Source organism: Python bivittatus, unplaced genomic scaffold (assembly GCF_059951505.1).
Source record: "Python bivittatus isolate LINGU-HERP-01145 unplaced genomic scaffold, Pbiv_v1 ctg000810_np1212, whole genome shotgun sequence".
NCBI classification, from domain to species: domain Eukaryota; kingdom Metazoa; phylum Chordata; class Lepidosauria; order Squamata; family Pythonidae; genus Python; species Python bivittatus.
In genome coordinates this window covers 2,213,694-2,324,859 of record NW_028277111.1, presented here as the reverse complement: position 1 = coordinate 2,324,859, position 111,166 = coordinate 2,213,694, and the positions used below count along the sequence as shown (strand labels likewise).

The following is a 111,166-nucleotide window of genomic DNA, read 5'->3' as shown; positions in this document are numbered from 1 at the left end:
AGGGGAATGGATGTCGCTGTCACTTCCCGGTGAGGAATGGCCAACTGACGTTCCACAAATCGCAGGAGGCATTAGAGCCAAAAAGGCAGCTGAATACTGGATCAGGACTGCCAAAATTCTCTCAGGATCAAGAAGAGATCTTGAGATTACCCATATGTAGTTTGGACAGCTTTTTCTTTTCTTTTTTTTTTTTTTTTGTGAGTAGAAGGCAGAAACTAATGTTCTTGTGGTCTCCTGCAATCAGCTGGGAGTTGCGGGATTTCATCCTGCTCTGAGCTGTTAATGAGGCTTTTTAGGGATGAAAGAGGAGGTTGAAAAAATATCTGGAGAGGTAAAATGAATTAATGATAGAGTGGAAATTTTAGAGTGTAAGTCAGAAGTCCAAGGCAGAGAATTGGAAACAGAATTGGATAATTTGCCTATACTGCAATTGAGAAAGAATTCTGCTTGAGGTTTAGAGCTATTCAAGAAGTTCCAGATGAAAATATTAGAGAGAGTCTTATTAATGTTTTGGCAAATTTTTTGGATATGGATGAGGAAGTTATGGAGGCAGAAACTGATAAAAGTTATAGAATAAATTCCAGATTTGCCAGATTGAGAAATGTTCCTAGGGATGTCTTGGTGCATTTTGTCAGAAAGAAGACAATGGATCCAGTCTTGCCACAGCATCTCAATACAAAATTAAAATGGATAATACTGATATAATTGTTCTGAAAGAGATTCCCATCAGAATTTTGGGTAAGAGAAAATAATATTCCTTTTTGGTTGAAAAATTAAAACAGGAAAAGATTCTGTTTCAATGGGACAAATTGGAAGGTGTGATGTTTTCCTTTTAAACAGCAGTGATTCAGATTAAACTCTGTTCAGAAGGCAAGAGATTTTTTAGAAGAATATAAAGGAGAATTGGAGGAGACGGAAATGGAGGTCACAGAGGGAACTTCATAACAGCCACAATAGATGCAATGGCAATTTGAAAAAGATGATAATGAACTAGGTGATGCAGGTCTGGACTTTTCTAAATTTTTGAACTGATTATGGATTATAAATGTTTAACATGGAATATAAATGGAGCAAATGCTCCTCAAAAGAGAAAAAATACTTCATTATTTGAAAAAAATAACACAAGACTTTATTTACCTCCAAGAGACTCATATCAGAAAAAAAAGATATAAAATATCTGATTTATAAATCCTTGAGTGAAGAATTTATTTCAGCAGATATCAAAAAGAGAAATGAAGTTGTTTTGCATATTAACTCTCAATTAAATCCAGAACCTGTATTAACTGATGAACATGATTTGTTGTGGCAGAAGTCAATTTACAAACGGTTAAAACTATTGTGTTGGGAGTTTATTCCCCAAATGAGGATAAGGTGATTTTTTACAAACAACTTATGGAGAGATTAACAGACTTTTCTTATGAAAGCTGTTGTTTGTTGGAGGATTGGAATGGAGTGGTTTCTCCCCAGCTGGATAGGACTTCTGAGAAAAATATTAAAATTACCCAAGGTAAACTACCAAAAGTCTTCTTTGATTTGATGGACAATTTAGGGTTGGTTCATATATGGAGACAGAAGAATGATAGTTTAAGAGAGTATACCTATTTTTCAGAAAGACACAAATCCTTTTCAATAAATGATTTGGACTTAAAGAGACTTGGCAACTAAAATTTCCAAAGTAGAGATTTTACCAAAGACCTTCTCAGATCATAATCCCGTGAGTCTGGTTTATAAAAGAAAATCTAGTTCTTTCAGATAGAGACTAAATGAAATATTGTTATGGAAAGAAGAAATTGTTGATGTTAGGTCTCCCCAATGGGTTACTGAGTCTTCCCTGCCTCTGATTAAGGAAAACTCAGGAGAAGGTTTGAAGTAAAAAGAAAAAAAAACAGCTCTTTATTTGACCAAACAAAGTAACCGGGTGGATCACTCCTCGGAGACAACAGGTCTCGAGAATGCCACACCCAAAAAGGCGGCAACAGCAGTATTTATACTAGCAGCAAACCATAGCGACAACCGTTATGCAAATTGGATGTCAATCATTTTTGCCCGCGAATCCCAGACATCCTATTATAGTGTATGTGTCTGTCATGCCTTAAGCTAATGGCGTTTCCAGCACAAGCGTGGTTCACAAAAGCAAAATGGCAATGGTTAGGCTACCGGATCTGCGTCCCTTGAGAATTGAAAAAGAAATTAAAAGAATTTTTTGAAAACAATTTAAATTAAAAAAAAGTAAAACTTACTTAAGTAAAAAAAAAAAATTAAATAAAGGTACTGATTTGAAAATGGTCTGGGATGCAAATAAAGCTTTTATTAGAGGCTATCTGATTCAACATAATTCTGAAATTAATATTTTGGGGGACATTGTAAGGCACTCAATGTTACCCAAGTTTCAGAGAGCCAAACAAAAAAACTTGAGACGAGACTTCTGTAAAAGTTAACAGATGTATTTTGGCCAAGACACATCTGGGTGAGCCCAATCAACACCATGGCAATGAATGCGGATTGAAACCACACCTTGCAAAGCAAACATCAGAGGCTTTATAGAAAGCGACAGTGTTGCATTATAACACCCCATCACATGCTAGGCATTTCTGTTAGTGCAGACTAGTAAAATCAGTTGTACGCTAACAAGGAAGCTAGCATGGAAAAGTACCAGCAACAACATGGGGTAAAGCCTCAAATTTCAGGAGGCAAGCCCCCGCAGCTTGTCACGTGCTCAATCAAAGCACATGATCCCTTGCGCTTCATGTATTACCATATATAGTCATGAGCTTGTATTAGGTAGCATGACGTATATATGCTTAACCCAGCCCTCTGATGTACTCAATAAAAGAGGTTTCCAGACTCCGGTCTGGGCGCTCTCATCCCCCTCAAAGGAGAATCAGTTTGGTGTCTTCTTTCCCCTCACTCATGAGAGGCCCACTGTAACTGCGTGAATGTTACAACTGGTGACCCCGACGTGATCCCCAATAACTGGGTAATCGTCCGTCGCCCTCCGCCTGAGACCTCCGATACTCACGCCCGGGAAAAGGGCTCGATGCGTCCCAGCCGCCTGCCGGCTCTCTCGTAGGTATCGGAGGCGGGTTGTCCAAGCCCCAGGTTGCGTACCTCCACGAACTTGGAAACCTTCTCAAGGCCCCTTCTCCCTCTGCCTGAGACCTCCGGTGCTTATGCCCGAGAACGGGCTCAACGCATCCCGGCCGCCTGCCGGCCCCCTCGTAAGTATGGGAGGTGGGTTGTCCAAGTCTCAGATTGTGCACCTCCACGAACTTGGAAACCTTCTCAAGGCCTCTAACATTATTCTTTCTAATCAAGGCACCCCATTGCCTCCAATTAAGAAAAAAGGCTAGCTGGACTGCTAAAATATGTCTGGCTCAAATGTCCGGTCTATCCTGAGACCGGGTCAACAAAAGCCACATTGTGGAGAAAGATTTTGAAGTATTTAAATGAGCCACCAAAAGCTCCACAGCAAATTATTGTCTCCTGCCGTATTCTTTTAGAAGCTCTGGAAGTTTACGATGAGGAGCCGAGGATGGCTGCTGCTGAAATCACGGCGCCGCCTCTTTACGAGGGCCATTTGCCATCGGCCCCCCCTCTCCCTCTAACAACAAAGGGAAGGGATGAGGGACTTTTCCCTCCTCCGGTAACTTCAACTGCCGGACCCCTAGTACGCGCCATGATAGAGGCTCGTGCTAGAGGGGAATTAGATTTGGAGGATATGCAATCTTGTGCTGCCTTCCCTGTCTCATATATTCCCGATCCCAACAACCCCAATAACCCTCCTACCCAAGTGTTTGCTCCTTTGTCTTATAAAGTTGTAAAGGATATTAAAACTGCTGTAACTACTTATGGCTTACAATCTCGCTATTCTATGGGCTTGTTTCTAACACTTGCAAATTCTTCTGACATGATGATTTCTGATTGGCAAATGCTGTGTAATATGATTTTAACTCCTGCTCAGTATGTTGTGTGGTGGTCAGAATATCAAAAACAAATTGCCCTTATTGTGCAGGGTGGTCTCCCTGCAAATGTAACCATTGATCACTTGCTGGGACAAGGAATTTTTACAACTGCTGCCGCTCAAATCAACTCTCCAAGGGCTTCATTTCCCTTGGTTTCACAAGCAGCTATATCTGCATTGCGGAAAGTTGATGATTCCTCAGCCACCCCCACACAATCCTTTTCAAAAATCATGCAGGGATCTACTGAAAATTATTCCGAATTCCTTAGCCGTCTCCAATTAGCCATTGAGCGTCAGATTGACAATGAGGACGCTCGTAATGAATTGTTATTAAAACTAGCCTATGAAAATGCAAATGCTGATTGTCAGAAGGTTTTGCAGCCCATTTTTGCTCGCCCTGGAGCTACTCTTGCTGACTTTTTGCGTGCTTGCCGTATCGTTGGCACAACGAGCCACAAAATGGAGGCTCTTGCTGCTGCGATGCACCAAAATCAGCCACTTCCTGCTTCTTCTTCACGTCCCACCGGAAATTGCTTCAATTGTGGAAAGCCCGGCCATTTTAGAAATCAGTGCCGTGCCCCGGGAGGGGGAGGAGCCCCAAGGGGGCGTAAACCCTCTGGGTCCTCCCGCCCCAACACCGTTTGCCCACGCTGCAAAAAGGGTTTTCATTGGGCGAGCCAGTGTCGCACTAACCCATCCTCTGCTAATCAGCCGGAAAACTAATTGCGGGGCGACCAGCCAGCCCCGCCCCAAAGGCTGAACCTAGCAACGCTGTATCTTCTCAATCTTTTGAAATGGTAGCAAATGACACAGTCACATACACATTGCCTGGTCATGTCTATCTTCTTTTTATTTCTCCAAAGCTCACGCTTACCTTGCCTCCTACTTTGCCTGTTTTAATTTTCCCAAACTTAGATCTTACCTCTCGAGGCGTTCTTGCTGCTCCCTTCATGCGAAGCTCTGATAGTTTTTCAGACCTTGCCCTTGCCATGACAATTAACTCCCCACTTACAATTAACGCTGGGGAAATAGTTGCCACTATGATTTTGTTCCCAGAAAACACACCGGATGATTTATTGGCTTTAGAACATCCGCTACGCAACTCACGCCCCACGGCCGATTTTTATATCAGTGGTCGCCTTTTTTCTGGTATTCTAGATACCGGCGCTGACGTGTCCGTCATACGATCAGCAGAATGGCCTCCCAATTGGAGAACTGACGAGGCCCCATCCGTGAGAGGTGTGGGTGGCGTACAAGCAGCAAGGGTCAGTTCTGATTGGCTTCCAGTAACCTCTGCCGCAACAATGCACGTTGCCCACATAAAACCTGTGGTGTTGCCTTTACATATTAATCTCTGGGGACGTGATCTCATGTCCCAATTTCAAGCTAAACTTACTCTGCAGTGATGTCCTCTCCTTTTGTTCTTCGCTTAACTTTAAAATCTCAAACCCCTGTGTGGGTTGATCAATGGCCATTAACTTTGGAAAAATTAAATGCATTAAAACAATTGGTATTAGAACAATTAGAAAAAGGGCATATTGAAGATTCTCTAAGCCCTTATAATACACCAGTATTTGTAATAAAAAAGAAATCTGGCAACTGGCGTTTTCTTCACGATCTGCGCGTAATTAATGCCATTTTGCAACCAATGGGGGCGCTACAATGCGGACTCCCCAATCCCAATTTGATTCCTCAAAATTATGACATGATGATCATTGATCTTAAAGACTGTTTTTTCTCTATCCCCTTGCACCCAAAGGATAGGCATTTGTTTGCTTTTACTGTTCCTGAACTCAACAACTCTCAACCCACTTGCAGCTATCAATGGAAAGTTTTACCGCAAGGAATGCTCAATAGCCCCACCATGTGTCAATTTTTTGTAGCACATGTTTTACACCCATATCGTGTGAAATACCCATCTTTTCTGGTATACCACTATATGGATGATATTTTAGTTGCAGCCCCTGGCCCAAGGGGCACAGTTTTGAAAACTTTACCTCACCTCCAAAAAATTTTACAACAAGGAGGTCTTTATATTGCTTCTGACAAAGTCCAGACCTCTCCTCCTTTTCAATACCTAGGGCACAAATTGCTTTCCTCTCACGCTGCTCCACTGTGCCCGCAGGTACAATTACCCCAAAAGCCAACCTTGCTTCAATTACAACAATATTTGGGATCAATTAATTGGATACGCCCTTATTTAGGCCTCACTACTGTCCAACTTTCACCTCTTTTTTCTGCCTTGACCAAAGGAAAACAACCGGCAGACATAATCCCATTGCAAAAGGAACAATTGGAAACAATTCAATTAGTGAACCAAGCCTTAAAAACAAAATGGGTGGATCGGTTGTTGGATGATTTTCCTCTTGCACTTTTGTTAATCAATACTTTGAACCTACCCACAGGTGCGATTGTACAAGTCACACCCTCGCTGTTAGTCCTTGAATGGGTCCACCTTTCGCATACACCTCGTTCTACCTTAACCACAAAACCAGCTCAAATGGCACTCCTCATTATCAAGGGTTGCCATCGTGCAAAAGCACTTGCTGGACAAGAACCAACGACACTTTATGTTCCCTGCTCTCTTGCAACTTGGGAAACCCTTCTGGCCTCCAGTGAGCACCTGCAATTTGCCCTTGCTGACTGGCCTGGTTCTGTCTCCTGTCATCACCCTCCTGACCCCAGACTACAACTTTTGAAAACCACACCCTTTGCATGGAACTCTCCTTTTGCTTCATTCCCTATCCCAGACGCCATCACAGTTTTTGCAGATGGAAGCAAAAAATATGGTGCCTGTGCCTGGCAATCTAAAGGCCAATGGCACACAAAAATCACTCCACCACAATCCTCTGCCCAACGGGCAGAACTGTATGCTTCAATTCTGGCTTTTCAACAGTTTCCTGACCAACCCTTTAACTTGATATTGGACAGTCTGTATGTCTCACAGATTATTTCTTCTATCTATCAGGCCTATCTTTCGCCTTCTATTGAACCTTCGCTCTTGTCTCTCTTCCTCACTCTTCAACACCTCATCTCTCAAAGAACAAACCCTTTTCACGTTTCTCACATAAGAAGCCACCAACCATTTCCAGGCATCATCCAAGAAGGAAATGATGTTGCCAATGCTGCAGCCACTGCTGCACTCTCACCTGATGCTTTCTCTCTTTCTTCACTTACCCCGTGGGAGAGTCACTCCTATTTTCATCAAAACAAGAAGGCACTGATTAAACAATTTGGCATAACAACAGCAGAAGCAACAGCTATTTTACAACAGTGCCCTACTTGCAGTAAACAAGCACACTCCATCCCTATGGGGGTAAATCCCCGGGGGACTGAAAGTTGTCAAATTTGGCAAATGGATGTTACCCAGTATCCTTCTTTCGCTCCATGGAAGTACATCCATGTGTCCATTGACACATATTCGGGTTTCATCATGGCTACCCCACAAAGAGGAGAAGCCACAAAACATGTAATTAATCATTGCATTCGCACATTTGCATCGTTGGGACGCCCAAAGGAACTCAAAACTGACAATGGGCCTTCTTACACAAGCACAGCATTTGCTGCCTTTTGTCAAAAATGGAGCATAACTCATAAATTTGGTATTCCATATAATAGTCAAGGACAAGCCATGGTTGAAAGAGCTCATCAAACCTTAAAACATGCTCTTGACCGCTACATCGGCTCAAGGGGGAAAAATGCCCCTGGTCTCCCAGCAGTGCAAGACACTCTTAACCTGTGCCTTTACACCCTTAACTTCCTTAACCTGACTGGCCAACCTGCAATGTCAGCTGCTTGTCGTCATTTTTCTTCTTCTCCCTCTGCTGAACATCACCGACCGCTCGTCTATTATTGTTGCCTACCAGACCTGACGTGGCGAGGACCTGCAGAGCTCATCACCTGGGGTCGGGGATACGCGGCAGTCGCCCTCCCTGAAAAAACCTTGTGGATTCCTGGTCGGCACATCCGCCCCTGTCATCTTCCACAAAAGCTAAATACCCCTTCTTCTGATCCTGTCATTCCTCCAGCTCCACCTATTCTTTGTGACGACTGCCGCGATCAGTAAAGGATCTCAGACCGCACTGTCTTCTGAAAGGTCAAAAATGAGGCCTTTTTGGCTTATGCTGCTTCTGCTTGTGCTGATATGCAAGGCCTCCGATAACCCCCACGCTCCCCTCAACCAGACGTGGGTAATCCTTGACTCACATTCTGAGGTGGTGAACTCCTCCTCAGCCAACCGATCTGGACCTTGGTTTCCTGACCTCTACTTTGACATTGCAAAAATGTTCCGACTCACTGAAGGCGATGACTTCATTAAAAAGCACCATTTTTATGTATGTCCAGGATATAGAAAGGAGTCTTCATACAAGAAACTTTGTGGAGGGGCTGATACGTACTTTTGTGCAAATTGGGACTGTGTTTCCACCGGACATATTTGGTGGGATGCCCCGATAAAAACTGATTATGTTTCTATTAAAAGAACCACCCAAAGCTTAAAATGTCAACAAAAAGAAGAAGATGGGACTATACAAGGCTATTGTAACCCGGTTCGCATTACCTTCACTGAGCAGGGGAAGAAATATGAGGGTTGGCAAGCGGGACTCACTTGGGGGGTTCGCCTCTATGATAAGGTTCGGACAGGCCATCGTGATAAGGGAAACATCTTTACCATCAGATTGATATCTACCCCTATTACTCCCCCTGTGCCGGTTGGCCCTAACCAGGCAATCATCCCTTTCCTTCCAACTACTCACTCCCCGGGTAACTCTACCATCATAGAAGGAGTTATTTCCTCTCCACACATTAGTAACCCATTGTGGGACATTGCCACTTATCAGCTTTTGAATGCTAGCCACCCCAATCTTACTTTTTCTTGTTGGCTTTGTTATAATGTTTTGCCTCCGTATTATGAGGCTGTAGCTTTTGAGGCAGCCTTTAACACGTCTACTTCTGACAAGGGCTGCCGATGGAGACATGGCTCTCAGACCATCCAGGCCATAACGGGTAAGGGCACCTGTATAGGCAAGATACCTTCCCCATACAAATCATACTGCAATGTTACTGTCAGCAACATTGACACCACCCTTTTCTACATTCCTCCGGAAAATGGGTGGTGGGCGTGCTCCACGGGACTTACAGCCTGTGCACATGGCAATGTGTTAAACACCACGGGCTTTTGTATCCTTGTACATATCATCCCACGCTGAGGATGAAATCCTTAATGCCTATTCTACCACAGAGTTGTCTCGAAGCAAACGAGAACTGGTTTCCACCCTCACCATTTCCTTGCTGGTAGGTTTAGGTCTCACAGGTGCTGGCACTGGGATTGCGTCCTTTGCCCACCAATATACACAATATCAAAATTTGAGAGCTGCAATTGATCTTGACTTAGAACGCATTGAAACATCTATTTCCCACTTGCAGACATCACTAACCTCCCTTTCGGAGGTAGTATTACAAAATAGACGAGGCTTAGACCTCCTCTTTCTACAAGAAGGTGGCCTGTGTGTGGCCTTGAAGGAAGAGTGCTGCTTCTATGCTGACCATTCTGGAATTGTTCGAGAATCCATGACCAAACTGAGAGAGGGCCTGAATGCCCGCAGGCGAGAGCGTGAAGACCGACAAGGATGGTTTGAGGGATGGTTTAATCTCTCCCCGTGGCTCACAACCTTGGTTAGCACTCTCGCTGGACCGTTATTATTGTTGATTATAGCATGTACAGTTGGTCCTTGTGTCCTTAATAGGCTTATAAGGTTTTTTCAGGATAGACTGGGTACCATAGAAGCACAGGTCAACATGGTCTGCACTCATAAATACCTGCCTCTCCCAACCACGGAACCAGTGGCACCTGAACAGCTTTTTTGCAAACCTCAACTCACCTTTATCAGTGATGAGGAGGAAGCTGCCCTTTAAAACAATAAAAACAGAGGAGATGTTGCATTATAACACCCCATCACATGCTAGGCATTTCTGTTAGTGCAGACTAATAAAATCAGTTGTACGCTAACAAGGAAGCTAGCATGGAAAAGTACCAGCAACAACATGGGGTAAAGCCTCAAATTTCAGGAGGCAAGCCCCCGCAGCTTGTCACGTGCTCAATCAAAGCACATGATCCCTTGCGCTTCATGTATTACCATATATAGTCATGAGCTTGTATTAGGTAGCATGACGTATATATGCTTAACCCAGCCCTCTGATGTACTCAATAAAAAAGGTTTCCAGACTCCGGTCTGGGCGCTCTCATCCCCCTCAAAGGAGAATCAGTTTGGTGTCTTCTTTCCCCTCACTCGTGAGAGGCCCACTGTAACTGCGTGAATGTTACACGACAGGTGTAAAAAAATTCAAATCAGATAGTGCATCCTCTCATGCCCATACAAAGGATTTTTGGGATGGTCTAGGGGAGGGGTAAAGGTGGGTCCTAAAGAGGTGAATCTAAGTTTAACTTTCTTTTTCTGGTTACCAAGGAAACACCCCATGTCAGTCTTTATCTCTTCTTTGTTCCTCTTTGGAATTCAGGGTCTCTCTCTTGGCAACTTCTCTACCTGGTGCCAAGCTAATTTACAGCTTGTTTATTCAAAGACAGTCAGGCATCTAACAGCTGGTTTTGTTGTTTTTTTTTGTCTGCCCTCAGTCATTGCTGACCCTGCAGTGACTGCTTGGACGAGTCCTTGCAGTTTTCAAGGCAATTGTTTTTCGGAAGTGGTTTGCCAGAGCCTCCTTCCTAGAGCAGAGCCCAGCTGGCGAGCGCAGGAGGCTTCCGTTTTTTCGCACTTACCGGCAACTGCTCCCAACAGCTGGTTGCCTCAAGGCAAAGGAAAATGGGTTGGGGGAAATTCTGTGCTCTTTAAAAAGCAAAAAGCAAGTTGCAAGTTTTAAACATAATGCAAAGTAGAATGCACTATTAAATGGATGTTATACATTATGTGAAACACACACACATAGTACAAAACCATGTACTAAAACAATGCCCTTCAACATAAAAAGAAAAAGAAGAAGAATTAAGGAACTCCCCAGAGAATGCAAATATCACAACAGCTTTGTTGGATCTCACCATGGGAGTATCATATAGTAATCTCCCTTTCAGATACATCCATAGTATTTTTTTTTCTTATCCAGACAAACAAAAGGACCAGATTTGATGATTTCATGGATCTCTATGAAGGGTATTATTTTAATACACAATTTTATACTCTATATATATATTTCACATAATGTATAAAATAGTGCATTCTATCTTATGAAAGGTTAACTTGCTTTTGCCTTCTAAAGAGCACAGTGTTTCTTTCCCCCACCTTATCTCTGTGTTGAATGCCTGATTGTCTTTGAATGAATAAACAATTAGCTTGGTAAAAGTTGCAAAGAGAGAGGCCCTGAATTCTACAAGAGATACGGGCGTGCTAACGTGTGCTATTCCGTTGGTAACAGGAGAAGAGAGTTGAGCTCACTTTCTTCTTCTGGGATCCACCCTTTTTTCCCCCCCTTAGACCATCCCTGCATTTCCTTGTACGGGTATGAGGGGATGTACTTTCTGATTAAAAGTTTGATACATTTGTGAATGCCTATAAATTTCTGATGCTTGTTTTGAAAGGGTGTGGCTTCAGTCAACATTCAATTATTGAGGTGTTGATTGGGTTCACCCAGCTGTGTCTTGATCAAAATACATCTGTTTATTTTAAAAGAAGTCTTGTCTCAAGTTTTTTATTTTATTTGGCTCTTTAAAAACTTGGGTAATAAAAGGTGCCTTACATCTACTTTATTATCAAAGAATTTATGGTTAAAACATTTCCCTGTTCACATGCAAAGGCTGTCTTGCTTGCGAAAGATAAGGTGTGGAGCCAAAGGGAACTTGAACACTCTACCTCAACAGGAGATGGAGAGGAACTTCTCTCTAGCCAGTTCCTTAACTTACAACGCCCTCCAGACCGTGGCACGTGCCTTAAATGCGGCCTATTCGTCCCAATCCCAGAGGACAATATTGGGGAGAAGTTCAAAAGCTTCCCATTCCATACATAAAGCTATGGGTGAAATACGTGTTGAAAATGACCAAAAATAAATAAATAAATCCTCTGAGAAAATGTCATATACACAGAGAAAATTACAGGTTATGAATCATTTTCTTCAATAAAATCCCTCGTTTTCATCCGCACTGTAAGGGTCTGTGAGAATGACCTTGGGAGACGGGAGGGGGAGCCACAGACAGGCCACCGGTGTGTAAAAGACGTCTCAGCCCACAGACGGAGAGAAGGGTTGGGAAGCGTCTCAGAAGGGACCCTCCCTAGTTTTCCAGAGTTTGAATCCAGAGAGAAGGAAACAAAAAGGGAGTACGTATCGCAGCTTAAACTAAGTAAGTTCAAAACCCTCAGACTGGAGGAAAAGGAAATAAATTCCTATTTTCTTTTTAAAGCAAGTAAGCATGATAAATTCTCATTATGAATTGAATAAATATCTGCAGATATAAGTAGCTGAATCAAGCTTGGCTCTGTGGACTTCCCAGACACAGCCATGCTGTTTTCTTGAGGACAATACAGATTTGCTTCATCATCACTTTTCCGGGATTTTTTTTTTCAATTCCCCAGTCTGATCTACCGTTCTGAGATCTCTTGGTGGTGCCCCATCCAATTATCAAGCAGGGCTGACCTTCGCTTTTTTTCAAGATTAGCCACTCAACGGTGCCACCTGCTGGCCATAAACTTGAGAGAGAAATTGAAAAATGAGAAAAGACATGCTGGATTATCGAAAACCTGCAGTGTTCACTCCTAAAGCGTTAAGTGCAGCTGCCAATATATGGTTCTAATTCTTAAGAATATGGGGAATAATCATTTTAACGCTAGTTAATTAACTGAACTTGCATTAAGCCAAATGAGGTTTTGTCTCAGCCTTGCTCATCTGGCACATGGCAGCTGGCTTGCCACGCCAAGGCCAAAACTACTTTGTATTTATATTTATAAATGTATCAATTTATCCATTGAAAAGGCTTTACCATAGATAAATAAAGGCGCCTAAGTTTAATCGTATTTTGTTTGTTCTAAAACAAGGAAACTAGACGAAAGACAGGCGAGAAACACAGAATTCTGGGAGTTGAAGTCCACACATCTGAAAGTTGCCAAGGTTGACAGGCGCTGTTCTAAAGTGACCCCCAAGAGAGGAGGGAAGGGCTGGGCGGGCCATTAAGCCATTTGCCCCCCCCCCAAATCAATGCCAGGGTTTCCCCTGTTCTTGAACCCACTCCTGCTTTTAGCCCACCAGAAACACAGCCGGAGAAAGGCGCTTCACACGAACTGAAGGGAGCCACCCACGCCACACACCTCGCCTACTCTGCCAGAAGGAAACCTCTCCCTGGAGAAAGGCGCTCTGCACTTGCTCAGGGGACCCCCGGCTCGCCCGGGTCTCCTTCCTTTCCTCCGAGCGCCGGCGGCCGGCAGAGGGCTCTGGAGCGCGGCGCGGTGGGCTGCGCCGGGCCAGCCTCGCCTGGCGCGGCGGGCGGAGCGGGGAGGAAGGGGCTGAGCTTCCAGGCGGGCGCAGGGGGGTATCCGGCGGCAGGTGAGCGGGGCAGGCGGGGGCCGCCGGGGACCCCTCCCGCCCCGCCCCTTCGCCCCCTCCGCGGGGCTGAGTCAGCCCCCCCGGAGCTGCAGCCCCTGCCGCGCATTTGTCTGAGCCCTGCAAAGATCAAAGGAGGGCGACGCCGCCGAAGCAGCTCGGGGCGTGACGTCAGGATTCCGAGGCTCGTGCGGGGCTCCCTCAGAAGTCCGGCCCGCGCCGCCGGAGGGGGCGGGGCGGAGCGGGGCGCTGCAGCCTTTTCCCCAGGAGCTGGACTGCAGCCCCCCTCGTTCGCAGCCCGCGTGTTGGGAGCCCCTTTCAGAGCAGGAGGGGAGCCTAAATCCACCAAGGTAGCACAGGAGCTTTGGGTCCTGGAGAGCAAAAAGCGCTCGGCGTATGCTCAGGAGAACTGCGCCTGGCAGCCAAATCTCGGGCAGTGTTGGATCACATCGCTCTAGCTGGGGATCATGGAAGATGAAGGTGTTCACTGGTGCCAGGGAAACCCGCATTCAGGGCCAGCACCCACTGGGTAACTTTGGCCCAGCCTGTCTCCCTCCCTCACTTTCTCTTTTCCATTCCAGCCTACCTTGTAGGGCTGTTGTTGTGGGGAAAAACAGGAGGAGGGAGGGCTACGTAGGCTGCGCTAAGCACCTTCACAAAAGGCAGGATATAAATCTAACCAATAAATGTTGATGTGTGCTGTTGCATTTTCTCTGAATCTCTCTCCTTCTCTTTTTTCCACCTTCAGAGGCATTTTCATCCCCAGCTGGATCCCAAACTCCGAGGAAGGATCCAGGAGCAGGAACGGAGGAAGGACAGACGTGTCCGGTAAGCTCTGGATCATCAAAGATGCAGCAGGGCTTCCAAGGAGCGAATTGTATTAAACTCAGAGGAAGGATACACAAGACTGTGTGGCAACAGAAGCCAATGTGTGGACCAGCTCCCAGAATTCCCTTGCCACCATGGCCATTGCTGAGAATTCTGAGAGTTGAAGTCCACCCATCTCAAAGCTGCACAGATTGGGGAGCACTGAATTAAATGCTTTTCCATTTCTATAGATCTGTAATTAAGAATAGCTACGCCATCACGCTCTGACCTAGCCTTACAAGGTACTTGTGTTCTCTCATGAATTCTCACGAACATTTGGCCATTTGCATTTTTTTTTAGTTTATTTTTTTAAAAAGGCTTCCTCCCCCACTCAGGATTAAAAATTTCGTCCAGAGTGTCAGAAGCCAAGGAAAGAAGTGAGCTGGGCCTCTCTTTAGTTGGATTTTTTCCCCATTTATTTGAGAAATGACTATTTTGTGGCAGGCTGTATGTGAGAGATTGTGGGGCGGTTGGGAAAGGCACGGAAGGGACTTTAGTTCTAAACCACGGTTCCTCAACCTCGGCAACTGGGAAATTCTGGGAGTTGAAGTCCACCCTTCTTAAAGTTGAGGAACTCTGCTGTAAGGGACAGGAGGTGATCCTGTGGCGTTCTGGTCCTCTTGGACTCCAACAGCTATTGCCAATGATGGGAATTGTAGTCCAGTCTGGCAAGGCTGGCTGGGAGAGTTGAAGTCCACCCGTCTTAAAGTTGCCAAGGTTGAGGAACCCTGATCTATACGATCAAAAGACAAGAAGAGAGTCTGTTGGCTGTTTTATCTTCTAAACCAAGAAGGAAGAGCAAAGTTCAGAATGGATGGCTTAACAGGCAGCATTTTTTAAACTGCTGTTAATTTCCTTTTTCTAGCCATGAAGGCATTGCGTTTCCCCAAGGTTTGATGGCGTTCTTTCCCAGGTCTCCGATGGAGCAAAGTCCTGCCCTCCAGAACATAGGTCAGGAGTGCCAAGGTAAATTGGATTTTCTTCAACATGTTGCAATCCAAGTCTTCAATTCACTAGCCAAGTTCTGGATTTTAACCCTTGGGGATTCATAAACAATGTCTGTTTCAAATTGGGTGAGAATTACAGTCCCTCCAGTGTTCTTCAGCTTGTTCCATATGGTACTCTAGGTCAGGCTAGTTCTTCAGAAAGAAAATAAAAAACAATAATCCACTGCAATTAAGATTTTATTATTTATTTTTTTATTTTATTTTATATATTAAATTTGTCACTGCCCATCTCGTTGAAATAACTCTGGGCGGTTTACAGAACAATTAAACTCAATTAAAATTACAATATTGTTCTATGATACCAACACTGTAATATTCATGCACATTGTTAGAACTCAATTTTTAAGCAGTCAATTAAACATCGTTCCACAACGTCTTCCTGCTACAGTGCTTCCTTCCCCCTCTGCAAAACTAAGGGCCATCTCCACCCGAAGCAGCTTTTTACATTGAATACCGAACATCGGTATTAAGCCCTATTAAACTGTCTCCCTTTTTCAGACACGCTTCTGCATAAGAAACATGCACATCAGATAAAATGGTTTTATCACAGTCCTTCGTGATGCACTAGTTCTCTATGTTCATAACTGACTAGATTTAATATCTGTGAAAATATAAAATAGGTATGGGGTTTATCCAGGCCCTGCCCTTTTTATCCCGGCTCCACCTACTTTTGGGAGGGTGTGCTTTTCCAAGGCCTAGCATGGCTCTCAATCCAATGAAAATGTTGCACCCCAGCTTTAAAAAATAGCCACGATCAGACACTTTTTCCCTGCCGCAATTAAATGAAGATATAATTAGACGGATGGCAGCACTCAGTTTGAACTGACTCTGGGAGTGACAGATCAGATCCGGCCTCTCTTCCTTATCCATCTGTCCATTTGGTTACTCTCCTGGTTGGGAAATAGCCGCCATTTTGTTATCCATCCGTTTGGTTACTCTCCTGGTTGGGAAATAGCCGCCATTTTGTTATCCATCCGTTTGGTAACTCTACTGGTTGGGAAATAGCCGCCATTTTGTTATCCATCCGTTTGGTTACTCTACTGGTTGGGAAATAGCTGCCATTTTGTTAGTCCACTTCCCTCCAAACAGACAATACAGTTGTTGTTTAGTCGTTAAGTCATGTCCGACTCTTCGTGACCCCATGAACCATATTGCGCCAGGCCTTCCTGTCCTTCACTGCCTCCCTGAGTTTGCTCAGTTTCATGTTCATTGCTTCAGTGATGCTATCTAACCATCTCATCCTCTGCCGTCCTCTTCTCCTTTTGCCTTCAATCTTTCCCAGCATCAGGGTCTTCTCCAAAGAGATCTCTCTTCGCATTAGGTGGCCAAAATATCTGAGCTTGAGCTTCTTTATCGATCCTTCCAATGAGCAATCAGGGTTGATTTCCTTTAAGATTGACTGGTTTGACCTCCTAGCAGTCCAGGGGACTCTCAAGAGTCTTCTCCAGCACCACAGTTCAAAGGCATCAATTCTTCGGCGCTCGGCCTTTTTTATGGTTCAGCTCTCACAGCCATACATTACTACTGGAAGACAATACAGACCATTAATTAAAACAAATAGCAAGTGAGTAAATGTTATAGACTACTGTAGTTTCCAAGATTCACGTGACACACTTGGGCAAAGTGATGGTGGCATATCCGGGCCATCTCAAGGAGGCCCCAAAATTACATAAATAATTAACTGAAGAAATGAATACATGAAATCAGTAACATTTCCTTCAAACTGGGCTTGTCGACTTAATTTTCTTTGGTAACAATACGGAAATGGCTTCCAATGTCCTTTTTCCGTGTTGTTTCACTTCCCTCATCCCGTTACTAATAAGACCTGACTTTGCTTCGTTTCTGAGTCTAGACAGGTTCACCCAGATACTGTCATGTGATTTAGAGTATTTTTCCTTTTATTTTCAGTTATTTTAGAAACAAATGTTTTTCTAAATGTCCCAAATGCCATGATATAGCCCAAAGTTTGCAGGAGCTCTATATTCTCCCATGAGATTTCATGAAATTTGGACCATTGAAAAATTCGCCTGTTTACATTTTAAAAATTTATTTATTTATAGGGTATCTACAAGGGGGGTCAAAAAAGTCAAGATGGTGGTTGCAATCACACCATTGCAACTGCCTTTTTTTTTTTTTACCATCCCCTGCAGATCCCACTATTTGTTTGCATTTTTAAAAGATATTAGGCCGCAACAATATTGTATGCAATTGTGAAATAGGGCCCATCTTTTGAAAAGGTATCTTGCTATTGTATCCAAGTGGCTTCAATTTTGTTATAAGAGTGAAAAAAGTCCTTCTCCTCATATATACGGGGTAATCACTTGACTTTTTAAATTGTTGTTTCTGTAGTTCAAAGACAGAAGGCTCAAGAGGAAGAGGAGAAGGCAATTCCCAGCTCAGATAGTTCTCGACAACTAGGCATATGCAAGAAATTTTTAAGCAAATCAGTTTTCCATACTCTGAAGGAGGAAGAGAATTTGAAAAACGGACTACAATTCGAAAGACAGGTGAGAGAAAATGTGATTCAGCCCCTTCTTTACGGAGCAGGCAATAAAAACAAGGCAGATGATTGCAAAAGGCGACTTGTGTGCAGCCGATGTGGGAAAAGCTTCAGTAACAGCTCCAACCTTATTGCTCATGAGAGAATCCACACTGGAGAAAAACCGTATAAGTGCCATTGTTGCGGGAAAAGCTTTGGTAAGAAATCGACTCTTGTTACGCATCAGAGAATTCACACAGAGGAGAAACCGTACGAATGCTGTGTGTGCGGGAGAAGTTTCAGCCAGACCTCAAGCCGCATTGCCCATGAGCGGATCCACACAGAAGAAAAACCCTACGCCTGCCCGGAGTGCGGGAGGACCTTCAGTTTGAAATCTAGCTTGGTTGCCCACAAGAGAATCCATACAGGAGAAAAGCCCTACAGGTGTGCTGAGTGTGGGAAAAGTTTCAGCCAGAAATCAGCCCTGATTGCACATGGGCGAACCCACAAAGGAGAGAAACCCTACACTTGCTCAGTGTGCGGGAAAAGTTTCAGCCAGAGCTCCAACCTCATTGCCCACGAACGAATCCACACTGGGGAGAAACCCTATCACTGTGCCCACTGCGGGAGAAATTTCACCTGCAGCTCCAGCCTCATTCGGCATCAAAGGATCCACACGGAAGACAAACCATACAGTTGTGCTGCCTGCGGGAAATCCTTCAGCTGCAGTTCGAGCCTCAGCAGACACCAGCGGACACACACGGGGGAGAAACCCTATGAATGCCCTGATTGTGGCAAAACCTTCAGTGTGAGCTCACAACTCAGTGTGCATCAGAGGACCCATACGGGAGAGAAACCATACGAATGCTCAGACTGTGGGAAGAACTTCAGTGTGAGATCAAGCCTTCATGCCCATAAGAGAATGCACACAGGTACGAAGCCTTATAAATGTTCTGCCTGTCCCAAAAGGGTTTATCTGAGGTCTAGTCTCATGGCCCACCAGAAATTGCATGGAGAAAAGCCGTTTGACTGTGTGGATTGTGGCAAGACCTTCGCTTGTAGCTCTGGCCTCATCCGCCACCAGAGAATTCACACGGGGGAAAAACCATACAACTGTGCGGACTGTGGGAAAACTTTCATCCTGAGCTCCAATCTTATTGCACACCAGAGAACTCATACAGGAGAGAAGCCGTACCAGTGCTCCGAGTGTGGCAAATTCTTCAGCGTGAGTTCGCAGCTCAACGTACACCAGAGAACCCACACAGGGGAAAAACCGTATGAGTGTTCCCATTGCGGCAAGAGCTTCACGTGTAGCTCTGGCCTTATTAGGCATCAGAGGACCCACACCGGAGAGAAACCGTATCAGTGCTCTGAGTGTGGGAAAAGGTTCAATCTAAGTTCGAATCTTATCACCCATCAGAAAACTCACGCTGGAGGGAAGCCCTATAAATGTGTGTACTGCGGAGAAAGTTTCTACACGAGGCCAAATTTTGTGGAGCATCATAAAGCCAGACACTTGGATGATCTAAACATGAAAACGGATGAAAGCAAAGTTAATTGCAACTCTAAATCCATTAATTACCAAATAAACTATGTAGGATGGGATTGATAAATTGGTGGGGATGAGTCTGAATCCACTGGAAAACTTTACATGAACCGCTTTGCAACAGATATTCTGTTGTTCCACCACATTGGATCCTAAGCCTTATACAGTGGAACCTCGGGTTACGAACGCTTCTGTTAACGAACGTTTCGGGTTACGACCAGCTCCGGCCGCAAAATTTTGCTTCGGTTTGCGAACTCCGCCTCGGGGTACAAACAGGGTACGCGGCCATTTTCCCTCCGTGACATGGTCCGCGGCCATTTTTCCGCCCCTGACACGTGGTCCGCGGCCATTTTCCGCCCCTGACACGTGGTCCGCGGCCATTTTTCCGCCCCTGACACGTGGTCCGCGGCCATTTTTCCGCCCCTGACGTGGTCCGCAGCCATTTTCCGCCCCTGACACGTGGTCCACGGCCATTTTTCTGCCCCTGACACTTGGTCCACGGCCATTTTTCCACCCCTGACACGTGGTCCGTGGCCATTTTCCACCCCTGACACTTGGTCATAGGGAGGGGGACTCTCCCTCCAAGCAATAGCCGCCTCCCTGTCCTCCACACCAGAACGGATTAACGGTAATTACATTGAACCTTATGGGGAAATTTCCTTCGGGTTGCGACCAATTCGGGTTGCAACCAGAGTCACGGAACGAATTAAGTTCGTAAACCAAGGTTCCACTGTATTTGGACAGTGCTAGTCATCTCTTGGATGTTTACAGATCCTAAAAGTCCATGTTTCTTTGGATTCTGCACCTATATTTTTTTGGAAACAATTTCAAGGGAGGTGAAAAGTGCAGAAAAGAAACCTTTTGCTTATCTACATTTATGTAACGATGCACCCTCAAGCAGCAAAGCACCAAAGTTGTAAGAATGGGACTAATAATTCAATAAAAATAAGAATCATGCTTTTTTTAAAAAGGGGGGGAAACTACAGGCTTGTTCTTTTTATACAAAAAACATCTGCAATGCCTAGAAATGCCGTTTATTTGAATGCCTGGCCGTTTTTTTAAAGCCAGGCTAGCACAACAGGAAGAGTGAGGGCAGGAAAATTAAATTCTGTTTTTACGGGATAGAGGAAATCTGGCAAGCAGCTTGGGAACTGTTGGTGGGCACCAAATTGATTTTTTGTGCCCCAAAGATCACAGGATCCTTAATAACTTTCTGTTTTGTCCCACAAGTATCCCCCAACCATATCAAAGGCTTACCTCAACTACAGGAGTCAAAAAAGCTAGTCTAGCACCTTCACCACTACCCCACACGTCTCTTGGGCTGAGAGGGAGGGAGTCCACCGCCTTCCTTACTCCTAGTCCATCACTGTTCTGTTTCAAGGGAGCAGACACAGTTGCCAAGGAGCAGAAGCAGGTAACAGCAGCCAAGTTGCAAAACAAAGACTTAGCAAAGTAAAGTACCGTTTGGAGTCCGAGAAGCAAAAGAGGAGTCTAGTTAAATCAGGTGGTCATCCAGTCCAGAAGTCAGGAATTCAAGAACAGGATACACACAAGAGCTACGTTTTCAAATGGTGGTTTTCCAACTGAGAGTGAAGGCAAAGCAAGTTCCTTCAATCTCTGGCTGCAGTGATGTGACGCCTCACCCTGTGCCCTGCGAGGCGTCTCCTTGATTGACCCTGCTCTGCTCGCCTCTGTGTGCATCTGGATCTGGGGCCTGGGGGCCGTGCCCCGTCAACTGACTGCTCCAGCTGATCAGGAGATGCCTGTGACTGATCAGCCTCAGATGCATCATGGCTTAATGATTCCTGAGGCTGACGTTCCACAGGCTCAGCTGGAGCAACATTGTCGGAATCGGATTCAGAGTCAGACTCTGAATCATGGCTCATGGCAACCACCTTTCTTACTACCCAACTTTAGCTCTGGGACTGAGAGGGAGGGCTAGCCCAGAGCCTCCAGGGCTAAGAAGGGACCAGAATCTGGGTCTCCCTGTTCCTAGTCTGGCATTTCATATTCCTGGCTGTCTTATGTCTCCCCACCCTGCCTTTGGCTCAGCTGAACCCCCTTCCAGTTAATATTCCAGCTTTATATACATATACATACATACAGTACATACATATACACACACACACACACATATATGCATATATATGATTTTTATTTAGATTTAACAGCAATAATGAGAACTAATACAAACTAAAATAAAGCAGGGAAAAGGAAAGAAAGAAAAAGAAAAGCTAAAAATGCAATAGAAAAAGTAGAAAAAAGAAAGATATAAAGGAGTGGCTTCCAATATTCTTCACAGCAGTTATATACTTTAACCACCCCCTCTAAAGTTATATCATGACCCCCCCCCCAAGTCGTCATTACTGTATGTAGTCCCTAGCCAGCTGTACTAGAAACATTTCTCTTCCAGCTTGTTTCTTCTTGAAGAGGGGCTGCCATTTGGGTCTAGCGGACAGGGCGGGGGGCACCTCCACATTCCAAAGGAAATGCCCAATCAATCTATTTTTATTAGTCAAATGTTTGTGCAGCCACAATCACAAGACTCAGTGGCTAACAAGGAATCAGCCTTCCAGAGTCTGCTGGAGTGGGCAGCTATAATACATTCAATAAAATAAATGAATAGCTAAATAAATGTACAATAAATATAAAAGGTGAAACCAACAAAACCCAAACAAAATTCATGGCATCAAAGCTCCGTCTTCGGCTTTGGGCGGGAGGCGGACAATGTTGGAGACAAGCGCGTTTCCAACGGGAGGTCGTTTCAGAGGGCCAGACCCATCACTGAAAAACTGCAGCAGTCTAGCTAAGCTTGCTTTGGATATGGCAGGCTGCAGCCTGAAAAGCAGGCGGCTAGAGCCCAAAGTTGAATGTGATTGCTGGAGCATCTGCGGATACCCCCATGCTCTCCTCTCAGTAGCAATACGGAAGTGGCTTGCCATATTTCCTTCTCAGATTTATCTATTTATCATCTTCCCAGTCTAGCCTACAGCTCTGGGAGTTTCGCTTTTTAAGCAGCCTCAAAGTCAGCTAGATCTTGCTGCTTCCTGTGACAGGCCAGGACTCCATCAAACTCAACCCCTTGTGATTTCAGGGACTTCCATATTGTTTTCTTGGAAATAAAGTGATTTTCCACTACCCGCATTCTTCTGGGATTTTCTTTTTCTTTTTCATTTTTCCTGTCAAACCTATAGTCTTGAGATTATTTCCTAGTGGCCTCCCATCCATGGAGTAAAAGGCTTGACCCCACTTTGATGTTTTTCTGATTAAAAAATGTCAGCCAGCGGCTGCCCCTTGTTAAAGAAGATAGATTAAAAACTAAAACCTGCAAAGCAATGTAGCAGCAGTGTATTAGAGAAAGAACAAGAGGAGGAGGAGGAGGAAATTGGAGCAAGGAATATGCAAGTGATTAGTTGAATATTAGTTTATCCCTATTTGGAGGGGTTCTCCAAGAGGAAAGTAAGACAGCCAGTAGGAAGGTAAATTTTGTGTTTTCCAACGGCGACTCAAACCCACCTTCCAAGCTTTACTGGGCCATCCGTGAGTTGACTTCTATTCCACCAGCGAGGTCCATGGCTGTTGAGATTGGCAGTGGTTTTCACTCACCTCTGCATCTCCAGCCTGGAAAAAAGCTGTCCAGCCACATCTTTGCATTTTTAAAGGAAAAAAAAGGAAGGACAACGATTCTAAAGCCATCGCATCCGCAAATTTCCTAACTTTCAACCAGCCCTGGAGCTGTGCCTTGAGGTTGGAGAAGGACAGGCAGATGTCCTCACATGGAGCGCCTGTTGGAAGATCCGTTCCACCTTGGAAAATATCCTCTGCCTCTTGCTGCGCACCAGAGATCCATTCAGGGGCAGAAGAAGAAGAGAAATCCCTCAGCAAGCTAAATAGAGTTTGGCATCCGAAACGCAATTCTATCGCTGTACCAACCGAAGGTGTATCTTCAGATGGTACTTACCACCAGCGCCTGGCCACATTCATTATATGGGATGGGAGGGACAGAGAAGGGCGACCTCATGGACAAAGACTGTTTGATTGGGAGGGGAGAATGGAATCTAAGAATGTAGGGATTGGAAGGAACCTTAGAGATCACCTAGCCCACCCCCTGAACCAGTACAGGAAACTACCCCTACGGCATTTCCAAAAGATGGCCTTTGTTTAAACCCCCTCTAGCAAAGGAGAGTCCACCACCTCCTGAGGAAGTCTCTCCCATGGCTGAATAGCCCTGACGTTTAGGAAATTATTCCTTATATAGAATCGGAGAACATCAGGGTTGGGAAGGACATTCGAGGCCATCTAGTCCACCCCCCACCCAGTGCAGGAAAACCTAGCCTGGCAGCATCCGCAACAGATGACCATCTGGCCTCTGTTTAAACACCACCACCAAAGGAGAGTCCACCATCTACCATTCTGTTGTTGAAAAGCTTTTTTTTTAGATTCTTTTATCCTGCCTTTACAATTTTTATAAATAACTTAAGGCAATGAACATACATTTAATACAGCTGCCTCTTCCTGTTTTCCCCACAACCACCACCCTGTGAGGTGGGCTGGGCTGAGAGAGAGTGACCGGCCCAGGGTCACCCAGCCAGCTTTCATGCCTAAGGCGGAACTAGAACTCACCATCCCCTGCTTTCTAGCCTGGTACCTTAACCACTGGACCAAACTGGCACTCAGTGGCTCTAGTGCAGTGTTTCTCAACCTTGGCAACTTTAAGATGTGTGGACTTCAACTTCCAGAATTCCCCAGCCAGTGGAATTCTGGGAATTAAAGTCCACACGTCTTAAAGTTGCCAAGGTTGAGAAACATTGCACTAGTCACTTTTCCCACTAGATAGATGTTCTTAATGTCCAGCCCAAAATCTCTTTATCATTTAAATCCATAACCTCTTGCCTTGTCTCCTGGAGGAACCCTGGCCCACATCTGGGTTTCACTGCTGTGCCCTTAGCCGCTCTCCCAGCTGTGTTGTGCAGAGAAACTACAGTGATTTCCTCCCTTGATGGCCCAACCTGGCTGCTTAACCTCACACATGGACTGCTGCAATGCATTCTACATGGGGCTGCCCTTGAAGACCCCCTGGAAGCCAGAATTGGTCCAGAATGCAGTGACTCAGGGAGTGATCAGCACGTCTCACTACGTCTGTGTAACACCTCTGTTCTGAGAGCTGTGATAGCCGCCAGCAGGCTTCCAGTGCAATTCACAGTAGTGGTTATCATCTACAACAGTGTTTTTCAGTGCTGACTGAGGAATTCTGGGAGCTGAAGTCCACACATCTTGAAGTTGCCAAGTTTGAAAAACACTGATCTATAATGTCCTTCATGGCAACAACCAGGACCTGGTTATTGGAGGGACCGTCTGCCCACCCCATACAATCCAGCACAGTCAGCGTGCCCCAGGTCCCACTGATTAAGCACTGGGCCCTGATGGGACCTGCAAAGATACCCCCTAGAAATCCATACAGCCTCCAACCTGGGCTTATTTAGATCACGTTGGCTGGGGAATTCTGGGAGTCGAGGTCCACACATCTTAAAGCTGCTCGCTCAGGTGAAGAAATACTGATTTAGATGAACTCTTAAAACCTGGCTGCTTCTCAGATGTTGGACATGATGGGCTTTCCCTTGTGGGTTGTGTGATTTGTGAGAATGGCAGTGTTTTTCTCCGGATGTTTTTTAAAATTTCATGTTGCGTGGGTTGTTTTACATTTTGTACACTGCATGCCGCCTAGAGTCATAATGGAGCTGGGCAGCAATTAAATGACATACTAAAATAAATATTAAATTTCCTTTGGGAACACAGCCTCAGTATGCAATGGAGACCTTTGGAACACCAACCACCCCCCTCCAGAAAAGCTAAACAGCTGTCACCAGTAGAAAAATCCTCACCGCTCTACCAGTGGGAATACGCCTGCACGGGGACACCAAGGTAGAGAAGCACCATAGATGGAGCTTTTGAATCTACCAGGGCTCCAGGTCTGGTTTCCTACCTACCTCTCTGACCCTGTAAAGGGGATGCTCTTAATTGCCCATAAGTGGGAAATTAACAAAAGACGTCTGTTGTGTAAATTCAGCCTGCGGTTCTGCAGTTCTATGTTATCTCCACAAAACTGCCACCACTCTGAAACTGTACGGTGGAATTCAGAAAATAACCTTATGTTTAAACAAGGTTTTATTCCGAGGTGAGACACATAGAAATACAAAGTACAGACGCTGCAGGCAAGGAAACAATATGGCTCTGTCCACGGAGCCAGTCATAACAGGGAGTAGCACCAAGGACCGACCTTCACTGATCTCGGAAACCTGAGTACACTCAAATTTGGGTGGTAACTGGATAGGACAGGACATCTCAGAGCTGGAGGCTGGTTTGGAAGTTCAAAGAAACACCCTGGAGGAACACGGATGTGTTCATGAAGTCACCCTGCATTGAGCTGGATTTCGGGGGAACCTTTCTACCGCTCCAGGTCCCCCATAAATACAAAGAGAAAGCATCACTTGAAGCCTTTTCAAGATGTTTGCCTTCTTCATTGCGCATATGGGAAGAATGCAGAAAAGTGCTTTATTCTTGTTGCATATCATTCCAGTTTCACACAGAACTCATTTACTTCTGTTCTTTCATTTATTCATGAAACCAACGTATACAGCCATCCGTCTATCTTAGGGAACTGATTTCTGTGAGAATTACCGTGTGTTCTTAGCCAGAGGAGTAAGTTTTTGGAGGAAGCCTTATTAGCTTACTTTGGAATAAACACATATGGGATCGAAATGTCAGGACCGGTGCCGGGAGGGAGTCGTGCCACACTCAGATAAGGGATGGGGGTGTTCACCAACTATGTTGCCATGTGAGAATAAGTAAGCCACACGCAGGCATCGAGCCTGTCCAGGAAATATAATTAGTCAATATACGTACGCGAGCGTGATTTGCATCCGTTTTCCCTCTGCCACGATTCTTGGAAATGGAGCCAGGAATGTAACTGTGATTTTTCTCCCTTTGTAGGAATTCCTTCAAAGCTACAACTTCCTTAGCCATGTTTGCAATCAGTCGATCAATCAATCAATTTATTGCCTTCACTCTTCTGACTAGAGTTGCGGGTCAAACCGCCAGGCAGAATATTAACTATCTGGCACGCGCCTGCATGTCAAAGATGAGTGAAAAAAAACCCAATATTCCCCTTTTATCACCCTTCCCTATCAGCTGAAACACCATCTCTTTATTTTAACATCTATGTCTTTCTTTATTCTGTGGTATTCCTATAAATAAATGCCTGGCGCAATATGGTTCATGGGGTCACGAAGAGTCGGACACGACTTAACGACTAAACAACAACAATTCCTATAAAACAAATTTAGGCCTCTGGTAGTTTTCCAACTAACACATTTTATTCAAAGGGAGCAGCTTTTGTGAACTGCAGCCTCTGACAAGGTGAGCCGAAGCGACACTGTCAACTATACTGTCTTTTTCTACATCCGTACTTCCTAAACTGGCCAACTTCCAATTCTGAGAATTCTCAACACCGGCCATGCTGACTGAGGAATTCTGGGAGTTGTAGTTCAAATGCCTGGAAGGTGCCAAGTTTGGGGAGCACCGCTGTGGACAACGGGCCGTACAAAGAATTGAGAAGGCACTTTTCATTCCAAATCACAAGAGCGGATGGAAGACATTCGAAAGAAGGAAGAACTGAACTCCCAGAACCAAACAAGTGCTACAGTAGAGTCTCGTTTATCCGACATAAACGGGCTGGCAGAACGTCAGATAACCGAAAATGTCGAATAACACACAGTAACGATTGAGTGCGGTAAAAAAAAAAAAAAAAAAAACGGATCCGCTGCGCCTGTTGCAATCAATTTTTGCGTTGCGGCGCCACCGTCAGCAGCGACAAGAAAGTACACTCACGCTCGCAAACAAGCCGCTCACTTTTCTCGTCGCCAATTTATGTATGTTGTGTTTTTTTTAGGGGCGTCGGATAAGACGGAACGTCGGATAAGCGAAGGTCGGTTAAATGAGACTCTACTGTATTCAATTCAGCAAACATGGACGCCCTTGTTCTAGTCCCTCCATCCCCACTTAACGACTGGTTTTCTCCATTCGTTGGTAGCACATAGCTTGAAAACGCACATCCGTTCTCTCTGCCATCAGCTCTACCAGCTGCTGACCACGGAGGGGAAAGAGAATTGACCATTTCTCCCCATAAAGGCTCCACGATGGAATGAGTCCCTTAACAGCACAAGTAGGGAACTTGCGAGCCTAAAATGACTGGACTACAATTCCCATCACTGGCAAGAATCGTTGGAGTCCAAGAGGACCAGAACGTCACAGGATCAATACCTGTCCCTTACAGCAGGGTTCCTCAACCTCAGCAACTTTAAGATGGGTGGACTTCAACTCCCAGAATTCCCCAGCTGGCTGGGGAATTCTGGGAGTTGAAGTCTACCCATCTTAAAGTTGCTGAGGTTGAGGAACCCTGCCTTACAGCATCCAGCCACAGTTCATCACTTCACTAGGTCACACGTTTCATACAAACGTCCTGCAAGTACACTTTGTAACCAGCTGGCCGGGCGTTGCAAGCTACTACAGCCCGGCTAAACGCAGAGGATAGTAAGCCGCCGGGGGGTGTTTGCAAGCCGTGCCCAAGTCAAGGCAAAATTGAAGAGCGACAGGCTTTTTTAGAAACCCTCACTGGGGCCGCCTCCTCCTCAAATTTCAGGACGTGGAATGTTTCCCTGGTGTGGATTTTCTGGTGTCTCACCAGCACAGCCCGGTGCGAGAAACTCTTCCCGCAAGTGATGCACAGGTGTGGCCTCTCCCCCGTGTGGACTTTCTGGTGCCGGATGAGGACGGCCCGGTCGCAGAAGCATTTCCCGCAGGTGGCACACTTGAAGGGCTTCTCGCCCGTGTGGATCCTTTGGTGCACCATCAGGATCTGCCGCTGGCTGAAGCTCTTCCCGCACTCCGAGCAGGTGTAGGGCCTCTCCCCCGTGTGGACTCGGTGGTGCTTGACCAGCTGGGAGGACGTGTTGAAGGATTTCTCGCAATCGGGGCATTTGAACGGCTTCTCCCCTGTGTGGGAGCCCTCGTGTATCATCAGGCTGGAGCTGCGGCTGAACGTCTCGCCGCACTGGGAACACTTGTAGGGCTTCTCCCTCGTGTGGACTTTGTGGTGGTTGAGCAGCTGAGTCTTCCGGCTGAAGCTTTTGCCGCACTCGGAGCAGCTGAACGGCTTCTCCCCGACATGGATCCGATAGTGCCGGGTGAGGTCCGAGCTGACGGTAAAGCATTTCCCACACTGCGAGCAGCGATAGGGCCTCTCCCCCGTGTGGGTCCTTTCGTGGGCCACCAATGTGGATTTCAAGCTGAAGCATTTCCCGCAGTCTTGGCACATAAAGGGCTTTTCGCCCGTGTGGGTCCGCTGGTGCGCGGCGAGCACTGTGCTCCGGCTGAAACTTCGCCCGCACACATTGCAAAGTTTCTCTCCCCGGCTTTTGCACCGTCTCTTTGCCACAAAGGTTTGGTTCGCTTCCTTTCTTTCTCCGAAGCAGGGAAAGAAGACATCCCCTTGGGGATGGAGACAGCTCTTCATCCCCGTCTCCCATCCCTTGAGATTTGGGGAGGCATCTTTGTCCTCCTGGGGTTCAGGGTGGGATGCCCAGGAAGTTTCAGAGAGCTTCACTGCTTCCGAATTTTCTACCTTGAATTTCTCTTCTTTCATCTTTGTCACCCACTTGTCATCTGTGGAGGGGAAAAAAACAGTGAAACTCCAGGAACTCTCTTCCCTCAAGGGGACAGAGGGGCACAATCTTTAAGGCAAACAGACGATTCACTTAGAATCACAGCATCACAGAAGGGGTCCTGAGGCCATCAAGGTTGACCCCTGCTGATGGCTGAAACCATTGGCAGGGGTCAGTTTGGTCTAGTGGTGTAGGCCCCAGGCTAGAAAGCAGGAGGCTTTGAGTTCGAGTCCCACCTGAGGCATGAAAGCCAGCTGGGTGACTGGGCCAGTCCCTCTCTCAGCCCAGCCTACCTCACAGGGTTGTTGTGGTGGGGAAAATAGGAGGAGGAAGGAGGATTAGGTATGTTCACCGCCTGGAGTTATTTATAAAAATAATAAAGGTGGGATGAAAAAAATCTTTAAAAATCACGACATCCCTGACAGATGGCTGGCCAGCTTCTGGTTAGACACACCCAGCAGGGCCTAGCACTTCTCTGGGCCACTGGGACCACCACTGAACTGCTTTTCGTAATTATTTGAGGCCCTGGGACAATGGCAGAGTGTCACTGCTGGAGGAGGCAGAGGGAGAATTATTGGCATTTCTTCCCCATTTTGTTTTGTTTTTTCTAAAGTCAGAGCATTCTTCTTAAAAGATGAGTGTCCAGTCTATTTCCCTGCCTTTCTCACAGAGCCACTGAATCTTGCCACCCCTTGTAAGTGGCACAATCTTACCGGATCTTAAGGAATCTCAAAGGATCTGGGGAAGATGCAATGTGCGGGACGACTTCTCTTTCCTGCCCTAAAGGAGAAACGGGCAACCTCCGCCTAGGTCAGTGTTTCTCAACCGTGGCAACTTTAAGATATGCGGACTTCAACTCCCAGAATTCCCCAGCCAGCATGGCTGGCTGGGGAATTCTGGGAGTTGAAGTCCGCATATCTTAAAGTTGCCAGGGTTGAGAAACACCGGTCTAGGTGCTGCACGTGAAGCTCTCAGAATCATAGGATTCTGCCCACTTTTCCAACCAGGTTCCTGGCAGGAAACGGGCAGATGGTTTCCAGCCTTGCTCAATGGCAGGGACCAGAACACGGGTCACCCGTTGCAGCATGAAACCTGCGCTCTGCAGGGGGGTCGTTGAGAATGAAGCCAAAGACGTGGGGAGGGGGAGGAGATCTGTGTATCCAGAAGACAGACCGTGAGAAGATAGCATACGCACGCCGCATCTAATAATCTGTGCAACATTTCTGAAAGATTTCTCCACTCAGACAGGAGGTGCAAGTCTGAGAGCTGGATGTGAAAAGTGGAGGGTGAGGCCCGGCCAAGAATGAAAACAGACTGGATTTCATTTACCTTTCAGCTGTATTCAAATTCGTTCTCGTGAGGGCGCGCTCTCTCTACCAATTCTTTTAATTTTCCCCTTCTCTCACAAGAACATCACAGATGGATCACAGCTTTGGGTGGGGATGAAAAAGCCTCATCCGGATTTCAGAGGGCCATTGAGGGCTCTGAATCCTAAAAATGAACCCATATAGGGGCATGTATGCCTGTGTAAAGAAACCTTTGAATATGGTTCAATATGTTTGTGCCTACACATCTACGTGGAAAGAGTACACATATATTCAGAAGGGTATTTGGAGATTGGCCTGTGGCGACTGGACGTGTATTTCTATTAGTTTTAATCCTCCCGCAAATATGCGATTTTACTGATTTTGATTCATTGCAGCCTCTTGATTTTAACTGTATACCACCATGTGTCCTGTATGGTACAGTGGTACCTCCGGTCACGAACTTAATTTGTTCTGCGACTCTGGTCGCGACCCAAATTGGTCGCGACCCGAATCAAATTTTCCCATAAGGTTCAATGTAAATACGGTTAATCCGTTCTGAACCATATGTATTTTTTTTTAAACCACAAAAATAAGACACAAAGTACAGTCCAGTACAGTATGAAGAGAGAGAATGCTAACCTTGCTTGAGGCGTGGAGGACAGGAAGGCGGGTGGGGAGGCGGTTATTGCTAGGAGGGAGAGTCCCCCTCCCTACAGGAAGCCACGACCACGTGTCACAGCAGGGAAGATGGCCGCGGATCCTGTTCGTCACCCGATGCGGAGTTCGCGAACGGAAGCAAAATTTTGCGAATGGTGCTGTTCGTGACCCGGATTGGTCGTGAACAGAAGCGTTCGTGACCCGAGGTACCACTGTATGTCCAAAACCTATTGGAATGTTCTTTTCCAAAAATGGTAGATTTTGCGTATCCCTAAGCTGAAAGTACTATGTGCTGAAACTTGGGTTTCTAGAGATGGCAACTCTGAATTGCCAAACCTATGAACCAAACTGAGAGACAATTTGGTGGAGTGGTTAAGGCACCAGCCTGGAAACCTGGAGACCCTGAGTTCTAGTCCCGTCTTAGGCATGAGAGCCGGCTGGGTAACCTTGGGCCAGTCCCTCTCTCTCAGCCCTAGGAAGGAGGCAATGGCAAACCCTTCTGAAATCTTGCCAAGAAAACTGCAGAGACTCGTCCAGTCAGTGGCCAGGAGCCAACATTGACTCAAAGGCACATCTTCATCACAGACCAAACTCAAGGTCCCCATCTGTCCAGCATGAACCCAGGGAGATGGAAACCCTTACTGACTTACATTATTGTTATTAATTACATTTACATACCGCCTGACTCCCAACGACTCTGGGCAGTATCAAATATTCAAAACAGATTAGAACAATTTAAAAAAAGGAAAAGAAATAAAAAGTAACATGTGTCCAGAAGGGACAAAACAACACATTCGTTTTCACAAAAGGGCCTGCCACCCATCTTAGCCCTTTTGTGAAGGGCTCCTCCTTAGCTGGGGGAGAAAACCAGATTTTAAGAGCTTGATTGAAGGAGGTCAGGGTAGGAAGCTTGGGGGAGGCTGCCCCAGAAGGTGAGAGTTACCCTGAGCGTTTGCTTCACTCTCGGTCTCCTGTTTGGCCTGAGGGCACATCTGCTCCTCTTCGGGGCTGGGATGAGATGGCTGGGTGGGGTGGAAGTTGACAGCCTCCTTCTGGGTCAGGACCGAACCCTGCAAGTCAGTGCAAAGGTTAAAGGTGAAAGGACTTGTGGCAAGGGAAAAAATAAAGACCAAAGGGTCTAGAAATATCTATCAGGCCATTGCTTGTGAGAGAGAGCAGGCAGACAAAAGGGAGCAGGACAAAATGGGATAGTTTGACATGAAAAGAAAGGTGTCAGCCCTTCGAGGTAGTCCAGACAGGAAGCCAAAACCATGAGTACTAACACTACCTTTATTGTAAGGTTATAGCCATGTTTCTCAACCTTGGCAACTTTAAGATGTCTGGACTTCAACTCCCAGAATTCTGGCTGGGGAATTCTGGGAGTGGAAGTCCAGACATCTTAAAGTTGCCAAGGTTTGAGAAACACTGGGTAACAGGATCTTACAAGTCTGAAAGCACTTCTCCCCTTCCTCGCCTTTATTTTCCAGAGAACTAGGGAGGGTCCCTTCTGAGACGCTTCCCACGCCCCCATTCCTCCTTTGGACTTTCTTACCTCTCTTATCAGACTGTTGTCTAGGCTGCGGCTCTTCCTCCTGTCTCCCAAGGTTATTCTCACAGCCCATGACAGAAGGAGATTCAAGCTGAATCTTAGAAGGAATTTCCTAGCAGTAAAAGCTGTTAAGCAGCAGAACAGTCCACTTAGAGCAAAAGTGAATCTTCCTCCCACCCGCCCCCCGAAAGCTAAAGGAAAACAAATCCTGGCTGAATATTAGAAAAACACTTTTGGTCCAGGCAGAGATGGAACTATCTTCTTTTGGAGATGCTTGATCCCATACTGAGCAAGGATCAGACTCGGTGACCTCCATGCCCCCTTCCAATTGTATGAAGTCCTTGCCAAGAAGAGCAACTGGGATCCTCAGAGACAGTAAGAAGGGAATCTAAGATTTTGGGACATGAATGTGCTTTGAGTTTAAGCTCTAAGGACTGGCATTTGAGCCAGTTACAATGGACATGTGAAACAGATTGGAGGATCCTGTCAATAGCCGGAAATTATCTCAAAGGGCCAACCTCAAAATCATTCACCTACACACATGGGGGTCTCCCATGAAAACCAAAATCCATTCTCACCCTTCGCTCCAACATCTTGCCCTCTTCCTGTCTCAGTAAGAACTCTTCTGCCAAGGCCACCGCTTGGTCACAGGTTTGAGGGCGGTTCTGCTTGACCCAACTCTGAATCTCCAGGGGCAGGATGGCCAGGAACTGTTCCAGGATCACCAGCTCCAGCATCTCCTCTTTGGTGTGTCTCTCCGGTTTCAACCAGCAGTGGCAGAGGTACCAGAGGCGGCTGCAGGCCTCACGGGGCCCTTCGGCCTCCTGGTAACGGAAGTCCCTGAAGAGGGCTTGCTGTGTGTCCATGGAAGCTGGGTCCTCACTCAAGACATCCTCTTTGGCCTTCCAATGATCCTCCATCTTGGTGTGCCCCCCTTGAACTTCTCCAGGGTGATCTGATTCTCCTTTGAGTCTCCAGTGAGCATCCAGTGCTCCTTCGAAGGATGGTTGGGAAGACTTGGTCTTCTCCCATGGAGAAGATCTTGGTAACTGGGAACATTCCCATTTTGAGTAAGGAAATTGTGTTGCTTTCAAGGCCTCATGCAATGCTAAATGTTTGAACTGTCCTTTGTCCGAGTGGTTTGCTGTCTGCTCCAGGTTCTCCTTCTTCAGGACACTCAAATGATTCCCAGTCTTGAATCTGTGAGGGGCATCTACTGCTCTCTCCAAAGCTGCTCCATGTTCACGACCCACATGAACTCCATCCTCCAGCAGCCTCCCAGCCTTTATCTCCTGGGGCAACAGCTCTGGGACCCGGAGGCCAACACTTGGCACCCTTCCTTTCTGTGCCATTTTATCAGAATTAGCTCAGCGGGAAAGTCTTGACGAAAAGCTATGCTTGACTGAAAATGTGCCCAAGAGGATGAGTCGCTGGCTAACAACCCAACCCCAGGATAGTCCCACGAGATCCATGGATCATTTTAGGGAGCACAAGGGATTACAGACAAACACGGTGCTTCACAGGAGGGGCCAATGATGAACGTTTATCCTGGAGAAAAAATATAGACTTTGGTAAGAGAATAAGAACAATCCAATAACTCCAGAAGCCAATAGAAGAGAATCTCTGTAGCTCAGGGTTGAACTGTGGAGTCCTTGGCGCTCTCTGAGCTTGGTGGTTTGCTTGCGGACGTTTCATTACCCAACTAGGTGACATCATCAGTGCGAAGGAGGGTGGGGTTTGCTCCGTTTATATACAGTAGCCTGCCCTGCCAGTGTTGGTGGGGGCATAGTTTTCTCCTTGTTCATTCCTTGATTAGAGTATTGTTTTCAGCTTGATTGTTTGTCTGGTGTTAATCCCTGCTTACCTCGGTGTTGGCTGCTGGAGAGGATGTGCTCTGAACAAACCATCAAGCAGAAAACAATAACCTAATCAAAGAACGAACAAGGAGAAAACCACACCTCCACCAACACTGGCAGGGCAAGCTACTGTATATAAACAGGGAGCAAACCCCACCCTCCTTCGCACTGATGATGTCACCTAGTTGGGTAACGAGATGTCTGCAGGAAAACCACCAAGCTCAGGGAGCACCAAGAATTCCACAATTCCAGAAGCACTACGATGCACCAGAGCTGGATTAGGGCTTTGTGAACACACATCTATAGGTTTCCAGCTCTCACACATACAGGCTGGGTTCCTGGCTTCAAGGATCATGTTAACTTACGGGCTTTAGACCAGTTTGTTCAACAAACCACATTAAACTGGTTTGCACAGTACACTAAGCCATAATCCATAGTTCACAAACCACAATGTACCGGTAGCACGTCAATCCCAAACCACATCATGGCTTGGTTGCATACAGAATCCCAGCCACTTGGTTGTAAACTATAGTTTATGGCTTAGTGACCCAGCAACTCAATTGTGCAGTTTACGTTCTCCCCCATGCCCAAACGCCTCTCTCCAACAATCAATTTGGGAGCCTCTTTAGCTGTTTCCTTCTCTCCTTTCCCCTCCAACACAGCGTTTGCACCTGTTCTGGTTTTCCCCCAAACCTGCCAGATTAAAAGCAGCCACGGTAAGACACCAAAGCAGCCAACCTAATTATTTCCTAGATCCACTCCTGGTGGCACTGAATGCCTGCATTGTTCATGTAACCCTAAAGCCGTGTTCTCAACCTTGGCCACTGTAAGATGAGTGGACTTCAACTCCCAGAATTCCCCAGCCAGCATGGCTGGCTGGGGAATTCTGGGAGTTGAGGTCCACTCATCTTACAATGGCCAAGGTTGAGAAACACTGCCCTAAAGAAATGCAACGGGCTCAGGCTACACCACAAGCTAAGCCACAACAAAACTAACCACAGTGTGGTCTAGTATGTGCAGACGAAGGAAGAGCGCCTTTCACTGAGCTGATTAAGCAAAACCTGACTAGATCACTGCTGTAAACGTCACCTTTAGCCCGTGAAGCCAGCTTCCGGAACCGGCTCCCTGCAAAAGATGGACTACACCTCCCATCGTCCCTGCCCCCACAACCCTTAGGCTCCACTAAAGATCAGCTAGCATCTAGCCAGAGATAGGCTGCACGGGCTCTCTCGCCAGTGCTGGTCGCCCTGCGGTCGCCGCGAGCCCCACGCCCCCGCTTCGCCGACCCACCGCAGGGCAAGCCGCCGTCGGAGGAACCCCCAGGAGCCGCCCGCTCGCTCCGTCGGAGAGGTCTCGCCTGGCGCGCGCCCGCCCGCCCGGGCTCCGGCGCTGCGTCTCGGGCCCGTTGCGCACGGCTGGCGGGCACCTCCTCTTGCGCCGGGCGCGCGCTGCCCGCCCCGGCTTTGGCGCGAGGGCGGACGGGGCGCCCCGCGAGCAGGAAGCCCGAGGCCGAAGGCGCCCCGGGCAAGGAGGCTCCTCTCCGGCGCGCACGCCTCTTTCCCCCGCCTCCACTCTGGGCCGCGCAGCTCGGTCAGCTTAACCCTTCCGAGCAGCTCCGCGAAGAAGAGAAGGAGCGCAGCGCGCGCGAAGCAGGCGCCGCCGTCTGCCTGCCCGCCTGCCCGCCTGGCCAGCTGGCCACGGGGGTCCTGCTCTTCCTTCCCGCCGGGCCCGGAGCGCTTGCCGAAGGGACAGCTGTTCCACAGGTGCAGCGGGGCAGCCGCGCCGCAACGACGCTCCCCGCTTCACCCCGATTGCGGGAAGAAGCCAGCCCGACCGCCCGCTGGGGCAGCGAAGCCGCTTGGACGCAAATCGAGCGCGATTCGCTCTGCGACCTTGGAGGGTAGGGGTGCCAACTGCGAGTCCTGCTGCGGGGCCAAGGGGGAGCAGGGAAGAAACCGCCGGAGGAAAGGTTGGGGTCGCTCGATCTCTGCCTCTGGCTTGCTAGTCGAGATCGTGGACTTTCCAGACCCTGGTTTATTAAATAACCCGTTCTTGGCAGGGTTCAGACCTACACTAAGCCACGAGCTTCTCACCATGCATTTATTTGTTTCGTATTATCTAATGATTTAGACTTGCGTTACGTCTGCGTTGTATTATTTTGTGCCTCTGTTATAAGGTTTGAGCGGTTAACAAATGCAGCCAGTAAAATATGGGAATAAATCAAGTAACTTGAGTAAATAAAAATAAGGCAAGTAAATCAAGTAATGAATAGAAATGAATAAAATCAAGTAAATACAGTAATAAATAGAAATGAATAAAATAAATAAAAAGTAATAAAGCTAATAATATACTATTGGTTTTAGTTCTGCCACCATAATTAATGGATTTTATTTATTCGGTTTTGGCTTAAAATATGCTCTAGGGCAAGGTTTCTCGACCTTGGCCATTTTAAGACATGCGGACTTCAACTCCCAGAATTCCCCAGCCAGCATGGCTGGCTGGGGAATTCTGGGAGTTGAAGTCCGCATGTCTTAAAATGGCCAAGGTCGAGAAATGTCTGGAGGTTGAGTCCTGGCAACTGGACTTCTTTTCTTTCGGTTAGAGACGTTTCACTACTTGTCCAAGCAGCTTCTTCAGTCTGAATAAGTTGGCTCGGGGGGACCCCATAAATCTCCTACTGTCCCTTGACATCTCCTATTGTCCCTTCAACCAGCCCATCGTGGTAGTAAGAAACACAGCCACCATGGAAGACTTTTATGGGGTCCCCCCAAGCCAACTTATCCAGACTGAAGAAGCTGCTTGGACAAGTAGCGAAACGTCTCTAACCGAAAGAAAAGAAGTCCAGTTGCCAGGACTCAACTTCCCGACAACTCCACCTGGATGACTGAGAACCTTCATCAACAAGGTTGAAAAACCCTGCCCTAGGGATACCGCCTTCCAATCGGTCATGCATGGCTTATGATGAAGTGCATGATGCCAACCCAGCCCTAAATTAAAATCTCTCTCCAGTCCAAAGCAACTCCTTTGGAGGGTTTGACTAAATTTCCTTGGTTCTGCCAGATTCGAGCTACACCTTTGAGACAAAGGCTCAAGAAAAAGCCAATTTGCCCATTTAAAAAGAATACATAAATTCCAGTCATTCTTTGGCTGTGACTTCTGGTTAGGCAAAATGCCAGTTCTTTGGTGAGAAGAGAACAAGGGTGGGTTTTTTTTTTTCATATTTGCAGAATTGAAGAACCCTTTTTGGTGGCTTCTGACTGGGAAAAATCATAATAGGATAGTAATCTTCCAGAAATAGACTGTCCTGTTCAGGGGACGCTCACCTTCTGCCAAGCGCAGAATTCTGATCTTGAACAACTAAAAGCAGCACCTTGTTATATATAAAACAAACGGAGCCTTTGTTATGGTCAACAATCCCATACAGACTTCTTAGGGCATTTCACCACTGAAATGTGCTTACCAATCCCTGGGTCAGTGTGAAATTTGCACACACACTCCTCTCCCGCCCGTTTCCCCTTCCAAACAGAATTCCACTTTGGAATCCAGATTCATCTTGAGTTCTTCAGGCCAACCTAATTCCAATTCTGTGTCCCTACAGAATTCTCCTATATTCCTTATCCTATCCAGCTCAACTGATCCCTGGTGACATTGCATTTTTTGCCTCAGAGCTGCCCCCCCCTCCACAGTAGTGATTTCCGTGTCCTTGAACGGGCAGAAAACGACCCTGGTGGGAAATCTGCTGCCCCCCTGCCACTCCCCATCCAGTCTTTATAGCCTCTATTGCAGGGGATACAGCGGGAAACAGATGCAGCTGCTTTAATGGGCGCAGAGGTGGTGATCTCATGCTCTCACCTCCAAACTGCATCTAACATACTGCACAGCCCTCTCAAATGCCCAAATACCCCATTTATCAATTGGGCTTAATAAAGATATCACCTCCACATGGGTTTAGGATTAACTTTCTTCCTGGTGGTGGTCAGCCATGACTTGATCTTTACAGAAGGTCCCAGGAGAGGAGTACAGCCTTGAAGAAGGTATGCAACAGCTATTAGAAAAACACATAGCTTTGCCCAGAAAAACAGGAGATGGTGAGGAAGAAACTCAAGATTGCCCCACCTTGACTCTCTTTGGTGTAAGAGAGAGGAAGAGAGAAACTCCATCAGTTTTCAAGAGTCTGTTGTTATACCCTATAATAGAGTTCCAGTAGTTCTTATGGTATCTGTTTCCTGACCTGGCCTACCTCAAAGGACTGGCACTCCCTTACTTCTATGTGTGCACAGAGGCTCCTTTTCTCCTGATCAGACTGGCCAACCAAACTGAGCAGCCTGCTTCAGCTCTCACGCATCAATGTGGAACGGATCTTTCAAGCTAGGTCCTAACTGTTGCAAGAGGCTGAGAAACCAGTTTCTCTTTTGCTTCAGAGGGCAGGACTTGAATCAGTGCATGGAGACTAAAGGGAAATTGATTTGGGCTGAGGATCACAGCCAGTGACAGCTTTAACCATGGTTTGTGGGATAAACCACAGTTACTTGGACTCATCCACCACACCAAGGCATGATTGCATTAACACTTGTCAAGCTAAGGTTTATTTTTAGACATGGTTTGTGGCTTATGTGATCAGTATAGTCTGCTAACCAGAATTTAGGGTGCTGTGCATCTAATTGTGATTTATTCCATAAACCACAGTTAACAATGCATCAATCGAGCTATTAGATGAAACTCCAGCTACATTTGACAGAAAGTGTGTTAGCAAAAGAAAGGCAACTTCACAGACAGGCTAACTATTAGGCACTTCTAACTTTTGTTTTAATCCGTTTCTATGACATACATTATGCTCTTAGCATTATAATACGGGAAAACAAATCCATGTTGGTGTCCAAAATCAGGAAGCGAGAGACCAGTCACCAAAGAAAAGTGGCAAAACCATACTGGGACGGGGAATTGAATGAAAACAAATGAGGCTATTTCTCTGTCAGACACGTGATCTACCACTAGTTGATGTCCGTGCACAAATGCAATGGGTTTATCTGCCCTCCTAACTGCTTCCTTTACTCACTGTGGTGCATAGCTGAAATCGGTCTTCAAGAAGCTGGCTTCGCTGATGCTGAGTAACCCACTGGCATCCTTTATCAGCAGGACAAGAGTGCGCACACATAATCAGTCACAACATAGAAGGTGAGGGGACTGGGGGGCATGCCCACTGCAAGATTCCTGCAGGTGGCAGAGAAAGTTTTGCCTATCCCATGCTCAGCCCTGGGAATGTGACAACTAGCCACAGTGTGACTGTAGATGTACTGATCGCCTGATACACATGTACGTCTGCACAACGCAGCAGATTCACGTGGGGTCCGTCCAACCTGGCTCCTTTATTGGACTACAACTCCCATCCTTCTTAGCCAGGAAGACCATTGGCCTGACGCATCTGGAAGCCAAGGAGTTAGGGAAGGCTCAGGGAAAGGGTCGCCTGTAGATACCCTTCAAAGTTGAGCATTTTTCCACATTCCAAACTGGTATGAAGTTTCCTTATATTGCTGCTGCTCCTCTTGTAATTTGGCTAGGTTCAGAGCTTCCCGGGCATGGATTTTCTGGTGCTTCACCAAGACGGTGCGGTGGGTGAACCTCTTCCCACAAGTGGTGCACTGGTGAGGCCTCTCCCCCGTGTGGACTTTCTGGTGACGGATGTGGACCGCCCGATCAGAGAAGCATTTCCCGCAGGTGGCACACTTGAAGGGCTTCTCGCCCGTGTGGGTCCTTTGGTGCACCATCAGGATCTGCCACTGGCTGAAGCTCTTCCCGCACTCCGAGCAGGTGTAGGGCCTCTCCCCCGTGTGGACTCGGTGGTGCTTGACCAGCTGGGAGGACGTGTTGAAGGATTTCTCGCAATCGGGGCATTTGAACGGCTTCTCCCCCGTGTGGGAGCCCTCGTGTTTCTTGAGGCTGGAGCTGCGGCTGAAACCCTCTCCACACTGGGCGCACTTGAACGGCTTCTCCCTCACGTGCACCTTCTGGTGGTTGAGCAACTGAGACTTCTGCGTGAAGCTCTTGTCACACTCAGAGCAACTAAAGAGTTCCTTTTCAATGTGGACTCTGTAGTGTCTGGTGAGGACTGAGCTGACAGTGAAGCTCTTTCCACACTGATCACAGGTGTAGGGCCTCTCTCCCGTGTGAGTTCTTTCATGGGCCACCAGAGTGGACTTGAAGCTGAAGCATTTCCCACAATTCTGGCACATGAATGGCTTCTCGCCTGTGTGGGTCCTCTGATGAGCAGCAAGCACAGTACTCCGGCTGAAGGTCTTGCCACACACAGCACACGTCTTCTTCTCTCGACTTCTGCGCCTTCTTTTGACCGCAGTGGATTGACTTGAGTCCCCGTCTTCTTTTGCTAGAGGAAATACTTCAGCTCTGTGCTGATCTTGGTTGTCCTCATCCTTCTGGGCTGCTCCATCCCCAAAAACCACAGGACCATCTCCATCCTCTTCAGACCAATCAAGTCCTTCCCAGGAGGTCCCACACAGTTTCACTGGCTCAGCTTCCTCCAACTGGGGATCTCCCTGCCTCGTCTCAATCACCCACTCATCACCTGTGGGGAGCATGGAGGAAAGAGGAGTTACCCAAGAACCCAAGCAGAGCATGGCTGCCACATCAGACCAAAGTCCCTGTTATCCCAGTCCCCCACTTCCCAACTGGCCAACCAGATGGCTCCAAGCAGTTCCCAACCATGATGTTGCAGACATTTGGTTCCAAGCTCAGATCAAAAAAATCCCACCTCCAGCATTCCATTAGAACATTACTCTTGAAGCCCAGAATCTCAATTATGACCCAATTGGTGGCTGTGTGCTTCCAAATATCAGTTGCATAGGAACAACGATGGGAGATGGGGTGAATCCTGGCTTGTTATAAAGGTGCAAAAAAAGCCACAATCTCATGTTTGAATGCAATTCTGTTCTGTTTTCCCACATGTACGCTGAACTTTAACATGGCAAAATTTCCTGGCTTAGAGGAATTTAGCTCTGGCATTGAGAAACAGGCCAGAGAGGGGAATCGGTTACTCATCCCCAAGTAAGTAGAAATTGTGAGAAAGAGACTCACAACAGCCCTGCCTTGTCCTTGTCATCCTTAAAAAAGATCAGCAAAGGTTTGGAACAGGCTTCCACGATTCTGTTAATTTATCCCACAGGAATAAAGCATCTTATCCCACAGGAATAAAGCATCTTATCCCACTCATCATAAAGCATGGAATCTCTGCAGGATTTGTTTCTTGACCTGGCCTACCTCGAAGAGCTGATGCTCGGCTTAAAGCAACTTCTGAAAATTCACGCACCTCAGAGACAACAACATACCACCTGCCCTTACCTTCTGAGTCGGTGTCACCATCCCGCTCCTGCTTGATAACAGTGCTGAGCTGTTTCTCTCCAACGCCTGACAGAGGCTGCTGCGCCGTGGAGAAACCCAGAGCTTCCTCCTGGGCCAGGCTTGGTCCCTGAAATAACCCCAAAGTTTATCTTCAGGAACAAGAAACAGAACGGAAAGTAGGTTGGGGAGATTTCAGAAAGTGAGGGTGCCAGTTTCTTCCCCCACAAAAAGACACATCCTGTCTGAAGATCGCACATATTCCTCAAAAAGAAAAGGGAGCTTATACTCCTTAAAGCAGTGTTTCTCAACCTTGGGAACTTTAAGATGTGTGGACTTCAACTCCCAGAATTCCCCAACCAGCATCTCTGTCTCTAAAGCGAGAGGTGAGTAGGCGAGATCTGGATTATAAACATTCAGATAACTGCTAGATGACAACCTGGAGTTAGGTTTTTAGCAGCTAGATTTGGTAGCTGTACAGGTAGGCCTTGACGTACAACCACAATTGGGACTGGAACTTTCATCACTAAGTGATGTGGTTGTTAAGTGAGTCACACTCGATTTTACAACCTTTTTTGCCACAGTAGTTAAGCAAATCTGGCTTCCCCCAATGACTTTGCTTGTTGGAAGCCCCCTGGGAAGGTCACAAATGCTATCATATGACCCCAGGACACTGCAACTGTTGTAAATACATGCCGGTTGCCAAGCAACTGAATTTTGATCACATGACCGCAGGGGATGCTGCGATGGTCATAAGTGTGAGAACCTGTCGTAAGTCACTTTTCAGTGCTGTCATAACTTTGGTCATTAAATGAATGATCTTAAGTCGAGGACTACCTGTAGAGAGTAAGGGAAGTAACCTTGATGAAGATACAAATCATTACCTAGACAAAGGGGGGTGAAGCATTTTTAAAGTCTAGAACAGCCAAATAACATTTAGAGGAGGCTCGGGAATATAATGAGGAGGAAGAACAGCACAATCAGACTTGCAAGATTCTGTCACAACAGCTCTGTAATACCAGTTGTATTAGCCTGCATGACTTTGGTTTCCTTGTCTGGTCTACCTGGAAGGGCTGACACCCCTCCATGTTCTTGGGCCCCACCCCTGTCCTAGCACAGTCTCACTGCAAAGTTAACTTTTTCTAAAGCCTCACCTCCTGTGGCCGTCCTAGGGGAAAGCCTTCAGCCAGAGCCACCGCTTGGTCGCAGGTTTGAGGCCCAGCAGCTTTGACCCACCTCTGGAGTTCAGAGGGCAGGATGGCCAGGAACTGCTCCAGGATCACCAGCTCCAGGATCTGCTCCTTGGTGTGCCTCTCTGGCTTCAGCCACCGGTGGCAGAGGTACCAGAGGCGGCTGCAGGCCTCACGGGGACCCTCAGCATCCCAGTAACAAAACTCCCTAAAAAGGGTTCGCTGGGTGTCCGTGGCCGCTGAGTCATCTCTCAGAACATCCTCCCCCACCTTCCAATAGTCGTCTGCCTTGGCAGTGTCGGTCTGCTCACTCTCCCTTCGAGGGTCTCTGCTGAGATCCACTAATCCTTTGTACCGCCAGTAGGTTTCAGCTGCTCCCTCCAATGAGGCCAGACAGGCCTTGGCATTCTCCCACGGGTCAGAAACCGGCTCCTCCTGGTTGGAGGACTGCACTGCCTTCAAAGCAGCCCGCGGGTCTAAGTATTTCAACCTCCGGTCTCCAGCCTCAGTCTTGGCTGGTCGGGAGCCCCCCGTTTCTGCCAAGTCCTCTGCATTCCCAGGTTGGAGGCCTTTCGCTGTTTTCCCTGCCTTCTCCTGGGTGACCCCACGTTTGAGGCTCTCTTGCAATTCTCGTTCGGATTCCGCCTCTGGACTTTTTCCCTTCTCCGGCATTATTTTATGTCTAATGACCAGCTCCTGGAGAGACACCTGTTTGGAAGCATGTTTTTAATTGGAAAGGCTAACACAGGCAGATAAGCTTGAAATAAACACATACATTTCTCCAGGCCAAATTATCTACTTGTAATTAAGCAATTTCAATCCCAGTTAGAGAGCATGGACCAGCGTGCTAACACTGATGTAAAGCTGCTTCAGAAGAAGAGCTGATAAGGAAAAGAGGGTTGGGGGACAGGTAAGCCAAGATCAGCCTATTCAGCCATTTCAATAATCGGTTTCATTCCTCACCCTCCAACTGAGCCCCTGGACACACCGAAGGCTTAAAATCCTGCTTCCCTAAGCAGAAATTACTAGCCAATTTAATTATTATGATTATTAGATTTTTTGCTGCCTTTTTAAAAAATATACATTTGGTCCACATGCTTACTACTCCTGCTAATACAACTGAGCTTCCAGCTTTAGCAGCAGTGTAGCCCTAAATAACGACAGCTTCTTGCCAAAGAAGTTGTGTTCGTGCTTGCAGAGATGGAACACAAAAGTTTTATCTTTGTCGAGTTTTATCTTTGTAAAGGATTACAGAGATTTTAAATGTGTTTAGTTTTCAACTCTCTTCGAACAACAAACTGATCCCCAACAGGCTAAAAAATAAATGCAGACACCCGGTGAAGCCACTGCCTGAGGTTTCTTCCTGCTGTTGTTACCCAACATTTATTAATAGAACCCCACTTTTATTATTTTCTCCTTACGGCTGGCCATCTCATCTACCCCAATTGACCGATTTCTCCCCTTGGCAACGGTTCCAACAGTCAAAATAAATAATATTCAAGGAATGTCATGGCCCATGTTCACACAGCAGGACCAAAGGAAAGCTTAGTTCCCCACAGGATACAAAATGCCATTTTAATCGTCCTGGTGCCAAAAGTTATCCAAGGATGTTGGGCTTATAACGACCTCCAAACAGCCACATCTTTAGTTCCTCTAATCCAGACTAGATAGATAAAACGCCTGTTATTGGTTACAGCACCAGGGTTCAGGAGATCTTTGGGCACTGTTTCCTAAAAACTAAAAAAAAAAAAGGTTTCTTGACAATTTTGGATCCATGCAGAGGGCCAGAGAGGGAGGAGAAGGAGGAGTCTTTATCAACAGCCTCACCTGCATGCTGACTACTATAGATCTTTCCCTGCAGCAGGTCGCCAGAATATAGGGAATAAATTAGAAAAGGGGCTGCAGAGGTCATCTAGCCCAGGGTTCCTCAATCTCAGCGACTTTAAGATGGGTGGACTTCAACTCCCAGAATTCCCCAGCCAGCCTTGCTTCCCCTTGCTGGCTGGGGAATTCTGGGAGTTGAAGTCCACCCATCTTAAAGTCGCTGAGATTGAGGAACCCTGATCTAGCCCAAACCCGCAGTGCAGGCAGACCAAGCGCAGGGCAGTGCCCTGCTCCAGTGCTCAGCCCTGACCGCCGGCTGGGGCTGCTGGGCGAGGGGGTTCAGCCGCCTCCGGAGAGCTGCGGCTGGGCCCACCGCGCCCTGCTGCGCGCCCGGCTGGGGGCCGCCCACCATTTGCTCAAACGCCTCCAGCGAAGAAGCCCCCCCCCGCCTTGAGCAACGTCGGCAAAAGCAGTGTGAGGGTGTGGGGACGCAAAACGGTTGAGAAGGGGCAGGTGCGCGCGCGCTGAGAAGGGCTCCCCTCTCCCCACCACGCTCGCCAGGTCTCGCCCGCCGCCTCTCCCCGGGGCGTCCGCGAAGGCGCGCGCCCCCGCCCCCGCCCCGCGCTGCCAAGGGCGCCCCCCGGCTTCCCGCCGTTTACCCGGACTTGCCGGCGCCTCAGCCCGGGCGGGGGGCGGGGCAGGGCGGGGGTCTCTCTGCGCCCGGAGGCCCAGCAGCACGCTCCCCGGCTGGAGAGGAAGAGGAAAGGCGGCCCTTCCCCAAAGTGACAGGCGCGCACCCTCTTCCAATGGCTTCTCTCCTCCCTTCTGGGAAGTGGATCTCGGTCAGCTTAACCCTTAAGCCTCGGTGCCTCCACCGGGAAGGAGGAGTGGCAGGCAGAAATCTCACCGGGGGGGTGGTCGCCCCCCAAGCGTGCCTTGGCTCCAAGCTGCAGAATAAGGCACCCTTGCAGCAGATGTAGTAACAGGAGACGTTGTCACTCCCCCTTGATATCTGTATCTATAGATATCTATATCTATATCTCTGTCTGTCTGTCTGTCTCTCTCTCTCTCTCTCTCAGTGTTTCTCAACCCTGGCAATTTTAAGATGGGTGGACGTCAACTCCCAGAATTCCTCAGCAAGCCTGCTGGCTGGGGAATTCTGGGAGTTGACGTCCATACAGCTTAAAGTGGCCAAGGTTGAGAAACACTGCTCTCTAGAGCCATGTAGAAGAAGCTAAGGACACTCTTTCTCAAAACGTCCCCTGCCTTTAATCGCTGCACATCAAACTGGCTCTTAATATCATTGCAATATTTTTTGCAATGCCTCCAATCCCCTTTGAAAGGGGTCGCTGCTGCCTCTTGTGATCATGAATTCTAGAGGTTAATTCTGTGCTCCGTGAAAGTGACTTTCTATTGCAGTGTTTCTTGACCTTGGCCACTTTAAGATGGGTGGACTTCAACTCCCAGAATTCCCCAGCCAGCCTGCTTGTGGGAACAGTCTTTAAAGTTGCCAGCGCTTGCTGGGAGGCGCTGCCCCCATCGCAACTGACAGAACCCGAGAAATGGGCGAAGGGGTCACCCCAAATCAGCCCGGACCTGAGAAATTTCCTGAGGAGCCATGGGTAACGCCAACCGTAGAGTTGGCCCGGGTATGAGGAAGCCGTGTACCCCTTTAGAGTGTATATTGACTCATTGGAATACATTGAAACCCAGACTGGCAGTAGAAACAAACTTTAAAAAGCCTATATTGAAGACTTGGTGTTCAGTTATGTGGCCCTCCTATTTTCTGGACTTTCAACGATGACCATGGCCAAACGAGGGCACTATAGACCCTGAAATCATACAAAGCCTTTCCGTTTACCTTGCGGAACACAAGAAGGTCGAAGAAGATAATTGAGTTTCTTTTATAATTTGGCCATACGGAAAGACAGTGTAGTCTTTCCCCAATTCAATCAACTGTTTGCCCTGTCTGCCCGAGACAACAGAAATTGGAAGAAAAAGGGCAACTGATTTTTGAAGAACCAGAGGAGGAATTTCCACCACCATATGGAGGACCAAGTGCGCCTCCAATAGTACCCCAAGTGGTGCCGCCTTCGCCAGCCTTGGTACCCCCGCCTTTTCTGCCACCTCAGTTTTTGGGGGAAATAGTCAAACTTGCCAGTCCATCCCACACTAGGGTGGGTCAGTCGTACAGGCCCCCTAGTTTTGCCATGTCTACTACGATGGCACCCCTTCGGCAAGTTCCTTTGGGGGATAATTTAATTTTTGTACATATACCTTTTATGACCACTGATTTTTAATTGGCAAAAAGGACTGCCACCCTATAGGGAGGCACCCCAACAGTATGTGGAACTGGTCCAACGTATTCTTGCTACCCACCGGCCCAACGTGCCGGACATGTTTACCCTTTTAGCTGCATTTTTGGGTGCTGAAGATAAAAGACAAGTGTTAAAAACAGCAGAAGACTGGGAGTTTTTGGAAAATCTGAAAAAGCACCCCAGAGTGTTTCTTTATAAGTATCCAACACAAGAGGCCCCTCTTTGGAATACTCCTTTTTTAGTTTTGCCTCAATGTCCCGTAAATGTTTCTGGGACGTGACCTCCTTGGAAAATTGGGAGCTTCACTCCAATGTACCCCAGAGGGGGTAAGCCTGGAAATCCCACCAGATAGAGTCTTTTTATGTTTTCTTGAGGCAGCAATAATTAAACTTTTTCCCTTAAAAGGAGTGAACCCAGACATTTGGTACCAGGGAATACCTGGGTTTGTGAAGTTTGCCATGCCTCATATGCCTAAGTTGTTGCCAGGTGTCAGTCCAGTATCCGTACGGCAGTATCAAATTAAAAGGGAGGCACGATTGGGAATAAAGCCTTTCATTGAACTATTTTTGGATCATGGCATTTTAAAAATTGTCCAGTCGCCATGGTCAACCCCAATTTTCCCTGTACCCAAGCCTGATGGTTCTTGGAGAAGGGTCCAGAATCTCCAAGAAGTAAATGCTCGCATCCAGGCTCTTCATCCTTTTGTGGCCAACCCCTATTCCCTGCTGACTACCCTTTCCCATCGCCAGCAGTGGTACACAGTCATTGATTTGAAGGATGCCTTCTTTTGCATCCCCTTGGCTGTTGAGAGTCAAGCATATTTTGCCTTTGAGTGGGAAGACCCTGAGTCCAGCCACAAATGTCAACTCACATGGACCAGACTTCCCCAAGGCTATAAAAATAGCCCAACAATTTTTGCCGCTGCCCTTTTTGCCGACCTGAGGAGTTTTGACCCTCATAAGACCACTCTTTTGCCATATGTGGATGACCTGTTTTTGGCAACAGAGATTGAAAAGGAGTTTTGGACTGTTTGAAAGAAAAGGCTGCTTGCCCCCCCCCACCCCCACCCCCAGCTGCCTGTACCTGAGGAACTTTTCAACGTTCGATTGCTTACCACCCGAAAGCGTCAGAAAAAGTGGAATGTTTTAACTCCAACTTAAAAATAAATTAATCAAAATTGCTAAGCTTTGCAATGAAACCAACCTCAAATGGCCCGATTGTCTACTGTTCACTCTCATGTCTACAAGAGCCACTCCATCTAAACAAACCGGAGTGTCGCCACATGAAATCCCACCCCCCTTCTTCTCCTCATTTACAAAACATTCATATGTTGGATTCTGTCAAGCTCTTATTCTTACCCTCAAGAACTGCCACTCAGGTTACAGCTGCCTTGCTTAAAGAACCTTTGCATCCGTGTTATTCCTTGGACGTGGGCGACTGGATTTTGATAAAAATATTTCAAAGAAAAATTGCTTAGCTCCTCGTTGGAAGGGACCGTTGTAGTCAGTGTTGACTACAAACACTGCTGTGAAGTGTCAAGATCTAGATTCCTGGGTGCACGCCTTGCACTTTAAGAAAGTACGACCCCAGACGAGGAGACTAAGAAGCCGACAAAGGAAACTGAAAAGCCCACAAAGGAAGTTGGTAAAGCAAAGAAGGATAAAAGTCTCTTTCTACAATTATTGAGGAAACAGCTGCAGAAGGCTTATCTGGGGAAGAAGTAAGTGCTAGTAACCTCTGCTCTCAGACTGCAGCCAACATCTGCCCACTTATAACTTTCCCGCTAGAGCCAGCCATAGTTTTGCGGCTTCTGTTACAACGACCCTGCAAGGACAGCTCATATCTGCTGATTGACTTTCAGTATTTTAATTGACTGTTACAATGGAGGCCCAAAAATGTATAAGAGAAACCTATTACATCAGAAAACATTTAATGCCTGCAGTATGGACAATAGTTGTGTTATTGTATCATGTTTTATAGTTTGTTGTTTTACCACCAGGAAAGGCTGAAACTGCCTTATGATCTTCCTCTTCACAATATTTTGTATTATCCTTTTGTTGTATCTTGCCTTTTTAATGATTCATAAATGTGAAGGGCATTGTTTTGATGCACAATTTTACACTCTCTCATAATGTGTGGGCATGCATGTGACAGTGCACTCTATCTTATTTACAAAGGATTAACTTGCTTTGTAAAGAGCACAGCATTTTTTCCCCCACCTTATCTCTTTGTTGAATGCCTGATTGCCTTCCAAGAGAGCGCACCATTCCCCCATCCCATTTCCTTTAGAAGCAATTAGCCAGATGCCTGACTGAACAAGTAAGCCATAAATTAGATTCCTACCGGGCAGGCAGAGACACCAAATTCCAAAGAAGTTAGGCATTTCCTTGGTAACCAGAAGAAAAAGTTAAACTTAGATTCACCTCTGTTGTTGTTGTTTAGTCGTTAAGTCGTGTCCGACTCTTAGTGACCCCATGAACCATATTGCGCCAGGCCTTCCTGTCCTTCACTGCCTCCCTGAGTTTGCTCAGTTTCATGCTCATTGCTTCAGTGATGCTATCTAACCATCTCCTCCTCTGCCGTCCCCTTCTCCTTTTGCCTTCCATCTTTCCCAGCACCTTTACTTTCCCCTGGGTCATCCCAAAATTCCCTTGTATGGATATGAGGGTATGTACTATCTGAATACATCTGAATATGCCTATAAAATCTTTGTTGCTTGCTTTGCAAGGTGTGGTTCTGGGCAACACTCCTGCCACGATGTTGGCTTGAGCCATCCAGAAGTTTCTTGGCCAATAAAACCTCTGTTAATTAAAAAGCCTCATCTCAAGTCTTCTTATTTGGCTTTATTGAAACTTGGGAAATAAAAGGTGCCATACAAATGTTTACTATGAACCAAGGTAAAAACAAATGTTTCCATAATGATGCAAACAGCCAAATGTTTATGGTCCCACAGTGTATCTATGCCCAGTGTTCTGACCTCTGGAATTCCTTCTATACCTCCTGATTTTTTATCCTCCTATACCCAATGTGGTTCTCCTGGCTTCCAGGTTCTGCTTGGGTAAGACAAATGCTATTTGTACTGATGTTTTCATTCCCTGTGTAATTCCCCTGGTGCGAAGAATGGTTACCTATGCCATTCCTGACATGACTGTTATGGCATCTCCAACAGGCCAAACGTTAGATAAACATCCAACAGAAGTATTGTTCCTAAAACCCATCCCTAAGGAATGTGTTTTTTTGATACAAATGCCATAGGAACCACCCTATGGTCAAATCAAAAGGGAGGAATGTAAGGAATGGTTAGACTAACTGCCTATTTTGCTTCTGTACCTCAAGCTTCTGCAGACATAGGAACTGTTTGGCTGAAGGTCAGTTAAAGAAACCAGGAATCTTATAAAAGTTATAAGGTGCTAAGCATATAAAAGCTATGCTGATTGTAAAGGAACATTTTTAACAGTTTGCAGAGGTGCAAAAGGAAATGGAAAGATGTGGTTAAGCTAAAGGCCAAATGTCTTGCTTCAGAGCTCCTAGACCCATTTCCTGAGCATGCATGAACTTTTGCACCTGCTCTTGCTTCTAACCACACTATGCAACCATATCCTCTGCGCAATTTGGGCAAGTTAGTTTCTCTTGACCAACAATGTAGCAATGCCTTATAACCCCTGGAGCAAGTGAGAACTAGAAACTTAACTATTAGTTTATACTGCTTAAGCTAATGTTTTGACAACCTTGGAAGGTGGGTACACTTGTGTGTGTGTCCCTCTTCCTGGATGCTTCCTGATGACAAAAAGGTATAAAAGCTGTTGTAAACTGTTCTGGGTGTGGCTGTTCTCTGTCTTTTCTCTGCCAGCCGGACAGAGAGTGGTTCACCCCGCTTTTCTCTTGGCCAACAATAAAAGCTGAACTTTCTTTGGAAATACCTCGGTCTAGAGTCTCATCTGAACTTATAGATTCTGGGCTAGAAAAACCTTACACCTTCAATCATCATTGTCTTTTTCTTTAAGAACCTGCAGTACAACAGCGAAGGGTGTTAATGATCATGCAGAGAGCTGCTATCCAAAGGATTTGCTGCAGTTATTTTCACAGGTAAAGAAAGCCACATAGTTAAGAAAGTTCAGGTCTTAACATAGTTTTTTAAAAAAACGACGGATGTGTTCTATGAATCTCTGGAGATATAAAAACTTTTTTCCTTTTTTTTTTTAAATGGTTTCTTTAAACGCTATGACTTTCTAAAGATCAGCAGCTGGCGGTCTTTTTTGCTGTAATCTAGCCCCAACTCTAGAGCACAACAGGTCTTTCCCAGCATTAGAGCTTCTCTAGAGAGTTGGGTCTTTGCATAAGGTAACCAAAGTAGGGTAATTTGAGCCTGGTCCTTGTGCCTCAAGTGAGAACTCTGCGTTGATTTGTTCAGTGATCCATGGTTTGTCGTCTTGGCTGTCCACGGTATTCTCTGGAGCAGGGTTTCTCAACCTTGGCAACTTTAAGATGTGTGGACTTCAACTCCCAGAATTCCCCAGCCAGCCATGTCTTCAACTCCCAGAATTCCCCAGCCAGTCTTCTCCAACACCAAAGTTCAAAAGCATCAATACTCTTCCTATCCACCTTCTTCAAATTCCAACTCAGCTTCCATACAATGTCAGTGGGAAAAGTATTACCTGCAGGAATCTGATCTCTGTAGGTATGGACACATTTTTCTCATCAGCTGACTGGATATCTTCTGACCTAGGGGGCCTCATTCTCCAGTGTCATGTTGACATCATCCTGGTTGGAAATGGCCATCTAATCCCCTGGGCAGAATACTGATGTGTTTGCATATACCTTCTTCAGTAGATAGAAATCAGTATCTGTCTGTTTCCAGGGCTTCTGACCGTTCCACTTAGAGAACTCTTAGCAACGTACACTTCCTAACATGTAATTAGGAGGAAAAGAAACTATCAAATCAAACAATATATATATATTATAATCATACAGAAGTGGAAACTAACATAAATAATAAAAAACAATCCATCATCCAGAGTCATAACCACCCAGTCCCCAGCTTGGTGAAATGTTAGTGACCATCAGATGGCAGCAAATCGTTACAAAGAGGAACCACTGTTCCTTTGGGGCTTTCCTTCATCCCTGCAGAGACAAAATAAATTGCAATTCTGAATAGGACAGTCCAGCTGTGTTTGCCGTCATCTGCTGCTGGAGATTTGGAGATCTTGTGCAGCTTTTACTGCACATATATCGCAAGAACCACAGGACTAAAAGGGATGAAATCAAGAGCTGGAATCAAAATTAGGGTTTGAAGGACTAACTATTTAAAGTAAGTTGATGGCACCCCTCTGTGAGCTGAAAATAATAACAACAATAACGTATCATTATAAAGGTAAAATGAAGAACATTATTAGCATTTATATTCATATTGATTAGCATTAATATTAACTAATAAGACAATGCCAGCCAGCATGCTTAATATATTCACAGATAAGAAAGAAATGAAGGTAGGGGAAAAGTTATTTTCTTTGGCTGCAGAATAAAGATGGACAATGTGGGGGAGAATCAATGAGGAGATGAATCCTAAGGAGGAAGACATTGGCAGATTTTGACCAGATCATGAAGGATGAGGTCATTTCAGTGACGAGGATCAGAATTATTAAAGCAATGGTCTTTCATGTAAGGTAAGTTTGTGAAACTTGGAAACTTAAGTTTGAACTCCTCAAAAGAATGAAGATAAGACACCTTTGAAGGAAAGGTTTGGAGATCATCTGAGCATCATGGACTCCAAAAAAGCCAGTTAGTTAGACCTGGACCAAACCAAAGCTGACTTGGGTTGATCATCAGCAAAGCAAACTCACATACTTTGGGCATGAGATATGGGCAGACGGGTGGATGGGCTAGAACTGTGTTTGACAACTTTAAGATGTGTGAACTTCAACTCCCAGAATTCCTTAGGGAATTCTGGGAGTTGAAGTCCACACGTCTTAAAGTTGCCAAGGTTGAGAAACACTGGGTTAGAAAAAACTACTATGTTTGGCAAGGTTGAGGGAAGTAGAAGAAAGAAAAGGGAACGGGTGAAGTGGGGGGATGAGATTAGAGAACATCTCTGGAACCGCCGCTTTCTGTCACTGGAGTCCCCCGGAGATGGAGGATGGGACCCGAAGCAGCAGCAGCCTAACCCACGCCTGCTGGGCTGCCTCTCGGCTTGGCTAGGGTTAAGCTCACAGAAACGAATTCCTAGAGCGGAGGGAGATGGGGCCGGAGGTCCCTTCTGGCCCTCCCGCTCCCTCTCCTTCGCTGCTCCCGCGGCAGCCGCTTCGGGGCTTCCTGTGGGCGCCGCCGGAGCCCGCGAGCTCGTCACGGTGGCGCCTCCGCGCGAAGGGGAGCCGCGGGGCGGCGGGGCGGGGCGCGGCGGGGCTGCAAAGCCCGGGTCCCCGTCCATCCTCCCGCTGCCCCGGAGAGCGGCCGGGCTTCCGGACCCGCCTCGCCCGCGCCCCCCCTGGCCCGCGCGCCCCGCGCCCCTTCGCCCTGCCCGGCGCCCCGCTGCTGCTTCGCCCGAGGCGAGGCTGGCGGGGGCGGCCCGGCCCGGCGCCGAGGAGCGCCCGATGGCCAGCAGCCCGAGGCTCTGGCGAGCGGGCGGCGGGCAGGAGGGGGGCGGCGCTGCCCCCCGGCCGGGTAAGAGCGGCGGGGAGATTTCGCTCCGCTTCCGCGCAGGGCTCCGCCGCCTCTTTTCCTGCTCCGCGCGGACTTCCAGGGAAGGCCCCGCGCCGATCGCGCATCTTCGGCACTTTCTGCAGGGGAAGCAGCCCTGCGGGGGTGGGGGATGTCCCAGAGCCCCCGTGGGAAGAAATGGGCTCACACCCGAAGGGGGTTCAGGGCAGCCCTTGGCTAAGACGCCAAGGGCCTGGGTGGGATGTGGGGTCCTTGGTGCTCCCTGAGGTTGGACGTTGGCTTGCAGACTTTTCATTACCCGACTAGGTAACATCGTCAGTGGGAGGGAGAGTGGGGTTTGCATCAGGATACCGTAATCAAGTACCAAGGGGAAAAGCACAGCCCCGCCAACCCTGGCAGGGGAAGCTACAGTATATAAACAGGCAGCAAACTCCGCACTGTTGATGTTACCTAGTCGGGAAATGAAACGTCTGCAAGCAAACCACCAACCTCGGGGAGCACCAAGGGCTCCACAGTTCAACCCTGAACGACAAAGATTCTCTCCTGTTGGGTGGGGGGGGGTTGCAGAAAACACAACCTCAGTCCCAGTGCAGCTGGCTTAATGTGGGGACAGGAGGGCAACAGGTTGGGGTCCATGTCTTAAATATCCTTCAGCACTTTCTGCAGAGGAAGCAGCCCTCTGGGTGGTGTCCGAGAGCCCCAGTGGGAAGAAATGGGCTTAATATTTTTATCAGTATAAAGTGTGCATCAGTAACTTGGACCTCCTCTTGTTTTTACAGGTGGTGGAATGATGTTGGAAAGGAGGCCTCGGCCACCGGTGCTTCATGGATGGGAAACAGCTGATGCACAGCTCATACAAGTAGGAGGAAATTCTTGGAAAGCGGTCTGGATACAATCTTGGTGACAGGGTCACCTGCTCCCCTTCCTGTATCCGAATATGCCTCTCTCCCCTCTCAGTGCCTTCCACAAGAAAGACACTCAGTGCAAGCAAAACCTGTGCCTAGTGTTGTATTAGCTTTTGGTATCTAAACAGTAGCATTTGTTTCTTTTAGAGTTGTGTAACCTTGGAGGAGGTGGCTGTGCATTTCTCCGAGGAGGAGTGGGCGCTGCTGGATCCTGACCAGAAAGCTCTGCACAGAGAGGTCATGGAGCAGATTGGCAGGATTGTGGCCTCTCTTGGTAAGGATCCATCTTATAATAAACACCGAGTCTGTTTTTAAGGGATTTTTTAAACATTTGCAATATTTCAGGGGCAGAGGTCAGCCAACTTTGTCTGATTTCAAAAGGTAGCCGCATTCATACAACCTATAACAAACTACACTGGGGGACTTTGAGCCAGTCTCTGTCTCTCAGTCCAACCTCCCTCACAGGTGGTTCTGGGGGAAAATGGGAGGAAAAAGTGCTGTGTACACTATCTTGAGCAAAAGGTGGGATATAAATCAAACCAATAAATGTACAGGTAGTCTCACTTAACAACCATTCATTTAGTGACCGTTCAGAGTTACAACAATGCTTAACAAAGGGACTTACAACTGTGGCAGCATCCCCGCGGTCACATGATCACAATCTGGCACTTGGCAACCAGCTCACACTTAACAACAGTTGCAGCGCCCCAGGGTCACATGATTGCCATTTGTGACCTTCCCAGCCAGCTTCAGGCAAGCAAAATCAATGGGGAACCACGTGATTTGCTTAACGGCCGCAATGATTCGCTTAATATCTGTTGCAAAAAAGGTCATAAAATCGGGTATGACATGCTTAACAACTGCCCTGCTTAACAACGAATTTTCCAGTCCCTATTGTGGCATTAAGAGAGGACTACCTGTATCCCAAAGGTCCCTTGAGGAATGATATCAACTGGGAAACATAGGGAGGTGAGTTATGTACAGTCCAAGGGCCATAAATGGTGTGTTTCCTGAGTAACATTTTTTACTCTGAAAGCTTTCTGAGGTTGGAAATGGTAGAATTAGCCCTGAAACACACATTAGAAAAAAATGACACCCCTCCTCAAGCTCCTGTTCCTCCAAATCTTAAGTCATACTAAAAAGGATTATAATTTCTGAAAAACGTTACAGTCTGCTTGTAATGTTAGATCAGATTTTGCCAGTTTGGTATCTCCCATCATTCCCCAACCATTGCTATTGCATTTCCCTGCACAGCTCTCTAAGGTAGGACAGGTGAGATGGCATGAGTGATTACATATTGAGATGGGAGTTGAATCCCCCATAAGCCAATCCAGTACCCCTACTCATTTCAGTTTTCTGTGAATGTCTGTGAAAGGTGTGATAAGATCATCCCACCTCCCGTCTTAAATCTTTTCCATTCTTCCATTCACCTAAATCACTAATTTGGACTATGTAGTGAGAGGAGACTCATTTACAGACTTAAGCTGCAACCAATTTCTAGCCTTTATTTCAGAAGATGATGAAAGGAAGGCCAAAAATGATGATCTGTCAATGCAAGAAAGAACTATTATAAGAAGGAAACATTGGATTTCTGGAAAGCGCTCCAATCAGAGGGCAAAGTCGAATGGAGATCAGGTGTCACACCCAGGAGACAGACCCCATAAATGTTTGGAGTGCGGGAAGTGCTTCCACAGGAAGAAGAACCTAGCGATTCATGAAAAAATTCACATAAGGGAGAAACTATATAAATGCTCAGATTGTGGAAAATCTTTCAGCTCGAGCTCAGACATCACTAGGCACCAAAGGACACACACGGGGGAGAGACCATATACCTGCCTGGAGTGTGGGAAATGCTTCCTTTACAGTTCGGACCTGATTCGACATGGAAGGAAACACACAGGAGAGAAACCCTACAAGTGTTCAGAGTGTGGAAAATGCTTCCTTCGTAACACAAAGCTGAGTATCCACCAAAGGACTCACACAGGGGAGAGGCCTTATAAATGCCTGGAGTGTGGCAAGTGTTTTGCTGAGAGTGCTCAGTTAAGCAGGCATCAGATCACTCACACTGGGGAGAGACCCTACAAATGCCTGGAGTGTGAAAAGTGCTTCAACCGGAAGGAAAACTTGGCTCTACATCAACGCACTCACACTGGGGAGAAACCCTACAAATGCTCAGAATGTGGGAAAAGCTTCAGTTGGAATTCACAGCTAAGTAGACATCAAATCTCTCACACGGGAGAGAGGCCATATATGTGCCTGGAATGCGGGAAATCCTTTGTCTGCAGCTCTGAGCTCCTGATCCATGAAAGAAACCACACGGGAGAGAAGCCCTATAAATGTTTGGAGTGTGGAAAGTGCTTTGTTTGTAATACACAGCTCAGTATCCATCAGAGAACTCACACCGGGGAGAGACCCTATAAATGCCTGGAGTGCGAAAAATGCTTCAATCGGAAAGAGAATCTCGCTATACATCAACGCACTCACACAGGGGAAAAACCCTATAGATGCTCGGAATGTGGGAAGTGCTTCAGCTGGAATTCACAACTATGTAGACATCAACGAACTCACACTGGTGAAAGGCCATATGCGTGTCTGGAGTGTGGGAAACGCTTCCTTTGCAGTTCGGACCTGATTAGACATGGAAGGAACCATACTGGAGAGAAACCTTACAAATGCTTGGAGTGTGGAAAGTGTTATATTTGTAATACCCAGCTGAGTATACACCAAAGAACTCACACAGGGGAGAAACCCTATAAATGCTTGGAGTGTGGAAAGAGCTTCAGCGAGAACAGCTCCCTCACTTCCCATTACAGAATCCATACGGGGGAGAAACCCTATAAATGCTTGGAGTGTGGAAAATGCTTTGCTCGTGGTTCTGACCTTATTAAACATGAAAAAATTCACGCAGGGAAGAAATCGTATAGATCCATGGAATGCGGAAAGAGCTTTAACTAGAAGACAAACGTTTCTTCTCGCGTTAAGAACTCAGGATGGGAAGAAGCCGGACACAGCGCGGGATTGTTGAAAAGGTTCTCTTCCCAGCTAGCAGTTTTAAAATGTAATGAAATATGCAAACAAATGTTTTTGAGTTGCAAATCATTTAATGAAAGTTTCTGTCACAGCACGAAGAGAGGAGAGAATGTATTGGAATACAGAAAAGGTTTCCCTCTTAGGGGGTTGTTTTAAAGCTTATTAGAATTCATGAAGTAATTCCCCCCACCCCAATTGTAGGAGAAAAAAGAAATTTCCTATCAGTCTACTCCCCCCCCCGCCCATTTCTGACTGATATACTCAGCTAAATGTAGAAGTACATTTGTTGTGTCCCATTTGATTCATGGTTTGTACTAACAAGAATGATTAGGTGAATATCTCTGAAGCTTGCTTTCCCTTTCCCTGACCAGTATTTCAATAAAACACAGATGATGTCCATGTTAAAACCATGCTTTTTTTAAACCATTGGAAAGTGTGCAAAATCACACACAAGCTTCTGGGTCCCTCAGGAGGTGAGAGGATGGAAAATCATGAGGTATGAAGAAGCCGGGATTGAGAGCTGTAGCCTATTTTAACTAGGTTGCCATCATAAATTCAAGCCAGGTTGATGTGGTTAAAGCACCAGGCTAGAAATCAGGAGAATGTGAGTTTTAGTCCTGCTTTAGGCACAAAGCCAGCTGGGTGATCTTGGGCCAGTCCCTCTCTCTAATCCAGTGTTTCTGAACCTTGGCAACTTTAAGATGAGTGGACTTCATCTTAAAGTTGCCAAGATTGAAAAGCACTGTGTCTAATCCCTAAAAAGGAGAAGACAAGGACAAAACACTTTCAAAAATGTTGCCAAGAAAAGGGCAGAGACTCATCCAGGGAGGTGCCAGGAGTCACAAATAACTTGAAGGTGCACACATGCACACACACAGTTATAAGCAGTGTGGAAGAGTTAGTATGCTAACTGGGTCCTGTTAGGTCCAGAAGTTGGTTTAGATTACACAAAGCCCACCCCCTCAACCCCTTCCTTCTGTTGGGAGGAAGAAACTGGATATTAGAAATGGGTTCATCGTTTTTGCCAGCAGAGAACACAGCTGAGATTCCAAACCTTCCAGTCTCTCTCTTTTAGGATAATTTCACAAATAATATTTAACACTTTCTCTTTGCTGGGCTTTTACTAAAAGCTAATTTGTTCCCCTCCACACCATCCACTGCTTTTCTGTTTTACTCGGTCTCATCTCAGCTACAAAATTTGAGTTATGAGTCCTTGATACCCATTGGTTCCTTCTCTAAAAGGGTAGGGGTCAGATACTGATGAGAATTTCAGTCTCTGGTGGCTGATTTTAAAAACCACTGTCTTTTTATGTAGAGGATCCTGTTAAGCGAAAGGAAAGGAAATGCACAAAGCAGCCAAGAGTCTCTTGGTGAACCAGTACTTTCAACACCGTTTTCAGTATGGATTGCCACAAAGGGACGCCATTTGCTCACTAAATGTAAAGACAGGGGTTGTCGTGGCTCTTACTAGGAGAAAATATTAATCCCCTGCTCTTTCATGACCACCTCTTATAATTAGTCTCTTGTCTCTTTCCTCTTTCATTTCTTTATTTTTAGAAATGTGCAACTTTCTTATAAGTCCAAGTTAAGCTGTGAGTTGATTAAACCACTGGACCTTTTCGCGTCCCTGTCCAGATAATCCAGCCATGTAAAACTGGTGCCCAGCAGAAGACCAGGGTCAAACTATTTGTTTCATAATAAGAGACTTTACCCTAACAGCATAATCTATTAGACTTTTTACTTGACTTGGCTATATACTTTTACAAAGTGATCTTAAATGGTTAGCAGCGAATTTAAAAAGTATTTTATATCATAAAGGAAAAAAACCCCACATATTCAAAATCTATTGCATGTAGTGGTAGTTTGGAGATATGATCTCCAGAACTTTACACTAAATGTAAAGACAGGGGTGCTGTTAGTTTAAAATTCTGGAAGAAAGAGGAAACAAGTTTTTTATTTAATGTAAGTAAAAATTGCTCAAGAAAGTACCTGTTAAGTGTGAAATAATAGAAACCAGGCTTAACAGGACTATTATAAAATAATATACATTATATATTACCAGTTTCAGCTGGGTTTCAGTATGGAGATAGCATTGGACGCGCTTGTTGATGACCTGCAGCAGAGCTGGGATGGGGGTGGTGCATCCATCTTGGTGCTCCTTGATCTCTCAGCAGGTTTTGATACTGTCAACCATGGTATATTGAAGGCCAAAGGAGAAGGGGACGGCAGAGGATGAGACGGTTAGATGGCATCACTGAAGCAATGAGCATGAAACTGAGCCAACTCAGGGAGGCAGTGAAGGACAGGAAGGCCTGGCGCGATACAGTTCATGGGGTCACGAAGAGTCAGACACGGCTTAACGACTGAACAACAACAACAACCATGGTATGGGGGGAGGGGAATCAGAGGTGGTCCTCTTTTCTCTGTGGTCAGTTTCAGTCAGTACTGACAGAGAGGTCACACCACAGCCCCTTCCTTGTGGATGTCGCAGGGCTCGATTCTCTCTCCCCGCATTTAGCATCTACATGAAACTGCCGAGTAGCGTCATCTGTTGGTTTGGGGGCATGTATCATCAGTATACTGATGATACCCAATTATGCATCTTGATCCCAAGCCAACCAAGTGACACTATCTCCAAGTGACGATATCTCCAGCCAGGATATATATATCTATTCTGTCTTTATTTTCTACAACTCAAGGCCCAACACCTGGAGGCTGGGCATTTGGTATTTTTTCCCCCCACCTTCCTCTTCAACCATCTAGCCCAGCATTTCAGAGGTGTGGACTTCAACTCCCAGAATTCCCCAGCAAGCTCTAATAAAAAAAATCAAAACCTGATTTAAAGATGTTCAGTTTGTAATTCCCATTAGCAGAAGCCATGAAATGAACTCAACCGATGGATTTAACTTTGGCACTTAGCTGCACACATTAACCAAACATTGGAGTTTAGCAGCTAGCCAAGGCTATCTTGAAACTAAGCAATGCGTAGAATTTGAAAGGAGCCTTTGGAGCAGTGTTTCTCAACCTTGGGAATTTTAAGACACGTGAACTTCAACTCCCAGAATTCCCCAGCCAGCCATGCTCTGGTGCTCTGATGCTGGGAAAGGTGGAAGGAAAGAGCGCGTTGCTGGCTGGGGAATTCTGGGAGTTGAAGTCCACACATCTTAAAGTTGCCAAGGTTGAGAAACACTGATCTACAGGGTCGCTAGGAGTCAACATTGACTTGATGGCTCATCATCAATCCATCTTACAAGACTCATAGACCAAATCACTCGAGACACAGGCTCAAATGATCCTACTTCGGGCACATGCTCCGAGGAACCAGCTTTCTGGAGAAGGCTCTGATGCTGGGAAAGGTGGAAGGAAAGAGGAGAGGAGGACCAGCAGCAAGGAAGGTGGACTCAGCTACAGTGGCGATGGGGGCACCGTTGGAAGACCTGAAGGACCAAGTTAGGGACAGATCATCATGGAGAAAATCTATCTGTGTAGTCACTAGGAGTCAACAACAACTTGACAGCACATAATCATAACACAAGCTCCACCCTTTGCATGTGTGCAATGTTACTTTGCACATGAAAGAGGCCACGTTGGCATTGTGATCCATGTTTTGCCATCTGCCCCCACTCCAAACACCTACATCTCAGGAACCACCAGGCAGGGCCAGTGCCAAATATTTTGGAGATGCCTTTTCCACCTGCAACCCCCCCTCTCCCCCCATGGCCCAGTTTAGGTTGGCAGGAATAATATTCAACCACTGAAGACCGTGCACTCCTCTCGTGGTCATCAGTCCCCCCAAGTCAGACGTGCTCAGATCTAAGACAACCTTAACCTGGTGCCATAGTAAAACGGTGCAGGAACGGTGCTGAAACCAGGGTGCTTCGCCAGCCTTTCCTCCACCGGCCCTGGCACCAGAAAGGAATGCTACTTTGGAGCCCTTATGCTGGTCTTTGATCGTAATAAAGATTTGATTTGATTACTTTGGAGCCCCTCTGCTGTGCTCTGAAAAATCAAAGGAAGAGCTTATAAGCAATTGTGGGGGGAGGGGGCAGGGGAGCACAATGGAGAAGAACCCATCTAGGGAATTCCCCCACCACCAGAGGAGACTAGCTGGCGTCCCTCTTCTCCCCAGTAGTGTTTCTCAACTTTAGCAACTTTAAGATAGGTGGACTTCAACTCCCAGAACTCCCCAGCCAGCATATATATATCTATCCTGTCTTTATTTTCTACAACTCAAGGCAGTGTACATAATACTCCCATCTCCCTATTTCCCCCACCACAACAACCCTGTGAGGTGGGCTGGGCTGAGAGCGAGCGGCTGGCTCAGTCATCAGTTGGCTACCCTGCCTAAGGGTGGACTCGAATTCACGGCCTCCCGCTTTCTAGTCCAGCACCTTCTACACTCCACCATAGGGGTTCCATCACTCTTAAAAATGTCCTGTGTGGACAGTGGTTGTAGTTCATTGTTGAATTTTATTTTACTTTGTCCTGCCCCTTAACCGCTTCACCACACCGGCTCTTCCCAGTCCTGTCCCACCCGGGAGCAACCCCATCCCACCCTCACAGGTTTGTCTCTGGGCCCTAGGAGGTCCGTGGCCTAGTCCGCATTGAGCACTGGTGGGGGGGACTCTGAACCTCCCCATTTTGGGGCCAGGGCATCAAATCCATCACAATGCAGTACAACCCCGAGAGCACGTAAACCCACCCGCTCTCCCCACAACGTTCCGTCTCGACATTCAGAGCCATTTCTTACATGCACACGGTGGTTTGGAACAGGAATTCTTCTGACCACAGCCACAGTACAGGCTTGAGAGACTTGAGTGCAATTGTCTCTGCTTTGCTTTCCCAACGTTGTGCAAACGCTGCGAGAGGCAGAACGCTTCCACGCATTACTGGCATGCCCACACGAGGTCCACGAGGGCCGCCTGCACCGCCCCGTCCTCTGCCCCCTGTTGCTGACTGGGGGGGCTAATCTGTGAGAACAGTCCTGTGGGGGCCACAGTCTCTGTACTCAGAGTCATGCCATGTCCCTTGCTCTCACAGATGTTGTGCAGCACGGCGCACGAGGCAATTACACACACCACATTCTCCTCAGCCACCGGCAGTCTTCCACTCAGGCAGCGCCATCGTGCTCTAAGTCGCCCAAAAGCCCCCTCGACCACCTTCCGGCACTGGTTAAATACATGGTTGTAGGCCGCTTCTCTGGGGCCCGGGGCCCCCGCGAATGGTTTCATCAGCCACCGCCGGGGAGGGTAGGCGTTGCCCCCAAGGATGACCGGGGGGATAGTGATGCCCCTGGAGGTGACTGTGGGGTTCCCAGGCACAAACTGACCAGCGTCCATCGCACTGCAGAGAGCGGAGTTCTCGAAGGCGAAGGTGTTGGGGTGGTTTCCGCTGTAGCCCACTTCGATGTTGATGAAACGCCCTGTGTGGTCCACTGCGCCTTGGAGCAGCATTGAGGAGCAGCTTTTTCTGAAGTCCTCCTCTCGCTGGGTGAATGGTGGACCTATGGCGATATAGCATCCGTCAACCGCTCCGACACAGTGGGGGAAACCCATGCCTTGGAAGCCATCCATGATCTGTGAAAAAGCAAAACAGGGAGATGCACTGATTGCATTCAGATTCTGCCTTTTCACTCACGAGCTCATAGCAGCTCCTTCCTCCCATTCCCCCCCTCCAACAATCCTGCAAATCAGATTGGGCTGAGAGGGAGGGACTGGCCCGGAATTCCCCAGGGAGCTTTTGTGGCTGAGGAACCTGGGTATCCCCCCTCCTAGCCCAGCCTCTTCATCACTACATCTCATGGGTTCTTGGGATGAGAGGGGGGACTGTCCAAAGTCACCCAGGAACCTTTTGTGGCTCAGGAGGGACTAGGACCTGGGTCTCTCTGCTCCTAGTCCAACACCTTCACCACTACCCTACTTTTGTTTCAGGGAACCCAAGGCTTGAGTACTGCTAGGTAGCACTGGGCTTCTGAGAACAGTTTGGGCAGGGGAAAGTAGCTGTATCTGTAAGTAACCCGGTCACTCTGCACATGGGGTAGATCACAGGGGCAGCACAGACAGGCACTCCAGTATGCTAGTGATGGGAGATGTAGGAAGACAAGGGATGGGCAACTGCTGTTAAGGACTCTTACCCAAGCAGCTCCAAGGCCATATTAACCAGGTACAGTATCAGAGGCAAGAAAGGACCTGTACGTCTTTGACTTACAACCACAACTGGGACTGGAAAATTCATCATTAAGTGGTGTGGTCATTAAGTGAGGCACACCAAAAAAACACCTTTTTTTGCTGCAGTCATTAAGAAAATCACCATGGTCATTAAATGAGACATTACATGACTGTGACTCATGACCTTCCCTGCCGGCTTCCCCATTGACTTTGCATGTTGGAAGCTGGCTGGGAAGACTGCAAATGGTGATCACGTGACCGCAGGAGACTGCAACCATTGTAAATGTGCGATGGTTGCCAAGCACCCAAATCATGATTGTGTGACTGTGGGGACACTGCAACAGTCATTAAGTGCAAGGGCCAGTCGTAAATCACTTTTTTCAGCACTGTCTTAACTTTGAACAGTTGCTAAACGAATGGTCATAAGTCGAGAACTACCTGTACTCACAAGTGCTAAAATGGGCACAGCACTTTTCTACCCAAAGGACATTTGGAGAAGCCATCTGGAGGGGAAACCCACATATTGCCACTTCTCATGCCGCATGCCATGAAGGGAAGTGTAATGGTTTGTGAGCATGTCCTTGAGAGACAGGAAGAGGAGCAGCAGCAGCAGTCTAAGCAGTAGTCAGAAAAGAGGCGGCTAAGCCCGCAGAAGGAATGGGGGTGTGACAAACATCTCAGAAGAGACCCTCCCTAGTTTCTTGAACAGTAAAAGCGAGAGGGGAGAGATGTACTTTCAGACTTGCAAGATTCGATTATGGTAACCTTACAATAAAGGTAGCATTAGTACTCATGGTTTGTGCTTCTTGTCTGGACTACCTTGAAGGGCTGACAGGAAGCTAGTTCCCATCCCCCCAAAGAGTTTCACTACTGCCTGGAAAGCTGCTTGCTTTACATATCATACTTTTCAGCACATCACCTTCTACACAATGCCTGTATCAACACCGGAGACAGCTGCAATCTCACCAGGACGGTGTTTGCGATGAGGACTCCACTGGTAACAGCCCAGGCCTCCTAGAGTCCACATAAAGTCCCTTCCTTTCACCTACACATGCTAACTTTCCTGGGTCTCAAGATTACTCAAAGGCCTGGATTCTTCAAGAGTTGCCTACGTATCTTCCCAACAGACAGGCTAAGCAGTGGTTGCTTGGTGTGGATATCATGCCAGAGAAGCAGTAAACAGGCCCTGAAGGAACAGTGGTATATACCTTTTGATGATCTCCAAGGCAGACCTCGCTCTTCAAGAGAACGTGTTCGATCGCAAGGCAAACCTCTACCACAATACTCCCCACTGTGGTTCTTCCTAAGCCAAACCGGTGAGCGACCTCCCTGTAGGACGCCTGTGTTGCGAGCCACCAGACGGTGATCCCCACCCTCTCCTCCACTGGAACCGCCTGGCGTAGCGACGTGTTTTGCCTCTGCAGCTGTGGCCGCAGCCGGTCGGCAATCTCAAAAAGGGTGCCCCGCGTCATCCGAAAATTAGCAATCCACTGCTCGTCATCCCAAACAGTCAGTTCCAACTCAGTCCACCACCGAGTACGGGAGGGATAAACCCACCATCGGCGCTGTCGTGGGACCATCTCCCACAGTGCACTGAAAAGGAGTCTACTCTCAATATCTCCTCGAAGGAGTAGGGCGCGGATCCTCTGCGAGGTCCTTGCTCGGCTGGCCAAACGCCACGCCGTGATGTCCGCTATTAGATCAGCTTCCTCCTCGTTTGCGTTAGCGATGGCGCAGATGGCACTGAGTCCCTTCACCACTACACCACTCACTGACACCAGCAGGCTGCAGAGGGAGGCTGTTGCAGAGCAAGGGAGGGTGCATTGCAATTCATCAGCCAGGCCATTCAGCGCCCGGTCCAAAACTCTCATGAAGTTCTGAGTTGCCTCGCACAATGCAGCAATCTGCTGGCGCATTTCCAGACGGCCTTGGGCATCCTCCCGCAGCTCTTGGATGAATGCTGTGGTACACTGATGTTCTGCATCCAACTCGCGGAGAAGTTCCTGCCGATTCTTCTCTGAATGCGTGATAATTTTCTCCACCGCACGTTCTGTGCGGGGGATTCTCTTTCTCTTTGTCTGCCGCAAAGCCAGCCTAGATGGTGGAGACAGAGGGGAGAACCCAGGAACAGCACGCAGCCCTGCAAGAAAGAAGTTGGAAACACGAGCGTAAGCGGAGGCAGAATCAAAGATTCTGTAAAGTGGAGACTGAGTGGGAATGGTGGCTTCCAGGATGGCACAGACGCCTTGTAGAGAAATTTAAAAAATCAGGGATGCCAGAGAACATCAGCCATTGTAAGCTTCATCTGGTCTTTCCAGATCATTCAGCAGAGTTGTTCCCACCTCCCAGGAAACCCAGGATTATAGTGGTGTCTCCCACACACTTTCACATTATGCATTCACATTGTGAAACATGTAAAGAGGCTGGGGTGGGAGAAGTAGGCCTGCCTTTGCAAGCCATGATACATTCCAAAGGAAAGCAGATCCAGGCAGCACATCCAGAGATATGGTCGCTTATCTTTTTGGCCTCAAGGGATGGCTTGAGGGCATGAGGCTTCGTACCTCGGCCCCAGCTGTCTACTCTTCCCCCTGGCACACGTCACACCTCCAAGTCCTCACCATCTGCTCCCAGGCAAGCAAAGATAGCTGCCGCAGTGAGCCGGGCACCACTGGTGTTCTCTGAGTGCTCCACACCCTCTTCCAGGGTTGGATTTGCACTGCAGGACAGGATCTTACCTCCAACGCTGTTGTGGATCATACGCTGTGCATGGTGAAAATCTTCTTGCCGTTGCCAGGCTGTTCCCTCCGCAGCCTTCGTCAACCGCCCTGGCACATCCCTCAGCCTTTTCTTCTTGCAGAACCTGCTCTCCAGTTCTGTGAAAGTTGGGGAGGGGGGTCAGGGTTGCATGAGGCATTGTGGTTTTGCACAGTCACAAACACTCATGTACAAGAAAGCCAAGCTTTCCCCCCACCAGTCCTTCTAACCCCCCCTGCAAAATCCACGGTCCCATGCCAGCTTTTTTCCCTTTGCTCTTTTCTTAAACCAGCAAGCACATTTCCAATCCAATCTGTCACTCTTTTAGCTTGCTGTGACTGGGGAGGTGGGGAAATAGGGTGGAAGAATCAACGATATGAGGCACAAGCGCTTTGCAACGCATCATCTTCCTATTTGTTTTCTTTTCTTTTCAATTAACGAAGGCCCAAACTTAATAGTAACAATCATCACTGTAGCGCCTAGTGCCACCAAAGCAAGGATGGCATGCTCAAAATGCCTTTGTCACTCTGCCAACAAAGGCAACAAAAGTCATTGCAAACAACCCCAGAAAGTGGAACTGCGTGTCTCTGGACCCCAAAGCACTGACTGTTCAGGGTGGCAGCCACTATGTTTGTGCACAAGCCAAGTTACAAACAATAAAAGAGACACCGACAGTACAAAACACGGGCACGCAAAACCCCTTGTCGGCTGAAGCAACAGAAACCAGTCGTGCAGCGACTGCTGACAGAGCCAGCAGCGTAGAACCAGCAGAACCCGGTTCTCCTTTCTAGCTTAAATTGATATGTCAGAAGGGTCAGAATCAGCGTTCTTTCAAAACAGCGCTAAACCCATGGAGAGGAGGAGCCCACCTAAGGTCCTTCTCACAGCTCTCATATACCTTCCCCAAGATCAGCTCCACATTCTTTTACAATTGGACATATTCATCCCACAACTGCAGGGACACATCATTTAGAGGTTCTTTTGGTGCTTCTGCTTGTTGGAGATGAGATTAAAGGAAACCTGTTTCTGGGCTACTGCTAGTCCTTCAGAAAACCAAACAAAGCTTTTACTGGGTGATTTATATTGTGTTAACCATGGTTCCTGATATTCATTTTTAGCTCAAGTTCAGTAGTGATTCTTAACCATTACTATTAGGTATTTTAAAGGAATAAAAGAAAAAATAATCCAAATACAAGTTTAAAACTTAATTTAAAAAATATACAGATTTTAAAAAAATTATAAAACAGTACACATGTGGGAAGATAGCCAACAAATCTAAAATATAATATGATTAACATATTTTAGTGCAACATAAAAAGACATTTCATATCCATTTTCTAATTAAAACATGCCTCTGTTAAACTTAGTCAACACAAGTGAAGTAATTAAAGTCATTTAAAAAGTCATTTTTTGTTCTCTCTTGTGCTTGTTTATATATTTTCCTTAAAGTGTCCAATTTAAAAAAAAAAAAACCCAAACAAACCAATTTGAAGAATGTGGAAACCTTCTGATGTCCATTATGATCATTCAACAATGCATGTTGAAAGTAAAAATTGGATAATCCACACTAGTAGCAATGTCTTTACCATTATACCATGCAAGGCTGATGGGAATTATGATGATTCCCAGTGCTGAAAGGACTCGCCCTTGACATATTAATTCCTTTCCTCAATTAGAAGACGATTTTATCAACTGGTAGCCGTAGCACATGGTAATAGCCAGCCTCCCTGATTAGGGCTGAGATGGGATTCTCCAGGAGTTCAGCTGAAGTCAAATTGAGGGAGACATATTTTTTATTCAATGGTAAACCACGGTTATTCATTAAGGGACTGTAGAGAGGAAGGGAAATGGCCTTGACAGGCACATGCTAGAACTTAGGCAAAAGGCACTGACATTTTTTAAAGTCCAGAATGTCCAGATAATGTTTGGAAGCTGATCATGCAGACGCCTCCCTGATTCGCTGGAGCATAAGAAGGGAAGGAGGTCCGGCACAATCAGACTTGCAAGATTCTGCCATTAAGCCAATCTCAATAAAAGTAGTTTCAGCCTTCCTCTGAAGTGGATTTCCTGGTTTGGCCTTCCTAATGAGGCTGACAGGCTCATGAACAAGTTTGCCAAACAATTAATCAGCATTATTTATTTATTATATTGATTGGCAGAACCACCCATCTCCCCACTGTGATTCAGGGTGATGAACATCAGATTAAATCTAAGAGATGTCAAGAGAAGAAGCGGATAGGATGAGAACTGAAAAGAAAAGTCTCCCCCAAGTCAAATCTTTTTTCCAGATCTTTTTCTGCTGGTCTCCCATCTATGTACTAATTATTTTTGACCCTGTTTAGCTTATTGAAATCAGCCAAAGTCAACTAGGTGCTACCACTTGCTACTGAAACATTGACAATGTGTACAAATATCCTACGAGAATCAATTGGCATTTATTTCAAGAGCAAGAAGCTGCCTTACCAAGAGAGGCCAAAATCCCATCAATCTCCTCCATGACTTCTCTGTGCAGAGCTTTCTGGTCAGGATCCAGCAGCACCCATTCGTCCTCGGTGAAATGCACAGCCACCTCCTCCAAGGTGAAGAGCCTCTGAAAGAAGAAGGATACATTTCCTAACACAGAGATTTCTATCTTCTGGATGCAAAGCAAGCTGGGTTTTATTCTCAGGGTTTCTCTCTCTCGTGAATGACCGTCACAGCCTTGCTTGCAGGGAAGTGTGCCAGAAGCAAAGAGAATGGAGAGAGACTTGCTCAGTCCCCAGGAGGCCAACAGATGATATGAGCACCAAGATGGTCTATGGCAGTGTTTCTCAACCTTGACGACTTGAAGATGTGTGGACTTCAACTCCCAGCATGGCTGGCTGGGGAATTCTGGGAGTTGAAGTCCACACATCTTCAAGTCGCCAAGGTTGAGAAACACTGCTCTATGGTCTCCTTCACAGGTAATGTCTCCCTACCTGATCCAGTTGCACAGATGCAGTTTTCTCCACAACGAAAAGACCTGGTGGCCGAGAAGACATTTCCAGCTTCATTCTGTTGCCTGTGTGATGAAGAATGAGTGCAAGTGAGGCACACGTGCATTCCTTGGAGAACACTTACTTTATAATTCAGATGTGAAAGCAAACCTCTCCTTACAAACCCACCAATCAAAGTCCTGATTCCTGTGCAGAAACCTATGTGGTAAATAGAAAATTCACGTTCCATGTATAATACCCTTTCTCCCTTCCTAACATTAGAACTGTCAGAACATCAATAGTTCTGACAAACTGGCTGCACAATAAACAACATGACATCAGACTGAGGTATCACCCATCATCTCTCATCCAGAGTATCCACCAGTGAGCCAGCCTATATCATTCTCCTTCACAAGAATTTGCTATCTGTTGGATCCTTCTCTGCTTCAAGGAAATCGTGTTCACTTTGCATGAAAACACACCAGGACTCCAAAACAGAGATGAAAGACAAAAAGAAGAATAGTAAAGGCACTTGGGCAGCTGTTTCAGAGTTTTGAGAAATTCTGCTTAAGTGCCAAATCAAGCTGAAATTTTATAATATAAGTCATTCAGGCTGAGGAATGATATTTAATTCTAACCAAAACACTATTTTGTGGCACTTTTTGCTGTGACCTTGCAGGTACATAGCGTGATGGCAACTGTTTGCAGATATGTTTAAACATAAAGCACTCTGGAACTGAGAGAGAGGTTCTGGAAGCAATGATAGGAGAAACTAAAGTACAAAACAGGAGTTTAGCAGAATCTCTTTGGAGACTCCTGAGAAGGAAGACCTTATATAGTGTCAGCAAGCAAAAGGAAAAACTAATCCTAGGAAAATGTCAGAAAGGACAAGGCAAATATTGTGCTCATGTATTGAAAACAGGAAGCACATCAGTACTACACAGGAGGTGAGCAAAAGGAGATGGTCCTTTGGGAAATTTTCACAAACTCAGAGGCATGAACAGTCCTTGTCTTGGGATAGAATATACCTGCCACATCCATCTGTCTAATAAGATCAGAACTGCTTCTGAATTGCCTTTTTTTTTTTTTTAAGTTTGCCCCTGCCTAGACTGGAAAGATCTCTCTTCTGATAATCCTCCACTGCTCCCAACCTAGATGGTGTTAAGAAGCCCACTGGCTGCAGAATCAAATCACTCTTCTTTGTTCAATTCAGATCTTCCTTTAAGGAAGTTCTACACAGTGAGATGGGTGGCATATAAATTTGATTTATGAATAAATAAAGTTTCTAACAGGGTTGCAGGAAGTCCTCTATCACCACTGTGTCTCTCAAGATCAAGACAGCTCTGCTTAGAACTCGCCAGCAGGTTCAGTACCACCAAGACATTATCATCGCAACGCAGTATGAAATCAGGGATGGGCAACAGGGCGCCCTCAAATGATGCCAGTACTTCTGCAACTCCCTCACCCTCTCCTTCTCTCTTTTCTCAGAGAAAGGACCAGGAACTGCACCTCCTTTCCTCTGCACGGTGCCCCAGAAGACTGCATGGGGTGCTTTGGGTGGATTATGTGCAAATAACGGTCACCAGTAGTGGCTGCTTCTGTCTGTATACATCAATGTTTCTCAACCTTGGCAACTTTCAGATGTGTGGACTTCAACTCCCAGAATTCCCCAGCCAGCCATGCTGGCTGGGGAATTCTGGGAGTTGAAGTCCACACATCTGAAAGTTGCCAAGGTTGAAAAACACTGGTACATGCTTTTTGATACCCGAGGATGCCCTTGAGAGCCAGCGGAGTCCCGCCCTGCATGACTCTATCAGTGCCTGGAGAAGCCCCGGGAGGAAAGGCGGGGGAACCCTGAGAGTCCCCGGGGGTGGAGGCTGGGGAAGGTCCGGAGGCGAGGGGTCATCCCAGGGAGCCTCCCTCCGCTTCCACCGGCCTCTCCTCCGTCTCCCGGGGCTCCCCGCGCCGCCCTCCGCCCAGGCCCGCCACCAGGAGGGCGCTCACCGGGTCCCCGCGGAGCCCCCGTACCGGCGGCAGGAATATCGATCACCCATCCCGGAAGAGGAAGTGGGCGGGGCACATGGAGGGGCGGGGACCCTAAAAGCCCCTTTGTCCTACCCTTCCTGCCACTCTAGGAACTGCCTCGTTGCCTCCAGTGCTCTTAACCCTTTCCCGGCTGAGCAGTCACTCTTCTAGCCTAGCGGGAGCGCCGCGGGATCCTCGTTCTGTTTACTACGTTTCTTTTCTATTGCGCCTTTGAGTCTGGTGCTGAAGGGAGGTGCTGTTGGAAATTGTAAAGAAAAGTCTGCGTCTCCAAGGTGGTTTAATTGGTTTCCCCGCCCATTGCGGATGGTTGGACTAGAATCCGTGTTTCTCAATCTCAGCAATTTTCAGCATGGCTGGCTGGGGAATTCTTGGAGTTGAAATCCGCACATCTGAAAGTTGCCGAGATCAAGAAACACTGAACTAGATGGTTCCGGAAAGGGGGAAAGAAAAATGAGATTTAGGCTTCTCCAACTTTTCATTCCATCCATTCAATCCATCCATTCCATCCAGCTTTTCTCATAGAACTGTTTTTCATGCGCATTTGAACAAAAGCCCAAGGATTCCCTGTCTGGAAGGAGTTTGGAATCTTAGCTGCATAAAAAACCATCTGCAAAAATGGTGGATCTATCACTAATATCCACGTTCTTCTCCTAGCAAGAGATAAGGCCCTTGGTGCAATTTAATCCCACTTCAGGGCCCAATTGACACCCCTGCTCACTCTTTCACCTCCCATCTCTGACTGTAACCTGGTAAAAATACATTTTAAAAGCCAAGCCACATGTTTCAATCCAATCCTCTTTTTCCGTTGGTTTTCCATTATCTTGCCCTGGAGAAGTACAGTAGTCTCCGTGGACCACAGATGCCTGCATGCTATTTTGCAAACTTTCAGACAGTTTAAGAAACAAATTGCATTAGCATGCTATCATTTCCTATCCTTTACTGAAATATCACTAAATAGATGAGGTCATTATAAGGCTACTTAAATATGATCAATAAATAAAAAAAATAAAAATTACGCATGGGGTCATCACACACGATGATGTCATTATGCATGTGTCATCATTTGCCCTATCCTTGTTGCTTTCTTTTCTGGAATGGGCGGGGAGATGCAGCGTTTGTGTCTGCGTGCATATAAAGCGGAGGCTGTAAGAACACGTCCCTATACGTTTTGGTGGCAGGCAGAGATTTCTCTCTACCTCATTGTGGATAAAATGCCTGGGGTCCAGGCTGATAAAACATTCAGGAGACCATTATGCCAACAGCCAGCTGCAAGCTTCGCCTTGTTAGTGCAAAGACCTGCCTCCTCCCCGATTCACACGAAGGCTGTTAGAAAATCAGAAAAATATCCTCCCTAAGGGATGCAAGACTATATTTGGTCCGAGATGAGAAATGGGTCAGTTGCTGGAATTCTGGTAAGCGTGCATGCGTGCTTGACATCTGCATGGAACGGGGGCTGGAAACGAACCGGCCTCCTCAGCCCTGGGCGTGCAGAGTTTCAAAACCAGCCACTTCAAAAAACTGGAGCATTTCTGACCCCAAGCAAAAAGGGAACAGCCGCAAAGGCGAGCCTGCTGGAGGCTGAGATGCAAAGAGCCGCTGGAGACGGGATCCGAAAGCCAAGCCTCTCTTCGGGGGGGGGAGGTGTCGGAGGAGCAGCCCCCCATCCTCCCGGCGGGCCGCGCTGCGTTCCCCCGCTTCCCGGCCCCGGCAGGTGGGAGGCTGCACGGGGCTCCGGGATTTGCACCCGCGCTGCCCAGCCCCGCGGCGCCTCCTCGCGTGCAGCCACCATCGGGAGGGCGCGCGGCAGTCGGACCGCAGAGGGAAGCCCTGAGGTTGCCGCAGCACGAGCAACGAGGGGGCGGAGCCGGCAGGGACGCCCCCAGCCCCACCCCCTTCCCCTCTAGGAATCCGCTCGGTGCGCTTAACCCTCGGCAGCCCGGACCTGCGGCGAGCGCGGCGAACGTCCTCTGGAGCCGTCCCCGCCCCCCCATCGCGGCCCCTTCCTGCTCCGCCTGGCCGGCGGCGCGGCTGCCTCGCGCCGAGGGAGGAGCGGTGGGGTGCCGAGCGGGGAAGGGGCCCTTGCGGGAGCGGGCGCCGCCTCTCTCCCGCTGCCCCGGAGAGCGGCCGGGCTTCCGGACCCGCCTCGCCCGCGCCCCGCTGGCCCGCGCGCCCCTTCGCCCTGCCCGGCGCCCCGCTGCTGCTTCGCCCGAGGCGAGGCTGGCGGGGGCGGCCCGGCCCGGCGCCGAGGAGCGCCCGATGGCCAGCAGCCCGAGGCTCTGGCGAGCGGGCGGCGGGCAGGAGGGGGGCGGCGCTGCCCCCCGGCCGGGTAAGAGCGGCGGGGAGATTTCGCTCCGCTTCCGCGCAGGGCTCCGCCGCCTCTTTTCCTGCTCCGCGCGGACTTCCAGGGAAGGCCCCGCGCCGATCGCGCATCTTCGGCACTTTCTGCAGGGGAAGCAGCCCTGCGGGGGTGGGGGATGTCCCAGAGCCCCCGTGGGAAGAAATGGGCTCACACCCGAAGGGGGTTCAGGGCAGCCCTTGGCTAAGACGCCAAGGGCCTGGGTGAGACGTTGCAGAAAACACGAACTCAGTTGCTTGGGGTCTGAAGGAAGGGAAGCAGTCCCTGTGCAGCTGGTTACCGTGGGGCCAGGAGGGCAACAGGTTGGGGTCCATGTCTCCTCCTGCTGTTCCTGGCTCTGAACAAATGTCTGTCTTTTGGGGGGGGGGGCTGAAAGTTTCACCCTAGAAAGACTGTTAATATCCAGTGCTTGTTCAGCCTGTTCCAATGTTCTTAAGGTCTCTCTGAGACAGGCTGGTGACTGCAGGAACAAATGCCAACCATCTGGACCTGAACCGGGTAACAAACTGTAGTTTGTCCGGGGACATTTCAAGACTCTTCTGGATCTCCTGCACCCACCTTACCCATTGCCTTCCTCTTCAGCTTCTCTCAACCTTGCCCAGCGTGATGTTCTTTTTTCTCATCCCTCATCTGCTCACATCCTATGCTGAGAATGTGGGAGTTTTGCAGGCTGAGGACCACCGCAAGGAAGCAGGGAGCCTTTGTTTGGCCAAAGCCCAAGGGATGGGGTCTTCTTACTGTCTATGGTGCTCTTAGGAACTGTCTCGAGATCCATAATATGAAGACATTCATATGTCTTCTTGGGTTTGAACAAATGTCTATCTTGTTTTGTTTTGTTTTTGCTAAACGTTTCACCCCAGAAAGAGTGAGTTGTACTCTTTCAGTGTCCTGCTTTCACAGCCATTTGTTGCCACGAGGGATGTCTGGAGTATATGGTGAAAAAAGTCAAGATGGTCACCACAATGGTGTGATCGAAGCTCTGCCCGGTTTTTATGTGCCACACGGATTCAGAGCTTTGATCTCACCATTGTGGCCGCCAACTTGATTTTTTTTTCATTCTACACCCTGGGCACCTTGATTGCCACCCAAAAGACAGCTGGGTTAACCATGCTGACCTTTATTGTCAGTGAAATCTCCTTGTCCTTCATGATCTTGTATAAGTTTGACATGGCCTCCCTCCCCAGGATTCATCTCTGATGTACTTCTCCAGCACAAACTCTGTCTTTATCTGTTCTTGAGCCCAAGAAAACAAAATGATCTTCTACCTTCATTTTTTACCATTAACTGTAAGTTCACTAAGCATGCAGGGAACCCAGATTTTTCACCTTACATTTTAACTATCTTGATAAGCTCTTCACAAAACCATCGAGATGGAAGGGACCTTAGAGATCATGTAGTCCAATCCCCTACACATTGCAGGATCCACTAAAATGTCTCTGACAGATGACCATCCCAGCATCTTCTAAATCTTTACCTTCATCTAACAAAGTGCTGTCTAAATCTCTCATAACATAAGTGTTTTGACCCCCAATTTTGATTCCAACTGTCATCTCTTCTGGCGTCTAAGTGAGTTCTACATATAATGGACTGTAGTTCCCATTGCCTTCCAGCCAGAAGTAGGATGCAGTAGATCATTGTGGCCTATAATTAGCATTATGTTTAAATTGAAATTGATGTTAGCAATTTGCCTGCAAACACAGAAGTGTTTTTAGTTGTTCCAATTATGTCAGCTATGCATTAACAATATTCAGTGATGTTAGGGCCGTTTTCACAAACCCATCACTTAGTAATTTCTTGTCTTTATACCTGAAGGTGATGAATGGGAAACCGCAAATCAAGGGGAGCAACATTCACGTCAAACCTTTTGTGCAGAGGAGAAACAACATAAATGTTCAGAGTGTGGAAAGTGCTTCATCACAAAGAGTAACCTTAGAACCCATCAACGAATCCACACCGGTGAGAAACCACATAAATGCTTGGAGTGTGGGCAGGGTTTCACTCAGAGTGCCCAACTCAAGAGACACCGAAGCACCCACACAGGGAAGAAACCCTACAGATGCTTGGAGTGTGGAAAAAGCTTCAATGACAGTTCAGCCCTGATTACACACCAAATCATTCACATGGAGGAGAAACCCTATAAATGCTTGGAATGTGGGAAATGTTTCACTTCAAACACACACCTGAATATTCATCAAAGGACTCATACTGGAGAGAAACCATACATGTGCTCAGAGTGTGGAAGGAGTTTCAGCGTGAACAGTAATCTCGCTTCACATCGCAGGACTCACACGGGGGAGAAGCCCTCCAAATGCTTGGAATGTGGAAAGTGCTTCAGTTCAAACAGACACTTGAGTAGACACCAAAGAATTCACACTGGGGAGAAACCTTACACTTGCAGGGAGTGTGGAAAGAGCTTCAGTGTCAGTGGCCATCTTACTTCCCATTATAGAACTCATACTGGGGAGAAACCCTATACATGTTTAGAATGTGGAAAAAGCTTTAGTATGAGCAGTTCTCTCACTTCCCACCGGAGAAGCCACACAGGGGAGAAACCGTACAAATGTTTGGAGTGTGGAAAATGCTTCGCCCGCAGTTCGGACCTGATTATCCACAAGCAAATTCACACAGGGGAGAAACCCCATCGGTGCTCCATCTGCGGCAAGGGCTTCAGCACAAAGACCAACCTGAGCACACATCAAAGGAATCACACGGGGGAGAAACCCTATCAATGCGCCGAGTGTGGCAAGAGCTTCAGCTGGAATGCCCACCTTCTTGCACACCAAAGGATCCACACAGGGGAGAAACCCTTCCGGTGTTTAGAGTGTGGAAAAAGCTTCAGTGTGAGTAGTCACCTCACTTCCCATAATAGAATCCATACAGGGGAGAAACCCTATACATGTTTGGAGTGTGGGAAACGGTTCCCTTGCAATTCTGACCTTAGAAAACACAAACGAAATCACACTGGAGAAAAGCCCTACAAATGCCTGGAGTGTGGAAAGAGTTTTAATCAGAAAAGGAACCTCACTTCCCATCAGAGAGGCCACATGGAAGATATCATCTAACTGGTAGAATGGGAAAAATAATCTCCCTTTCACAACAAACTTTAAAACAGTTATATTTTTAAGACAGGATCTAAAAGAAGCCTTGAGTAACTTACAAGCATAGCAGGAGGACCAAGAAACACATTTTGAATTGAATTAGATGTTTCAGTGCTGAATATCTCTTGAATAAATATTTATTTTGTAAAACGGAAAGATGAAAAACATTAATTTTAAACGATACGTTTCGGTTTGTCATTTAGCAAAGCCGATGGTTTGCCTGTTCAACCAAAATCTGTATGATGCAAGGAAAAAAAAGTTGAATTCTGTATCTTATGACTGACTTCCTGCAGTAAAATAAAGGGACAAATGGTGGTAGTTTACTGAACGGTTAGCTCAGAAACTGGAAATCTTACAATTGTAGTTAATCAAACAGCACAACTGAAACAAGCCAGGAATACAGAGACACCGTGAATCAAGCAAGCATCGTTTAAGGCAGCACAACAAGACTTATGGGTCCTGAATCAGTAGTAGGATTAGGATCCAAATGTTTTAGACTTGCTTTCTGAAATATGTGGTGGATTTTGTTTTTCCTGCAAATGTTTAGAGGGCCCTTAATTCATGTCTACGGTTCTGCATATTGCTTTTTCAGATTGCCTTTGCCAGCAGTGAATTCCTTATAGCCGATTAATACTCTCGCCGAAAAGTATAATTCAAATGCTTTCCGGGGGTTCTAAAGAACAAAGAATAAGTGAACGTATTTGAATCCCTGTTTCACTTTTATTAATGCACAGTTCAGTAAAATGCAGAGAATGATACCCTTGTTAAGGTAATGCTTTTATTAAACCAGTGGAAGCGTTTCAAAATGCTGTGCATGCTTTGGAGTTGTTCAGGGAGATTTCACTGGGGAGGGTAGCTGAAAATCCAGGTTAAAATGGAGCGGTCTGAAGGAAAAAAATGAATAGTGTTCAGGCTTGTTTAACCCACCAATAATCTTAGGCAGAGTGCTGGAGAACCAGCACATTCACCAGTTCTGTTTTGGGTACAGAACTGAGTTGAGTTATCTAAAGGAATCTTACAGATTTTGACAGGAAAAAGAAATGAGCAAGTTGGTCTCACATCTTGTAATGGTACGTGGGAAGGACTTTGGGAGACGGGGAAGAGATGCTGCCTAGGGACGGTCAGATAAGAGAGGGAATAAGCCCGCAGCTGCATAATGGGAGGAGAAAGAGGCTCAAAAGGGACCCTCCCTAACTTTTGAGGCTGTAAAGGAGACGGTGGGAGATTTGTACTTTGAGACTTGCAAGATTCTGTTAATGTAGCCTTACAATAAAGTAGAATTAGCTCATCTGGTCGTGTTTCCTGTCTGGTCTGCCTTGGAAGGCTGATACATCTTGGTTAGCCAGAGGGGACGGTGCTGGATTAGGAGCAGAGAGACCCAGATTCTGGTCCCCCATGGGAGACTTTGGGTCAGTCCCTCCCTCTCAACCCAAACCATCTCATAGTTGCCACGGGGGGGGGGGGGGGGGGATGGGAGCAGAGAACTCAATGTACATTGCCTTAAACTCCTGGTAGAAACCAAATAGATAAAGTAATCCTGTTAAAACCAAAACTCTTTCCATTCTTAACGAATAGATCTGAGATGTCTTCGTATGAATTCACTGTTGTCTCCTTGCTTGGATTTTTAAAAGCTGGCTGTAAGAAATAGCTCCCTGAAAATGTTAAAGGGAGCTATACAGGTGTTTTATATTTTGAAATAATAAAAGTAAAATTCTACAACAGTTTTTTTTTTATATTTCAATGTTTTTCCATACCAATCATATTAAAATACATTTTAGAAAACATTAATTGTCTAATTGTCAAAGAAACTAAGATGTTAGGTTAATTATAAATGCAATACCTAAATGTATTTCTAAAAGGTCTGCCGTACTGCAGAGGCTCAAGAACCTGTATGTTCTGGAAGTAATAAAAGCACATTTTTTAGAACAATTATGTTGTGTTTTTAATGTTTACGCATTATAGAAAACCTGTTGGGAAAAAATGGCTGGTTTCTGTTTCTTTTCTGCTGAGCTTTTTCTATTGTGTTTTGCAGATGTCTTGAGAATTTGGCAAGTTGCATCTTCAGGGCATGAACGTGGGGAAGACGGGGGATTCTGGGAGCACGTATACCGAGGAATGGGATGGGATGTGTCTGCTTTTAACACCAGAATCAGCTGCAACAAAGCCAGTGGAGGGTTGGGGTTTCATCTTACGACTGGGGAATTCTCTTATAAGCCGCTATAGTGGGATCCTGAATGAAGACTTTGAAGAGAGTTGATAGGTCTTTATGCTTTACTAAAAATCAAAATTCTCTAGCTGTAAAAGTTGCACCGGGGGGGGGGAGTGCAGGGGGAGAAAAAGGCAACTTTTCAGCCACCAACATGTTTGGTTACATATTTGTGTTTTGGAGAAAAAGCTTACTTTTAAGAATTGGCTAATAAATTAATGTGAGAAGCTTAAAAATGAATGAATTGCTAAGAATTAAGAATTAAGAATGAATGCAGTTGCTAAATGCAATTCCCCACATTTCTGCAGTACAAAAAGGGGCAGTGAACTCATCCTGTGGGGGACTACGATTTTTAAACCAGGAGAGCTTCAGCGGATTTTACTGTGTTATAGATGTAAAGACCAGATCAAACCATCAGGACACTCTTCCAAAATCAGAAGGGGATACAGTATTACATACAGTCAGGTCCAGAAATATTGGGACATCAACACAATTCTAACATCTTTGGCTCTATACACCACCACAATGGGTTTGGAATGAAACAAACACAATGTGCGTTAACTGCAGACTGTCAGCTTTAATTTGAGGGTATGTACATCCAACTCAGGTGAACGGTGTAGGAATTACAACAGTGTGCATATGTGCCTCCCACTTGTTAGGGGACCAAAAGTAATGGGACAACTGGCTTCTCAGCTGTTCCATGGCCAGGTGTGTGATATCCCCTCAGTACCCCAATTACAATGTGCAGATAAAAGGCCCAGAGTTCATTTCAAGTGTGCTATTTGCATGTGGAATCTGTTGCTGTCAACTCTCAAGATGAGATCCAAAGAGCTGTCACTATCAGTGAAGCAAGCCATCATTAGGCTGAAGAAACAAAACAAACCCATCAGAGAGATAGCAAGAACATTAGGCGTGGCCAAAACAACTGTTTGGAATATTCTCAAAAAGAAGGAACGCACCGGTGAGCTCAGCGACACCAAAAGACCCGGGAGACAACGGAAAACAACTGTGGTGGATGACCGAAGAATCCTTTCCCTGGTGAAGAAAACACCCTTCACAACAGTTGGCCAGATCAAGAACACTCTCCAGGACGTAGGTGTATGTGTGTCAAAGTCAACAATCAAAAGAAGACTTCACCAGAGTGAATACAGAGGGTTCACCACAAGATGTAAACCATTGGTGAGCCTCAGAAACAGGAAGGCCAGATTAGAGTTTGCCAAACGACATCTAAAAAAGCCTTCACAGTTCTGGAACAACATCCTATGGACAGATGAGACCAAGATCAACTTGTACCAGAGTGCTGGGAAGAGAAGAGTATGGAGAAGGAAAGGAACTGCTCATGATCCTAAGCATACCACCTCATCAGTGAAGCGTGGTGGTGGTAGTGCCATGGCATGGGCATGTATGGCTGCCAGTGGAACTGATTTTCTTGTATTTATTGATGATGTGACTGCTGACAAAAGCAGCAGGATGAATTCTGCAGTGTTTCGGGCAATATTATCTGCTCACATTCAGCCAAATGCTGCAGAACTCATTGGACGGCGCTTCACAGTACAGATGGACAATGACCCAAAGCATACTGCAGAAGCAACCAAAGAGTTTTTGAAGGGCCAGAAGTGGAATGTTATGCAATGGCCAAGTCAATCACCTGACCTGAATCCCATTGAGCATGCATTTCACTTGCTGAAGACAAAACTGAAGGGAAAATGCCCCAAGAACAAGCAGGAACTGAAGACAGTTGCAGTAGAGGCCTGGCAGAGCATCACCAGGGATGAAACCCAGCGTCTGGGGATGTCTATGCATTCCAGGCTTCAGGCTGTGATTGACTGCAACGGATTTGCAACCAAGTATTAAAAAGGGAGAGTTTGATTTATGATTATTATTCTGTCCCATTACTTTTGGTCCCTTAACAAGTGGGAGGCACATATGCACACTGTTGTAATACCCTACACCATTCACCTGAGTTGGATGTACATACCCTCAAATTAAAGCAGACAGTCTGCAGTTAAAGCACATTGTGTTTGTTTCATTCCAAATCCATTGTGGTGGTGTATAGAGCCAAAGATGTTAGAATTGTGTCGATGTCCCAATATTTCTGGACCTGACTGTATTATTCAAATAGAGGTAACCTAACCTGCATCCAGCATTCATATGAAGAATTGTTCCTGTTGTAGTATTTGCTTTCCTCTACCCTCCCCGTACCTTCTTCCTTCTGTGTCACACCTCTGCGTCTGTGAATATCTATTATTTTACCCTGGAGCATCCCTGAGAAAAACCTCTGCTACGGCGTCTGTCACAGCGCCCTGATTATTAGGGCGTTGTGCTTTTTGCGGCACTGAATCCCTGCAATGTCTTAGCAGCTTTGCCCCTCTCCCTGCCAGACAAAACAGGCTGGTCTTTAGGCTTCGAAGAGTTAAACGAACCATAGATGAAGGATTCCTAGAGGGGAAGGCAGGGGCGTGGAGGACTGGAACTTGGGAAGCCGGTGCCTTTCGCGCTCCTGCGGGGATGCTGCAGGCGGATTCGCGCAAGGAAAAGTAAGGGGGACGCAGGACCGCAACTGATCCCGATGCCACGGAAAAAGGAGTTGGAATCCAGCCTCCTCTGCTCAGCCCCCCTTCCTGGCAGGTAGGATGACTCCAGGGTCTCTCGTGGAGGTCTTTGGGGCAAGTTTCTTTTTACAAGCCCGGGACAAGAAGCCTTATGGATGCAGTGACCGTATTTTCTTGGAAAAACAGAAAGGGCAAACCTGAAAAAGGGGCAAATCTGAAAGAAAGGGGTTCATAAGGATAAAAAAAAAATGTTTATGTTTACAACTTTGCTGTATCCAGGAAAATTCAAGAGCCACGCCAAGAAAAAACTTTACAAAAAGACACATTCTGATGAAAGCATCTAAAATCAAACAGCACAGGTACATTTATTTTAAAAAGACAATTCAATTCCCAGATTTTTCACCCGAACGGGAAAGACTGTGCAATAAGTGGGACCATTTGTATGGGTAAAGTTCAATGACCAAACTAAAAGGCAGAAGCGAGGTTTTGAAAAATAAATAAGTCTGAAGACAGTTTTCGGAAATAAAGGACTGCCCTTTGTAATAAAGGACGTGTGGTCGCTGTACCTATGGAGGAGCGGGACAGAAGAAACCCTTGATTAGGGTCAGAGATCAGCCCTGTGGAAATCAGTGGGAGGAAAACAAAGGATCACAACCACACCATTGCTGAGTCAAAACCACAAATGCACCCTTTGTATAAAGCTGTTGCGAGGTTCTCACACCCTTTTGTCTGCTTGGGCTCAACGTGCTGCAATGGAGAATTTGTCTGCAAAAAGAGCCCTGTTGGATCAAGGCAAGACCCCCTCCCAGTCCACCTCTGACCCCTTTCTCACTGATCCTGTGACGCAACACAGGATGTTCCCCTGGCTGGTTGGCTGGGGAATTCTGGGAGTTGAAGTCCATACAGCTTAAAGTTGCCAAGGGTGAGAAGCACTGCAACAGAGCATGCCATATAATCAGACATGCCCAGTGGTTTTGATTGCACCTTGGGGCCCCCAATCCTGGGTGGGGCCTCCAGATTCCTCTCTGCTACCCCCCCCATGGAGCCTCCTCTGCCCACAGCTGTTAACCCTGATGGCAGGCTTTCCTGGTGTTGAGGGGAACAACCCGCCAAAGCTGTAATGTCACCATTAGAAAAATGAAACGAAAACCTCCACATTAACCCTGTCCCTGAAAAATGCAAAGGGGGAAAAACAACCCCCCCCCCCATTTTCTTTGTCAGATTTACAGCCTGTCTTTCCTACAAGGAGCCCAAGACACCTTACAAGGGGCTTTCCCTTCATTTTATTGCCAGCACAACAACCCTGTGAGGGCGGTCAGGCTGGGAGAGATAGATGGGCCCACGGTCACTCCTTGAGTTTTTGTAGTGAGTTTGGATGTGAATCAGGCTCTCCCCACACCACTCCTTCCCCACTACCCCACCCTAGCTCTGGGGCTAGAAGGAGGGACTGGCCCAGAGTCCCCAAGGGGACCTGGGTCCCCCTACTCCTCATTCAGCACCTTCATCACTGCCTCACCCGGCTCTCACTGCACTAAAAATGTTGGCCTCATCCTGCCCACTTTGGCTCTGCGCCACCCCAAAAACGTTGCATACAGCCATTACGATGATTGTATTTTCAATTTTCTTTTTCATTTCTAACTTTTAACTTTGGAACTTTAAAATTCCAATAAAATACTATTAAAAAAAAAAACATTGTGTGGGGCCATGCTCTGGTTTGTCCCCCAGGGAGATCAAGGGCCTTGGACCAGGAGACTGGCCTTCTCAGTCATAGCCCCACTAGAAGGAATGTGTTGCCTCAGAGGTCTGATTGCCCCCCAGAAAAGCCCCCCAAACTATTTCATTTGAGTGACTTGGGGATCTAGCCAGTTATGATTTTGTCCATGTTTTTTATTAATAAAATGCAGAGTTTGTCAACCTTGGCAACTTTAAGATGTGTGGACTTCAACTCCCAGAGTTCCCCAGCCAGCCATGCTGGCTGGGGAATTCTGGGAGTTGAAGTCCACACATCTTAAAATTGCCAAGGTTGACAAACTCTGTATAATGAGTTGTTGGTTAGGGTTTACTCATCCTTTCATCCCCTCGTGAAGGGCCATGTTTTCGTATTTTAGGAAACATCCAGCCCCTTGAATTGTGCCTGGAAGCTAACTGGCCTCCAGGGCAGCTCCTGTCACTGGGGTACGTCATGGATGAACCTCAGTGCAGCCCTGTAACGGTCTGCGGGATTGACCCTGGGAGACAGGAGGAAGAGCCACAGCCAAGGCAATGGTCAGATAAGAGGTAGCTCAGCCTACAGAAGGAACGGTAGTGGAGAAATCATCTCAGAAGGGACCCTCCCTAGTTCCCTGGAAAGTAAAGGCAGGAGAGGGGAGAAGGGCTTTCATTCTTGCAAGATTCTGTTACTATAACCCTACAATAAAGGCAGTGTTAATACTCATGGTTTTGCTTTCTTGTTTGGACTACCTTGAAAGGCACCCCAGACCACCTGTCAGGAGCAGCTGTTGCTTCTTTCTGCCCAATATTAGGACCAGGGTGAATCCTTCTCCTCCTGTTTCTCAAATAATGACCTGCTTTTCCAACTCGAGAGAACATCTGTTCATCTGCTAGGCTTGGATTGCAAAATACCATCTTGCCTCCAGCATGTTCGTATTCTTCTTTCTCAGAGTATCTGGTTGGTTTTTCAGGGTTTAGAATCTCCTCGGGCTCTTCCTAAAGAAGGATCTCCAGAAGAGGGAAGTCATCCTTGGCCATGTTGGAGCCCTGGACAAAGATGGAAGAGGGGGAATTGAGTCCAGAAGCTCCAAACGACCCTCAGATCGAGAGCCGTAGAGACCTCTGGGGAAGTGAAGATACCCTAAGCTCAGATGTTCAGCGTCAACACTTCAGGCATTTCTCCTACCAGGAAGCCATGGGTCCCCGAGACCTTTGCAGCCAACTCCATTATCTCTGCGGTCAGTGGCTGAAGCCAGAGCATTATTCCAAAAGACAAATTCTGGATTTAGTGGTGCTAGAACAGTTCCTCAGGGTCCTCCCTCAAGAAATGAAGAGCTGGGTGAGAGAATGTGGGCCAGAGACCAGTTCCCAGGCGGTGGCGTTAGCAGAAGGCTTCCTCCTGAGTCAGGCAGAAGACAAGAAGCAAGGCGAGCACCAGGTAAGAACATTCATCCCTGCCACTTCCCCCAGGCTGAAATTTTCAGTAGCCTTATATTCCCCACCAATTATCCAACATTTGCTGGAAATGAATCCAGAGGAGATTATGGCAGGCCCCACATGGATCTTCCCTTCTCTAATCCTTCTCCCTCTTTTTTGTGATCCTTGATGCTCTTTCTTTTGGGGAGAAGCTACTCTTGGGAATGGCTGTGGCGTTTCCTGGGGCAGAGCCAAACTCTTTGAGCATCCAGGGAAGGAGGCAGTCAACGGGGATCACCCAGCACTGCACAGATGCCACCTCGCAGGGTAAGAATTAATGGGATAAAAACTTCAGGGTATACCGACTGGGTTTATATTCTCCTGACTTTATGTAGGGAAGAGGCAGGCCCAAATGGCTCCTTCTGCAGGTTGCTTTCTTTTCAGATATATACTTTTTGTTTAACAAGAATTTTTCAGAGTTTAAAAACTACAGAAATGCAAAGAAAAAAGCAGAAAAAAGAAAGATGAAAAGGTAAAAGATAAAGTGAGAAACAGTTACACAAGAGAAAGAAAAAGAAAGTTATCTAAAGAAGCGACTTCCGATCTTTGCAGCAGTTACTAGCATGATTATTACCATTTCCATCTTTCCAAATTACATACAGTGCTACCTCGGTTCACAAACTTAATTCATTCCACGATTGTGGTCACGAGCCAAATTGGTCGCGAACCGAATCAAATTTCCCCATAACGTTCAATGTAAATAAGGTTAATCTGTTCTGAACCATATGTTTTTTTTTTTAACCACAAAAATATGACACAAAGTACAGTACGGTCCAGTACAGTATGAAGAGAGAGAACACTAACCTTGCTTGAGGCGACACTAAAAAGCTTCATAGCAAGTGTCTGTCTGCGACTGCGATCTCACCTAGAGGAAGCCACGACCACGTGTCAGAGCAGGGAAGATGGCCGCGGGTCGTGTTTGTCACCCAATGCAGAGTTCGCAAACAGAAGCAAAAATTTGCGAACGCTGCTGTTCGCAAACTGAATTGGTCGTGAACAGAAGCGTTCGTGAACCGAGGTATTACTGTATCTTGGTTCCCTTCTTCCCATAAACAACCCTTTTTAATCAGTAAATACTGAAATCCCCATTTTTGTCCATTTTCAGCAAAAAAGTCCATAAAGGGTTTCTAGTCTTTTATAAAAGTAGTTATTGTTCCTTCCCTAATCAGACAAGTCAATGTAGCCATTTCAGCATTGTGGGTATTTCTATATTTTTCCATCTTTGTACATATAATAGCCTCACTGAAATTACCATATAACGAAACACGTATTGATTTATTGAATTAATCAGTTCACAGAAACATAGAGTAAATAACGTCCAGAAAAAATGCCACTGGTCCCTTTATCCGCTTAAAACTTTTATAGCCCACGCTCTTAATGTACTTTTTGCTGCAAGTTCATTTTTGTAGTTTTTTTCTGTTCTTTTTCTGTTAAACACATCACGGGCCATAGGAACACTCACCAGATGGTCTAATTAAAGTGCTGCTCCGAAGATCTTTTTAGCTTTTAAATAGTTGTAATCCACAGTGATTAAGAAAGGAGGGTTTGGTCGGACCCAGTGTGGAGTAAAGACTCCACTGAGGCTGCAAGCCTGATCTTTCCTCCTCAGCTCCCGGCACTCTTACTCATGAGGAGCATGCAAAGTCTCTTTGGGTCTTGCAGGTTTCATCGTGAGGAACTGCCGTCTGGAGCACGCATGGGTGATCTCTTCAGCTTCTCTTTGTCCAGAAAAGCTCTGCAACACCAGGATCACAAGACCAGTTGCAGTTCCAGCCCCAGCGTCATCTCTGCGTTTCAGAGACACATCAATGCACCATTTTCCCCACCCGGAAGTCCTGGTGGCTTGCTTTCTTGAGCCTCCTCCTTGGCTTGGCGAGCCTGGATCTTGGTTTAGAAAAGGCTAGAAAAACTGCCCCTCCCTGCCCTGATTCACAGGAAGAAATTCCTCCTTGTTCCTTATCTGTGCTCATTTACTGTCATAAATTGAAGAGAGCCACAGAGATGGCCTTGGAAAAACGGTGAAGCAACAGCTACAAAAACATGTTTAAGTCTGGAAAATGAAGAAGACGTTAGGAAGAAACTCATAATGACCCCACCTGAGCTCCCTGAGGTTTCAAGATGGATGTCCGCCCTTCGAGGTAGACCCAGTCAGGAAACAGACTTTACAAGAATGCTGGAATTCCACTTTATTGATCTTGGCTATGGAATCTTGAAAGCTGACGATGTTTTTCCTTCCCCTCCTCTTACACCCAAGATAAAGTGGAGTCAGTGTGAGTTTCTTTCTAATGCTTTCTTCATTTCCCAGGCTTAAAGCACGTTTTTGTAATTGTCACCCCATAGTTTCTCCAAGGTCACCTCCGTGGCTGTCCACCTAAACGGACAGGAAAGTGGATCTCTGTTACAGAGCAGGGACTCAGTCTGACAAATGAATTGATCGACTTTTGATACACCTTTGTCCTCTTCCTAGGAGATGCACCAGGCCCGTCCGCCTGTAGTCCAAGTTGGTTTCTGCAACTGAACCAGGTAAGGCTGAGGTGGATTGAAACATGTGGTTGCTACATCTTTCATGGCCTTGAACACAAATTTAATTTCAGTTTAACTGTGGTGTTCCATTTTGGGGTCTTGTATTTTGGTTATGTTATTTTTGTGGAGTCTTTGGGGTTCTCTGAGCTTGGTTCTTTTCTTGCAAACGTTTTATTACCCAGCTAGGTAACATCTTCAGTGCTAAAATGGGATGGGGTTTGCTCTCTATTTATGTGCTGTGGCCTGCCTTGCCAGTGCTGGTGGGGGTTTTGTGTTGCTCCTCTGGTAGTTCTTTGATTGGCATCTGTTTGCTGCTTGATTGTGTGCCTCGTACACCTCATGGTGACCTTTGCTTATCTGGGTGATGATTGCTGGAGATGATTGCTGGTGATTGAATGCTGGTGAGGTGATCTTCTGGTCTTTTGTCTCTTTTGAATAGTGTATAGATGCTGTTGATCTCTATGTGTCTGTTATAGAGATATGTGACATATATAGACACAAATAGAGAGCAAACCCCAGCCCATTTTAGCACTGAAGATGTTACCTAGCCGGGTGTGATGGAATGGACTTATGAAGGGCATGCTCAGGGAGATAAGCGTGTTCTTAGCCCACAACAGGAGCGTGGGAAGTTCAAGAAGATGAGGCTGGGACCTCCCTAAGGAACTCACGGTGTTGTGGCTGGCTGGCTTGGGAACTAGGGTCCAGTCTGGGGAGATTTTCTGTCTGGAGCTTGAAGCTAATAAACGCAACAGAACTGTATTTGCATTGTCTCTTGGAGTTCTTTGGGCTGAACCTGACACTGGGTAATGAAACGTTTCCAAGAAAAGAACCAAGCTCAGAGAACCCCAAAGACTCCACAGTTCAACCCTGAGCTACACGTATTCACCTCTATGTTATTTTTGTTTAATCATTGTTATTTATTATCCTATGTTATCTACATTTTTTTATTTGTATGTGTTTCGCCACAAAATGGGTCTGAGCTTGGTGCCGAAGCCAAAAGACATCCAAACACGAGGTGCAGAATGAAGGGTTGCTTTTATTAAGGTACCAGAACAAAAGGACTCCAGCCTGTAAGGCGGCAGGAGCCCCGAACATAATTTGTTGACAATCTTTATATTTCCCAAATTCCCTCCCTAGCTCTTCATTGGTCAGGTACTTTGGGGTTCACAACCTATCAGGTACGCCAAATACAACTTCCATTTGTCCCGCCTTAGTTTACATCTCCCACTACTCTCCTCTGAAGCCCCTTGCCCTTATTTACAGTTATCCATATTTGGGGCTTCTGTCTACGTGTCAGTTTAAAGGCTACTGTGTCCCTGCAGGCTGCGGTTAAACGGCTAAACGGACATCACCCTATCGTAACTATCTACATTCTTCTCCTTTCCCTATGGCGCAAACTGGTTTAAGCCTATATCTAAATTTCACACATCCTGTTTTCCAGGTCGTGGGCCCTCTTGCAAGCGTTCCAGCATGTTATGTGCATGTTAACAGCTGCCCCAACAGTGGGTGGTTGGGCTCATTCCTCTTCAAACTGGTGTTGGTTTGGCCTTAGCTCCACATAGGAACCTGGGGGGAGATTAACCCCTTCTTCTGACCCTTCACATGAATGCTTACCACAGACATTTGAATGGGCTGTGGATTGTTAGCTGTCAACTGCTGGGAACCTCTGTTGATTCGCTGGTGTACAAATCAGATAAAGAATTAAATGGAATAACTAATATCTGGCTCTTTTGCATTGCTTTTTTTTCCAAACGGGTCACCTGAAAGTGAAAGTTTCTAATTTCTGGAGAACTAGATCCTTCCTTCCTCTTTGAAGTTTGTTGGATGGTGAAACGAGGGTGTATCCATGGAATTCTACCTGAGGTGTCCTCATCATCCCGCATAGAAAATACAAGTCCTGGATCAAGGTGGTGGGAAAACGAGGGAGATTTTCATGTTTCCTGGGTGTCAGCCTTCTCTTGGGTGATACTAGAACTGGAAATCTGGCAGGCAGTGATTCAAAGACAGGCAAACTCTTTGGCAAGCTCTGTTTATTTTAAAACATTTAAAAAGCTGTTCAAGAAGAAATCCAGCAACTCCAAGTCTTTTTTATAGTAGAAGCAAGGTTCGGTTCTGAAGCCTCCTTTTTCTGCTCATGAACCATAAAGGACTGAGAGCTTGGGGGTTTTTTGGACAGGAGGGCTGGTAGAGAGCTCAGTGTTGCTACTCTCATGGGCCAGCTGAACTCAGGCTGTTTGTTTCTGATTGTAAGAATTGGTTCTGCAACTAAAACATCTGGGAAGCAGCTGCAAACTTCTCTGTTAACAGGGAAGAAACCCACCTTTTCACCAGATCATAGGAAGGTTGTTAGAAAGAAGATAACGACGTCTCTGCCATAATGGACAGAGGGATATTTTGATTCTAAATGGGAAATAGGAATTCATTTCTTGGGATTCTTGTAACCCCATCCCATCCATCTCAATGAATCTAGCTAATGAGAACTCAGTGAGCTATGCTTGGAAAGACTTGCTTTGGGTCTGAGGCAATGGTCAAAGAACCTAATCCTAATATTCTCAGATCTGTTCACGCAGACTTTCAAAAGTACCCATTGAAAGTCCGACCGTTGGTTTTCCCTGAAGTCTGATTTAACTAGCAGGGCGCATCCATGAACACCAACTAGTAGTCAGAAGACACGATGAAAACTCCTTAATCTCATAACACATGGGCAGACTCAACCATAGTTTCAACTGAGAAACTGTCAGCAGCATCTTGGACCAAGCTAAATCCAAAAATGCAAGGGAATTCTTGGAAGCTTGGTATTCAGACAAATCAGCCATCATCAGGCACATAGAGATAAACAACATTTACACCCCATTCAAAAGAGACAATAAAAATGGAAACCAAAAGACCAGAACACCTCCTGGCCAGCAATCAACACCCAGATAAGCAGGGATTAACACCAGACAAACAATCAAGCAGTAAACAATACCCTAATCAAGGAACTACCGAGGAGAAAACCATACCCTCTCCAACACTGGCAGGGTAAGCTACTGTATAAACAGGGAGCAAACCCCACATTCATCAGCAGTGATTCTGTTACCTAGTTGAGCAATGAAACTTCTGCAAGCAGACAACCAAACTCAGCACCAAGGACTCCACAGTTCAACCCTGAGTTACAGATATTCTCTTCTATTAGAGTCTGATTTAAGTCAGATTGTTGGTTTTCCCTTCTCTGATTTGAGATTCTGGGTTATGCTCCCACCAGATACAGAAGGGAGATACTTGTGATGCGCGTGTTGGAGAAGATATGCGTGTTTGCATTTGGCCAGATGAAAATTCTCATGATTCTGCTTGCTGGGGAGATATTTTTGTGCTTTTTATATCTCATCACAGCAAAGCACTGCAGGAGATGATGGTATGTTTCTCTTTGTAGCTGCTAAGAAATACATGATTGTTCTCTCCAGACTCTTTGGATTTTACTTTTTTAAAAAATTGCAGCTCAATTTTTAGGTCATCTGCCCCCATGTGCAAATATCTGAGTCGTGATTTTCATCTTTCAGGCCACGTTTGAGGAGGTAGCTGTGCGTTTCACGGAAGAGGAGTGGACTTTGCTGGATCTGGACCAAAAGTCTCTGCATATGGAGGTCACGGCACAGAACTGGGCAAATCTCGAGTTTCTAGGTGAGCTGCTTCTAGGCTGGAATTCTAAATAGTTTTCAGTTGCAGTGCTATAAGGGACATTGTTGGCTGTAGCCCCTGTTTGTCCAAGCCTTCCCCCATTGTAATGGTCTCCCAAAAGACCTTGGGAGAGTGGGCGAAGAGACGCTGCCAAGGGAACACTCAGATAAGAGTCAGCATAGCCTGCAGCTAGACACTGGGCAGGGCAAGAGTCTCAGAAGGGACGAGGAGATGGAGTTGATGTTACAACACATTTATGTAACGTGAGCATCTGCGGGGGGTATCAACGTCTGCAAGGCAGCGGGCACGGCATCACAAGGAAAGCCCTCCCTCTTCTGTACATGCAGGTCATGCTACAGATGTTGACACCCCCTCCCCCACATCCCCTGCTATACAATAGTGCTAAAAAGGAAGAGCAATTTCAAAAAGGTTTTTAAAAAACCAGGTAATATTAGTATTATTGTTGTATCATTATTTATTTTTGTTGTCAAATTTCACTAATAAATTGAACTGGAAAAAAAAGAGGCCAGATAGTACCATGTCGCAAGTCACATTCAGCCCATGGGGCCTGAGGCTTTCCAGATTTCCCTAAGTCAACAGAAGTGTAATTGTTGATTCACCGACTGATCAGGATCCTGGAGATGAGTTTGTAAAAAATGATGCATGAGCTCCTCGGTTACCAGTGAAAATACCTGCCTCCTTGCTGGTTCGCAGGAAAGCCGTTAAAAAGTCCAAGCCTTCCCCCATTGTAATGGTCTCCCAAAAGACCTTGGGAGAGTGGGCGAAGAGACGCTGCCAAGGGAACACTCAGATAAGAGTCAGCATAGCCTGCAGCTAGACACTGGGCAGGGCAAGAGTCTCAGAAGGGACGAGGAGATGGAGTTGATGTTACAACACATTTATGTAACGTGAGCATCTGCGGGGGGTATCAACGTCTGCAAGGCAGCGGGCACGGCATCACAAGGAAAGCCCTCCCTCTTCTGTACATGCAGGTCATGCTACAGATGTTGACACCCCCTCCCCCACATCCCCTGCTATACAATAGTGCTAAAAAGGAAGAGCAATTTCAAAAAGGTTTTTAAAAAACCAGGTAATATTAGTATTATTGTTGTATCATTATTTATTTTTGTTGTCAAATTTCACTAATAAATTGAACTGGAAAAAAAAGAGGCCAGATAGTACCATGTCGCAAGTCACATTCAGCCCATGGGGCCTGAGGCTTTCCAGATTTCCCTAAGTCAACAGAAGTGTAATTGTTGATTCACCGACTGATCAGGATCCTGGAGATGAGTTTGTAAAAAATGATGCATGAGCTCCTCGGTTACCAGTGAAAATACCTGCCTCCTTGCTGGTTCGCAGGAAAGCCGTTAAAAAGAAGCGAATAAAGTCTCCCCATAACGTACACAAGGATATATTGGTTTTAAAGGGGAAATAGTACATTTGTGCCCTTCTTGTAACCCGAAAGCATTCCATCTCAATAAATCTTGTTAAAGAAGACTGCGGGAATCTTGCTTGGAAGAATTACTTTGAGTTGAGGCATCTGCCCAAAAGCCTGGAGTGACAGAGTTGCCCTGAGATGACTCTTTCCTCCTGTTTCTGTTTTCTCTTCCCTGTGATAGATCTTGGGGGAGGAAATGGCTAGAAGCTTCTTCTCCATGATCGTAGAGGAAGCACCGCAAACGGCAACTCTGTGAATATTTATTGATCCACCCAATATGGCAATCCTGGAGAAAAATCTATCTTTGTGGCCGCTAAGCGTCGACACTGACTTGATGGTGCATAATCACACATAATCAAAATAAGGCAGCTTTCATAGGGCTCTTTTAATAGGGACAGTAGATAGGCAGGAAGAAGTAGTCCCACGGCAAAGACTTTTGTCCTCCTGATCAGGGTTCCTCAACCTCGGCAACTTTAAGACGTGTGGACTTCAACTCCCGGAATTCCCCAGCCAGCATATGGAATTCTGGGAGTTGAAGTCCACACATCTTAAAGTTGCCGAGGTTGAGGAACCCTGCTCCTGATCACTCAGATCCTATTGGTGTCAAAAGCTCTCCTCTGGATATGACCAAAAGCAGACGCATATCTTCGTGTTCTTTCCTTTTCTGTTGCTCTCATTCACAAATGCAGTTAGTTGTGGTAGTCCTATGATTTCAGTCTCTTTCTTGGGCGTTCTTCCAGGTGGCAGGTGGGAACGAGAGGAAGAAGAACGACCTGGGGTATGGCTGGAAGGAGGCAGAGCTGAAGAGGAAGATCAACACAGAAGGAAAGCAGACGCCCAACAGAAAAATAATCACTTGGCTTTCTCAAGTAGCCGTAATGGTGAAATTCCAGGCTCAGGAAAGGCGGACAAAGGCAAGGCCAGGAGTCAGTGTCTTCTATGCGGAAAAAGCTTCAGTTGTCCGTCAAAGCTTACAGCTCATTGGAAAATCCACACTGGATCGAAGGCTTTCCAGTGTTCAGACTGTGTGAAGAACTTCAGTAATAAGTCGAGCCTGAAAAGGCATCAGAGAATTCACACGGGAGAGAAACCCTTTCAGTGTCTTGAGTGCGGGAAGAGCTTTAGTCAACGCACGAGCCTCCTCTCCCATCATCGGATACACACGGGGGAGAAACCGTATCGGTGCTTAGAGTGCGGGAAGAGCTTCGGGAGCAGCAATTATCTCACGACCCACCTGACGATTCACACAGGAGAGAAACCCTTCAAATGTTTGGAGTGCGGGAAGAGCTTCATTCAGAAGACCAAGCTTGTCACTCATCAGAGGACTCACACTGGAGAGAAGCCGTATCAGTGCTTGGCGTGCGAGAAGAGCTTCACTTGTGCAAAATACCTGGCTTCCCATCAAAAAATCCACGCAGAAGTGAAACCCTTCCGGTGCATGGTGTGCGGAAAGAGCTTTACTCAGAAAGTAAATCTCACCACTCACCAAAGAACCCACACGGGGGAGAAACCGTATCAATGCTTGGAGTGCGGGAAAAGCTTTATTCAGCGGTCCAACTTTGCAGCCCATCAGATAACACACACAGGGGAGAAATTATATAAATGTTTGGACTGCGGAAAGTGCTTTAGTTACAGCAAAAGCCTTTTGCACCACTATCAGCAGCTTCATCCAGGAGAGAATATTCACAGTAGACATGGAGTGTGAAACAAATTTCAAGAACAACATTAATTCCCATCAAATTATCCACCCATACAATTTGTTTGAGGTGCAGAAACTGATTCTTTGTTGAATCACTTAAAATTCACATTCACAAAACAAAAAAGTTGACGGGTGACCAAAAAAAATATTGCAGTGTCTCCAATTTGGAAATAGCTTTTTTTTTTTAGCATTAGCTATATTTCACACCCCGCTTTTTACATCAGAGACAGAACATTGACAAGGACAGACAGGGGTATCCAGAGCTGGGGTCAAAAAAGTCAAAATGGCATGCATTGCAGATTAAAAAGGGGTGGGGCTTCAGTTGCATGGCTGCGGCCACCATCTTGGAGGAAATAGATTATCTGAGAGCCAGTTTGGTGTAGTGGGTTAGGTGATGGCCTAGAATAGGTGATGGCCTAGAAAGCAGGAGACCGTGAGTTCTAGGCCCGCCTTAGGCATGAAAGCTGACTGGGTGATTTTGGGCTGGTCCCTCTCTCTCAGCCCAGCCCACCTTGCAGGGTTGTTGTTTTGGAGAAAAGAGAGGAGGAAGGAAGGAGTATTATGTATGTTTGCCACCTTGAGTTATATATAAAAAGCCAGGATACAAATCTAATAATAATAATCTGGACCCTTTTCATTCAGGTTTCAGACAGGTACAGCACCAAGATGACATTGATCACGCTTGTAGATGATCTGTGGCAGAGGTGGTGATTTGATTTCTCAGCAGCTTTTGATACCATCAATCCTTCAGGATTGGCTTCAGGGGTTGGGGGTGGGGGACACTGTGTTGCAGTGGGTCTCTTAGTGGGCAGTCAGTGGGGAGAGGCTTAGCTTTAGCTCCCTCCTTTATGGGGTTCCTTGGGGCTCTACCGTCTCTCAGCTCCTGTTTCAACCAATCATTCCTTAAGGGCCTCATTCCCACTGTGTTCTGCTTCCTTTTCTATTTTTCTAGACCTGCCCACCTCTCACTCCCACTTCCATAAAGCACCCTTTTCTACAAAGCAAGGGTTTTTTGCTCCTTTTAGCAAACGTCCATTCCTCACAGCAGACTACATCCTAACTGCTGTTACACTCAAGCCCTTACAAGAAACGTAGAAATAAAAAGAAACACAACCTGGGTATCCACATACAGTTTAGCGTGACCTTTCAAGCCATCCCGGTCACTGCTTCTTTTTATCTGCTCACCTACTCCCATTACACTTTGCTCCCAAGAAGTACAACCCATAACATCTACTACTTTTTTGCCAGTATTTGCAGGTCTTAAAACATCTCTGTTTTCTTACCTTTAGTAAAGTTTGTATCAAGGAACTTAACTTCCTCTGTAGTTTTTCAGTATAATTTTTTTCTATAGTTTTTCACTAGATTTCACTATAGTTAGTTATATTTTTCACTTCGTGCTATAGTTTTTCACCATATAGGTATAAATTACTTCTTTGCCCATTTAAATAACTCAAGAGTATGGCTGTGAATTTGGGAGGTAGGGAGGCAAAGGTGTCCATAGGTGCGGTCAAAAAAGTCAAGATGGCAGCTATGCCATTGAAGCGCTGCCCGGCTGTTTTGTAGGTCAACTAGCATATAACACCAGAAGGAGCTTCAGGTGACTTTTTTGACCACCCACAGTACTAAATGGATGGATGGTTTATCCTGAAGTCCCAGTGTGTGAAATGTGGGTGATTCCCAAGCTTTACCATCTGCCTGGGGATCCAACAATGTGGGTATGGAATCCGTAAGGTGGTTGCATTTTAGAGAATCTGATTGCGCTCTAGCGCAAATTGTTTAGGGTTTTAATGGTTTTACTGCTTTTAATGTTTTTGTTGTTATATTTTTCATTATTTATTGTATTGTGTGTGTGTGTGTGTGTGTTTTTAACTCTGTACGCAGCCCAGAGTCATGTTATGTGAGATGGGTGGCTATATAAATCAGTGTTTCTCAATCTCAGCCATTTTAAGAGGGGTGGACTTCAACTCCCAGAATTCCCCAGCCAGCCATGCTGGCTGGGGGAATTCTGGAAGTTGAAGTCCACCCCTCTTAAAGTCGCTGAGATTGAGAAACACAAATTTACTAAACCGGGTGTTCATTTTAGCACAGAATAATAATTTTTATCCCAAAAATCAGGCAGATGGCCAAGCCATAAAGGAGAGGTAGTTATCCAGACATCAGCTATTCCCCCACCAAACCGTGGGAGGAAGCTTTGCTTAAGCATGCATAGGGTACAGCGCATCGCACCCTAGAGCTTGTCCTCTTCGGCCCCGGAGGGGTTAAGGGAACCACAGAGAAGGGATTCCTAGAGAGGAAGGAAATGGGGAGGAAGTGGAGGACTGGCTCTTCCTGAGCGAAGGCCCGCCCCGCTCCTTGCAGAAATGCAGGCGGCGCGAGGGGTGGCTCGAGGCCGGCGCTGCTCCGCGCGGGTCGCCCGCTTTGCCTTCGGACTCCGGCAGGGAGGCGCGGCCTCTGAGCGTCTCTCCCAAGAGCATCCGGTAGGGCCCTGCAGGCCGGGGCAGCCGAGCCCATCCTGGCCCCTGGAGGGGGGAGCGGGGAGTGGGAAGCGGTGCCTTCTGGGTCGCCCTGCAGCAGCACCCTTGCCCGAGGTAGGGTGGGTGGGCCCGCCCTGGCCAAGAGGGGAGGATTTTATGGTCTTTAGGACAGTCAGAAAAACTCCTGCTGTCCTGTGTACATTTTGAGGAAAAGGTCAATCTTGTCCAAGTTGAGCTCTGTCCTTGGTGACTTCACTGGATGACGTGCCATCGAGTTGGCGTGGACTCTTAGCGACGGCATAGATTTCCTCCATAATGATCTGTCCCTAACTTGATCCTTCAGGTCTTCCAAGGGTGCCCCTGTAGCTGAGCCCACCCCCCTTGCTGCTGGTCGTCCTCTTTTCCTCTTGCCTTCCACCACTCCCAGCCTCAGAGCCTCCTCCGGGCAGCTGGTCTTAGCATCTTGGGTCCAGAGTAGGATCATCTGAGCTTGGTCGTTTGTGGGAAGACTCTCTGGGGTCTTCTACAACAGTGTTCCTCAACCTCGGCAGCTTGAAGATGTATGGACTTCAACTCCCAGAATTCCCCAGCCAGCTATTTCCTGGGGAATTCTGGGAGTTGGTCCACACATCTTAAAGTTGCTGAGGTTGAGGAATATTGATTTTGGTGTTTAAAAAGGGCAACTCATCCTTAGACGTTTAATTTATTATTCCTGTAGCATCTCCCTAGGTAATAGGGAGAAACGCTGGTAGGATTTCCTTATTTTTTAATATTTTTGTTTTCTCATTTACAATCATGAGAGCCAGTTTGGTGTAGCGGTTAAAACACCAGGCTAGAAATCAGGAGACGGTGAGTCCTAGTCCCTCCTTAGGCATAAAGCCAGCTGGGTGACCTTGGGCCAGTTGCTCTCTCTCTCCTGGGAAGGAGAAGGCAAGGATGAATGGCTTCCGAAAATGTTGCCAAGAAAACTGCAGGGACTTGTCCAGGCAGTCACTAGGAGTCAAGACAGACTCGAAGGCACCAAAAAAAAAAGTTTATATTTAAAAAAAAAAGATTTACATTTATATGCCTGTTTACATGAATATACATGTTATATATTTCATTAGTAAAATTTAATCAAGATAAAAATAATGCTACAGTGAGAATAAATAATCTTGATAAATATTGATTACATGAAGTAAAAGAATAAATAACAAGAAAAAAATAATCCATATAGTATTAATATACAACTAGTTCAGTATTTTAACTATTACATCCAGACCATATAAAAACATGCTTCTCCATCTTCTCATTTCTACAATATAAACATATTTTACAAATTAACACAGAGCATCTCTTGAATCTACGCTTTGACATTTGGATTGTTGTTCTCCTTCCACCTACGTAGTATAATTCTTGTAGTTGAATCTCAGTAGAACCACAGTTCTTTATAAAATGTCAAATTCCATATTTCTGGAGTCTAACACAGCATCCCATTTACATCTTTAACTACTGTGTTCTTTCCCAGCGTTGTATGATCATATTAATGACTTGAAACCAAAAAGAAGCCATAAGGAATATGATGACAACATACGAGTCAGAGAGACCTCAAATTTCTTACGATGCCAACAGAAAAAAAAAATCAGTTTTAAGCACTGTTTGGGGAGTCAGGTTTTCTGATGAATTAACTTCAGACCTAGATCATAATGAACTTCAACCTTAGTTCAACACTTGGACCCACTAATTGTCCAAACACGGGAGATTCCAGTTCCTTGTTTCAAAAATTATATATTGCCAATATTACCCTTCTTCATTTATTTCTTATTAGATTTATATCCTGCCTTTTGAAACAGGAGCTTAAGGCAGAATACATAGGGCTCCCTCCTCATATTTTGTCCCCAGGACAACCACCCTGTGAGGTAAGTTGGTCAGACTGACCGTCCCAAGTCAGTTTCTGTGGCTAAGGAGGGAACCTAGAACCTGGCTTTTCCCAATCCTAGTCTAGCACCTTAACCACTGCACCACACATTTTTAATCTTCATAAAGAATTGGATTGTTGGCTCTATTTCAAGTACAATATCCTTTAAGCACCTAAGTATTTCAGGTGCCTCTGAAACTGCTAAAACATCCCGACCGCATTATTCTAAGGATACATGTTTTAATTGTACATACTGCCAAGCAAATGATTCAGGTAAGTTATATTCAAAACGCAACCTCTCAAAATCCTTACAAAAGCCATTACTAATCAGTTGGTTCAAAGCATTAATCCCTTGCTTGGCTCACAACTTCTACTGAAACATTTTCCCCCTCTGTGTTCACATTAGGATTACACCAGAACATCAATTAGCCGTGTGAATCCAGGTCAAAATAGAATTGCTTCCTTATTAATTGATTAATTTATTAATCAAATTTGTATAGCCGCCCATCTCACAGAAAAGCAACTCCAAGCGGCTTACAAGAATCCCATAAAAACACCACACACATAAACAATCAATATAAAAAGATAAAAATTGATATTAAAAGATAAATATGACTAAAAAAATATACAAACTCTAGGCAAGAGAGAATAAAGGTAGCTAACTCAGCAGTGGAGCCATCTAAGCATGTCTCCAGTTCCCTGGAAGCCCCAGGCCTGGTGACATAACCAGGTCTTGAGGGACTTCCAGAACATCAAGAGGGATGGAGCTAATCTAATAAGGGGGAAAGAAATAATTAATAGCCAAATTTATCGAGCAGCATTCAAAACCAGGGAAGTCTTTGACATGCCAAGATTTCAAAGGATTCTCACTGGGTTTGAAACGAACCTTGAGGGCATAATAAATGCAGAAACGTTCATTCTGCATGAATACAGATGCTATGATAAAAGTCAACAATAAAACTGAATATTGGGGTGATTAAAGCTATTGTCCTCACAAGGCAATTTCATTTTAAGTAAAGAGAATCAAAGACCCTGAACTGCCACAAAAAAAATCTCCTTTATCTATCCTTGCAAAATATCTAATAGGAATGAACTCTGGAATCCTGCTTAAGATAACATCAGTCTAGAAGCTGCATTCATTTTAATGACATATTACCCCCGAGACTCAAAAATAACTTAACTCACTGATTTATGTTGAAGAAAATCTGATCTAAGTATGTATCTAGACCAACATTTCTCAACCTTGGCAAGCCGGCTGGGGAATTCTGGGAGTTGAAGTCCACACATCTTAAACTTGCTGAGATTAAAAAAACACTGGCCTAAATTCATTCTACCTAATGGTCAGTCTGGTCTTTAGAAAATTTGTCCTTCACCATTCTGGCCTTTGTTGCCTCACCTTACAGCAGAAATAGTCCCCTGCTTTGGGAGCGTTCATAGAAATATAAATTGTGTGTCCTCTTGGCTCTGCAGGGCTTGGTCCGTGTGCTCAAGTCACTTTAAAAAAGCAGAAGGTGATTCTCTGGCCATGTTGGACGTTGCCCAGGAGCCGCGACCAAACCTACGACGGCACAACATAGGTGGCCCGGAAGCAAAACAAGCCATTCCTTGCAGCCAGGTGGGTCGCAGTACCCAATTCCGGGAAGCGACTGTTCAAAATGTCTTGGGAGTGCCTACGCTGAGTCTGAGCGCCCAGCCCCAGCCCTTCCGGCAGTTTTGCTATCACGAAGTGGAGGGTCCCCGAGAGGTTTGTAGTCGACTCCATGAGCTTTGTCGTCAGTGGTTGAAGCCAGAACGTCACACTAAAGCTGAAATCTTGGATCTGGTGGTGCTGGAGCAGCTCCTAACCATCCTGCCCCCGGAGATCGAGAGCTGGGTGAGACAGTGTGGGGCAGACAACAGTTCGCAGGCAGTGGCCCTGGCCGAAGGCTTTCTCCTGAGCCAAGCGGAGGACAGGAAGCAGGAAGATCAAAAGGTGAGGAAGATGCCTCCTGGCTGATTTGAGAGCAGAGCAAATCATCCTGGAAATCAGCCCTTCCCTAATTCCACCAGATTTTCTGGAAATCATCCCTGGAGGAGCTCCCTTCTCCAAACCTTGTCCCTTTCTAATCTCTGCCCTTGGGTGATTCTCTCTCTGGTGCAGAACCAGGTCGCTGAAGTGGCTCCACGATGGATCTTAGAAGAAGACCACAGAGATGGGACCTCACTGGGTAAGGAACATGAAGTCATTTTCCAACTCAGTCCCCCCTTCTTGATGATTGCTTCCAAAGGTACCCATTATATTGGGGAGTTGTTGGCCTCTGGGAAATACTTACTTTTAGGACTTTGTCTACCCAAACTAGCACATTCAAAGGAGCTTGAATGAGGAGAAAGGTTTTGGTGGCCTCTCTTCCCATTGAATTGAAATACTGAACATGAAAAACACACTGTGTGGATAGAAAATGCCAGTGCACACCCCCACACACCCTCCGCAAGCCTCGCTGTGCCCCCTTAACATCCCTGTGCACCCTTGCACATCCTCTCCAAGTCTCGCAACACCTCCCTTGCACCCTTGTGCACCCTTTCCAAGCCTTGCCATGCCTCCCCCACCACTCATGCACCCTCCCCAAGCCTTGCAGTGCCTCCCTCGCATCCTCGCGCACCTTTCTGAGCCTCGCCATGCCACCCTCATGCACCCTCCCGAGCCTTGCTGCACCTCCCTCTCACCCTCATGCACCCCCCCATGCACCCCCCACCCCCACCCAGCAGCAGCCACTTACCTCCCTGCTGGAGTGTTTGCAAGCCACCTGGGACTTGCAAATTCCTGTTGGCTTCCCCACTGACTTGGTTGTGGGAAGCCCAAGGAAGTTGCCTCACCTGATGTCAGGCCCAGCCCAAGAACAACAATGAAACAGTCCAGTTGAGTACAGTTCCTTTATTTGCTTACACCTTATAGACAGAATCTTGCCAAACTAAATCTATACTACAGCAACTAGTGGATATACACTAGTTGCGATTCTAGGGAGTGGCTATCCTGAATCTCTTACTCTTCTCATGCTCCCCCTGTGGACTGTGTTGTCTTTTGCCTCCTTTCCCCGTCTGGAATGCACCCCCTCCCTCCTGATAGCCTTGATCTCCCACATCACTCTCCTCGTAGATACGTTCCATCACATCTAATGACCGTGGGATTCAGTTAACGACAGCAGGGATTGTCCCTGCAGGGATTGCTCTCATTAAGTGATGCATTTGCACTTTACAACCACATCGCTTAGCGAATGAAATTCCAGTCCTAACTGCCATTGTAAGTCGAGGACTACCTGTACTTAGAACTCCCTCCTTCTCCCTCTGTGGGAATGAACAACACGAAACCTGGATTGCTTCTCTAACCACCAGAAAAAACTCCCTTTCTTCCTAAGCATGCAAACAAATACCTTATTAGAAGACATTTTGGCCATTTTGCCTGGAAATAGGGAGCGGGGGGGGAAGGTTTGTCCCTAACTAAAATAAATATCCCTTATATTTTTCCCCTTCCAGGAGCTGCACCAAGGCCACCTGGCTTATGTGCTAGTTTGTCTCTCGATGGTGCAGTGGAGGCCTATCCTTTGCCCCAGGACCGGGTACGTGAGAAGCAACTGGAGAGATGGCCGGGGATCACTGGAATGCTGCTTCTCTTGCCTATCCCCTATAACTCTCCCTCGGCTTCCATTCCAACGGGAAGACTACAGATGGGAAGTTGATGGGCTGGCTTCTTTTCTGCAGCCCTCCACAAGTTGGAGCTCTGCAGATGGGTTGGGGCTCCCCCCCCCGATTTGCCAATTTGGGCTGGCTGAGAATGATTGGTGTTGTAGTCGCAGCCTGTCTGCCAGGCACCAGGTTGCAGAAGGCAGCTTAGTTGATAATGCTCCCTGCAACTTAACTGAGACTTTGCTCCGTGGGAGAAGCTTGGTACAGGATCGGTGTGAGGGAAACATTTATTTCCTTTCAGGATCTGGTGACGCTGGAGAAGGTGGCGCTGGGCTTCACTGAGGAGGAGTGGGGGCTGCTGGATCCAGAGCAGAAAGCTTTGCATCAAGAAGTCATGGAGGAGATTAGGGGGATTGTGGTTTCTCTCGGTAAGGCCAACTTCGACGCTAGTTTCTCAAGATCGGCTTGTAAGAGTCACCACGTTATTTTAAACTGCCAGTAGTTCTCTGTTATTGGGTTCAGAACAGCCCATCCAGAAAAACTCCAGGTATATTGAAGCTTTTGATGATTGCAGTTGAATTTTCAGGGTTTTTTAAAATTCTCTACCCTTCAAGCAGGTCTTCAAGGCCGTACAAAAGCCCAGCCAGGTGGAGGCTAACGTAATCTCAGGAGGAAAGATGTTTCAGAGGGTGGGTGCCCCAGCAGAAAAGGCTGTCCTTCAGGGCCCAGCCAGCCAACACATCTTGGCCAACAGTACCCACAGATAACAGACAATTGTTGTTTTATTCATCTTATTATTGCATAGTACATATTGCTCTGTTTTATTATTGTAAATCACCATGAATTTCAAGATTTGGCAGGATGGAAACCCAAGAAATAAACAGTAGGGATCCTTGAGGATTTATTATTTGATATAACTTTATCTCCTGGGACTCTAGTGTAGAAATTAAACTATTTTATTTTGAATGGAGCAGAAGGCAGGGAGAAGCCAAACAAGCTAATGTATCAAGTCATGCCCTCAGCACCATCGATGATGCGTCTTTCCATATTTCTGCGGCAGCAATTTTGCAAATGTTGAAGCTCTTTGCATCCACGTTTAGTGGCCATCCATCAGCCTTCAGACTTTTGGACTCACCTGTCAGTGGAAATTCTCAGGTCCAGGGGTGGAGGCAATCCAGATTGAAACTGGAGTCAGTTAGCAGAAAAGGATTACATAGAGCGCTGGGAAAGCCGCCAATGTTAACTCCGTTTTTTCTTTCTTTTTTCCTGACTATCTAAGAGCTTGCTCTGATCTGAAAAGCCAGCTCTTGCAGTTCTGAGTGCTTATCAGTAATGTCTGGGAAGAAATTATAAAAAAATATCCATTTCTAAGCAAGCACGTAAGGAAAAGTGCAGGCATGTTTTCATGGGGTGCAGTAGGCCTGTATGTTGGTGGTTCCATCCGAGAATGTAGGCAAGTTCCCTGTCCCAGAGAAAGTCCTACAAGTAATATGTTCCAATACCATCTGAACTAGAAAAGTGACCAGATAATACATTTTGTGGGTGGGTGTGCTTTTGAGTCGGTCTTGTCACTCACTGACTACATGGACAGGTCCCTGCAGTTTTCTTGGCAACATTTTCGGAAGTGGTTTGTCTTTGTCTTCCCTTGCTGGGGCTGAGTGAGAGACTGGCCCCAGCTGGCTTTGAACTCACAGTCCCCTGGTTTCTCACATGGTGCCTTAACCACTACACCAAACTCACTCTCAGTAGCAGTTTAGGAAAGATAAAATCATATCTCCAGAAATTCCGGTTGGTGTGTTATCATATTTTAGTGGATGAATAGAATCTTGTCAGCACCGATATATTTTTTCAGAGGTTTGTAACCTTTCCACCAGCAGATCCCTCCAAAATTGGATTTTTTAAAGATTGGCCAGCAAGGTTCATTGTTGGGAGCCAAGCCTAAACTGCACAGCCTTGACTATTCGCTTTAAAAAAATCTCTCATACATGCCAAGATCTGTCTCATCTCTGGCTTTTGGTCGTTCTCAGTTGTGAACATTCTTTGATTTTTACCTGTTCTCTGAATTCTTTTTTTCAGAGGCTGAGAGACAGCAGAGTGAGTCTGAAGGAGGGCCAAGCGATCTGTTTTTGGAAGGAGTCGAAAGTGAAGTAGAGGAAAAGAAGATAACAAATACAGAATCGAACAGTGAGGTCTGTGAAACCTTAACTCAAGAACAAATAGAGAAAGAAATGGAAAAAAACGAGTGTCTGGTGTGTGGGGAGATCTACAGCTGTAAATCCACCTTTTATCTCCATATGGGAACTCATGCAGAAGAAAAACCTTTCCCGTGTCAAGTGTGCGGAAAGAGCTTCAAGAGGAGAGATATCCTGATTTCCCATCACCGAACTCACACAGGTGAGAAGCCCTACGAATGTTTCAAATGTGGAAAGTGCTTCAGCGATATTAAATACCTCAGCTCCCATAAAAAGATTCACACAGGAGAGAAGCCCTACAAATGCAAGGAGTGTGGGAAGGGCTTTAGTCAGAGCGCGAGCCTCACTTCCCATCTCCGGATCCACACGGGGGAGAAGCCGTATAAATGCCCGACGTGCGGGAAGGCGTTCGCTCAGCAGTCAAATCTCAACTCGCACCAGATAAGCCACACCGGAGAGAAACCCTACGAATGCTTGGAGTGCGGAAAGAGGTTCAGCCACGGCGCAAGCCTCACGCATCATCAACAGCTCCATACAGGGGAGAAACCGTACATATGCTTGGAGTGTGGAAAGAGCTTCAGCAGTAGCAAAAATCTCATTTCTCATCAAAGAATCCACACCGGGGAGAAACCATATACGTGCTTGGAGTGCGGCAAGAGCTTCAGCCAGAAGGTGTACCTCATCACTCATGAAAGAATCCACACAGGAGAGAAACCCTATAAATGCCTAGAATGTGGGAAAAGCTTCACCAGTGGCAAATACCTGATTTCCCACCAGAAGGTCCACACCGGGGAGAAACCGTACACGTGCTTGGAATGTGGAAAGAGTTTCCGCAGGAAGATGCAACTTGCGACTCATCAGAGGACACACCTGGGAGAAACCCCAAAGTGGTAAATACTCCTTGGGAGGAGAGGTGAAATGGATAAGTATCAGCCCTTCGAGGTAGTCCAGACAAGAAACCGAAACTACAAGTACTTACACTACCTTTATTGTAAGGTTACAGTAACAGAATCTTGCAAGTCTGAAAGCCCTTCTCCCCTTCCCTGCCTTTACTTTCCAGGGAACTAGAGAGGGTCCCTTCTGAGACACTTCCCACACCCCCATTCCTTCTGTGGGCTGAGATATCTCTTGTCTGACCATTGCCTAGGCTGCTGCTGCTGCTCCTCCTCCTCCTCCTCCTGTCTCCCAACGTTATTCTGACACACCATTACAATAAGAGCTGGGCTAACAAAGGATGAGATTGTGGTGCAGAGATTTCGGACGGCCACTAGAGGGACCCAAAGAGTTACTTTGTTCTGGGTCTCTTTCCTGCCATCTAGTGGTCATCTAGATCTTTGCAGCCCAAATCAGATACGTAGCCCTGAGTTAAACGAGAATGACCCTGACCTTAAACCTCTTGCCACAACAGGATAAACACAGTCAGAAGGGAAGAGCTCCATTGAAATGCGGAATACCCTAGATCAGTGTTGTCCAAACTTGGCCACTTTAAGGCTGGCTGGGGAATTCTGGAAGTTGAAGTCCACTCATCTTAAAGTGGCCAAGTTTGGGCAACACTGCCCTAGATGGAAGGCATTTCTTCGTTCCCCCCCCCCCAACACACACACACCACAACTGTTAGGCTTTAACGACTCTCTTGAATAAACATGGGCAGATGGTTTCTTAAAGATCTTTTAATTCTGGTGAACCCTTCCTGGGGAGATGTCTAAAGACTTTTGGAAACTGCAGTTAATCCAGAGTGGCTTTGTAGGGGGTTCCAGCGATTAACAGATTGTTTCTTTGCACCAACCAGGGTGTGCAAAGGGGATAATGTAAAGCCTTAGCGGTTTCTTAGGACTTTTCCTCAGATCTGCCTGGATTCCAGTGGAGAAACCTGGTTTTATCCCAGCTGGACTGGAGGCCCAGCGGGAGAAAAAGACGTCTCAGGTCCACCCGTGGTAGGCCTGCAGTTGAACAGGGCCAAATGAAAGGTCTTCAGCACACAATCTGTGGAACTCCCTGCTCCAGGAAGCTCCGTTGACACCTTTGCTGATGCTCTTTCACCATATGTGACTAGCTTTATTTATTACAGGATTTGTTCCATGCGGAACGTAGATTTTATATGAAGTTTTATTTTGTGTTCTGTCTGTGTTTGCTATATAACACTAGTCCTTTGTAATTTTTGAAATGTTTCTTGTATTAGTTTTAATTGTTGCTGGTTACCCTAAATAGTAAGTGAACACTAGAAAAATCAGGGTGTATAATAATAATAATAATAATAATAATAATAATAATAATAATAATGATTCCAAAAAAGCCTGCTTTTCTGTATCAACAGCAAAATTAATTAGGATAGGTAAGTATATTAAGGGAGTACCAGTTGACAAAGGAGAACATAAAGTTGTTTTGATTATAGGTCCAGATTTAGACCAGTACAGCAGTGGATCTAAATCAGTGTTTCTCAACCTTGGCATCTTGAAGATGCGTGGACTTCAACTCCCAGAATTCCATGCTGGCTGGGGAATTCTGGGAGTTGAAGTCCAGGCATCTTCAAGTTGCCAAGGTTGAGAACACTGATCTAAAGGATAACTTTTGCAGATATTAAAGCGATGACACAGATATATACAAGAAGTTGTGGGATTTGCAGTATGTCCTTATTTGAGATACTAAGGAATCCTCTTGAGCAAATTATTAAAGGAGCTGTGAGATAGAAATTGCTGTCATTAATGTTCAATATTAATTGTGGCCACACTTTAATCTCTCTTAGGTTGTAGAGCTTCTATCAAGATAATGGTAGTAGTGACATTCTTATTTCAGATGAAACCTATTTCTTTATTTTGGGTGTATTTGTAAGTAAATGACAAAAGCCTTTTAACCAGTTCATTCATTCAACATTGTTATCAGAGACTTTCTTTTAGATGAGGAATCACCAAATTAATTCCTATGATTAAGGAAGATGGATATATCCCATGTATTTTATAAGATGCTAATGACAGATGCATTGTATTCATGCAATTTAAATAATATCAGATCTTCCTTAATTCTACCCTTCTCCTCTCTTTTTTTCCCAAAATCCTATTTTCTCATTGGCACTCCTATTTTAAGCACGTAGTTCCATCCGCCTCCTTTATTCATCTGATTTTAATCCATCTCTTGTTTTTCAAAACTTCATATGCAAAATTTTGCAAATTTTGAGGCCTCCTCTCCTACTATTAAAAAAGGCAAATTTCATGACAGTATCATTGGGCTTTAGATGTTTCTCAGGGGTCCATTTCAAAGTTAAAAATATATATCTGAGATACTAAAATTACGAACAGTGATTTAAAAAATCCTAAATTGCAGTCAGCATGGCCATCTTCTTTTGCCATCAACTAAAACAAAAGAACGTAACCTGAAAAATCTACAGAGATGTCATTAAAACAGGTCTCAGGTTGTTATATGAAATAAGTGATTGAGCAATTCTCCTGGATGATCCCTTCCTATTTTCTGAGATTCCATAAAGCTTTAATGAGCAAAAAATTAATTAGGCTTTTGTTGGTAGAAGCAAGAATATGCAGCTGGGTAGGAATACATAGACCATTAATCTAATGCAGTGTTTCTCAACCTTGGCCGCTTGAAGATGGGTGGACTTCAACTCCCAGAATTCCCCAGCCAGCCCTGCTGGCTGGGGAATTCTGGGAGTTGAAATCCACCCATCTTCAAGCGGCCAAGGTTGAGAAATACTCGTCTAATGGAACAAAACATGAAAATTTTAACAAAGGGAAACACTTTTTTGAATACATGAGATAAGGTAGCAAATAATCTTCCTTGATTTCTCCTGTTTCTTAGGAAAAAGTCTCAGCACGTTGCTGACCCTGTTCCTGATTAGCTCTGTCAGGAATATATATATTTAAAGGACATACTGGAATTAATCTGAGTTACAGTACGTAGGGGCTGCTGTTATTCACCACTGCAATGACCCTTTGCATGGATGTCGAATTGCTCTGCCTTTGTCTGTGTCTTAAACTGTGTTCAATGCATTTTGTAAACTTGTACGGCAAAGCAATTAGCTAATAAAGTTTTTAAAACCTAAGGAAACTGACAAACTGGGAAATGCAAAAATGGTGTCGTGCCAGCTCTGGAACATAAAAGCAACAGTCTCTTTTTTGCCCCTCTGTCTATCTACGCAGCATTCAGCGATGAGGTTTATTACTTGAACTGAAGGAAGAGAGACCGCTTTTGGTGTTAGAAAGTCGGGGTGGATATATGCTTGTGAAAATTAAAAGGACAAAAAAGGATATTTGAACTAAATAAAAACCCAAAACAAACTAGGAGGATGAAGGGGGTGTTAGCTCAGGTGACAATGTGTTTGTAATGTATGTTTTCCCTTGAAAATATTTTCCTGCTTTATATTTATGGAAGAGAAGCATATGAATAATTTAATTTAACAGCGGTTAAGTTGGCTGTGGCAGATTATGCTCAGCAAGTCCAGCCCAGTGCGATGAATCAATATTCCTGGGAAAGCAAACCTTGACTTAGCGTTACATGTGGCTCAAGTCCTATCCTGATAGAGTGTGTCTGACACAATCACAGATTCCAGCACTAAACTGTCATGTGGCTTATCTAAAGTCTGATTTGTTTGTAAGATTTCTACTCCCCCCCCACAGCAGCTCTCTGAGGTAGGAGGAACTGGCCAGAAGTCACCCACTGGCTGAGCTCCCTGCACCCAGACTGGCTTTGACTACAGCCACCCCCCTGGCATTACCCCTGAGCCAGAGTACAAAGGCCTGTTGAATAAACCCCAGCTTAAAAATAAAGTGCAGTTTATTGCAAGGCCATTGCATGGAAATGTCGGAAGGTGAAGATGCAAGTGGGATTCAACTCGACTCTTTCCAAGACCGGTAATCGATTAGTAGGAGGAGTAAAACTCCTTTTGGGGTGAGTGCAGCTGGTGACCATGAAGTTGTCTTGGGAGCAACGTGGAAGTAGCTTGCCATTCCTCCTTCAGAGGTGGTTTTTCCAATTCCCCTCAGAAATCAATTCTTAATAGACATCAAATTATTCACGTAGATAAGAAACCCTACGAATGCCTTGAGTGTGGGAAAGGTTTTTGTCATAGCATAAGCCTCATTTCACACCAAATTGTTCATACTGGGGAAAAGCCATATAAATGCATGGAATGTGGGACCACTTGAAGCTTCCAGATACTCTTCAAGGGTAGCCCCATGTAGAGCACACTACGATAGTCTCTATGGGAGATGACCAGAGCATGAGTGACTGTTCGAAGGACAGCAGAGGAAGTCACCTTCTCCCAGGCAAACAACTGGCTGGTGATGGTTGCAAATCATAAATAGGGGGTCGTGCTCCAGAGTGGTCCAATCCATAGTGTTTTTTTCTTTATTTTTTGTTAAATAAACCATCCATTTAAAAAAAGATGGATTTTTCTATATTAATTTGAAAGAAAAACTTGTAGCTTTTTCCGAAGTAATTTAGCTTAACAGAAAGTGTTTTACAGTCACAGTGAATCTAATGAGGGAAGGTGGGCTGGGGTTCCTTGTCTAATTTTATTTCCTTATGGATGGGTTTCCCTTAAAATCAGAATAATTGTTTTCTCTTGGATAAGTCTAAACCAGTGTTTCCCAGCCTTGGCAACTTTAAGGTATGTGGATTTCAACTCCCAGAATTCCATGAGCTCCTGGTGATATCATGGTTACATCCATGTCTTGTCTTGGCAACGAGATGGATGTGCTTTGCCACTGTGTTCTTCAAGGATGTTTTTCTGATTTTTCAGTCTAGCCTCCAGGGTTGGGATTTTCTGGTGGTCTCCCATCCTAGTACTAACCAGGTCTGACCTGCTTAGCTTTGGGAGACCAGCCGGGTCAACAGAGTACAATGCTTAAGATTGGCTTTCATTTATTGGTTCCTTGGCCCAAGGCAGGCAGCTTTATGCCTGGTGATTAAAGCGTGGACGTGCGGACAAAAGCTGCTGTTGAAGCACAGATTTGGGGGGATTTCAGCGTTGGGAACTGGGTGCAAATCATAATGTCTCGTCACACTAGATCAGTGTTTCTCAACCTTGGGGACTTTAAGATATGTGGACTTCAACTCCCAGAATTCCCCAGCCAGCATTGAAGTCCGCATATCTTAAAGTGACCAAGGTTGAGAAACACTGCATTAGATTAACCTTCCATGTAGTCACAACTGTTAACTTCCTAAAGATGAACCAAGGCATTTTAAGAACCAGCATAAGTGCCTCTTAATATTTCGGTATGGAAATGCCATAAATGCCCGGGATGGGGTGGCATTAAAATGGGACAGTAAGAGACAGCCGAGCAGTTTATTTATTTACAGTATTTATTTATTTATTAAATTTATCCCCCACCCATCTCCCCCCAATGGGGAATATATAATAAACATACATTTCCTAGGGACAACCGTGTTTTATCTTTTCCTCCAAAATCAGCCCGCAGTCTACCTGCACCTTACAGAACATCTCAGAGCACCTGCTTTTGTGGGAGAGAGGCAGTGCACCATGGAATATGCACTGATATACAAACAGCTGCCTGGAGTGATGAAGCGCCAAACAGCTTCTACAG

General features: G+C 46.2%; 9 protein-coding genes across 14 annotated transcripts; 6 read left to right on the top strand and 3 right to left on the bottom strand.

The window, feature by feature from the left end:
* Positions 1 to 13,479: 13,479 nt before the first annotated feature.
* LOC103054929 (uncharacterized) lies at positions 13,480 to 24,120 on the top strand. Of its 4 annotated transcripts, none has more exons than XM_088129593.1 (4): positions 13,480 to 13,501; positions 14,247 to 14,326; positions 15,231 to 15,331; positions 17,722 to 24,120. In XM_088129593.1, the coding sequence occupies exons 3-4, from the start codon at positions 15,262 to 15,264 to the stop codon at positions 19,458 to 19,460; spliced, it is 1,809 nt and encodes a 602-aa protein (XP_087985719.1). In that variant the 5' UTR covers positions 13,480 to 13,501; positions 14,247 to 14,326; positions 15,231 to 15,261; the 3' UTR covers positions 19,461 to 24,120. The 4 variants fall into 4 exon arrangements, with proteins under 4 accessions (XP_087985719.1, XP_087985718.1, XP_087985717.1 ...); XM_088129592.1 differs by lacking the exon at positions 13,480 to 13,501 and adding an exon at positions 13,509 to 13,682; XM_088129591.1 differs by lacking the exon at positions 13,480 to 13,501 and adding an exon at positions 13,509 to 13,848.
* Positions 24,121 to 27,803: 3,683 nt separating this feature from the next.
* On the bottom strand, positions 27,804 to 36,382 carry LOC103055409 (uncharacterized). Its single transcript, XM_088129530.1, has 4 exons — positions 35,776 to 36,382; positions 33,208 to 34,177; positions 32,024 to 32,150; positions 27,804 to 29,117 (listed from the first exon to the last, which is right to left on the bottom strand). Exons 2-4 carry the CDS (start codon positions 33,979 to 33,981, stop codon positions 28,024 to 28,026), a joined length of 1,995 nt encoding a protein of 664 aa, XP_087985656.1. The 5' UTR covers positions 33,982 to 34,177; positions 35,776 to 36,382; the 3' UTR covers positions 27,804 to 28,023.
* A 2,691-nt stretch (positions 36,383 to 39,073) lies between these two features.
* On the bottom strand, positions 39,074 to 45,654 carry LOC148213926 (uncharacterized). The gene is made up of 4 exons (XM_088129560.1): positions 45,509 to 45,654; positions 42,990 to 43,733; positions 41,839 to 41,965; positions 39,074 to 41,065 (listed from the first exon to the last, which is right to left on the bottom strand). Exons 2-4 carry the CDS (start codon positions 43,695 to 43,697, stop codon positions 39,963 to 39,965), a joined length of 1,938 nt encoding a protein of 645 aa, XP_087985686.1. The 5' UTR covers positions 43,698 to 43,733; positions 45,509 to 45,654; the 3' UTR covers positions 39,074 to 39,962.
* A 7,748-nt stretch (positions 45,655 to 53,402) lies between these two features.
* LOC103054284 (zinc finger protein 177-like) lies at positions 53,403 to 60,067 on the top strand. Its single transcript, XM_088129756.1, has 4 exons — positions 53,403 to 53,824; positions 54,601 to 54,680; positions 54,874 to 55,000; positions 59,931 to 60,067. Exons 1-4 carry the CDS (start codon positions 53,755 to 53,757, stop codon positions 59,990 to 59,992), a joined length of 339 nt encoding a protein of 112 aa, XP_087985882.1. The 5' UTR covers positions 53,403 to 53,754; the 3' UTR covers positions 59,993 to 60,067.
* Positions 55,080 to 57,912, top strand: LOC148213925 (uncharacterized). The gene is given in 1 exon segment (XM_088129618.1): positions 55,080 to 57,912. A coding segment is annotated over 1 exon segment (1,635 nt). The 5' UTR covers positions 55,080 to 56,277.
* LOC103055168 (uncharacterized) lies at positions 57,808 to 71,690 on the bottom strand. Its single transcript, XM_088129548.1, has 6 exons — positions 71,660 to 71,690; positions 69,635 to 69,717; positions 69,141 to 69,267; positions 66,659 to 66,796; positions 65,132 to 66,063; positions 57,808 to 63,332 (listed from the first exon to the last, which is right to left on the bottom strand). Exons 2-6 carry the CDS (start codon positions 69,707 to 69,709, stop codon positions 62,643 to 62,645), a joined length of 1,962 nt encoding a protein of 653 aa, XP_087985674.1. The 5' UTR covers positions 69,710 to 69,717; positions 71,660 to 71,690; the 3' UTR covers positions 57,808 to 62,642.
* A 1,919-nt stretch (positions 71,691 to 73,609) lies between these two features.
* LOC103065871 (uncharacterized) lies at positions 73,610 to 79,041 on the top strand. Of its 3 annotated transcripts, none has more exons than XM_088129691.1 (2): positions 73,610 to 74,003; positions 75,846 to 79,041. In XM_088129691.1, exons 1-2 carry the CDS (start codon positions 73,934 to 73,936, stop codon positions 77,093 to 77,095), a joined length of 1,320 nt encoding a protein of 439 aa, XP_087985817.1. In that variant the 5' UTR covers positions 73,610 to 73,933; the 3' UTR covers positions 77,096 to 79,041. The 3 variants fall into 3 exon arrangements, with proteins under 3 accessions (XP_087985817.1, XP_087985818.1, XP_087985819.1); XM_088129692.1 differs by lacking the exon at positions 73,610 to 74,003 and adding an exon at positions 74,377 to 74,531; XM_088129693.1 differs by lacking the exon at positions 73,610 to 74,003 and adding an exon at positions 75,193 to 75,319.
* Positions 79,042 to 81,813: 2,772 nt separating this feature from the next.
* Positions 81,814 to 96,336, top strand: LOC148213924 (zinc finger protein with KRAB and SCAN domains 8-like). Its single transcript, XM_088129613.1, has 6 exons — positions 81,814 to 81,965; positions 84,571 to 85,037; positions 85,228 to 85,342; positions 87,543 to 87,598; positions 91,138 to 91,258; positions 93,434 to 96,336. The coding sequence occupies exons 2-6, from the start codon at positions 84,636 to 84,638 to the stop codon at positions 94,396 to 94,398; spliced, it is 1,659 nt and encodes a 552-aa protein (XP_087985739.1). The 5' UTR covers positions 81,814 to 81,965; positions 84,571 to 84,635; the 3' UTR covers positions 94,399 to 96,336.
* Positions 96,337 to 96,459: 123 nt separating this feature from the next.
* On the top strand, positions 96,460 to 108,238 carry LOC103060743 (uncharacterized). Its single transcript, XM_025175770.2, has 6 exons — positions 96,460 to 96,869; positions 100,234 to 100,735; positions 100,904 to 100,970; positions 102,274 to 102,356; positions 102,725 to 102,851; positions 104,500 to 108,238. Exons 2-6 carry the CDS (start codon positions 100,289 to 100,291, stop codon positions 105,507 to 105,509), a joined length of 1,734 nt encoding a protein of 577 aa, XP_025031538.1. The 5' UTR covers positions 96,460 to 96,869; positions 100,234 to 100,288; the 3' UTR covers positions 105,510 to 108,238.
* Positions 108,239 to 111,166: the final 2,928 nt, after the last annotated feature.

Bases quoted from the DNA above. Each gene is read 5' to 3' on its own strand.
- LOC103055409 (XM_088129530.1), bottom strand. From the start codon at position 33,981: ATGGCACAGAAAGGAAGGGTGCCAAGTGTTGGCCTCCGGGTCCCAGAG. The intron at 32,151-33,207 runs GTGAGAATGGAT...ACTGACTTGCAG, and splicing joins GCAAGATGTTGGAGCGAAGG to GGTTCGGTCCTGACCCAGAA. The intron at 29,118-32,023 runs GTAACTCTCACC...TCCCCTCCACAG, and splicing joins GAGTGAAGCAAACGCTCAGG to ATGACAAGTGGGTGACAAAG.
- LOC148213926 (XM_088129560.1), bottom strand. From the start codon at position 43,697: ATGCCGGAGAAGGGAAAAAGTCCAGAGGCGGAATCCGAACGAGAATTG. The intron at 41,966-42,989 runs GTGAGGCTTTAG...GGGTTATTTCAG, and splicing joins CCCTAGGACGGCCACAGGAG to GGACCAAGCCTGGCCCAGGA. The intron at 41,066-41,838 runs GTAAGGGCAGGT...TGCTCCCCACAG, and splicing joins TGGTGACACCGACTCAGAAG to GTGATGAGTGGGTGATTGAG.
- LOC103054929 (XM_088129593.1), top strand. From the start codon at position 15,262: ATGGCGTTCTTTCCCAGGTCTCCGATGGAGCAAAGTCCTGCCCTCCAG. The intron at 15,332-17,721 runs GTAAATTGGATT...TTGTTTCTGTAG, and splicing joins CATAGGTCAGGAGTGCCAAG to TTCAAAGACAGAAGGCTCAA.
- LOC103054284 (XM_088129756.1), top strand. From the start codon at position 53,755: ATGGCCAGCAGCCCGAGGCTCTGGCGAGCGGGCGGCGGGCAGGAGGGG. The intron at 53,825-54,600 runs GTAAGAGCGGCG...TTGTTTTTACAG, and splicing joins CGGCGCTGCCCCCCGGCCGG to GTGGTGGAATGATGTTGGAA. The intron at 55,001-59,930 runs GTAAGGATCCAT...ATCTCTCAGCAG, and splicing joins CAGGATTGTGGCCTCTCTTG to GTTTTGATACTGTCAACCAT.
- LOC103060743 (XM_025175770.2), top strand. From the start codon at position 100,289: ATGTTGGACGTTGCCCAGGAGCCGCGACCAAACCTACGACGGCACAAC. The intron at 100,736-100,903 runs GTGAGGAAGATG...TCTCTGGTGCAG, and splicing joins GGAAGCAGGAAGATCAAAAG to AACCAGGTCGCTGAAGTGGC. The intron at 100,971-102,273 runs GTAAGGAACATG...TTCCCCTTCCAG, and splicing joins CAGAGATGGGACCTCACTGG to GAGCTGCACCAAGGCCACCT.
- LOC103065871 (XM_088129691.1), top strand. From the start codon at position 73,934: ATGGCCAGCAGCCCGAGGCTCTGGCGAGCGGGCGGCGGGCAGGAGGGG. The intron at 74,004-75,845 runs GTAAGAGCGGCG...TTATACCTGAAG, and splicing joins CGGCGCTGCCCCCCGGCCGG to GTGATGAATGGGAAACCGCA.
- LOC103055168 (XM_088129548.1), bottom strand. From the start codon at position 69,709: ATGAAGCTGGAAATGTCTTCTCGGCCACCAGGTCTTTTCGTTGTGGAG. The intron at 69,268-69,634 runs GTAGGGAGACAT...TTCTTCTTTCAG, and splicing joins CATCTGTGCAACTGGATCAG to AGGCTCTTCACCTTGGAGGA. The intron at 66,797-69,140 runs GTAAGGCAGCTT...CAACTTTCACAG, and splicing joins TGGGATTTTGGCCTCTCTTG to AACTGGAGAGCAGGTTCTGC.
- LOC148213924 (XM_088129613.1), top strand. From the start codon at position 84,636: ATGTTGGAGCCCTGGACAAAGATGGAAGAGGGGGAATTGAGTCCAGAA. The intron at 85,343-87,542 runs GTAAGAATTAAT...TCCTCTTCCTAG, and splicing joins CACAGATGCCACCTCGCAGG to GAGATGCACCAGGCCCGTCC. The intron at 87,599-91,137 runs GTAAGGCTGAGG...TTCATCTTTCAG, and splicing joins GGTTTCTGCAACTGAACCAG to GCCACGTTTGAGGAGGTAGC.